Here is a 144,179-nt window from a genome sequence, read left to right as displayed (position 1 = left end):
TTCTGTTTTGGACATTATTGGGCTTTATTATACACTTTTATATTATTTTTGGGACTAACCTATTAACCGGAGGCCCAACTCAGAATTGCTGTTTTTTTGCCTATTTTAGGGTTTCGCAGAAAAAGAATATCAAACGGAGTCCAAACGGAATGAAACCTTCGGGAACATGATTTTTGGAACGAACATGATCCAGAGGACTTGGACCCTATGTCAAGCAATCAACGAGGAGGGCACAAGGTAGGAGGGCACGCCTACCCCCCAGGCGCGCCCTCCACCCTCGTGGGCCCCCTGTTGCTCCACCGACGTACTCCTTCCTCCTATATATACCTACGTACCCCCAAACTACCAGATACAGAGCAAAAACCCTAATTCCATGCGTAACTTTCTGTATCCACGAGATCCCATCTTGGGGCCTGTTCCGGCGCTCCGCCGGAGGGGGCATCAATCGCAGACGGCTTCTACATCAACATCATAGCCCTTCTGATGAAGTGTGAGTAGTTTACTTCAGGCCTACGGGTCCATAGTTATTAGCTAGATGGCTTCTTCTCTCTTTTTGGATCTCAATACAAAGTTCTCCCCCTCTCTTGTGGAGATCTATTCGATGTAATCTTCTTTTGCGATGTGTTTGTTGAGACCGATGAATTGTGGGTTTATGATTAAGTTTATCTATGAACAATATTTGAATCTTCTCTGAATTCTTTTATGTATGATTGGTTATCTTTGCAAGTCTCTTCGAATTATTAGTTTGGTTTGGCCTACTAGATTGATCTTTCTTGCAATGGGAGAAGTGCTTAGCTTTGGGTTCAATCTTGCGGTGTCCTTTCCCAGTGACAGTAGGGGCAGCAAGGCACGTATTGTATTGTTGCCATCGAGGATAACAAGATGGGGTTTATATCATATTGCATGAGTTTATCCCTCTACATCATGTCATCTTGCTTAAAGCGTTACTCTGTTCTCTTGAACTTAATACTCTAGATGCATGCTGGATAGTGGTCGATGTGTGGAGTAATAGTAGTAGATGCAGGCAGGAGTCGGTCTACTTGTCTCGGACATGATGCCTATATACATGATCATACCTAGATATTCTCATAACTATGCTCAATTCTGTCAATTGCTCAACAGTAATTTGTTCACCCACTGTAAATACTTATACTCTTGAGAGAAGCCACTAGTGAAACCTATGGCCCCCGGGTCTATCTTCCATCATATTAATCTTCCAACACTTAGTTATTTCCTTTGCCTTTATTTTACTTTGCATCTTTTATTTCTCTTTATCACAAAAATACCAAGAATATTATCTTATCATATCTATCAGATCTCACTCTCGTAAGTGGCTGTGTAGGGATTGACAACCCCTATTCGCGTTGGTTGCGAGGATTTATTTGTTTTGTGCAGGTACGAGGGACTCGCGCGTAGCCTCCTACTGGATTGATACCATGGTTCTCAAAAACTGAGGGAAATACTTACGCTACTTTACTGCATCATCCCTTCCTCTTCGGGGAAAATCAACGCAGTGCTCAAGTGGTAGCAAGAAGGATTTCTGGCGCAGTTGCCGGGGAGGTCTACGCAAAAGTCAACATACCAAGTACCCATCACATACCCTTATCTCCCTGATACGTCTCCAACGTATCTATAATTTTTGATTGCTCCATGCTATATTATCTACTGTTTTAAACATTATTGGGCTTTATTATCCACTTTTATATTATTTTGGGACTAACCTATTAACCGGAGGCCCAGCCCAGAATTGCTGTTTTTTGCCTGTTTTAGGGTTTCGAAGAAAAGGAATATCAAACGGAGACCAAACGGAATGAAACCTTCGGGAACATGATTTTCTCATCGAATACAACTCAGGAGACTTGGACCCTACGTCAAGGCACGTAACAGGAGGCCACGAGGTAGGGGGCGCGCCCTACCCTACCAGGCGCGCCCCCACCCTCGTGGGCCCCCTGTTGCTCCACCGACGTACTTCTTCCTCCTATATATATCCACGTACCCCCAAACGATCAGAACAGGAGCCAAAACCCTAATTCCACCGCCGTAACTTTCTGTATCCACGAGATCCCATCTTAGGGCCTGTTTCGGAGCTCCGCCGGAGGGGGCATCGATCACGGAGGGCTTCTACATCAACACCATAGCCCCTCCGATGAAGTGTGAGTAGTTTATCTCTGACCTATGGGTCCATAGTTAGTAGCTAGATGGCTTCTTCTCTCTTTTTGGATCACAATACAATGTTCTCCCCCTCTCTCGTGGAGATCTATTCGATGTAATCTTCTTTTTGCGGTGTGTTTGTTGAGACCGATGAATTGTGGGTTTATGATCAAGTCTATCTATGAATATTATTTGAATCTTCTCTGAATTCTTTTATGTATGATTGCTTATCTTTGCAAGTCTCTTCGAATTATCAGTTTGGTTTGGCCTACTAGATTGATCTTTCTTGCAATGGGAGAAGTGCTTAGCTTTTGGTTCAATCTTGCGGTGTCCTTTCCCGGTGACAGTAAGGGCAGCAAGGCATGTATTGTATTGTATTGTTGCCATCGAGGATAACAAGATGGGGTTTTCTTCATATTGCATGAGTCTATCCCTCTACATCATGTCATCTTTCTTAAGGCGTTACTCTGTTTTTAACTTAATACTCTAGATGCATGCTGGATAGCGGTCGATGAGTGGAGTAATAGTAGTAGATGCAGGCAGGAGTCGGTCTATTTGTCTCGGACGTGATGCCTATGTACATGATCATGCCTAGATATTCTCATAATTATGCTCAATTCTGTCAATTGCTCAACAGTAATTTGTTCACCCACCGTAGAATACTAATGCTCTCGAGAGAAGCCACTAGTGAAACTATGGCCCCCGGGTCTATCTTCATCATATTGTTCTCCTACTACTTTGCTATTTACTTTGCCTTTATTTTACTTTGCATCTTTATAATAAAAATACCAAAAATATTATCTTTATCATATCTATCAGATCTCACTCTCGTAAGTGGCCTCATAGGGATTGACAACCCCTATTTGCGTTGGTTGCGAGGATTTATTTGTTTTGTGCAGGTATGAGGGACTTGCGCGTAACCTCCTACTGGATTGATACCTTGGTTCTCAAAAACTGAGGGAAATACTTACGCTACTTTGCTGCATCATCCCTTCCTCTTTGGGGAAAACCAACGCAGTGCTAAAAGTGGTAGCAAGAAGGATTTCTGGCGCCGTTGCCGACGAGGTCTTCGCAAAAGTCAACATACCAAGTACCCATCACATACCCTTATCTCCCGCATTACATTATTTTCCATTTGCCTCTCGTTTTCCTCTCCCCCCACTTCACCCTTGCCGTTTTATTCGCCCTCTCTCTCTATCCTCCCTCTCTTTCTCTATTTGCCTCTTTTTCCCGTTTGCCTCTTTGTTTGCTTGTGTGTTAGTTTGTTTGCTCGTCGTTATGGCTAGTCCTTTACCTTCTGCCTCTTTTGGGGAAACTATAGTTGATAATAATTCGGATGCTCCTACTAAAGAACCCACTATCTCACATATAAAAAGATTCCGTGGTGGTAGTGGTAATATTATTGGAAAAGGAGTTATTCAAGATTTCTTTACTTGTGCCGATGCTTTACCTTCTATGGGTAGTTCTATCCTTCATAGAAATAGTAGCCTTGCGGACGCTATTGCCATGCTTGTAGTTGAACTTGAAAGACAATTCATGCACTTACATCCTTCCATACAAAGGATTTTTCTGGAGTTTTCTAATATTGAGCATTCTTCTGTTAGGCATGCCGCTACTATCTTTTTGGCTCACGAGTTTAGATTCATAATAAAAGAGGACAAAGAAATCTTTGCACATTATAGGGTGGACGCTTGCCGTCCTCCCATAGAGGCTATCCTCTTTGATCAAGAAGAAATAATGCGTTTTCAATCTCTAGATTATGTTGCTTTCAATGAAAATCTTAGAAAAAGGGTCCTACCGATGTTTTAGTTGACAGAATTTCTGAACTTAATGATGATTTGGCTATTCGAGATAATGAATTAGGATATTCTCTTGAATATAGGCTCACAAAGTTCTGTCAAAAGAATGCTTATAATGATGAATTGGTTGTGCAATATGAAGGACCAAAGGAGGAACCTATACCTCCCAAGGTTGATCTTGGGGACTTTTGTCCCATTAAACTGAGCCCTTTTGATTACTTTTGCTTGCCTCAAAGAAAACTTGCCACTGAACATAGAGAATATGAGATGATTTTTAATAATCTATCTTACTATTATGGCAATACCTAGATCTATTCTTGCTTGTTATGCCTAGCTAGGGGCGTAAAACGATAGCGCTTGTTGGGAGGCAACCCAATTTTATTTTTTATTCCTTTCTTTTTGCTCCCGTTTAGTAATACATAAATTATCTAGCCTCTGTTTTGGTTGTGTTTTTTGTGTTTAATTAGTGTTTGTGCCAAGTAGAACCGTTGGGAAGACTTGGGGAAAATCTTGTTGAACTTGCTGTAAAAAACAGAAACTTTAGCGCTCACGAGAACTGCTGCCATTTTTATTTGGAAAGTGAAATTTAGATAATTCTTTTTTCAGATGATTAATAGATAAATTCCTCACGTCCAGCAATTTATTTTAGAATTTTTGGGTTCCATATCTTGCTCTAGCTACAGATTACTACAGACTGTTCTGTTTTTGACAGATTCTGTTTTTCGTGTGTTGTTTGCTTATTTTGATGAATCTATGGCTAGTAAAATAGTTTATAAACCATAGAGAAGTTGTAATACTGTAGGTATAACACCAATATAAATAAATAATGAGTTCATTACAGTACCTTGAAGTGGTCTTTTGTTTTCTTTCGCTAACGGAGCTCACGAGATTTTCTACTTTAAGTTTTGTGTTGTGAAGTTTTCAAGTTTTGGGTAAAGATTTGATGGATTATGGAACAAGGAGTGGCAAGAGCCTAAGCTTGGGGATGACCATGGCACCCCCAATATAATCTAAGGACACCTAAAAGCCAAAGCTTGGGGATTCCCCGGAAGGCATCCCCTCTTTCGTCTACTTCTATCGGTAACTTTACTTGGAGCTATATTTTTATTCTCCACATGATATGTGTTTTGCTTGGAGCGTCTTGTATTATTTGAGTCTTTATTTTTTAGTTTACCACAATTATCCTTGCTGTACACACCTTTTGAGAGAGCCATACATAATTTGGAATTTGTTAGAATACTCTATGTGCTTCGCTTATATCTTTTGAGTTATATAATTTTGCTCTAGTACTTCACTTATATGTTTTAGAGCACGCTGGTGGATTTGTTTTATAGAAACTATTGACCTCTCATGCTTCACTTAGATTATTTTTGAGAGACTTAAATAGCATGGTAATTTGCTTACAATCCTAATATGCTTGGTATACAAGATTAATAATAAAACTTTCTTATGAGTGTGTTGAATACTATGACAAGTTTGATACTTGATAATTGTTTTGAGATATGAAGATGGTGATATTAAAGTTGTGCTAGTTGAGTAGTTGTGAATTTGAGAAATACTTTTGTTGAGGTTTGTGATTCCCGTAGCATGCACGTATGGTGAACCGTTATGTGATGAAGTCGGAGCATGGTTTATTTTTTGATTGTCTTCCTTATGAGTGGCGGTCGGGGACGAGCGATGGTCTTTTCCTACCAACCTATCCCCCTAGGAGCATGCGCGTAATACTTTGCTTTGATAACTTGTAGATTTTTGCAATAATTATATGAGTTCTTTATGACTAATGTTGAGTCCATGGATTATACGCACTCTCACCCTTCCACCTTTGCTAGCCTCTCTAATATCGCACACCTTTCGCCGGTAGCATACACCTACCATATACCTTCCTCAAAACAGCCACCATACCTACCTATTATGGCATTTCCATAGCCATTCCGAGATATATTGCCATGCAACTTGCCACCATTCCGATTATTATGACACACTCCATCATTATCATATTGCTTAGCATGATCCTGTAGTCAACATCGTATTTGTGGCAAAGCCACCGTTCATAATTCTTTCGTACATGCCACTCGTGCATCATTGCATGTCCCGGTACACCGCCGGAGGCATTCATATAGAGTCATATTTTGGTCTAAGAATCGAGTTGTAATTGTTGAGTTGTAAGAAAAATAAAAGTGTGATGTTCATCATTATTAGAGCATTGTCCTAGTGAGGAAAGGATGATGGAGACTATGATTCCCCCACAAGTTGGGATGAGACTCCGGACGAAAAATAAAAATAAAAAAAGAAAAGAGGCCATAAAAAAAGGCCCAAATAAAAAAATGTGAGAAAAAGAGAGAAAGGGCAATGCTACTATCCTTTCACCACACTTGTGCTTCAAAGTAGCACCATGATCTTCATAGTAGAGAGTCTCTGATGTTATCACTTTCATATACTAGTGGGAATTTTTCATTATAGAACTTGGCCTGTATATTCCAATGATGGGCTTCCTCAAAATGCCCTAGGTCTTCATGAGCAAGCAAGTTGGATGCACACCCACTTAGTTTCTTTTTGAGCTTTCATATACTTATAGCTCTAGTGCATCCGTTGCATGGCAATCCCTACTCACTCACATTGATATCTATTGATGGGCATCTCCATAGCCCGTTGATACGCTTAGTTGATGTGAGACTATCTTCTCCCTTTTGTCTTCTCCACAACCACCACTCTATTCCACCTATAGTGCTATGTCCATGGCTCACGCTCATGTATTGCGTGAAAATTGAAAAAGTTTTGAGAATGTCAAAAGTATGAAACAATTGCTTGGCTTGTCATCGGGGTTGTGCATGATTTAAATATTTTGTGTGGTGAAGATGGAGCATAGCCAGACTATATGATTTTGTAGGGATAACTTTCTTTGGCCATGTTATTTTGAGAAGACATAATTACTTAGTTAGTATAATTGAAGTATTATTATTTTTTATGTCAATATGAACTTTTGTCTTGAATCTTTCAGATCGGAATATTCATACCACAATTAAGAAGAATTACATTAAAAATTATGCGATGGTCTTCCTTATGAGTGGCGGTCGGGGAAGAGCGATGGTCTTTTCCTACCAATCTATCCCCCTAGGAGCATGCACGTAATACTTTGCTTTGATAACTTCTAGATTTTTGCAATAAGTGAGGGAGTCCTGGATTAGGGGGTGTCCGGATAGTCGGACTATACCTTCGGCCGGACTCCTGGACTATGAAGATACAAGATTGAAGACTTCATCTCGTGTCCGGAAGGGACTTTCCTTGGCGTGGAAGGCAAGCTTGGCGATACAAATATGTAGATCTCCTACCATTGTAACCGAATCCGTGTAACCCTAGCCCTCTCCGGTGTCTATATAAACCGGAGGGTTTTAGTCTGTACGAACAATCATACCATAGGCTAGCTTCTAGGGTTTAGCCTCTTTGATCTCATGGTAGATCTACTCTTGTACTACCCATATCATCAATATCAATCAAGCAGGACGTAGGGTTTTACCTCCATTAAGAGGGACCGAACCTGGGTAAAACATTGTGTCCCCTGCCTCCTGTTACCATCCGGCCTAGACGCACAGTTCGGGACCCCCTACACGAGATCCGCCGGTTTTGACACCGACATTGGTGCTTTCATTGAGAGTTCCTCTGTGTCATCACTTTTAGGCCCGATGGCTTCTCCGATCATCAACAGCGATGCGATCCAGGGTGAGACTTTTCTCCCCGGATAGATCTTCGTATTCGGCGGCTTTGCACTGCGGGCCAATTCGCTTGGTCATCTAGAGCAGATCGAAAGCTACGCCCCTGGCCATCAGGTCAGATTTGGAAGTTTGAACTACACGGCCGACATCCGCGGAGACTTGATCTTCGACGGATTTGAGCCACAGCCGAGCGCGCCGCACTGTCACGATGGGCATGATCTAGCTCTGCCGCCGAACAGTGCCCTGGAGGCCGCACCTGTGTCCGCTCCGACCCCTAGCTCGGAGCCGATCACACCAATCGAGGATGGGTGGTTAGACACCGCCTCGGGGGCTGCAATATCTACGGCGATCAAGCTGAACACCAGCCTTGTCCTCTGCGAAGCCCGTGACTCCAAGGTGCCGGACTCCTCTCCGGACTCCGAGCCCTCCGTGCCCCTACCGATCGAATCCGATTGGGCGCCGATCATGGAGTTCACCGCCGCAGACATCTTTCAGCACTCGCCCTTCGGCGACATTCTGAATTCACTCAGGTCTCTCTCTTTGTCAGGTGAGTCCTGGCCGGACTATGACCGGCAGGATTGGGATGTGGACGACAAAGAAATTCGATGCCCACCCACCACCCACTTCTTAGCCACTGTTGATAATTTAAACGACGTGCTCGACTTCGACTCCGAAGACATCGACGGTATGGACGACGATGTAGGAGATGAACATGAACCAACACCTATAAGGCACTGGACAGCCATCTCATCTCATGATGTATACATGGTGGACACACCCAAAGGAAGCGACGACGAGGAACACAGGGATGCAACGAGGGATCGTTCACTCAAAAAGCAATCAAAGCGGCGGCGTAAGCGCCGCTCCAAGCCCCGCCTCGACAAAGACAGCAGCCATACAGACCCAGCCATAGAGCAGGACGAGCCGGCGAATGACAAACATGCCTTCGAGCAAACGTCCGAACAGGGCAACTTGGATAAACAAACCGAACACCCCGTCCCCGGCGAAAACAACAGTCCGGACGACCTTACGCCGGATAAACTCATGGAGCAGAAGAACCTCCACAAAAGGCTCGTCGCCACTGCGCATAGCCTGAAAAAGCAGAAGCGGAAGCTCAAAACTGCGGAAGATGCACTCAGAATCAGATGGAGCAAAGTACGCAACACCGCAGACAAATATGGCGGCAGTCGCCGCACAAAAAGCTATCCAAAGCGAAAGCTACTGCCTGAATTTGACGAGGAGGCCTTAGAGCCCCCGCAGTCAAAAAATAGGAAAGCCACCCGGTCGGATAGACGACCGCATGGCCAGCATGGAGCGGCAAGCGGCGCCGCACACAAGCCGGCACGCGATCCACCAAAGGATCCGCATGAAAAAGACAGCCTAGACAGATCTATCTACGGGCTAAGAAAGCAAGCTCTAGTAAGCAATGCAACACAAAAAATATCCGAACATCACGGCACACCCAAATACAGGGGTGCCGCACACCCCCTATGTTTCACCGATGAGGTGCTGGAGCATGAATTTCCAGCGGGATTCAATCCCGTAAACATAGAGGCGTACGACGGAACAACAGACCCTGGGGTCTGGATCGAGGATTATATCCTCCACATACACATGGCTAGAGGAGATGACCTCCATGCCATAAAATACTTACCCCTCAAGCTTAAAGGGCCAGCCCGACATTGGCTCAAAAGCCTTCCCGAAAACACCATTGGAAGTTGGGAAGAGCTTGAGGATGCTTTCCGGGCAAATTTTCAAGGGACCTATGTGTGCCCTTCGGATGCAGATGATCTCAGTCACATAACTCAATAGCCCGGAGAGTCAGCCCGGAAATTCTGGAACATATTTCTTACTAAAAAGAATCAGATAGTCGACTATCCGGACGCCGAAGCCCTAGTAGCTTTTAAGCATAACGTTCGAGACGAATGGCTCGCCAGACACCTCGGTCAAGAAAAGCCAAGAACAATGGCCGCATTAACAAGCCTCATGACCCGCTTTTGCGCAGGAGAGGACAGCTGGTTGGCAAGATGTAGCACCAGCGACCCAAGTACATTTGAAGTTAGCGATGGAAACGGAAAACCCCAACGAAACAAGGACCAGCGCCGGAATAAGGGAAACAGCCCAAAGAGCACGGCGGTCAATGCCGGATTCAAAAGCTCGCGACAGAATCAGAGAAAGCCGGCCCTCAAGGATAACAGGGACGAGCTATCCAACTTAAATAAAATCTTGAACAAGATATGTCAAATACACAGTACTCCCGGGAAGCCTGCGAACCATACCCACAGAGATTGTTGGGTTTTCAAGCAAGCCGGCAAACTCAACGCCGAACACAAGGGGCTCGACACACCAAGTGAGGACGATGACGAACCCCACAAGCAGAGCACTAGGAAACAAAAGGATTTCCCACAAGAAGTCAAAATAGTAAACTTACTTCACGTGACGAACAGAATGGCGCCACCAGAGATACGCGCCATATGGCCTATCCCAAAGGAGTCTCACCAATGGTTGTTAAAACCGATCACCTTCAACCATCAGGATTACTCTAGAAGTATCCGGAACGTAGGCTGGACTGCCTTGGTATTAGATCCAATAATCGGCGGACTCCACTTTACAAATGTCCTGATGGACGACGGCAGTGGTCTAAACCTATTATACCAGGACACAACCCGCAACATGGGGATAGACCCAACAAAAATTCGCCATAGCAAAACCTCCTTTCAAGGGGTAACTCCAGGCCCGGATGCCCGCTGCATGGGTTCTCTCCGGCTAGAAGTTATGTTCGGCTCCCCCGATAACTTCTGTCGCGAACAGCTAACTTTCCACATCGCCCCATTTTCAAGTAGCTATCAAGCACTGCTGGGACGCGAAGCTTTCGCCCGCTTTAATGCAATATCGCATTATGCATCTCTTACGCTTAAGATGCCCGGTCCACGAGGCATCATCTCATTAAAGGGAAAACATTGAGTGTTCCTCTCGCGCGGAAGACTGTGGTTGCCTTGACAGCCCCACAATAAAGTGGCTTCACCAGCCAAAGCACCTAAACAGGTCGTCCAGACCATGAACACGGCTAGACGAGTCCGGCATAAACATACAATTGATAAAGGCTTAATAGCCGTATACCCCTGTACTAGGGGCTCCGCGCATATAAAACAAGCGACAATAAAGCTTAATTTTACCTATTTCGATTTATACTTTGTTTATTTAGTATAACTCATGTTCAGCACGATCTTTCTTCAACTAAGTTCCTCTCTTTTACAGATGAACACCGTGCTACGCCCATCCAGGATACGGCACAAGGAGACACAGGCACAGACGTGCAGCAGGGACCCGTTCCAAGGATTCTTTTCAGATTAAGACCCTGCGTAAACCTTTTTTACCGTCTCTTGTTGATACACATCCCCTGGTTTCTTGGTATAACCAAGGAGGAGGCTGGCGTTTTGGCATGTGTCCACGTCAGAGTTTTGCGCGTACCTGGACACTAGGGGCTTATTACTAAGGGCGTTATCCCGCCTGCCCTCATAAAGACCGAATACCTTAGGGAGTATTCGGCGTCGCGAGTTTGGCCTTATATGCATCAGCTTCGAATCATGTCTTTGGTCAAATGTTGGGTTTGCCCGGCTCCTGTGTTTTGCTACCTTATGTTCCGCTCTATCGGCTAAGGCGGCACCAGGAGAACTACTGGGATTGTGCCCCGATTCGGCCAGGCGAGCACCTCAGTAGAGAAAGCCGAAAACTGACTGTCATGATATAGCGTGAGACTGGTCAACCACTCGATGACTTACCAGAATCTTTAGGATTCCTCCGCATTAACGAAGGGCCGCTTCCCGGCCAGGCACATACGCGCCCCGAGTTCGGGCGAGCGCAGGCGCCACCAGGAGCTATATAAGTAGCCTCACTGTCAAACTCCTATGGCTAAGTGAAAGTGATAAAGCATCATAGTCCGATTGCCTAGTTCGCTGCGCTATCACCTCCTTTGTAGGACCAAGACGTTGGATCAAGTGTGAAAATGCGCCTTCTGCGAACACCCCCGCATTATGCGCGTGGGGGCTGAAGCTGACGACTGCCATCTTTCAGATTATATATACAAACGGCCGCACAGGAGGTATTATAATACTTGCAGGCACAAGTAGAAAAAGCTTCTATAATTTATCAAAATATTGTTTTACAATAATATATGCTATTCGAATATAGTATCCTTCGAGCACTGCGTCTCTATTAAACGAGCGCCTTGCAGAACTTCCTGAAAATAGTGCTCGACAGGTACTCGACTTCCATCCGAGTCTGGGGATGCAACAGCGGTGGCCTCCATTTCCACCCAGTATGTCTTGACGCGGGCAAGAGCCATCCGCGCACCCTCTATGCACGCTGACCTCTTCATCGCATTGATATGCGGCGCCGCACCAAGGAACTGCTGCACCAAGTTGAAATAAGTTTTCGGCTCTGGCCTCTCTGGCCACAGATGACTCATGACATACTTCATGGCGAGTCCGGACAACCTATTTAGCTCGGCCCATTCGGCCAAACGATCGGCTAATGACAGTGGACACTCCGGATTGTGGAACTGCGACCAAAAGAGCTTTTCCACTTCGCGATCTTCTTGATCTCAGAAGTGTTCGGCCGCATCTGCGGCACTCGCTGCCAAATCCAGATAGATGTCCGCTGTACTCCACATCCGGTCTAACAGAGCATGTTTAGGATCACAGAACTTCCTCCGCAGCATAAAGGGCTTTCCAGCCGCGATCTCTCCGGCCTGACGCAGCTCCTCCTTCATAGCTCTCATCGCAGAGCGAGCATCCCTGGCATCGGCAACGGCCTTCTCCAGGTCCGTTTGTTCCGCCTGATCTTCTTTTTCAAGAAGCTTGCAACGGTCAGCAGCGCTCTTCAGCTTCACAGCCATCTCGGCCATTTCCTTCTTGCTTCGGCAGTGAGCAGCCTATTTGACTTTCAGCTCTTCAATTGCCTTTCCGGCAGCCGCATCACTTTTCCTGGCTTGCTCCTTGGCTCGGGCAAGTTCCGCCCGAAGATTCTCCATGGCAGCAGCACCATCTGCATCAAGCGCACACATTGTAAGATACTGGCATAAAGCTCCTCTTACCAGGTGCCGCCGGAGTAATTACATACCTTGTGCCTCGTCAAGCCGCTTGCTGACAAGCGCAATGTCGGCATCTGCCACGTCAAGTTGCCGCTTTAGCTCGGCAAATTCATCAGTCCGACTGGCCACCTGACACTTCGCCACCTACGTATGAAGGCGGCATATTAGACCTGGGATTATGATCCTCTGCGCGTCGTCACTTTTGACAACGCACAGAGTCTCAGGGGCTACTATCTACACATGGCGCATCTTATTTATGCGCAACTGTCCAAAAAGGGTACATTATTTCGCGTACCTCAAAACCTGTCAGTAAACTCCTAACGGCCTCGTGCAATCCGCTCTCCGCGGATGAAATCCTCTCAATCACCGTACCCATCAATGCACGGTGCTCCTCTGAGATAGATGCTCGCCCTAGCAGATCCTTCAGCTCCTCCGACCGTGTACCAGACGGTGCCGGACTCGTCCGATGGCCCTTTTCGAAGGCCGGACGCGGAGGGCTTTGGGGGGCCATATGACTACCTTCCGGCCCTGCCGGATTCGGAGAAACCCTCCGCGATGATACCTCAGGGTCGCCCGCCTCGCAAGGCGGTACGGCAGGGGGAGGCGTTCCGCTCTCCATCATCTCCGGAAGAAGATCCCCCGAAGACGAGCTCTGTTGAGAAGGGCTAAGGTCCGAGCTACAAGGTAAATTTTCGATTACTCTTCTCAGATATAACGCAAGGATTTCTCTCATTTCTTAAAAAGAAAAACTCCTCTCTCCTTACGGCTCGGTGGAGGGCTGATCCCCTTGAGGGCATAATTCGGCCGAAGTATCCCCCGGCGCAGGATCCTCTGACGAAGATTTCTTCCCCCGCTTTGAGGCCATGGTCTCCGGGTCGTCAAAGGCGGTCCTCTTCTTCCCCTGAGGAGAGGAATTTTCGATTCCTCCCTTCCGTACAACCTTCTTCAAGGAGGCTGTAGCTTCCTTGTCTCCTCCCTCGCTTTCCTCCGAAGGCACAACCTCCAACATCCTGACTAGCACGGGATCTGGCGTGGTCTCGGGGAGGGGGGCCGGACACCTGATTAGCTTTGCTTTCGCTATCCACTCCTGTTTAAAGGACAACTCTTTTAGGGGCAATTTTATGATAAATATATGGATAGCAAGTCCGGGCACAAGGCTACTTACTTGAGTATCCGGGCGATTGCAGCTCAGGCCTGCGTCCTCGGTCAAGTCCGGACACATTGCTTGTGATCTGAAGAACAATTTGTACATCTCCACGGGCGTTGCGCCCATGAAATGCTGGAGAGCTCGTGGTCCCTCCGAATTGAACTCCCACAGGCGAAGGGGGCGACGTTTGCCGGGAAAGGCTCGGCGGATCAACATGACCTGTGTCACCACAACCAGGCTAATGTCTCTTTCTAAGAGATCTCGAATGCGGCCCTGCAACAAGGGCACGTCCTTGGATGGCCCCCAGTCCAGTCCTTTATTGACCCATGACACTAGCTGTGGTGGGGGACCCGAGCGAAAGGCAGGTGGCGCCACCCACTTGGTGCTCCTGGGAGCGGTGATATAAAACCACTCTCGTTGCCATAAGCTGGACTCCTCTTGAAAAGAGCCCCCGGGCCATGGAGCACCATCATTCTTGCTTATAAAAGCACCTCCGCACTCCGCGTGCCATCCCTCGATCATCTTCGGCTCTACTTTGAAGGTCTTGAGCCATAGTCTGAAGTGAGGAGTAATACGGAGGAAGGCTTCACACACGATGATGAATGAGGAAATATGGAGGATGGACTCCGGGGCTAAGTCGTGAAATTCCAGCCCATAATAAAACATGAGCCCCCTCACGAAGGGATCCGTCGGGAAGCCTAGCCCCTGAAGGAAGTGAGACATGAACACCACACTCTCACCAGGCTTGGGAGTGGGAATGACCTGCCCTTGAGCAGGCAGCCTATGCCTGATTTCGCCGGTCAAGAACCCGGCCTCTCTCAACTTCAGCACGTCCTCCTCCGTGACGGAGGAGGGCATCCATCGGCCTCGAAGGTCGGAACCGGACATTGTCGAAGGTCTGAAGCGCCTGAAATCTAGAGCCTTGGGTGTTGGAACTCGAGGCGAGGGGCGAACTCGTTTGAGATTGAAAGAAAGGAGTAAGGCCTTGGTCTCTTTATAGGAGGTTGAATACCAAGGGCCCTCCCCGTGACCGTTTGGGACTCGCCTTTGATCGAGAAAACATACCAACGGGTACGACTGGGTTACCCACGCCCGTATTGATGAGAATCCCGGAATAAGGGACACGATCTCTGCTTTGACAAGACGTGCCAAGGAAACCGCCTCGCTAAACGCGCTAAGGTGGGACAGTGAAACGATTCGAATGAAGACATGGCCGTGGTGTGATGTCATGCTACGGAATACGTCAGCAGATTAGATTTGTGTAAATATTATTCTCTCTATGGAGATATGTGGAAACTTATTTTGCAGAGCCGCACACTACCTTTGTGTTCAAAATCTTCTATGAAGTACTTGGAGGAGGAACCCGCCTTGCAATGCCGAAGACAATCTGCGCGCCGGACTCGTCATCATTGAAGCTTCGTTCAGGGGCTACTGAGGGAGTCCTGGATTAGGGGGTGTCCGGATAGCCGGACTATACCTTTGACCGGACTCCTGGACTATGAAGATACAAGATTGAAGACTTCGCCCCGTGTCCGGAAGGGACTTTCCTTGGCGTGGAAGGCAAGCTTGGCGATACGGATATGTAGATCTCCTACCATTGTAACCGACTCTGTGTAACCCTAGCCATCTCCGATGTCTATATAAACTGGAGGGTTTTAGTCTATACGAACAATCATACCATAGGCTAGCTTCTAGGGTTTAGCCTCTTTGATCTCGTGGTAGATCTACTCTTGTACTACCCATATCATCAATATCAATCAAGCAGGACGTAGGGTTTTACCTCCATCAAGAGGGCCCGAACTTGGGTAAAACATTGTGTCCCCTGCCTCCTATTACCATCCGGCCTAGACGCACAGTTCGGGACCCCCTACCCGAGATCCGCCGGTTTTGACACCGACAATAAGTATATGAGTTCTTTATGACTAATGTTGAGTCCATGGGTTATACGCACTCTCACCCTTCCACCTTTGCTATCCTCTCTAATACCGCGCACCTTTCGCCTGTATCATACACCTACCATATACCTTCCTCAAAACAGCCACCATACCTACCTATTATGGCATTTCCATAGCCATTCCGAGATATATTGCCATGCAACTTTCCACCGTTCCGTTCATGACACACTCCATCATCGTCATATTGCATATCCCGGTACACCGCTGGATCCATTCACATAGAGTCATATTTTGTTCTAAGTATCGAGTTGTAATTGTTGAGTTATAAGAAAAATAAAAGTGTGATGATCATCATTATTAGAGCATTGTCCCAGTGAGGAAAGAATGATGGAGACTATGATTCCCCCATAAGTCGGGATGAGACTCCGGACGAAAAATAAATAAATAAAAAGAGGCCAAAGAAGCCCAAATAAAAAGAGGCCATAAAAAGGAGAAAAGTCCCAAACAAAAAAAATGAGAGAAAAAGAGAGAAGGGACAATGTTACTATCCTTTTATTACACTTGTGCTTCAAAGTAGCACCATGATCTTCATAGTAGAGAGTCTGTCATGTTATCACTTTCATATACTAGTAGGAATTTTTCGTTATAGAACTTGGCTTGTATATTCCAATGATGGGCTTCCTCAAAAACTTGCCCTAGGTCTTCATGAGCAAGCAAGTTGGATGCACACCCACTTAGTTTCTTTTTGAGCTTTCATATACTTATAGCTCTAGTGCATCCGTTGCATGGCAATCCCTACTCACTCACATTGATATCTATTGATGGGCATCTCCATAGCCCGTTGATACGCCTAGTTGATGTGAGACCATCTTCTCCTTTTTGTCTTCTCCACAACCACCATTCTATTCCACCTATAGTGCTATATCCATGGCTCACGCTCGTGTATTGCGCGAAGATTGAAAAAGTTTTGAAAAAGTTAGAGTATGAAACAATTGCTTGGCTTGTCATCGGGGTTGTGCATGATTTAAATACTTTGTGTGGTGAAGATGGAGCATAGCCAGACTATATGATTTTGTAGGGATAACTTTCTTTGGCCATGTTATTTTGAGAAGACATAATTGCTTTATTAGTATGCTTGAAGTATTATTATTTTTTATGTCAATATAAACTTTTGTCTTGAATCTTTCTAATCTGAATATTCATACCACAATTAAGAAGATTTACATTGAAATTATGCCAAGTAGCATTCTGCATCACAAATTATGCCACGAGCAGCCATTAAGCTTGGGGGTGCTTGATACGTCTCCAACGTATCTATAATTTTTGGTTGCTCCATGCTATATTATCTACTGTTTTAAACATTATTGGGCTTTATTATCCACTTTTATATTATTTTTGGGACTAACCTATTAACCGGAGGCCCAGCCCAGAATTGCTGTTTTTTTGCCTGTTTTAGGGTTTCGAAGAAAAGGAATATCAAACAGAGTCCAAACGGAATGAAACCTCCGGGAATGTGATTTTCTCATCGAATACAACTCAGGAGACTTGGACCCTACATCAAGGCATGTAACAAGAGGCCACGAGGTAGGGGGATGCGCCCTACCCTACCAGGCGCGCCCCCACCCTCGTGGGCCCCTTGTTGCTCCACCGACGTACTTCTTCCTCCTATATATATCCACGTACCCCCAAACGATCAGAACAGGAGCCAAAACCCTAATTCCACCACCGTAACTTTCTGTGTCCACGAGATCCCATCTTGGGGCCTGTTCCGGAGCTCCGCCGGAGGGGGCATCGATCACGGAGGGCTTCTACATCAACACCATAGCCCCTCCGATGAAGTGTGAGTAGTTTATCTCAGACCTACGGGTCCATAGTTAGTATCTAGATGGCTTCTTCTCTCCTTTTGGATCTCAATACAATGTTCTCCCCCTCTCTTGTGGAGACCTATTCGATGTAATCTTCTTTTTGCGGTGTGTTTGTTGAGACTGATGAATTGTGGGTTTATGATCAAGTCTATCTATGAATAATATTTGAATCTTCTCTGAATTCTTTTATGTATGATTGCTTATCTTTGCAAGTCTCTTCGAATTATCAGTTTGGTTTGGCCTACTAGATTGATCTTTCTTGCAATGGGATAAGTGCTTAGCTTTGGGTTCAATCTTGCGGTGTTCTTTCCCGGTGACAGTAAGGGCAGCAAGGCACGTATTGTATTGTTGCCATCGAGGATAACAAGATGGGGTTTTCTTCATATTGCATGAGTCTATCCCTCTACATCATGTCATCTTGCTTAAGGTGTTAATCTGTTTTTAACTTAATACTCTAGATGCATGCTGGATAGCGGTTGATGAGTGGAGTAATAGTAGTAGATGCAGGCAGGAGTCGGTCTACTTGTCTCGGACGTGATGCCTATATACTTGATCATGCCTAGATATTCTCATAATTATGCTCAATTCTGTCAATTGCTCAACAGTAATTTGTTCACCCACCGTAGAATACTTATGCTCTCGAGAGAAGCCACTAGTGAAACCTATGGCCCTCGGGTCTATCTTCATCATATTGTTCTCCTACTACTTTGCTATTTACTTTGCCTTTATTTTACTTTGTATCTTTATCATAAAAATACCAAAAATATTATCTTTATCATATCTATTAGATCTCACTCTCGTAAGTGGCCTCATAGGGATTGACAACCCCTATTTGCATTGGTTGCGAGGATTTATTTGTTTTGTGCAGGTACGAGGGACTTGCACGTAGCCTCCTACGGGATTGATACCTTGGTTCTCAAAAACTGAGGGAAATACTTACGCTACTTTGCTGCATCATCCCTTCTTCTTCGGGGAAAACCAACGCAGTGCTAAAAGAGGTAGCACTCCCGCATTACATTATTTGCCATTTGCCTCTCATTTTCCTCTCCCCCACTTCACCCTTGCCATTTTATTCATCCTCTCTCTCTATCCTCCCTCTCTTTCTCTATTTGCCTCTTTTTGCCCGTTTGCTTTTTGTTTGCTTGTGTGTTAGTTCGTTTGCTTGTCGTTATGACTAGTCCTTTACCTTTTGCCTCTATGCCTGAAATTGAGGAAATTATTGTCAATATGGACAATAATAATATCATGAAAAATTCTGATGCTCCTGCTAAGAACCACCCATCTTACATACAAAAAAAATTCCGTGTTGGTAGTGGTAATATTATTGGAAAAGGAGCTATTCAAGATTTCTTTACTTGTGCTGGTACTTTACCTTCAATGGGTAGTTCTATCCTTCATAGAACTAGTAGTCTTTTGGATTCCACTATTAAGAAACCTGTGGGAAGAATTAATTATGTTCTTATTGTTGCAAATAGGAATTATGTGCCCGTAGATTTTATTGTTCTTGACATAGATTGCAATCCTTCATGTCCTATTATTCTTGGTAGACCTTTCCTTAGAACGATTGGTGCAATTATTGGTATGAAGGAAGGACATATTAGATTCCAATTTCCATTAAGGAAAGGCATGGAACACTTTCCTAGAAAGAAAATTAAATTACCTTACGAATCTATTATGAGAGCCACTTATGGATTGCCTACCAAAGATGGCAATACCTAGATCTATCCTTGCTTGTTATGCCTAGTTGGGAGGCAACCCAATTTTATTTGTATTCCTTGCTTCTTGCTCCTGTTTAGTAATAAATAATTTATCTAGCCTCTGTTTTGGCTGTGTTTTTTGCATTGTTGAGGAAATCGTTAACTGGTAGCTGCTCGGTTGGCTGACAAGTAGGGGATTAATAGGCTAATCGGCAAGTTAATCAGCCATTTAATCAATTAATCGGATGATTTATCGGTTTATCCGCTACTCGGTGACCCTACGAGTAGGGATTAATCGGTAAGTTAACTGGTTAATCGGACGAATTCTTGAACAGGGTTTTTTTGTGTTTAATTAGTGTTTGTGCCAAGTAGAACCGTTGGGAAGACATGGGGAAAGTCTTGTTACACTTGCTGTAAAAAACAGAAACTTTAGCGCTCACGAGAACTACTGCCATTTTTATTTGGAAAGTGATATTTAGTTAATTCTTTTTGCATATGATTAATATATAAATTCCACACGTCCAGCAATTTATTTTAGAATTTTTGGGGTTCCAGATCTTGCGCTAGCTACAGATTACTACAGACTGTTCTGTTTTTGACAGATTCTGTTTTCCGTGTGTTGTTTGCTTATTTTGATGAATCTATGGCTAGTAAAATAGTTTATAAACCATAGAGAAGTTGGAATACATTAGGTATAACACCAATATAAATAAAGAATGAGTTCATTACAGTACCTTGAAGTGGTCTTTTGTTTTCTTTCGCTAACGGAGCTCACGAGATTTTCTACTTTAAGTTTTGTGTTGTGAAGTTTTCAAGTTTTGGGTAAAGATTTGGTGGATTATGGAACAAGGAGTGGCAAGAGCCTAAGCTTGGGGATGCCCATGGCACGCCCAAGATAATCTAAGGACACCTAAAAGCCAAAGCTTGGGGATGCCCCGGAAGGCATCCCCTCTTTAGTCTACTTCTATTGGTAACTTTACTTGGAGCTATATTTTTATTCGCCACATGATATGTGTTTTGCTTGGAGCGTCTTGTATGATTTGAGTCTTTACTTTTTAGTTTACCACAATCATCCTTGCTGTACACACCTTTTTAGAGAGCCATACATGATTTGGAATTTGTTAGAATACTCGATGTGCTTCGCTTATATCTTTTGAGTTATGTAGTTTTGCTCTAGTACTTCACTTATATCTTTTAGAGCATGGTGGTGGATTTGTTTTATAGAAACTATTGATCTCTCATGCTTCACTTAGATTATTTTGAGAGTCCTTAATAGCATGGTAATTTGCTTAAAATCCTAATATGCTTGGTATACAAGATTAACAATAAAACTTTCTTATGAGTGTGTTGAATACTATGAGAAGTTCGATGCTTGATAATTGTTTTGAGATATGAAGATGGTGATATTAAAGTTGTGCTAGTTGAGTAGTTGTGAATTTGAAGAATACTTGTGTTAAAGTTTGTGATTCCCGTAGCATGCACGTATGGTGAACCGTTATGTGATGAAGTCGGAGCATGATTTATTTTTTGATTGTCTTCCTTATGAGTGGCGGTCGGGGACGAGCGATGGTCTTTTCCTACCAAGCTATCCCCATAGGAGCATGCGTGTAATACTTTGCTCTGATAACTTGTAGATTTTTGCAATAATTATATGAGTTCTTTATGACTAAAGTTGAGTCCATGGATTACACGCACTCTCACCCTTCCACCTTTGCTAGCCGCTCTAATACCGTACACCTTTCGCCGTATCATACACCCACCATATACCTTCCTCAAAACAGCCACCATACCTACCTATTATGGCATTTCCATAGCCATCCCGAGATATATTGCCATGCAACTTTCCACCATTCCGTTTATTATGACACACTCCATCATTCTCATATTGCTTAGCATGATCATGTAGTCAACATCGTATTTGTGGCAAAGCCACCATTCATAATTCTTTCATACATGTCACTCTTGATTCATTGCATATCCCGGTACACCGCCGGAGGCATTCATATAGAGTCATATTTTGTTCTAAGTATCGAGTTGTAAGAAAAATAAAAGTGTGATGATCATCATTATTAGAGCATTGTCCAAGTGAGGAAAGGATGATGGAGACCATGATTCCCCCACAAGTCGGGATGAGACTCCGGACTAAAAATAAAAAAATAAAAGAGTCTGTCGGTGTCAAAACCGGCGGATCTCGGGTAGGGGGTCCCAAACTGTGCGTCTAAGGCGGATGGTAACAGGAGGCAGGGGACACGATGTTTTACCCAGGTTCGAGCCCTCTTGATGGAGGTAAAACCCTACATCCTGCTTGATTTATTCTTGATGATATGAGTATTACAAGAGTTGATCTACCACGAGATCGGAGAGGCTAAACCCTAGAAGCTAGCCTATGGTATGATTGTCCGTTGTCCTACGGACTAAAACCCTCCGGTTTATATAGACATCAGAGGGGGTTAGGGTTACACAAGGTCGGTTACAAAGGAGGAGATATCCATATCCGTACTTCCTAGCTTGCCATCCACACTAAGTAGAGTCCCATCCGGACACGAGACGAAGTCTTCAATCTTGTATCTTCATAGTCCAACAGTCCGGCCAAAGGATATAGTCCGGCTGTCCGGAGACCCCCTAATCCAGGACTCCGTCAGTAGCCCCTAAACCAGGCTTCAATGACGATGAGTCCGGCGCATAGTATTGTCTTCGGCATTGCAAGGCGGGTTCCTCCTCCGGATACACCACAGAAGAGTTCGAATAAAAGGATAGTGTCTGACCCTACAAAATAAGTTCCACATACCACCGTAGAGAGAATAATATTTCCAAAAATCTAATCTGCTGACACGTTTTGGCAACATGACATCATGCCATAGCTCGGTGATTATTCAAACAGTTTTTCTTTAACCAACCCCGCACATAACGCGAGGCAGTTTCTTGACACGTCTTGTCAAAGCAGAGATCGTGTCCCCCTTGTTACAGGATTCTCATCAATGCGGGTGTGGGTAACCCAACCGTGCCTAGGACTCCTAGATTTTAGGCAAGTCCCAAGCGGCCACGAGGAGGACGCTTGATATTCACCCTCTTTATAAAGGGGCAAGGCTTTTACTTTTTTCCTCCCGTGCTCAATTGAATCCTTCCCCCACCTCGAGTTCTAACACCCAAAGCCCAGGTCAGGTGCTTCGGACCTTCAATCATGTTTGGATCCAGGCTCCAGGGCCGGTGGATGCCCTTCTCCGTCACGGAAGAGGATATCAAGAAGTTGAGGGAGACAAGATACTTGACCGCCGAAGTCTTGCATCGGCTGCCTGCCCGAGGGCAGGTCGTCCCTACTCCTGAACCCAATGAAGACGTCATGCTTATCTCCCACTTCCTCCGAGGACTAGGTGTCACTCTGGATCCCTTCGTTAGGGGTTGGATGTTCTATTGCGGGCTTGATTTCCACGATCTAGCCCCGGATTCCTTTCTTCACATATCGGCATTTATTGTCGTATGTGAGGCCTTCCTCCGCATTACCCCTCACTTCGGCCTGTGGCTCAAGATCTTTGATGTGAAGCCGAAGACGGTCGAGGGGCAGTATGTAGCGTGCGGGGGTGCATTAATAAGCAAGATTGTTGGAGCTCCGTGGCCAAAAGGTTCCTTTCCAGAGGTGTCCGGATTATGGCAACGGGAGTGGTTCTACATCACCGCTCCCAAAAGTGCCAAGTGGGTAGCTTCCCCTGCCTTTTGCTCGGGCCCTCCACCACAACTGATGTCATGGATCAGCAGGGGGCTGAGCTGGGGTCCAGCCAAGGATGTGCCCATACTGCAGAGCCGCATCCGAGAACTCTTCGAGGGAGATTTCAGTCTGGTTATGGTGATGCAAGTCATGCTGGTTCGTCGAGTCCAGCCTTGCAAACGCCGGCCCCTCCGCATGTGGGAATTCAATCCGAAAGGACCGTGCACTATTCAGAATTTCCTTGGCCTGACGCATGAGGAGACGTACAAATCGTTCTTCGGACCCCAAATAGAGTGTCCGGATACTACCGAGGATGTGGGCCTGAGTAGCAACCGCACTGCGGCCCAAGTAAGTAATCCCATGGCCAAACACACTGTCCTTTTCTTTACCATGACATCATTCTGAAGAATCGCTCTTTGACCAGGACTGGATAACAAAGGCAAAGATGATCCGGTGTTCGGCCCCCCTTCCTGAAGGCTTGGACAATCCGGTGCTAGAAAAGATGCTCGAGCCAGCACCTTGCCTGGTGCCCTCAAAGGAAGATGAAGGGGGAATAAAGAGGGCGAAAGTGGGCCTCCACCGCTACCTATTCCAACTGAGGGAATGAGCGTCTCCGTGAGGGCGGACAACCCAGCGGAAGAATCTGACATTCTCTCGCCCCGGGGAAGGAAGAGGACTACCTCTAAAGATCCGAAAACCAAGGTTTCCAAACGGGAGAAGAAATTTCCACCAGAGGGTCCTGCCTTAGAGGGTGCTCTTGCCGCACAATGTCCATGCGGGGATCAGCCCTCTAACAAGCTGTAAGTAATCAAAAAGTACTTAATAGTGAAGATATCCTACCTTACTTCTGAGGAAAATAATCGAAGTGTTTATCTTGCAGTTCGGATCTTAGCCCTTCTCAACGGAGCTCGTCTTCGGGGGATCTTCTTCCAGAGATGATGGAGAGCGAAATGCCTCCCCCGGACTCCCCAGCTCAATAAGCGGGCGACCTTGAAGTGTCGTCGCGAAGGGTCTCTCCGGATCTGGCGAGGCCAGAAGACAATCTTATGGCCACCCGAAGTCCCCAGTATCCGGCTCTTGAAGAGAGCAACCAAAAGAGTTCGGCACCGTCTGGTATGCGGTCGGACGTACTGAGGGATCTGCTAGAGCAAGCGACTATCTCAGAAGAGCACCGTGCATTGATGGGTACGGTGGTTGAAAGGATTTCGTCCGCCTAAAGCGGGTTTCATGAAGCCTTTATGAGTCTACTGATGGGTTTTGAGGTACATGAAATGATGTACATTTTTAACAGTAGCGCACATTTTAAGGTGTGCCCTGTGTAGATAGTAGCCCCTGAGACTCTGGTTGTCGTCGAGAACGGTGGCAAACAGAGGATCGTAGTCCCAGGTAATAATCAGACCACCTTTATGTGCAGGTGGTTGAAGCTCCGGTGGCTAGCCGGACTGATGGGTTTGCCGAACTAAAGCGGCAACTGGATGCGGCAGATGCCGACATTGTGCTTGTCAACAAGCGGCTTGACGAGGCTCGGGGTGAGTGATTTTTCTGGTGATCGTCACATAATAAGAGCAGCATGATGCCAGTATCTTTAATATGTTGTGACTGCAGATGGAGCTGCCACCGTGGAGGCCCTTCGGGCGGAGCTTGCCCAAGCCAAGGAGCAAGTAAGGAGTAGTAATGCGGCCACTTTAAAGGCGGCCGAAGAGTTAAGAGCCAAAAAGGCCGCGCATTGCGAGAGCAAAGAGAAAATGGCCAAGATGGTTGTAAAGTTAAAAGACACTGCTGACCGTTGCCAGCTTCTTGAAGAAGAAAACCGGGCGAAGGCGACGGACCTGGAAAAGGCCACGATAGCGACCAAAGACACCCGCTCTGCGATGAGAGCGAAGAAGGGGGAGCTGCGTCAAGCCGGGGATATCGCGGCTGGGAAACCCTTCATGCTGTGGAGGAAGTTTGGAGATCCTCAGTATGCCCCTCTGGACCGGCTGTGGAGTTCGGCGGACGCATATCTGGACTTGGTGGCGAGTGCTGTCGATGTGGCCGAATACTTCCGAGATCAAACAGATCGTGAAGTGGACAAGCTATTCTGGTCACAATTTAATGTTCCAGAGCGTCCGCTTCCACTGACTGATCGGCTTGCCGAATGGGCCGAGCTGAATAGATTGTCCAGACTCGCCATGAGGTCTGTTGTGGATCATCTATGGCGGGAAAGGCCAAAGCCGAACATCTGTTTTAGTTTGGTGCAACAGTTCCTTGGTGTGGTGCCGTGCATTAATGCGATGAAGAGGTCATCGTGCATAGAAGGCTCGCGGATGGCCCTTGCCCGTGTCAAAACATATTGGGCGGAGATGGATTCCACCACTGTCGTGGCGCAGGGTTCGGCCATAGGCCGAGTGGCTGCCGAGCACTATTTTGAAGAAGTTCTTGAAGGCGCTCGTTCGATAGAGGCCCAGTGCTCGAAGAATATTATGTTTGAATGACATGTATTCCCATTGTAAAAAACAATGTTTATTAAGTTTATCAAGGCTCTATTTATACTTTTACCCGAAAGTATTATGATGCCTCATGTGCGGCTGTTTATGTATATATGTATATAACGTGAAAGATTGCAGTCGTCGGCTTCAGCCCCCACGCATATAATGCGGGGGTGTTCGCAGAAGACGCATGTTCACACTTGATCCAACGTCTTGGTCCATTAAGGAGGTGATAGCGCAGCGAACTAGGCAACCGGACTATAATGGTTTACCACTTTCACTTAGCCAGAGGAGTTTGACAGTGGGGCTACTATATAGCCCCTGGTGGCTCCGCACTCATCCGAATTCGGGGTGCGTACATGCCTGGCCGGGAAACGACCCTTCGTTAAGGCGGAGGAATCCCGAATATTCCGGTAGGTCATCGAGTGGTTGACCAGTCTCATGTTATATCATGACAGTCAGTTTTCGGCTTTCTCTACTGAGGTGCTCGTCCGGATGAACCAGGGCACAATCGCAGGAGTTCTCCTGGTGCCGCCTTAGTCAATAGAGCAGAACGTAAGGCAGCAAAACACAAGAGCCGGGCAAACCCAACATTTGACCAAAGACATGATTCGGAGCTGATGCATATAAGTACAAACTCGCGATGCCGAACACTCCCTAAGGTATTCGGTCTTTATGGTGTAAACCAGGCCTAAACAGTGCCCTTTGTAATAAGCCCCTGGTGTCCAGGTACGTGCAATATTCTGACTTGGCCACATGCCAATACGTCAGCATACTTCTCAATTGTACTGAGAATCCAGGGGATGTGTATCAACAAGAGACAGTAAAAAAAGGTTTATGCAGGGTCTTAATCTAAAAAGAATCCTTGGAACGGGTCCCTGCCGCACGTCTGCGCCTGTGTCTCCGTTGTGCCGTATCCTGGACGGGTGTAGCACGATGGTCATCTGTAAAAGAGAGGAACTTAGTTGAAAAGTTGTCGTGCAAAAAGGTAGGTTGTACTAAAGAAAATATGTACAGTTCAAGATTAGTAAAGATGAGCCTAATTGCCACTTGTTTGCGCGCGTTGAGCCCCTTGTATTGTAATAGGGGTATAGCCATCAAACCTGTATCAATTACATATAACTACGCCAAACTCGTCCAACAGTGTCCGTGGTCTTAGCGACCTATCAGATGCTTTAGTTAGTGAGGCCGTTTAGTGTGCGGCTGCCAAGGCAGCCGCACGGTCTTCCGCGCGCAAGGAGTGCTCAATATTTCCATTTACTGTAATGATGCCACGTGGACCGGGCATCTTAAGCATGAGGGAAGCATAATGCGGTATTGCGTTAAAGCGAGCAAAAGCTTCGCGTCTGAGTAGTGCTTGATAGCCGCTTTGGAACGGAGCGATGTGGAAGGTTAAATTTTTGCTGCGGAAGTTATCAAGGAAGCCGAATATAACCTCTAGCAGCAGGGAGCCCATGCAATGGGCTTATGGGCCTGGCGTTACTCCTTTAAAGATAGTGTTGCTATGGCTAATTTTTGCTGGGTCTATCCCCATGTTGCGGACTGTGTCCTGATATATTAGGTTTAGACTGTTGTCGCCGTCCATCAGGACTCGTGTGAAGTGGTATCCATCAATTATTGGGTCTAATACCAAGGCAGCCCATCCTGCTCGCTGGACACTTGCTGAGTAATCCCGGTGGTCAAAAGTGATCGGTTGGGACGACCAGTGGCAGAACTCCGCGGTGATAGGCCCTGGGGCATGTGTCTCTGGGAATGCCACTTTGTTTCTCCCCTTTATCACGTATAACACGTTGACTGTTTTGACTTCTGGTGGGAATTTCTTCTGTTCCCCAGTGCTTTGCTTGCGAGGCTCGTCCTCGTCTTCGCTTGGTGTATCCTGCCCCTTATGTTCGGCGTTGAGCTTGCCGGACTACTTGAAGACCCAACATTCTCTATGGGTATGATTTGTCGGTTTGTCGGGGGTACTATGGATCTGACATATTTGGTCTAGAATCTTGTTTAGGTTGGACAATTCGTCTCTGTTGCCTTTGGAGGGCAGCTTTTGCTGACCTGGCCAAGAGCTTCTGAATCCGGCGTTTACCGTTGTGCTCTTCGGGCTGTCTTCTTTATTCCGACGCTTGTTTTTGCTATGTCGTGATTTCCCGTTTCCGTCCCTGACTTTGGATGTACTTGGGTCGCTGGTGCTGCATCGGGCTAGCCAGCTGTCCTTGCCCGTGCAAAAGCGGGTCATGAGGCTTGTTAATGCTGCCATTGTTCTCGGCTTTTCTTGGCCGAGGTGTCTGGCGAGCCATTCGTCTCGGACGCTGTGCTTGAAAGCTGCTAAGGCTTCGGCATCCGGACAGTCTACTATTTGGTTCTTCTTAGTGAGGAACCTGTTCCAGAGCTTTCGGGCTGACTCTCCGGGCTGTTGAGTTATATGACTTAAATCGTCTGCATCTGGTGGTCGGACATAGGTCCCTTGAAAATTTGCCCGAAAGGCGTCTTCAAGCTCTTCCCAGCTTCTAATGGAGTTTTCAGGGAGGCTTTTAAGCCAGTGCTGAGCTAGCCCTTTGAGCTTGAGGGGTAAGTACTTGATGGCGTGGAGATCGTCTCCTCGAGCCATGTGGATATGGAGGATATAGTCCCCAATCCAGACCCCCAGGGTCTGTTGTTCCGTCGTACGCTTCTATGTTTACGGGTTTGAATCCCTCTGGAAATTCATGGTCCAGCACCTCATCGGTGAAACATAGGGGGTGTGCGGCACCCGTGTATTTGGGTGTACCATGGTGTTCGGATGTTTGTTGTGTTCTATTGCATACTGGAGCGCGCTTGCGTGGCCCGTATATGGATCTGGTTGCGCCGTCCTTTTGATGCGAGCCCTCGCGTGAATCGCGTACTGGCTTATGTGCGGCGTCGTTTGCCGCTCTATATTGGCCGCGAGGTCGTCTATCCGACCGGATGGCCGTTTTATTTTCTAATTGCGGGGGATCTAAAGCCTCATCGTCGAATTCAGGTAGCAACTTTCGCTTCGGGTAGCTCTTGGTGTGGCGATTACCGCCGTACTTCGCTGCAGTGTTGAGTACTTCACTCCATCTGATTCTGAGTGTGTCTTGTGCAGCCCTGAGCGTTTGCTTCTGCTTTTTCAGACTTCTCGCAGTGGCAACAAGCCTCTGATGATCATTCTGTTGCTCCGGGCGCCTGTCCGGTGTGATATCGTCCGGACTGTTATCTTCGAAGGAGCCGAGTTGTTCGGTTTGATTCTCCGTGTTGCCCTGGTCGGGCGATGGTTCACCCTGCTCTATCGCTGGGTCTATGTGACCGCTGTTTCTGCCGAGGCGGGATTTGGAGCGGTGCTTACACCGCCGCTTTGACTGCTTCTCGAGGGAACAACCCTTCATTGCGTCCTTCCGTTCCTCGTCGTCATTTTCTTTGGGTGTGTCCACCATGTATACATCATATGATGAGGTGGGCGTCCAGTGCCCTATGGGCAGTGGTTCCTGTTCGTCTCCTGCATCGTCGTCCATACCGTCGATGTCTTCGGAGTCGAGGTCGAGCATGTCGGTCAAATCGTCAACAGTGGCTACTAAGTGGGTGGTGGGTGGGCGGCGAATTTCTTCGTCATCCGCACCCCAATCCTGCCGGACATAGTTCGGCCAGGACTCTCCTAACAAGGAGAGAGACCTTAATGAGTTCAGTATGTCGCCGAAGGGCGAGTGCTGAAACATATCCGCGGAGGTAAACTCCATGATCGGCGCCTGTCGGTGTCAAAACCGGCGGATCTCGGGTAGGGGGTCCCGAACTGTGCGTCTAGGCGGATGGTAACAGGAGACAAGGGACACAATGTTTTTACCCAGGTTCGGGCCCTCTCGATGGAGGTAAAACCCTACTCCTGCTTGATTAATATTGATGACATGGGTAGTACAAGAGTAGATCTACCACGAGATCAAGGAGGCTAAACCCTAGAAGCTAGCCTATGGTATGATTGTTGTTCGTCCTACGGACTAAAACCCTCCGGTTTATATAGACAGCGGAGAGGGCTAGGGTTACATAGAGTTGGTTACAACGGTAGGAGATCTACATATCCGTATCACCAAGCTTGCCTTCCACGCCAAGGGAAGTCCCTTCCGGACACGGGATGAAGTCTTCAATCTTGTATCTTCATAGTCCAGGAGTCCGGCCGAAGGTATAGTCCGGCTATCCGGACACCCCCTAATCCATGACTCCCTCAGTAGCCCCTGAACCAGGCTTCAATGACGACGAGTTTGGCGCGCAGATTGTCTTCGGCATTGCAAGGCGGGTTCCTCCTCCAAGTACTTCATAGAAGATTTTGAACACAAAGGTAGTGTCCGGCTCTGCAAAATAAGTCTCCACATATTGCCATAGAGAGAATAATATTTACACAAATCTAATCTACTGACGTATTCCGTAGCATGACATCACACCACGGCCAAGTCTTTATTCGAATCGTTATACTGTCCCACCTCAGCGCGTTTAGCGAGGCGGTTTCCTTGGCATGTCTTGTCAAAGCAAAGATCGTGTCCCCTTATTCCGGGATTCTCATCAATACGGGCGTGGGTAACCCAACCGCGCCATGGATTATGGCGCTTGGGAGATAAGCGAGTTTTACCAGGCGGGTGGGGACGCATAGTCGCATCCGCCCATATAAGGGGATATGGATCCACCTTTTCATCCACGCCTTCTTCCTCCTTTGCCTATCCATTTCCGCGCACTCGAGCTCCAGCGCCCAAGTCCGCACACCCCTCCTCAACCTTCTCCAGCCATGTCCGGAGCGGGAGGCAAGTGGATGGTCTCCTCCGTCACGGAGGGACACATAAAAAAACTAAGGAAGGCCGGATACTTGTCTAACGACATTGCGCACCGACTTCCCGAAGAGGGGAAGCTCATCCCCACCCCTAGGCCCCATGAGAGGGTGGTGTTCCTCCCCCATTTCCTCCACGGACTGGGTTTCCCTCTCCACCCATTTGTCCGGGGGCTCATGTTCTACTATGGCCTGGATTTCCACGATCTGGCCCCGAACTTTGTCCTCAACATCTCGGCGTTTATCGTCATGTGCGAGGCTTTCCTCTGCATCCGTCCCCATTTCGGCCTATGGCTCAAGACTTTCAATGTCAAGCCAAAGGTGGTGCGCGTTAACCAGGCGGAATGCGGAGGCGCCATGGTGGGCAAGATGCCCAACATCCTATGGCTCGAGGGCTCCTTTGTGGAGTCCCTAAAGGGGTGGCAATCGGGGTGGTTTTACATCACCGAGTCGCACGACTCTAAATGGGTCGCAGCCCCCGAGTTCCGATCTGGACCCCCTATGCGGCTCACCTCCTGGAAAGAGACGGGCCTGTCATGGGGTAAAAAAGGAGAGCTGACCGGACTCCAAAAATGCGTCCAAACCCTGGTGGACAAGAAGCTCAAACTTGTCAACGTAGTCCAGGTTATGCTCATCCGCTAGATCCTCCCGTGTCAACAACGGGCTTTCAACCTGTGGGAGTTCGACCCGGCGCAGCACTGAACTCTGAGCAAGCTCTTTGACACGACGTACGAAGATGCATGGAAGGTGCTTTTCAAGGGTGCCAAGGCCCCCGCATCTGCTACCGAGGATCGTGGATTCAGCACGCAACGTCACGCTAGTGCGGTACGCTGTTTTTACCTTTTGTAGGGTATTAGTTTTTCATAGTTTGACTCCATGCGGGATCTAAGCTCCCTTACCTTTGACAGGATTGGCAGGAGACGTCCAGACAGATCAACTGTCCGGCTCCTTTGCCCGAAGGCCCAGCGGACGCTCGCTTGGCGAAGCTGCTGGTTCCGGCACCCTATTTGGTGCCGGAGAAGAAGGCCAAGAAGGCGGCCACGGGGACTCGAAAGAGTGCCCGGCGCCTGGAGGTGTTGGATTCATCATCCGACGACTCCGAGGCGCACTCCTCCTGTGAGGACGAGGAGGAGGAAGAAGAGACCTCTCCCCCTCCCGCGGGGGGAGGAAAGAAGAGGAAGGCCGCCCCAACTGGGGAGGCCGAAGGGTCCAAGAAGGGGAAAACCCTTCCTCCAGACTACTCCACCAACGCCGACGACGACGAAGAGGAGTGGCCTCTCAGGGCCAAGTCCCTGGCGAAATCGTAAGTATCCGAATACCAAAGTGATTCATAGTATTCCTCCATTGCACAACTTTTCCTTACGTCAAACATGTTTATGCAGTCCACCCAAAGACCGGCTCGACGTGTCATCGAGCGGTTCCCTAGATTCGTCAGATGTGAATTCGCTTCCGACGGCTACCTCCCCCCACCCTACGGACGACGCCGAGGTGCTTTCCCAATAGGTTCCAAGCCAGGAGGAGGTGGTTCTGGAGGCGCCACAAGGTGACCTCCCGAACTCCAGGCGCAAAGGGGATAAAACCCCCAAGGGCTCCGAGTCCGGCCTTGAGCTGGACACCGCGCCGGAACCTTCAACGGTTCCGGACTCCGGTAGGCAGCCTCCTTCCAATAGGAGCAAGCCTACCAAGCCGGTGACCTCCGTCCAACTGGATGCACCAGACAATTTGCTGGAGGTGCTTAATGGCGCCTCCATCAACGAGGAGCACCGCACTATTATGAGTGCGGTGATCCAGAAGGTTCAGTCCGCCAAGAGCGGACTGACTGAAGCCTGTGCCAACCTTCTAACAGGCTTTGCGGTAAGTAAAGAATATGTAAAAATATTACCGCATAGACAGTAGCCCCTGATGCTCTGTTCGGCGTTTAGAAAGAAAAGCCGAATAGAGGATCTAATAACATTCGCAGGAGTCTAACATAATCAAGTCAATATGCGTATGCAGGCTTCGCTGCTGGCCTCCACCGCACTGACTGCGGAGGTGGATACGCTGAAGCAAAACCTCGCGCGGTCCGAGAACGAGCTCGGCCATGCCAAGAGGCAACTCGAGGAGAAGGAAGGTAAGTAATACCTTGCGCAAGTATATAGAGAAGATGTGGTTGCAAAAAATGACAGGATCAACGTGCTATTATAGGGGCCACGACCGAGGTGGCAACCCTTAAGAAAGAGCTGTCCGAGGCCAAAAACAGAGCGGCCGCGGAGCGCACAGAGAGAGGGAAGCAGGAGGCACGGGTGGAGGAGGTGCAGAAAGAGCTCCAGGCTCTCGTGAAAAGACACGAGAGTTTGGAGCTTGACTCAAAGACGCAAGCGTCCGAGCTTGCGGCAGCCCTCGAAAGCGCGAAGTCTGCCAAGGCCGAAGCCCAGAAGGCCCTCCAAGAAATTGAAGCGATGAAGAAGATAGCGGCGGGTAAGGCATTCATTATGCAAAGCAAGCACGTAAAAGTGAATTACTTGTTACTTACCCGAGTTCGGAGCTCTCCAGGAGCGTTCGCAGATTTGCCCCGCAGTGCGTCTGATGCCGCCGCCTACTACCGAGCCGAAGAGGGGAGCTCGACGGAGAAGGTGTTCTGGTCTCAGTATGCTGAGGCTGGACACCTGGTGCCTTTGAGCGACCAGCTGAAGCAAATGGTCGAGCTCCACAAGGTGGCCGAACAGGCCATAAAGGGCCTCATAGTTCGGCTTTGGCCTGGAGAGGCTCTGCCTGGTAGCTACATCGGGCTGGTGAGGCGGCTGGTGGGTGCCTGTCCACGGCTTGAAGTAATCAAGCGCTCCGTCTGCATCGAAGGTGCCCGTAGGGCGCTTGCCCGTGCTAAGGTGCACTGGGGCAAGATGGATGCGGAGAAGCTGGTGAAGGACGGGCCGCCGCCGGGCAAGGAGCATCGCGTCCCGGAAGCAAATTATGAGGGCGTCCTGAACGGTGCCCGCCTTATAGCGGATGAATGCTCCAAAGATGTAATTTTTGAGTAAACTCGCATTTGTGATCCTGTACGCTGAAAATTTGTTCATATGCGCTAAGAAACGCTTTTGAATTTAAAATATTACCTTTTGTGCAGCCGTTTATCAAATTTGAGAGATGGCGAGTCGTCGGCTTCTGCCCCCATGGCACGAGTGCTGGGGTGTTCGGGATAAACATGAGCGCTCTTTTTCCCATTCTTGGGTCCTTTGAGGGAGGTGCTTAACACAACGAACAAGGCAATCGGACTATAATGCTTGAACACTCTCACTTAGCCATAGAATTCTATAATTTTAAATTTCGGCAAAGCCCCTAGTATTCGGAAGACCGAGTTCGGGGCGCTATCCATGCCTAGGCCGGACAAAGCCGACTCCTCGCTCTAAGCGACATAAGTCTTTAGGGACTCGAAAACCTCTCGAACAGCGACCAGCTCTTGCCTCATCATGACGGTCAGTTTTAGCTTTCTCTACTGAGGTGCTTAGCCCAGCTCAACTGGGGCACAATCGCAGTAGTTCTCCTAGTGCTACCTTAGCCGATATAACGGAACGTAAGGTACCAAAACATAGGAGCCGGGCAAACCCAACTATTGACCCAAGACATGATTCGGAGCCGATGCATATAATGCTATAAGTTCGGGGTGCCGCACTTGTGAAAGTGTTCGGACTTCTCACACCATATTGTGGGGTACTTAAGCCCCTGGCGTATTGGCCGTACCAAAGTGTACGGGTGCAACATGTCATTAATGAACATATATTCGTAAAAAAGAGTAATGCAATAATAGACGGAAGCTATGCATTGTTTATTTAAAAAAGCTGCGATCAAAGTAGAACGATACAAATAGTGCAATAAGCAAAAGATGGGACTATTTAACATGTCCTTTCCAGGGGCGGGCTGCGCAATGGTATATGAAACATGTATACTGCTCGTTATAGAGACCACCTTAGAGTTCCATAGTGCGGCGTAGCTTTTTGCTCCCCTGGTTGTTGCATCGTTTGTGCGGCAATTGTACTGCCGGACAGGCCTTCCGAAGAGTGGAGTCCTGAAAGTAAGAGAAAATGAAGAAGTCAGCAGCCCCTAGTGCAGTTTAAGCCGTGTTTTGGGCATGCCGTGATGGTGCCCCTCCCCCTTTGCCCATGGTATTTCCAGAGCGTAGTTATGTACGCGCAACACTGGTTTCACAAGTTCGCGAGGGCTGGGGTTGGGGCCGCATTGCTACGCTTGCTCGGAACGTGCCAGGCGGTCTTGTTGTAGGTTACTCCGGGCGCGCTTGACAGTGTCCAGACGTTTAATGACCGGACTGGAGAATTGCCTTGAGAGGCTACTGTGTACTTCCGCTGCGATAGCCGCCGTATGCTCCTCCGTTCGGAGAGAGCGTTCGGTGTTTCCATTGACCGTGATGACTCCTCGAGGGCCTGGCATCTTGAGCTTGAGGTATGCATAGTGCGGCACCGCATTGAACTTGGCAAATGCGGTTCGCCCGAGCAGTGCGTGATAGCCACTGCGGAACGGGACTATGTCGAAGATTAACGCCTCGCTTCGGAAATTATCCGGAGATCCGAAGACCACTTCAAGTGTAACTGAGCCTGTACAGTTGGCCTCTACACCTGGTATGACGCCTTTAAAGGTCGTTTTAGTGGGTTTAATCCTCGAGGGATCGATGCCCATTTTCCGCACTGTATCCTGGTAAAGCAGGTTCAGGCTGCTGCCGCCGTCCATAAGGACTCTAGTGAGGTGAAATCCATCAATAATTGGGTCTAGAACCAATGCAGCGAATCCACCATGACGGATGCTAGTGGGGTGGTCCCTTCGATCAAAAGTGATCGGGCAGGAAGACCATGGGTTGAACTTTGGGGCGACTGGCTCCATCGCGTATACGTCCCTTAGCGCACGGTTCCGCTCCCTCTTGGGGACGTGGGTTGCGTATATCATGTTCACCGTCCGCACTTGTGGGGGAAAACCTTTCTGTCCACTATTGTTCGGCGGCCGGGGCTCCTCCTCGTCATCGCTATGTAGCCCCTTGTCTCTGCTTTCGGCATTTAACTTGCCTGCCTGCTTGAACACCCAACAATCCCTGTTGGTGTGATTGGCTGGTTTTTCGGGGGTGCCATGTATCTAGCATGAGCGGTCGAGTATTCGGTCCAAACTGGACGGGCCCGGAGTATTTCTTTTGAATGGCTTTTTCCGCTGACCGGGTTTAGAGCCTCTGAATCCGGCATTAACTGTCGTATCCTCAGCATTGTCGCCGTTAATGCGGTGCTTTTGCTTGTTGCGACGCGACCTGCCACTGCTTTCCTTGGTATCCGAATTACCAGGGCTCTTGGTCATGTTATTTCTGCGAGCTAGCCAGCTGTCTTCTCCCGCGCAAAAGCGGTTCATAAGTGTCGTGAGGGCTGCCATAGATTTCGGCTTTTCCTGTCCTAGGTGCCATGCAAGCCACTCATCACGGATGTTATGCTTGAAGGCTGCTAGGGCCTCTGCATCCAGACAGTCGACGATTTGATTTTTCTTGGTTAGGAACCATGTCCATAATTGTCTGGCTGATTCCTCTGGCTGCTGAATTATGTGGCTTAGGTCATCGGCGTCTGGTGGTCGCACATAAGTGCCCTGGAAATTGTCGAGGAATGCGGCTTCCAGGTCCTCCCAACAGCCAATTGATTCTGCTGGCAAGCTGTTAAGCCAATGCCGAGCTGGTCCTTTAAGCTTGAGTGGGAGGTATTTGATGGCGTGTAGGTCATCATCGTGGGCCATGTGGATATGAAGGAGATAGTCTTCGATCCATACCGCAGGATCTGTTGTGCCATCGTATGATTCGATGTTCACGGGTTTGAAACCCTCGGGGATTTGATGATCCATTACTTCATCTATGAAGCATAGTGGGTGTGCGGCGCCTCTGTATGGGGCTATATCACGACGCAGCTCAAACGAGCTTTGTCTACTGTTTTCGGCCCGGCCGGATTTACTGTATCCGGAGTGATGATTACCGTCTCGTGCCGTGGGGCGCCCACGTGATCTGTAGATCGATCTTGTTTGCCTTGCCTTGTCCTCCATTATATCTCGCAGGTCTGGCGCGTTTTCCCGTGCCTTGGTATTTTTTGAGCGGCGCCGGGGTGCGGATGGAGTGGAGGGCCGAGAGGCCTCTCTGTCGCAGCCACGGGGTGGCCGGTCGGCCGCATCATGCGCTGGTGATGTAGGTTTAGGTGCTTCCTCCTCTAATCGGGGTAGCAACCTGCGCCTTGGGTAGCTCTTGGAGGGGCGTTCGAGTTCATACTCTTCGACCGCAAGGACTTCAGTCCATCTATCGGCTAGCAAATCTTGATCAGCTCTAAGTTGTTGCTGTTTTTTCTTGAGGCTGCTCGCCGTGGCCATAAGCCTGCGTTTGAAACGCTCTTGTTCGACGGGATCCTCCGGCACGACAAATTCGTCGTCGTCAAGGCTTGCCTTGTCTTCGGAGGAAGGCATATAATTATCGTCCTCGACCTCTCTGTCTGCCGCTCTCTCATGAGGGCTGGCTTCTCCATCCTCCTGTGCTGAATCTTGCTGGAGGTGGTTGTCTTCGGCACTGTCCGGGGTGTTATTATCTCCCGTGCCGGAATCACCATTTTTGCTTTGGCGGGATTTAGAGCGGCGCCGCTGACGCCGGCGCTTAGGCTGCTTCTTGGAGGGGTCATCCTCCGCTGTGCCATCGCCATTGCCTTCTTTTGGGGTGTCCACCATGTATATATCATACGACAAGGTGGCTTTCCAGTGCCCTATAGGTTCCGGTTCTTGATCGTCTCCTGCATCGGCGTCCATATTGTCGATGTCTTCAGAGTCGAAGTCGAGCATGTTGGTTAAATCATCGACAGTGGCTACGAAGTGGGTGGTGGGTGGGCTTTGAATTTCTTAATCATCCGCATCCCAACCTTGCTGACCATAGTCCGGCCAGGGCTCTCATGATATCAGTTTGATTATGGTAGTGCAAGTCATGCTGGTTCGTCGAGTCCATCCATGCAAACGCCGGCCCCTTCGTTTGTGGGAATTCAACCCAGAAGGACCACGCGCTATTCAGAATTTCCTCGGCCTGACGCACGAGGAGATGTACAAGTCGTTCCGCGGACCCCAAATAGAGTGTCCGGACACCACCGAGGATGTGGGCCTTAGCAGCAACCGCACCGCGGCCCAAGTAAGTAATCCTTTAATTGAACACACTGTCTTTCTTTTATTATGACATCATTCTGAAGAATCGCTCTTTGACCAGGACTGGATAACAAAGGCGAATATGATCCGGTGTTCGGCTTCCCTTCCCGAAGGTTTGGACAATCCGGTGCTGGAGAAGATGCTCAAGCCAGCACCTTTCCCGGTGCCCTCAAGGGAAGACGAAGGGGAGAATAAAGGGGGAGAAAGCGGGCCTCCACCGCTACCTAGTCCAACTGAGGGAATGAGCGCCTCCGTGAGGGAGGATAACCAAGGGGAAGAATCTGACGTTCCATCGCCCCGAGGGAGGAAGAGGAATACCTCTGAAGATCCGGAAACCAAGGTCTCCAAACGGGAGAAGAAAACTCCACCAGAGGGTCCTGCCTCGGAGGGTGCTCTTGCCGCATAAAGTCCATGCAGGGATCAGCCCTCTAACGAGCTGTAAGTAATCAAAAAGTACTTAATAGTGAAGGTATACTACCTTACTTCTGAGGAAGATAACCGAAGTATTTATCTTGCAGTTCGGATCTGAGCCCTTCTCAGCAGAGCTCGTCTTCGGGGGATCTTCTTCCGGAGATGATGGAGAGCGAAACGCCTCCCCGGACTCCCCGGCTCAAGAAGCGGGTGACCTTGAAGTGTCATCACAGAGAGTTTCTCCAGATCCGGCAAGGCCAGAAGGTAATCCCATGGTCACCCGAAGCCCTCAGTATCCGGCTCTTGAACAGAGCAATCAAAAGAGTCCGGCACCATCTGGTGTGCGGTCGGGCGTACTGAAGGGTCTGCTAGAGCGAGCGACTATCGCAGAAGAGCATCGTACATTAATGGGTACGGTGATTGAAAGGATTTTGTCCGCCGAAAGTGGGTTGCATGAAGCCTTTATGAGTCTACTGACGGGCTTTGAGGTACGTGAGATGGTATGCATTTGTGGTAGAACCGCACATTTTTAGGTGTGTCCTGTGTAGATAGTAGCCCCTGAGACTCTGGTTGTCGTCGAAAACGGCGGTGAACAGAGGATCGTAGTCCCAGGTAATAACCAGATCGTCTTTATGTGCAGGTGTCTGAAGCTCCGGGGGCTAGCCGGACTGATGGGGTTGCCAAACTAAAGTAGCAACTGGATGCGGCAGATGCTGACATCGAGCTTGTTAACAAGCGGCTTGACGAGGCCCAGGGTAGGTGATATTTATAGTCGATGTCACATAGTAAGAGCAGCGTGATGCCAGTATCTTTAATATGTTGTGAATGCAGATGGAGCTGCCACCGTGGAGGCCTTGCGGGCGGAGCTTGCCCGATCCAAGGAGCAAGCAAGGAGTAGTAATGCGGCCGCTTTGAAGGCAGCCGAAGAGTTGAGAGCCGAGAAGGCCGCGCATAGCGAGAGCAAAGAGAAAATGGCCAAAATGGCTGTGAAGTTAAAAGACACTGCCGACCGCTGCCAGTTTCTTGAAGAAGAAAACCGAGCGAAGGCTACAGACCTCGAAAAGTCCACAATGGCGACCAAAGGCACCTGCTCTGCAATGAGAGCAAAGAAGGAGGAATTGCGTGAAGCCGGGGACATTGTGGCTGGGAAGCCCTTTATGCTGCGGAGGAAGTGTGGCGATCCGCAGTATGCCCCTCTGGATCGGCTGTGGAGTTCGGTCGACGCATATATGGACTTAGCGGCGAGCGCTGTTGATGCGGCCGAATACTTTCGAGATCAAATAGATCGTGAGGTGGACAAGCTGTTCTGGTCGCAATTTAACGTTTTAGAGCGTCCGCTTCCATTGACTGATCAGCTTGCCGAATGGGCCGAACTCAATAGATTGCCCGGACTCGCCATGAGGTCTGTCGTGGATCATCTGTGGCCGAAAAGGCCAAAGCCGAACAACTATTTTAGCTTGGTGCAGCAGTTCCTTGGTGCGGTGCCACGCATTAATGCGATGAAGAGGTCGGCGTGCATAGAAGGCTCGCGGATGGCCCTTGCCCGTGTCAAAACATACTGGGCGGAGATGGATGCCACCACTGTCATGGCGCAGGGTTCGGCCATAGGCCGAGTGGCTGCCGAGCACTATTTTGAAGAAGTTCTTGAGGGCGCTCGTTTGATAGAGGCCCAGTGCTCGAAGAATGTTATGTTTGAGTGACATGTATTCCCATTTTAAAAACAACATTTTATTGAATTTATCAAGGCTGTATTTATACTTTTGCCCAAAAGTATTGTGATGCCTCCTGTGCGGCCGTTTATGTATACATGTATATAACCTGAAAGATTGCAGTCGTCGGCTTCAGCCCCCACGCATATAATGCGGGGGTGTTCGCAGAAGACACGTATTCACACTTAATCCAACGTCTTGGTCCTAATAAGGAGGTGATAGAGCAGCAAACTAGGCAACCGGACTATAATGCTCTAACACTTTCACTTAGCCATAGGAGTTTGACAGTGGGGCTACTATATAGCCCCTAGTGGCTCCGCACTTATCCGGGTTCGGGGTGCGTACATGCCTGGCCGGGAAACGACCCTTCGTTAATGCGGAGGAATCCCGAAGATTCCAATAGGTCATCGAGTGGTTGACCAGCCTCACGCTATGTCATGGCAGTCAGTTTTCGGCTTTCTCTACTGAGGTGCTCGTCCGGATGAACCAGGGCACAATCGCAGTAGTTCTCCTGGTGCTGCCTTAGCCGATAGAGCGGAACGTAAGGCAGCAAAACACAGGAGCCGGGCAAACCCAACATTTGACCAAAGACATGATTCGGAGCTGATGCATATAAGGCCAAACTCGCGACTCCAAACACTCCCTAAGGTATTCGGTCTTTATGGTGTAAACTGGGCCTAAACAGTACCCTTTGTAATAAGCCCATGGTGCCAGGTATGTGCATTATTCTGGCGTGGCCACATGCCAAGACATCAGCATCCTTCTCGATTGTACTGAGAAACCGAGGGATGTAAATCAACAAGAGACAGTAAAAAAGGTTTACGCTGGGTCTTAATCTACAAAGAATCCTTGGAACGGGTCCCTACTGCACGTATGTGCCTGTGTCTCCGTTGTGCCGTATCCTGGACGGGTGTAGCATGATGGTCATCTGAAAAAGAGAGGAACTTAATTGAAAAGTTGCCGTGCAAAAGTTAAGTTATACTAAATAAACAATATATAGTTGAAAATGAGTAAAGGTGAGCCTTATTGCCACTTTTGCGCGCGCGTTGAGCCCCTTGTATTGTAATAGGGGTATAGCCATCAAACCTATATTAATTACATATAGCTGAGCCGGACTCGTCTAGCCGTGTTCGTGGTCTTAACGACCTGTCAAATGCTTGAGTTGGTGAGGCCGTTTAGTGTGCGGCGGCCAAGGCGGCCGCACCGTCTTCGGCGCGCAAGGAGCGCTCAATATTCCTGTTTACTGTAATGATGCCGCGTGGACCGGGCATCTTGAGCTTGAGGAAAGCGTAATGCGGTATTGCGTTAAAGCAAGCGAAAGCTTCGCGTCCGAGTAGTGCTTGATAGCCACTTTGGAACAGAGCGACGTGGAAAGTTAAATTTTCGCTGCGGATGTTATCGGGGAAGCCGAACACAACCTCTAGTAGCAGGGAGCCCTGCAGTGAGCCTCCGGGCCTGGCGTTACTCCTTTAAAGGTAGCATTGCTGCGGCAAATATTTGTTGGGTCCATCCCCATTGTGTGGTCTGTGTCCTGATATATCAGATTTAAACTGCTGTCGCCGTCCATTAGGACTCGGGTGAAGTGGTATCCGTCAATTATTGGATCTAATACCAAGGCAGCCCATCCTGCATGCCGGATACTTGCCGAGTAATCCCGATGGTCGAAGGTGATCGGTTGGGACGATGAGTGGCGGAGCTCCACGGAGATACGCCCTGTGGCATGTTCCTTTAAAGGCGTCGCTTTGTTTCTCCCTTTTATCATGTGCAACACGTTGACTGTATTGACTTCTGGTGGGAATTTCTTCTGTTCCCCTGTGCTTTGCTTGCGAGGCTCGTCTTCGTCTTCACTTGGTGTATCCTGCCCCTTGTGTTCGGCGTTGAGCTTGCCGGACTGTTTGAAGACCCAACATTCTCTGTGGGTATGATTTGCAGGTTTATTAGGGGTGCTATGGATCTGACATATTTGGTCCAGAATTTTGTTTAGGCTGGACAGTTCATCTCTGTTATCTTTGGAGGGCGGCTTCTGCTGGCCTGGCCGAGAGCTTCTAAATCCGGCGTTTACCGCCATGCTCTTTGGGATGTCTTCCTTATTCCGGCGCTTATTCTTGCTGCGTCATGATTTCCCATTTCCATCCCTGACTTCGGATGTACTTGGGTCGCTGGTGCTGCATTTGGCTAACCAGCTGTCCTCGCCCATGCAAAAACGGGTCATGAGTCTTGTTAATGCTGCCATTGTTCTCGGCTTTTCTTGATCGAGGTGTCTGGCAAGCCATTCGTCTCGGGCGCTATGCTTGAAAGCTGCTAAGGCTTTGGCATCCGGACAGTCGACTATTTGGTTCTTTTTAGTGAGGAACATGTTCCAAAGTTTTCGGGCTAACTCACCGGGCTGTTGAGTTATATGACTTAAATCGTCTGCATCCGGTGGTCGGACATATGTCCCTTGAAAATTTGCCTGAAAGGCGTCTTCGAGCTCTTCCCAGCTTCCGATGGAGTTTTCGGGGAGGCTTTTAAGCCAGTGCCGATCTGGCCCTTTGAGCTTGAGGGGTAAGTACTTGATGGCGTGGAGATCATCTCCTCGAGCCATATGGATATGGAGGATGTAGTCCCCAATCCAGACCCCAGGGTCTGTTGTTCCGTCGTACGCCTCTATGTTTACAGGTTTGAATCCCTCTGGAAATTCATGATCCAGCACCTCATCGGTGAAACATAGAGGGTGTGCGGCACCCCTGTAATTGGGTGTACCGTGTTGTTCGGATGTTTGTTGTGTTGTATTGTATGTTGGAGTGCGCTTGCATGGTCCATAGATGGATCTGGTTGCGCCGTCCTTTTGATGCGAGCCCTTACGCGGATCGCATACTGGTTTATGTGCGGCATCGTTTGCCGCTTTATGTTGGCTATGAGGTCGTCTATCCGACCGGATGGCAGTTTTATTTTTTAATTGTGGAGGATCTAAGGCCTCCGCATCAAATTCAGGTAGCAACTTTCGCTTCGGATAGCTCTTGGTGTGGCGATTACTGCCATACTTCGCTGTAGTGTTGAGTACTTCACTCCATTTGATTTTGAGTGTGTCTTGTGCAGCCTTGAGCCTTTGCTTCTGTTTTTTCAGGCTCCTTGCCGTGGCAACAAGCCTTTGGTGGGCGTTATGTTGCTCCTGGCGCCTGTCCGGTGTGGTGTCGTCCGGACTGTTATCTTCGACGAAGTCGGGTTGTTCGATTTGATTCCCCATATTGCCCTGGTCGGGCGATGGTTCACCCTGCTCTATCGCTGGGTCTATATGATTGTTATTTCTGCCGAGGCGGGATTTGGAGCGGCGTTTACGATGCCGTTTTGACTGCTTCTCGAGGGAACAACCCTTCGCTGCGTCCTTCCGTTCCCCGTCGTTCTTTTCTTTGGGTGTGTCCACCATGTATACGTCATGTGATGAAGTGGGCGTCTAGTGCCCTGGGGGTAGTGGTTCCTGTTCGTCTCCTGCATCGTTGTCCATACCGTCGATGCCTTCGGAGTTGAAGTCGAGCATGTCGGTTAAGTCATCGACAGTGGCTACTAAGTGGGTGGTGGGTGGGCGGCGAATTTCTTCGTCATCCGCATCCCAATCCTGCCGGACATAGTTCGGCCAGACTCTCCTCACAAGGAGAGAGACCTTAATGAGTTCAGTATGTCGCCAAAGGGTGAGTGCTTAAAAATATCCACGGAGGTAAACTCCATGATCGGCGCCCAATCGGATTCGACAGGAACGGGTGTAGGCGGTTCGGAGTCCGTGGCCGGAGAAGGATCCGGTAGTTTGGCAACACGGCTCTCGTGAAGGGTAAGGTCGATATTTGGCTCGATCGCCGCAGAGGATACGGCCTCCATGGCGGGGTCTATACACCCGTCCATGGATGGCGTGACTGGCTCTGAATTGAGGGTCGGGGTGGCTGCCGGTGCGATTTCTTGAACACTGTCCGATGGTAGAGCTAAATCGTACTCATCGTGACCGCGTGGCGCACAAGGCAGGGGCTCGAATCCATCGAAGATCAAGTCTCCGCAGATATCGGCCATGTAGTTTAGGCTTCCAAACTTAACCTGGTGGCCAGGGGCGTAACTTTCGATCTGCTCCAGATGGCCAAGGGAGTTGGCCCGCAGTGCGAAGCCGCCGAACACAAAGATCTGTCCAGGGCGAAAAGTCTCACCCTGGACTACATCGTTATCGATGATAGTAGGAGCCATCAAGCCTAACGGCGACGACACAGAGGAACTCTCAATGAAAGCACCAATGTCGGTGTCAAAACCGGCGGATCTCGGGTAGGGGGTCCCGAACTGTGCGTCTAAGACGGATGGTAACAGGAGGCAGGGGACACGATGTTTTACCCAGGTTCGGGCCCTCTTGATGAAGGTAAAACCCTACGTCCTGCTTGATTTATTCTTGATGATATGAGTATTACAAGATTTGATCTACCACGAGATCAGAGAGGCTAAACCCTAGAAGCTAGCCTATGGTATGATTGTCCGTTGTCCTACGGACTAAAACCCTCCAGTTTATATAGACATCGGAGGGGGTTAGGGTTACACAAGGTCGGTTACAAAGGAGGAGATATCCATATCCATACTGCCTAGCTTGCCTTCCACGCTAAGTAGAGTCCCATCCGGACACGAGACGAAGTCTTCAATCTTGTATCTTCATAGTCCAATAGTCCGGCCAAAGGATATAGTCCGGCTGTCCGGAGACCCCCTAATCTAGGACTCCCTCAGAGGCCATAAAAAAGGCCCAAATAAAAAATGAGAGAAAAAGAGAGAAGGGACAATGATACTATCCTGTTACCACACTTGTGCTTCAAACTAGCACCATGATCTTCATGGTAGAGAGTCTCTCATTTTGTCACTTTCATATACTAGTGGGAATTTTTCATTATAGAACTTGGCTTATATATTCCAATGATGGGCTTCCTCAAATTGCCCTAGCTCTTCATGAGCAAGCAAGTTGGATGCACACCCACTTAGTTTCTTTTGTTGAGCTTTCATATACTTATAGCTCTAGTGCATCCATTGCATGTCAATCCCTACTCACTCACGTTGATATCTATTGATGGGCATCTCCATAGCCCGTTGATACGCCTAGTTGATGTGAGACTACCTTCTCCCTTTTTGTCTTCTCCACAACCACCATTCTAATCCACCTATAAGTGCTATGTACATGGCTCACGCTCATGTATTGCATGAAAATTGAAAAAGTTAGAGAACACCAAAAGTATGAAACAATTTCTTGGCTTGTCATCGGGGTTGTGCATGATTTAAATATTTTGTGTGGTGAAGATGGAGCATAGCCAGACTATATGATTTTGTAGGGATAACTTTCTTTGGCCATGTTATTTTGAGAAGACATAATTGCTTTGTTAGTATGCTTGAAGTATTATTATTTTTATGTCAATATGAACCTTTATCTTGAATCTTTCGGATCTGAATATTCATACCACAATTAAGAAGAATTACATTAAAATTATGCCAAGTAGCACTCCGCATCAAAAATTCTGTTTTAATCATTTACCTACTTGAGGACGAGCAGGAATTAAGCTTGGGGATGCTTGATACGTCTCCAACGTATCTATAAATTTTGATTGCTCCATGCTATATTATCTACTATTTTGGACATTATTGGGCTTTATTATCCAGTTTTATATTATTTTTGGGACTAACCTATTAACCGGAGGCGTAGCCCAGAATTGCTGTTTTTTGCCTATTTTAGGGTTTCGAAGAAAAGGAATACCAGATGGAGTCCAAACGGAATGAAACCTTCGGGAACGTGATTTTCTCAACAAACAAGACCCGGGAGACTTGGACCCTACGTCAAGACACAAAAGAGGAGGCCACGAGGTAGGGGGGCGCGCCCATCCCCACAAGGCGCGCCCTCCACCCTCGTGGGCCCCCTGTTGCTCCACCGACGTACTCCTTCCTCCTATATATACCTACGTACCCCCAAATGATCAGATACGGAGCCAAAAACCTAATTCCACCGCCGCAACTTTCTGTATCCATGAGATCCCATCTTGGGGCCTGTTCTGGAGCTCCGCCAGAGGGGGCATCAATCACAGAGGGCTTCTACATCAACACCATAGCCTCTCCGATGAAGTGTGAGTAGTTTACCTCAGACCTACGGGTCCATAGTTATTAGCTAGATGACTTCTTCTCTCTTTTTGGATCTCAATACAATGTTCTCCCCCTCTCTTGTGGAGAACTATTCGATGTAATCTTCTTTTTGCGGTGTGTTTATTAAGACCGATGAATTGTGGGTTTATGATCAAGTCTATCTATGAACAATATTTGAATCTTCTCTGAATTCTTTTATGTATGATTGGTTATCTTTGCAAGTCTCTTCGAATTATCAGTTTGGTTTGGCCTACTTGATTGATCTTTCTTGCAATGGGAGAAGTGCTTAGCTTTGGGTTCAATCTTGCGGTGTCCTTTCCCAGTGACAGTAGGGGTAGCAAGGCACTTACTGTATTGTTGCCATCTAGGATTACAAGATGGGGTTTTCATCATATTGCATGAGTTTATCCCTCTACATCATGTCATCTTGCTTAAGGCGTTACTCTGTTTTTAACTTAATACTCTAGATGCATGCTGGATAGCGGTCGATGAGTGGAGTAATAGTAGTAGATGCAGGCAGGAGTCGGTCTACTTGTCTCGGACGTGATGCCTATATACATGATCATACCTAGATATTCTCATAACTATGCTCAATTTTTTCAATTGCTCAACAGTAATTTGTTCACCCACCGTAGAATACTTATGCTCTCGAGAGAAGCCACTAGTGAAACCTATGGCCCCCGGGTCTATCTTTATCATATTGATCTCCTACTACTTAGTTATTTCCTTTGCTTTTTTACTTTGCCTTTATTTTACTTTGCATCTTTATCACAAAAATACCAAAAATATTATCTTATCATATCTATCAGATCTCACTCTCGTAAGTGGCCGTGTAGGGATTGACAACCCCTATTCGCGTTGGTTGCGAGGATTTATTTGTTTTGTGCAGGTACAAGGGACTCACGTGTAGCCTCCTAGTGGATTGATACCTTGGTTCTCAAAAACTGAGGGAAATACTTACGCTACTTTGCTGCATCATCCCTTCCTCTTCAGGGAAAACCAACGCAGTGCTCAAGAGGTAGCAGTGCGGAGGGAGCGTTCCGTGTTTTCATTAACTGTTATGACGCCTCGTGGTCCGGGCATCTTGAGCTTAAGATAAGCGTAGTGTGGCACCGCATTGAATCGAGCAAATGCGGTTCGTCCGAGCAGTGCATGGTAGCCACTGCGAAAGGGGACGATATCAAAGATTAACTCCTCCCTTCGGAAGTTGTCCGGAGATCCGAAGACAACCTCTAGTGTGATTGAGCCCATACAGCGGGCCTCTACACCTGGTATGACTCCTTTAAAGGTAGTCTTTGTGGGCTTGATCCATGATGGATTGATGCCCATTTTGCGGACAGTATCCTGATAGAGTAAGTTGAGGCTGCTGCCACCGTGCATCAGGACTCGCGTTAGGTGGAACCCATCAATTATTGGGTCCAAGACCAGTGCGGCTGAACCGCCGTGATGGATACTGGTCGGATGATCCCGGTGATCGAAAGTGATCGGGCATGACGACCTTGGATTAAATTTTGGGGCGACTGGCTCTATCGCGTCACTACAAAAAAAATACACTTCCGTGATTATACGTGTTTGTCACAGTAGGTCGCTTTTTTTGTCATGCATGTACATCCATGACAAATTTATGACAGAATCAAGATATTCATACCTGTGCTGCCATAGAAGTGTTCCATGGCATTACCAAAATTATCATCACAGAAGTGTCCACTTCCATGATGATAAATCGCGCGTCACAGAAGTGCTTTCGTCAAGGGTGACCGACACATGGCATCCACCGTAACGAAACGCCATTAAGCTATTGGGTCGGGTTTTGGATCCAATAACCCGTTAACAGCCCCGACCAATGGGAAATTTCCACGTGTAAAATTCTTATTGGCCGGACGAAACACGTGTCAGCTCGTCAGTGGGTCAGATAGGCGCCTATGATACGTCGACACGTGGCACGACCCAACAGAGGCCCATTCCTGTGAAAAGGCCGGCCCGTTTGACTTGGTCAAAAGGTGGTAGGCCGACCCATGGAAAGCGTGTTAACGGCCTGTTCGCATATAGCCCATTTACAGCCCGCTAACCCAAGGCCCATTACGCCCTATCCGAATTAGGCCCAGTAGCGTCATCTGGGCCATCCAATTTGATTCCAGCCCGTTTTCACTTCTGGCCCATGTATGGCCCATGACGTCTTTCGGCCCATATGAGGCCCTATGTAACTCTTGGCCTATTAACGACCCGTGGTGAAATTGGCCCGTAATGAACAGTGTATCACTTTACACCCATTAACGGCCTGTGGTGAAACTGGCCCGTAATGAACAGTGTATCACTTTATACCCATTAACGGCCCGTTATTCTGTTGGGCCGTTTCCAGCCCATGTTATCTTTCGGCCTTCTCAAAGCCCATTTATTCTTGGGCTCATTTCCAGCATTCGTTTACTTACGGCCCGTTACTGTCATTTTCTGCTTGTGGGCCAAATTCAGCCCGTGGTAACAGTCGGCCCGTTTGTGGTCTGTTAATACATTGGGCCGTTTTCATAGCGTCATCAAATACGGCCTATTAACGATGGCCCGTTACGGTCGGCCCATGAACAGACGATTCCAACTCTAGCCCGTTTACGACCATAATGCGGCCTGTTATTGGCCCATGTTTGGCCAATCGATCATACGGCCCGTATAAGGCCCATTGATGATACGACCCGTAGAAGGCCCATTGTTTCTACGGCCCGTAGAAGGCCTACTGTTTCTACGGCCCGTAGAAGGCCCACTGTTTCTACGGCCCGTAGGAGGCCCAGTGTCACTACAGTAAATATTAGCCCATGGTTATTGTGGCCTAGTTTTAAAAAATAGGTTATTGCAGCCACTAGTTAACCGCAGAAAAAGAACTGCAATGACTACAAGCAAACAAATAAACAAGACAACAAGGAAATAAATAAGCAAGCAACTAATGCTAGGCTATCACGGCTATTACACATATTACATCCACTGGGCAACAAAGCAGCATATCATATACATTAGCCATCAAAATTGGCCACCAGTGCGAATAAACGCGGTAGCAAAACAAGAGCATAACTGAAACAACTTCAGAAGAGCTCAAGAAACGTTATCCTGGGTATCCACCATGCTGGCAATAAGCTTAGCAAGCTGATTAGCTTTGTCCTGTTTGGCGCTAAAATCCTCCAACGCTTGCTGTTGCACCAGAAAGTATGCATCTGAATGCTCCAGGGACTTCCGCAGTCCTTCCGCTTCTTGTTGCAGCACAGCTGATCGATGTCTTTCAGCTTGTAGTTGAGACTCAAGAAACCGAACTGATTCAGACAGTGAGTTTGTGTCGGAGTAATGGGCCACGGGTAGGCTAGCCTGAGCCCCAGAACCTTTCAAGACATCAGGGCAGGCTGCGCCCCTCAAGACCCCGGGGCGAAGAGCCGCCTTCCTGCGACCGACTGCCACTCACGGCCGAGTCCCAGGGAGGACTTCAGGGTAAGCCGACTCCTGACTGGCGACTTCCAGAGAAGCCGGCCTTGGGGAGTCGGCCCACGACTCCAGCAAAACCCCATGTCCTCATCAAGAGGGATAGGACAGGGGAGTGGCTACAGTGAAGACTGCTCCCACACCTTTCCCGAGGCAGGCATGGCTACAGTACGCCGTACTCGCGGAGATCTCCGTGCGGCGTGGCACTGTTGCCATGCCAGCCCTGCCATCAGCACCGGTGGACCGAATCCTGCGCCCACGACGGCTTGTTCGTACGGCCTTGGGGCAGTGGGTCCCACCATCCAGTGGGACCCCAGAAGACGGCAAGTGCTCCACCAGTCGGACTCGTTGGAGGTCGGCCCCCGGGAGTCGGCCAGCTCCTCCCCCGGGGCCCACGCGCCATTAACCAGATGTGACAGAGAGTGGCAATAGTGATCGCCCGCCAGGCGGCGGGGTTGTTGCCACGACTCCATGACGAAGCCTGCATCATTAAGAGCACGGCTACAGTAATCAGCAGCCGGCAAGACCCGCCCGCGGCGGACGCGGCCTGTCGGCTCCGTACCTAGCCAGTCGGCGGGGCCCACCAGTCGGCGGGCCCCAGCAGTCGGCGGAGAAGACGGAGGCCGGAGGCACTGATGGCTGGGCCCGCGTCCAGCTAGATTACCATTGTACCCCTGGGGGGGTAGGCCTATATAAACCCCCCAGGGCACCCATGCAAAGGGTTGGAACCTATTAGCTCTAGACCAGATCATATAGGAGGGAAAGAGCTAGCCTTGCCCTCTCCTACCTCCAGGAAACAGCTCAAGGAGCTATCGTGTAAACACTTTGCCATAGTGATCATGCGGAGACCCCGTAGAGCAGCAGGAGGGGTATTATCTCCCCGAAAAGCCCTGAAGCTGGGTAAGATTCGCCGGCGTGCATGTCTACGCCTCATCCCGTTTCCAGCCACCGGCGACGTTCTACTCGCCCCCACCATGATAAGCCATCCTTTGGCATATGTCGCACCCAACCCCCGACATTTGGCGCCCACTATGGGGCCTGGTGCACCGTCGTCCGGAGACCTGTTCTGGACGGGAACCCTTTTCCTCCCTGGCGAGCGCAGCCAGCCAGGCACGCCAGACGGAGTCAGTGCTAACGCGCTGCACGGCGTTGAGATCGCATGCGCAGCTAGTCGCCTCGCCGAACTTGTCGGTGAGGTTCGCATCTCCGACGAACCTGCGTCTAACGCAGGCACGGGCGGCTCTGAGAGCCTCCTCGCGGGCCTCCTCAATCAACTCCACATTTTCGGTGAGCCTGCCGTGGACTTGGAGTCTGTAGGCTCCACCGAACCGATGCTGGTCGACTCCGACACCGCGTCACTCGACGCATTCCCCACTAATGTGGTGGTCTACGACGAACTCTCCCTCGCACGGAGAGCGACGGAAGCACCGTCACCGAGGTGCTCGTCATCAGTCATGACGAGCTCCCCGGCGGAGGAGCGCTTGATCCGCTCGGCGTGGCGCTACAAGACCTGACTGCGCGCATTCCTGAAGAGGCTGACGCGGAGACGTTGGAGGCGCGCCGCCTTCAGCTCATCGAAGGCGCGAAGAATCTGGCTAGCATGAGACGCTTGTCAGAAGCCTACCAGCGAGAGATGGATCGCGCTGTTGGTGGCTCACCAGCCCCAGCTGGGCCCAGCCGCCTTGGCACGGTCCAGCAGCGCGGCATAGCCATCGCCGACCTGTTCGGGGCAAGACGCCTTGTGTACACTACACCTATGGAGAACATCCGAGCCGCCCAGGCGGCGGCGGACGAGCTGGACAATTTCAAGGGCGAAGAGCACCACCTGATGATGGAGCGAGTCCAGCAGCTCCTTGACGCGGCTGCCGCGCAGAACGAGGCCGGCTGTCGCGCGGAGGCGCCGCAGCGGCAAAACGATGACCTTCGCCGAGATCAAGGTGCGACGTCTCGGACGCCGACTGGCGGCGCCCGAGGAAGAAGAGACAAGGATCCGACTGTCAGCCACCGTTGGACTCACATGACCATAGAGCGCGACCGAGACGGCCGCCCGATAGCAGTGGAATGACGGGACGACTGCCCGCCTCCTCCTCCTCGAAAGGAGAGGCGAGTCTCCCCGCCGCCGAGAGGGAGTCAGAGAAAATGATGCCCGCTACTGGATCGACCGACTTCACCGATCCCTGGCGTGGAAGAAGGACACGAGTTGGGTCCGCCTTGTTTCGGGCCCCGCATTCGAGACGAGCCCTTTCCCAAAGGGTTCACGCTCCCAAGAGACACGCCCAAGTACACCGGCTGCGTGAAGCCGGAAGACTGGCTAGTCGACTACTCCACGGCTGTCAGTATAGCGAACGGCAACAAGCGTGTCGCCGTAAAATACGTTCCGCTCATGCTCTAGGGCACGGCCCGGACATGGCTAAACAGCCTGAAGCCCCGCAGCATCAACAGCTGGGTCGACTTCACCGAAGCATTCGTCCGCAACTTCACCAGCACGTACAAGCGTCCTCCTAAGCCTCGTCAGCTTTCCTTGTGCATGCAAGGTCCCGACGAGTCAACCCGCGATTACCTCACGCGTTGGGCTGAGCTTCGGAACTCCTGCGAGGGCATGCACGAGGTGCAGGCTATCGAGTACTTCACCGCCGGGTGCAGAGAAGGCACCCTCCTCAAGCACAAGCTCCTCTGCGACGAGTCAGAATCCCTCGACGAGCTGCTGATCATAGCAGACAAGTACGCCATGCCCGACTCCTCCATGAAGGCGGAGATTCAAGTTAGTGCAACTGGCAAAGTGGCCCCTCAAGCTCCATGAACTCCAGCGGGAGATGCCAGTCGGCGTCAACAGCAGAGCGACCACAAGCGCAAGGCCCCGTAGCCGGCTTCCAGCAGCCGGCAGGTCACGACAGTTGAAGCCCAGCAGCCAGATGGGCAACCTCTGCCAAAGCGACAGAAAGGCGGCAAGCCCAACTGGTTGCCGACCTTCTCCTACGAGCAGACTCTGGATGGACCTTGCAAGTTCCATAGCGGTGCGAAGCCATCGAATCACACCACCCGGAAGTGCCACTGGCTCACCAGGATCGCCAAGGGAGACGGCCTCCTACCTTCCCCGCCTGCAGGGCAGCCGCCGCCGCCTCCACCCTAGCAGCTGGCCGTCAGGTCAGTCGGCGCAGTACAAGACGAATACCTCGAAGAATACGGAGCCTACGTGGTGTTTACCAGTATGGCTGACGATCGACACAGCAGGCGGCTGCAGTGACAAGAGGTGAATGTTGTAGCATCAGAGACGCCAGAGTTCATGCACTGGCCCGAGAAGCCAATCAGCTGGAGTAGGGCTGACCACCCAGAGGTGATGCCGAGTCCGGGCTCCTATGCCTTGGTCTTGGATGCCACCTTTGCTACGGATAGACAAGTCACGCGTTTCTCGCGAGTTCTGATAGAAGGAGGTAGCAGCATCAACATCCTGTACAAAGACACCATGGAGAAGTTAGGAATCAAGCAAAGACAGCTTTAGAACAGCCGAACTGTGTTCCACGACATTGTTCCTGGGCTTTCCTGCTCACCAATCGGCAAGATCCTGATGGACGTCCTCTTTGGAGACAAAGATCACTTCCGCTGAGAGTCAGTTTGGTTTGAGGTGGTGGACCTTGAGAGCCCATACCATGCGCTACTCGGCCGACCCGCCTTGGCCAAGTTCATGGCGGTCCCCCATTACGCCTACCTCAAAATGAAGATGCCCAGTTCCAGGGGAATTCTGACTGTAGCCGGCGACTACCGGAAGTCGTCTGCTTGTGCGGCTGAGAGCAGTCGGCTAGCCGAGTCACTGGTGATCGCAGCCGAGAAGCGGCTCCTTGAGCGGGTTGTGGCGATGGCCGACAAGCAGCCAGAGGTGTCGCCCAACCCAAAGGAGTCGGAGGCTGAGGGTTCGTTCAAGCCGGCCAAGGAGACAAAGAAGATACCCTTGGATCCGGAGCACCCGGAGAGGTACGCTGTCGTAGGCGCAAACCTCGACAGCAAATAGGAAGGCGAGCTCGTCGATTTCCTCCGTGAGAATCGGGACATCTTCGCATGGTCCCCCAAAGACATGCCAGGTGTACCAACGGAATTCGCCGAGCACAAGTTACATGTCCGATCTAATGCAAAGCCGGTCAGGAAGCCCCTGCGCCGCCTATCAGAAGAGAAGAGAAGAGTTGTCGGAGAAGAAATAGCCTGACTCCTAGCAACCAGCTTCATTATGGAAGTATTCTTTCCAGAGTGGCTAGCAAATCCGGTCCTGGTACTGAAGAAGAACAAGCAGTGGCGAATGTGTATTGACTACATGAGCCTCAACAAGGCCTGCCCCAAGGACCCGTTTGCTCTGCCAAGAATTGATCAGGTGATAGACTCCACCGCCGGATGCGAGCTGTTGAGTTTTTTGGATGCATACTCAGGATATCACCAGATCAAGCTGAACCCGACTGACAGACTGAAGACCGCCTTCATCACGCCATTTGGAGCCTTCTGCTACCTCACCATGACGTTCGGCTTGAGGAATGCCGGTGCCACCTTTCAGCGTTGCATGCAGAAGTGCCTCCTCAAGCAACTCGGGAGAAACGCCCACGTCTACATGGACGATGTGGTGGTGAAGACGGAAAAGCGTGGAACACTGCTGGAAGACCTCAAGGAGACCTTTGAGAACCTGCGCCGATTCCAGATCAAGCTCAACCCCGAGAAGTGCGTCTTCGGAGTACTAGCCGGCCAGCTCCTTGGCTTCCTGGTCTCTGAACGCGGCATAGAATGCAACCCTGTAAAGATCAAGGCCATTGAGAGGATGGAGGTACCCAGCCGACTGCTGGACGTGCAAAAGTTCACCGGATGCCTGGCATCCATCAGCCGATTCATCAGTCGGCTGGGCGAGAAAGCTCTCCCCTTATATCAACTCATGAAGAAGACCACTTTTTCGAGTGGAACCACAAGGCAGATGAAGCTTTTCTCCAGCTGAAGAAGATGCTGACTACTCCACCCATCCTGGTGGCTCTGACTCCTAAGGAACCTATGCTCCTGTACATCGCCGCCACCAGCCGGGTAGTCAGCATGGTCATTGTAGTGGAACGCAAGGAGGAAGGCAAGGCACTACCTATCCAGAGACCGGTATATTACCTGAGCGAAGTACTGTCAGCCTCCAAGCAAAACTACCCCCACTACCAGAAGATGTGCTATGGCGTACACTTTACCGCCAAGAAATTGAAGCCTTACTTTCAAGAGCATCCGATCACTGTGGTCTGCACGGCCCCACTTGCCGAGATCATCAGAAGCCGAGATGCTTCTGGCCGAGTGGCCAAGTGGGCCATAGAGCTGGCTCCCTACACCATCCACTACCAGCCCCGCACCGCCATCAAGTCACAAGCACTGGCCGACTTTCTCGTCGACTGGGCCGAGACCCAGTCTGCGCACGACTCCAAACAAGTCAACCGGCTTCACGCCTTTCTTCCTCGTCTACGGTGCCGAAGCCGTCATCCCAACGGACATAGAGTTCGACTCCCCACGAGCAACCATGTACACCAAGGAGGAAGCAGATGAAGCACGTCAAGACGGCGTCGATCTGCTGGAAGAGGGCCGGCTGTTGGCACTAAGCTGGTCCAGCGCCCGACTCCACCCATTGGCGGATGCATTTCGACAACTCCAAGATGCACACAGGCTTGGGAGTCGGCGTCGTCCTCACTTCCCCTAAAGGCGACAAGCTCAAATACGCACTGCAAATCCATTTTGCCGCCTCCAACAATGTCACCGAGTACGAGGTGCTCATTCACGGGCTCTGGCTTGCCAAAGAACTTGGCATTCGCCGGATCCTGTGTTATGGCGACTCGGACTTAGTGGTCCAACAGTCATCTGGCGACTGGGACACCAAAGATGCGAACATGGCGATTTACCGTTTCCTCGTGCAGCAACTCAGCGGGTATTTCGAGGGGTGCGAGTTCCTCCATGTGCCAAGAAACGACAACGACCAAGCAGACGCCTTGGCACGAATCGGCTCTACCCGCCAAGCAATACCATCCGGCGTCGCCCTTCAAAGCCTCCTCAAGCCGTCTATCAAGCCTTCACCAGAATTAGACTCCATCTTTGTGCTGGCTCCTCCCGAAGAAGTCGGATTCGACTCTAGAGCCCCGGCAGCCGGTACGGGGATTTTGGCAGATGGCTCCAAAGCCGGCACAGTCGAGGCCGGCCCAGGGACCGCAGTACCCGGCCCGAGGACTGCGGCGGCGGACTCGAAGACTCCAGAACTCGGCCCAAGAGCCGCGCCAGTCGGCCTGGGGACTTCATTAACCCAGCAAGCGGTTGTTGACTCCAACCCGCCGCCTCCCAGCCCAGTCGCCCTCATCCAAGTCGCAGTTCTGGCAGTCGAAGAAATAGCAGCACACTCATGGGCCCAGCCCATCCTCAAATTCCTCGTGAGCAAAGAGCTGCCGACTGATGAGACCTTAGCTCGGCAAGTACAATGCCGAGCGGTAGCCTACACCATAGTCAACAGAGAGCTGGTCAGGCGCAGCATCACTGGTGTCTACCAGCGCTGTGTAGAGCCAGAGCAAGGCCAAGCAATTCTCAAAGACATCCATCAAGGCGAGTGCGGCCACCATGCAGCTTCAAGAGCACTCGTCGCCAAAGCCTTTCGACATGGTTTCTTCTGACCGACTTCCTTAGAAGAGGCCAAGGAATTGGTCCAAAAATGCAAAGGGTGCCAGAAGTTCAGCTCCAAGCCGCACCAGCCGGCATCTGCACTCAAGACCACCCCCATTGCCTGGCCTTTCGCAGTTTGGGGTCTAGACATGGTGGGACCATTCAAGACGGCACGAGGTGGCTTAACTCACTTACTTGTCACAATGGACAAGTTCACCAAGTGGATAGAAGCGAAGCCAATCAAGAAACTAAACGGTCCGACTGTTGCGACTTTCATCTCTGATATCACAATTCGGTACGACATACCACACAGCATCATCACCGACAATGGCACAAATTTTGCCAAAGGCGCCTTGGCCCGTTTTTGCGCAACACAGGGCATTCGACTGGACCTAGCGTCCGTCTCCCATCCACAGTCAAGCGGCCAGGTGGAGCGAGCAAACGGCCTCATCCTGTCCGGCATCAAGCCCCGGCTGGTCGAACATCTGGAGCGCTCGGCTGGCTGCTGGCTCGATGAGTTGCCAGCCGTCCTCTGGAGTCTGCGCACGACTCCAAACAAGTCAACCGGCTTCACGCCTTTCTTCCTCGTCTACGGTGCCGAAGCCGTCATCCCAACAGACATAGAGTTCGACTCCCCACGAGTCACCATGTACACCGAGGAGGAAGCAGAAGAAGCACGTCAAGACGGCGTCGATCTGCTGGAAGAGGGCCGGCTATTGGCACTCAGCCGGTCTAGCATCTACCAGCAGAGCCTGCGCCGATACTACAACAGGAAGGTCAAGCCAAGATCTTTCCAAGAAGGCGACCTTGTGCTCCGGCTGATCCAACGAACAGCCGGCCAGCACAAGCCGTCGGCACCTTGGGAAGGCCCTTTCATCATCAGCAAAGTGCTGGGCAACGACTCCTACTACCTGATTAACGCTCAGAAGCCCCGAGCATGCAAGAGGGACGACTCCGGCAAAGAGACAGAGCGGCCATGGAATGCAAATCTCCTCCGAAGATTTTACAGTTGATGCAGTATGTACCACGCTACCTTTTGTATTAAAGTACCAAGACATCGGGCCCCCCGAGACGAGCTCGGGGACTGCCCTCTGTTGTCTGTATGATAAAAATTATGCCTACAATTATGTTACTCTTTGTTATGCCGCTTGGCACCGGGCTCGACAAGTCGGCCCGGGGACTTGCCGCCTTGCACTATGAAATGCTTCCTGCAGCCGGACAAGTAGTGTGTAATGCCTAAGCCGTCTCCTGTCAGAAGCCGCAGCTCGCAGAGCGATTTTACGGTGGGCAGGAGTAAGGTAGAATGGGCGTTCACATGAAAAATGGCTAAGGACTCAAAGCATAAAACATAGCTCAAGACGGCTTCCAGCCTTTTTTCGCAAACCGACTCTTGAATAGTCGGATTGCTGCCTTCTATTCAACTTGCTCAAAAACTCTTAAAAACGGCTAAGTACTTGCCTTCCCAAAGTAGCCAAGCATTTGATCCAACGGGAGTCTGCAGAGCGGCTGTCCGATTGGCAAGGAAGGCAACTAAGGGAAAGCGGCAAAGGAAAAAAGCCAAAAGAGCAGTGAGCAAGAAAAGATAGAATTTGGATAAATATTTACATAACATAGGCCCTTGGCCAAATCTTCGAGCAGAAGTTCAAAATACACCCCGTGGGTGGAATTGTGCGAATTAACAAGTTCTTCAGAGACTACTAAAGCAGATAAAATAAAGATAAGGCGACAGCCTAAGATGCGGCAGATGGATTCGGAGGGTCGGAGGAGGCGGCAGCGTCAGGCGTTGGGGCGGCCGGCCGGGCAGTCTCGGCTTGATCGCCTCCGGCGGCAGTCGGCTCGGTCGCATGCGGCTCGTTGATGGAGGCGCGGTCAAGCTGAGGCTGGCCGTCCGCTCCGTCTTCTGGTGCCTCCGTCTCGCCTCCGTCCTCCGCCTCGCCTTCCTCCTCGACGCTGGAGCCGATCACCTCCGCTGAGTCCTCGCCGTAGTCTGGGTTCATCCCAAACCACTCTGGCGGTACCTCCTCGCCGTCTTCAGACCGCTCGGGGATGAAGATGCTGGTGTCGGTGTACTCGGTGATCGCCGCAGCATGCTTGACGAGGGCGTCTTCCGCAGCTGCCAGCTTCGGCTGGGCCTCTGACCGGAGTGTGGCCAGCCGGTCTAGATCCAGCCCCGGATACCACGCCTTGACGAACTCCAAGGCCTGGCGCACTCCAGCTCGGGCCGAGGAACCCTTCCAGGCCTCAAGACGACCAGCCGCGACCTCTAGCCAGTCGGCAGTCAGGCTGGGGGTGCGCGGAGCCTGCATGTCCGGCCATAGGGCGGCAATTGCCTGGGCACCGACACGTTGAAGCTGGCACAGCATCCGGTGAGTCAGCCAAAGGTGAGCCTCGATGCTCAGGATATGCTCATCAAGGGTTCGGGGGGCGTCGGCGGCGATCTCTGCGCCTTCCGCCCTCCAACCTTCACGGTCAGCCTCGATGGCTTGGATGGCGGCCTGCGAGTGCCCAGGGAAGAAGTCTGCCAAGATGGAAGAAACGAAGAAACAAGTCAAAAACCAGGAGTCGGCATGATTTATAATCGGCAGCTCAAAGAAAGAAAGTAAAGAAACTCACCATCAACGATGTCTTCAATCTCATGGAAGCCGGAGGCCAGCATTGCCTCTTTGTCAGTCCAGGAGGAGCGCTCACTCGCGAACTCGGGCAGGAGGGCGGTTTCCGCCTCTTCCGCCTCCTTCTGCATCTTCACAAGCAGCCCCCTCTGCTCTGCCAATTGAGTGGCCAGCAGATCGCGCTCTGTGGCGAGCTTTCTGCACTCCCCCCTTGGCGCGCAACGTGGAGTTGGCATCGCTCAGCTGCTGTTGAAGAACAGCGTTGGCTTCTGAAGAGAAGGAAGAAAGAAGGCTTTAAGTCATCAATAGAGAAGGTCGTCGGGGAGATCCGGCCCGACTGCTCAGCAGTCGGCCCGAATCTCGGGGACTATAGCCCGCGGGTGTGCCAGCACGCCCCCGCAAAGAAGAAAAAGGACTTACTCCGGCTCTCCGACAAGTCGGCGGTCCGCTTGCCCAGCTCTTCAACGTTACGGTTGAAGGCAGTAATGCAGAGGTTGTGGTAGTCCTGCGACAAATATTTCAGACAATAGTTAGTACCCGGAGCTCACCAATTGGAGTTCCGGGCAGCCTGCTCAGCTGCCGGCCCGAAACTAGGGGACTACACCCAGTGGGTGCGCTGGCGCCCCCCACAGAGAGGAACAAGAAAACAAGGACCAAAGAGAAAACATACCCGGACGGCTGCTCGCGATGCCAGGTATGCCTTGGTGCAGTTCTGGAGGGCGTCGCCCTCGGCTCGAAGCTTCGTTTGGACGTCCAGAAGCGCCTGGTTCAGCGGCCCTGTGCCGCCTCCTCGCACCCACCCAATGGGCGCTGCGCTCGTCGCTTCGGCGTTTGGGATCGTCGAGCTAGCGGTGCCGGTCTCCAGGGGGCGTGGCGCCGAGGTCGCCTTCTCAAGACGGCGGTGCGTTGGCGAACCGACTTGAAGGAGTAGCCTCGCCACGGCCTCATCTTCAGTCGGCGGCACCGGAGGGTCCGCTGGCTGTTTGCCCTGCGCACTCCCAGACAGCGGCGGAGGCGGCGGTAGAACGATCACGTCCGGCGTAGAGGAGTCGCTGCCTTCCCTCTCCATGATGGGGTTCTCGTGGCTGGCTTCCCCAGTCTGCCCCGTGAACTCTGGAGGCGGCACAGAGTTCAGCGGGGTAACGAGCACCACCGATTGGCGGCGCGCGGCCCCCTCAGCCTGCCGCTTCGTCGCGGTGACGGCTTCGGCCTCCGCCAGTTTCTTCTTGGCGGAGGCCTCCGCCTTCTCCAGGCGGGCGGCCTCTTCCTCATTGCGCTTCTCCTGCGCATTCCGCTCCGTCGGCTCCCGGAGGTCAGCAGCGGGGTCAATCCGCCGAGTGGTGGCGGACATCTCCGCTGACCCCATGACGGAGGCAGCGGCAACCCTCTCAAGAGTAAGGGGAGCCCTGAAGCGAGGGAAGCAAGTAAAAGACTCAGACAAAGCCACAAAGAAAGAATAAAGTGTTGAGACGGAATACTCACGCGGAGACCAGTGGCGGCTTCTTCACTTCCTTACGGAAGCAGATGGCCTTCGCAGCCGCCTCGTCCCGCCGGGTCGCCGCAGCCGAACCCTTGGGCTTCTTCGGCCGACTACCGAGCAAAGTCGGCACGACCCTGCGCTTCTTCCCGCCGCCTGGAGCACCCAGCGCGACAGAAGAGCCCGCACCGGGATGGCTGGCTCCTGGCCGGGGGCGGGGGCGACCTCCTCATCATCGCCAGGCCAGTCCTCTAGACTGACCCCGAGCCACGGGCCGCCTCCTCCCTCGGCGTCGTCTTCCAAAGCCGCCGCCCCAGATCGGGGTCGTCGACGTCGCTCTCCGCCCGGTCGGCAAGGAACTCGCGGGCCGGCCCCGAGGTTCCGGCTGGTGGATGGAGGAGGGGATTTTGACCAAGGCCGACTGGTCAGGTCGCACAAAGCAGACTCGGCAAGAAAGAAAAGGCAACTCACTGTAGGTGGGGGGTTGGCGCGGGAGTACGGTTCCTTGCCGAACCGCCAGTCCTCCAGCAGCTTGCTGTCCGAGAGGTAGTTCACCATGTAGGCCACCTCCTTGTGAGGCATGTCCTTGGTGCACATCCGACTCGGGTCACGGCGCGCGCTCATTTGGCATATCATGTGGGGGCGGCTTTGGAGCGGGAGAACTCGGCGCGCCACGAAGGCGGCCAGCAGGTCCGAACCAGTCAGGCCCTTCGACTGTGTCAGCACTCGGAGTCGTGTGACGGCGTCGGCTCCCGCAAGCGTTAGCGACTTGGCCCGGTACGACCAGTTGGGCAGTCTCCCAGTCGGCGGGCCGGCTTCGAAAGCCGGCAGGTTGACCCAATCGCCCCCCGTGAAGACGCTCTTCACGTAGAAGTACGATCGCTGCCACATCTTCACCAACTTTATCAGCTTGATGGTGGGGAAGGGTTTGTCGGCTCCCGATCTCCGCCCGACGATGAACGCGCCGCATTGAGCCGGCACGCCTGCAGCCTGGGTGCCGAGCTTGCAGTAGAAGAACTCCCCCCAGAGATCGAGGGTGGGGAGGACTCCGAGGAAGCCTTCGCACAAGGCCACGAAGGCGGACAACAACACCACCGTGTTGGGCATTAGGTGCTGCCGCTGGAGGCCGCAGAACTCCAGGAAAGAGCGGAAGAAGCTGCTCGTCGGCAGCCCCAATCCACGCAGGCAGTGCGAGCGGAAGATGACCCGCTCGCCCTCGTCCGGCGCCGGGGAAATCTCCTCCCTCGGTGCAAGACGCACCCGCACGTAGTCTTCGTCGGGGAGCCGACGAGTCTTGCGAAGGAACTCAATATGGTCGTCATGAACTTCTGAGCCGTCCCAGGTGCCGGAACGCACCGAGGGAGGCGCGGCGGTAGAAGAAGAACTCGTCGTGAGCTGATCGCCGCGGCGTTCGTCAGAGCTTGGGCGCACGGCGGGGCAAGGAAGAAGAAGAAGGAGAAGAGCAAGGAGTAGTGGGAAGGAGGGGCGCGCGTGCTCTGCCGCGCCCCCCTCCTCCCCCTACTTATAGTCTCATGGGCTGTGAAGCCGAGGGGGCGCTCGTGGGATTTACTGCGCCCACGGCCCCACGACACCCACTTTTCCATGACAAAGTTACTGCGCGCAGTAACTCCACGGGAATCCCAACCGTCCGCCTGGGCCACAGCGGATCCGCTCGGGCGCCGAGGCGCGGTAGTGGCGGGCCCCGCCTACGGGCCTGTACCGTCGCGCGCGTAGGCTGGCAGAATGGCCCGGCCACGTGTTATCACGTGACAGGCCTGGAACGGGCGGCGGCCTGGAGGCTTAGCCAGCATGCTACTTGGATCCCGCCGCGACGTTCGAAATATTGTGCGAGTCAGAGTTGGGCGAGTCCGACTCCTTCTAGCCGGCCCGGCAGAAGTCAACCAAGAACCATGTGCCGAGTACCCGGAAAGAGAAATTGCTGAGGCTCCTCGGCCGATCGTCCGCGGCGCCTCACCAGCTTCGGGGACTACTGTCAGAGTAATGGGCCACAAGTAGGCTAGCCCGAGCCCCAGAACCTTTCAAGACATCAGGGCAGGCTGCACCCCTCAAGACCCCGGGGCAAAGAGCCGCCTTCTGAGAAGTCGGCAGCAATGCGACTGAGTACCCACTCGCGGCCGAGTCCCGGGGATGACTTCTGGGTAAGCCGACTCCTGACTGGCAACTTCTGGAGAAGCCGGCCTTGGGGAGTCGGCCCACGACTCCAGCAAAACCCATGTCCTCATCAAGAGGGACAGGACAGGGGAGTGGCTACAGTGAAGACTGCTCCCACCCCTTTCCCGAGGCAGGCATGGCAACAGTATGCCGTACTCGTGGAGATCTCCATGCGACATGGCACTATTGCCATGCCAGCCCTGCCATCAGCACCGGTGGACCGAATCCTGCGCCCATGACGGCTTGTCCGTACGGCCTTAGGGCAGCGGGTCCCACCAGCCAGCGGGACCCCAGAAGACGGCAAGTGCTCCACCAGTCGGACTCGTTGGAGGTCGGCCCCCGGGAGTCGGCCAGCTCCTCCCCCGGGGCCCACGCGCCATTAACCAGATGTGACAAAGAGTGGAAATAGTGATCACCCGCCAGGCGGCGGGGCTGTTGCCACGACTCCATGACGAAGCCTGCGTCATTAAGAGCACGGCTACAGTAATCAGCAGCCGGCGAGACCCGCCCGCGGCGGACGGGGCCTGTCGGCTCCGTACCTAGCTAGTCGGTGGGGCCCACCAGTCGGCGGGCCCCAGCAGTCGGCGGAGAAGACGGAGGCCGGAGGCACTGACGACTGGGCCCGCGTCCAGCCGGATTACCATTGTACCCCTGGGAGGTAGGCCTATATAAACCCCCTAGGGCACCCATGCAAAGGGTTGGAACCTATTAGCTCTAGACCAGTTCATATAGGAGGGAGAGAGCTAGCCTTGCCCTCTCCTACCTCCAGGAAACAGCTCAAGGAGCTATCGTGTAAACACTTTGCCATAGTGATCATGCGGAGACCCCGTAGAGCAGCAGTAGGGGTATTATCTCCCCGGAGAGCCCTGAAGCTGGGTAAGATTCGCCGGCGTGCATGTCTATGCCTCATCCCGTTTCCAGGCACCGACGACGTTCTACTCGCCCCCACCATGAGAAGCCATCCTTTGGCATATGTCACACCCAACCCCCGACAGTTTGAATAGCTTGTGCAAGCGGTAGTGGCCAGTGACTCCAACACTAAACCAAGACAGGATGTGTCACTATCCTGAACCTTATCTGCATTACTTCCTTTACCATTGCTTAATAAGGCACTCTTCCCCAATATTCTGTCAGCATTCTAAAAGAAGAAACAAGCAGACACATAACAAGTTTAGCATGTACTAGTATATGAAACCCATTTCGGTGAACCAGTTCATTAGTAAGGTGGACATGATTAAACAACCAGTGGATCGATGTTTTTCCGTTGAACCAAAATAGCCCTAATGGATCGACGTGAATGTATAGTAATAAGTGATGCAACAAGTGTACAACCTCTTTGCCGTAGCCGTGTCGACCTCAGCATCATTGGGTTGGTCGCTGAAGCAGTTGAGGTAGAGGTGGCTGTCGGAGGTGTGGAGGAAGATCTGAGGAATCTGTAGACGGCGTCCAGGGCACTGCTCTGTTGTGATGGATCGTTCTGCCATTGGAGCAGCTCCGGTGAACCGTAAGACGTCAAGGTTGAAGCAGCACAAGACAGACATCGTCAATCTCAAGTGGGATTCTAATAGCATCTCCAATAGATGATGTAAAATGGATGTAAAATTAACATCACCACAAACCACCTGACTAAAACAGATGAGGTAAAAACTGTTGACTCTGAACTTAACTGTCAAAACTGAAATTTACTGTGGAATCTGAATGCTACTGTCAAAACTGAACGTAATGGTAGCAGAGAGGCACTTGACATGTAGTTTAGGGAGGGCCTACAGTTCATATTCAACATGCACCCCCCTGAGCCTAAGGATGTCAATGGGTCGGGTTTGGATCGGGTTGAACAATCTCAAATCCATATCTATGTCCATGAAGACAGTCTTTGCCCGCCCATGAAAAAATCCATGGGTGAAAAATTGTGTCCATGTCCAAATCCGATGGATATCCATACCCATTGGATATCCATTGGGTCCTCGCGAGACATATAAATAAGACATAACACAATATTAACATAAACTCTTCCATTCTTCACCTCGTGGTAGGCTAGGCTTCACTTATGGTAAATCAACATCCACTAACAACCTAAGATCATTTAGTATTTTTCTAACAGATGAGAATGACGAGTCATTTAAGGAGGAGGTAAAAATAAGGGAAGGGGTGTTGGATTATGTTACAGAGGGGATTGAATGTCAACTAAAAAAGTTACGATGGGGATTGTGTAATTTCTTATGCATGTTTTAGATAAAAAAGTGTAAAATTGTTGTGGGACATATGACCGTGGGGCAGGGATAGCAGATTTTCCCCATTAAGTCATACTATCGGGTCGGGTTTGGGTATATCCATGGGTACAAGATTATATCCATGCCCTATCCACGAACAATCGGGTCGGGTTTGGGCGCCGCCCATGGACACAAAAGCATATCCAAACCCTATCCATTCGGGTCGGATATCCATGGATATCCATGTCCATGGATAAATTTGCCATCCTTACCTGAGCCGCCAGCCACCACCGGCCGAACCGCTGGCCCCAGCGCCGCCTCGTCGCCCTGAAACAACTCGCCACCGCCACCCCGGCCAGCCCTCTAGCCCCCCGCCCCCACCCTGAACCCTAAGATATATAGTGGGGTACCTCTCCAGCGAGCCCCCTTCCCCGCTGCGGGTGGTTCTTCCTTAACTCCGGCGACCCCCCAACCCCTGAAAATCGACTGACCCAAAAGTTGATTCAGTCGACTGAAGTGTGGCTTAATCGGAGCAGAGCAGCAGCACGAGCGAGGGGGAGAGCAGCAGCAGCAGCTGGGCGAGCGATCGAGCGAGAGCCAGAGCAGCAGCAGCAGATCCGGCTAGTATGGCCACCGCTGCCGAAGGGGCCTCGCACTGGGGGAGAGCCGTCATGAAGATGTCGCCCGCGGCGCCGGCTTCAAGGTAGCCGCTCTATGGGGGTGCAGGATGGAGCACCGTCGGCGCCGGGAGGTCGAGTTAAGGAGAAGGTGCGATGCGATGAGTGTACAACCTCTTTGGTGGCGCCGAGTAGGCCTCGGCTTGGTCCGAGGAGTCGGTGAGGATGCTGCGGTTCCGGTGGAGCAGGTTAAGGCGACGCTGTGGGGATGGAGCAACCACGATAGACAAGGCGATCGTCAGAGCAGCTCCTTGGAGGTGGAGGATGGGGCGGCTAAACCGGCGGGACGACGAGATGGACGACGGATCCTCATCCGGGGAGGTGGACGAGGGACGTCGAGCTGTTGCGGTGGATGACGTCGTCGGGGAAGAGGCTCTGGCTGGGCAGCGGTGACGTGTCGGATAGAGGAGGGTGGGGTTTCGCGGCTGGAGCAGAGAGGTTATGGCGGCCCGGGATTTCAAATGGCAAAAAGGGGGCGATGGAAGGGGGTGAAGCATGACTTAGGAACGCGCTTGTCCAAAATGCAGGGTGTGTTACAAAAGTACCCCCCACCGATTTGAACTAGCGGCCCTTTCAGCTCAGGGTTAGAAGGGGGATTTCGCGTGTCGGGATTTGGCAGCTGGAAGGAGTTTTCACACGCGTTGTAATTTCGGGATAGCAAGGCGCGGGTTGTGAAGGCGCCAGTTTTGGGAGCACGATATCTGAATTTTCGGGATATAACAAGACGCGGGTTGAATTTTAGGGACAAGCCTAACGTGTAGTAATATTGTACTTGTACGTACCAAATCAATTCGCACTTCCCTCAACCAAAAAGAAAACGAAAAAATAAAACTATTCACACCACACAAAGAAGAGTCTTGCCCCGTTTTACTATACAAATGCTATTCAAAGCTACTCCCTCCTTCCATATATATAGGGCCTAATGCGTTTTTCGATGCTAACTTTGACCAAATATTAGAGCAATGATATATGACATGCAACTTACACAAAGCACACCGTTAAATTCATCCGTGAAAGGTTCTTTCAATGATATAATTTTCACATTGTGCATGTCATGTACTATTAATCTTGTCAATAGTCAAAGGCGGTCTTAAAAATCTCATTACACCCTATATAGATGGAAGGAGGGAGTATGAATCCATGTTATGTCCGATTAAATTTTTTCGCTTGCTGTATAATGCATGTAACCTACTCATACCAACATTTTAGTGCATTCCAAATGTCTATACTACCGCTGCAATTCGAACTAAATTTGAATTCATTTCTCTATTTCAATAAGAATCTACAATCATGATTGTTACCAACTTGAACCATCATAGTTTCCTTGCTATCCGCCAGATATAAATCAGGCGGCCTATAATGCAGGATGGCAGGCACACCATCATCAACAACTTCGTTTTTTATAAGAGTAGAGATAAAATATATTAAATGTAGTATACCATGTTCATAACCACACCATGTGTATCACCATTATATATATTCACACATCCGTCGGTTTGAAACACTATGATAAATTCTTCAAATATCCGAATTCGATTTTTATAATGAAGTATATATGATCTCTATTCATCTTTTACACCCACACAACCCTCTTATCTTTGTAGCTAGCGCTAACTTTCTCTTGTGCATGCACACGCCCGCATCCCTCTCACTCTCCCTCAGCATTCTCTAGCTCCATCGCACAAATTTGTCTTTTCACTTTAGGTCGTTCACCCACGGTGTGTGTAGGCCCCCCAACTCCTTCTTTACGTCACACATCGATCGATATGCCTCTCTAGCCAGGTGTGCCTAGCACAAACACAAGCTTCCCCACTTCTCTTGTCACTGTCCATGCCTCACTCCCACCACTCTTTTCGTCGTAATCGTACTCACACACTCCTCCCCCTCGATATAGTATGCCTCTCGTACCACCTCCTACATGCATCCCTCTCTCTCTATCCTTCTCCTCGTGCCTCATTTGTGAAGGAAATATGCCCTAGAGGCAATAATAAAGTTATTATTTATTTCCTTATTTTATGATAAATGTTTATTATTCATGCTAGAATTGTACTAACTGGAAACATAATACATGTGTGAATACATAGACAAACAGAGTGTCACTAGTATGCCTCTACTTGACTAGCTCGTTGAATCAAAGATGGTTAAGTTTCCTAGCCATAGACATGAGTTGTCATTTGATTAATGGGGTCACATCATTAGAGAATGATGTGATTGATTTGACCCATTCCATTAGCATAGCACTTGATCGTTTAGTTTGTTGCTATTGCTTTCTTCATGACTTATACATGTTCCTATGACTATGAGATTATGCAACTCCCGTTTACCGGAGGAACACTTTGTGTGCTACCAAACGTCACAACTTAAATGGTTGATTATAAAGGTGCTCTACAGGTGTCTCCAAAGGTACTTGTTGGGTTGGCGTATTTCGAGATTAGGATTTGTCACTCCGATTGTCGGAGAGGTATCACTGGGCCCTCTCGGTAATGCACATCACTTAAAGCCTTGCAAGCATTGCAACTAATGAGTTAGTTGCGGGATGATGTATTATGGAACGAGTAAAGAGACTTGCCGGTAACGAGATTGAACTAGGTATTGAGATACCGACGATCGAATCTCGGGCAAGTAACATACCGATGACAAAGGGAACAACGTATGTTGTTATGCGGTTTAACCGATAAAGATCTTCGAAGAATATGTGGGAGCCAATATGAGCATCCAGGTTCCGCTATTGGTTATTGGCCAGAGACGTGTCTCGGTCATGTCTACATAGTTCTTGAACTAGTAGGGTCCGCACGCTTAAAGGTAGTTCGGAGTCCCGGATGAGAAGGTACTTGGATCAGTCGGATCGTGAAGACGTATGACTACATCAACCGCGTTGTGCTAACGCTTCCGCTTTCGGTCTACGAGGGTACGTAGACAATAATCTACCCTCTCATTGCTATGCATCACCATGATCTTGCGTGTGCGTAGGAATTTTTTTGAAATTACTATGTTCTCCAACAGTGGCATCCGAGCCTGGTTTTATGCATTGATGTTATATGCACGAGTAGAACACAAGTGAGTTGTGGGCGATATAAGTCATACTGCTTACCAGCATGTCATACTTTGGTTCGGCGGTATTGTTGGATGAAGCGGCCCGGACCGACATTACGCGTACGCTTACGCGAGACTGGTTCTACCGACGTGCTTTGCAGACAGGTGGCTGGCGGGTGTCAGTTTCTCCAACTTTAGTTGAACCGAGTGTGGCTACGCCCAGTCCTTGTGAAGGTTAAAACAACACCAACTTTACAAACTATCGTTGTGGTTTTGATGCGTAGGTAAGAACGATTCTTGCTAAGCCCAGTAGCAGCCATGTAAAACTTGCAACAACAAAGTAGAAGACGTCTAACTTGTTTTTGCAGGGCATGTTGTGATGTGATATGGTTAAGACATGATGAGATATAAGTTGTTGAAGTTATCGGCAACTGGCAAAAGCCTTATGGTTGTCTCTCTATTGCATAAGATGCAAGCACCAAATAATTGCTTTACTTTATCGCTATGCGATAGCAATAGTTGCAAGATCAATAGTTGGCGAGACGACCATGTGACGACACATTGATTTAGATCAGGATGATGGAGATCATGGTGTCATGCCGATGACGATGGACATCATGATGATGCTTTGGAGATAGAGATCAAAGGCACAAGACGATGATGGCCATATCATGTCACATATTTTGATTGCATGAGATGTTTATCTTTTATACATCTTACTTTGCTTAGTTATGACGGTAGCATTATAAGATGATATCTCACTAAATTTCAAGATAAAAGTGTTCTCCCTGCGTATGCACCATTGCCAAAGTTCGTCGTGCCCAGACACCACGTGATGATCGGGTGTGATAAGCTCTACGTCCATCTACAACGGGTGCAAGCCAGTTTTGCACACGTAGAATACTTAGGTTAAACTTGACGAGCCTAGCATATGCAGATATGGCCTCGGAACACTGAGACCGAAAGGTCGAGCGTGAATCATATAGTAGATATGATCAACATAATGATGTTCACCATTGAAAGCTACTCCATTTCACGTGACGATCGGTTATGGTTTAGTTGATTTGGATCACGTGATCACTTAGATGATTAGAGGGATGTCTATCTAAGTGGGAGTTCTGAAGTAATATGATTAATTGAACTTTAATTTATCATGAACTTAGTCCTGGTAGTATTAGCATATCTATGTTGTAGATTAATAGCTCACGATGTTGCTCCCCGTTTAATTTTTATATGTTCCTAGAGAAAACTAAGTTGAAAAATGTTAGTAGCAATGATGCGGATTGGATCCGTGATCTGAGGATTATCCTCATTGCTACATTGAAGAATTATGTCCTTGATGCACCACTAGGTGGCAGACCTATTGCAGGACCAGATGCAGACGTTCTGAACATTTGGCTAGCTCAATATGATGACTACTTGATAGTTTAGTGCACCATGCTTAACGACTTAGAATCAGGACTTCAAAGACGTTTTGAACGTCATGGAACATATGAGATGTTCCAGGAGTTGAAGTTAATATTTCAAGCAAATACCCGAGTTGAGAGATATGAAGTCTCCAACAAGTTCTATAGCTAAACGATGGAGGAGAATAGCTCAAGAAGTGAGCATGTGCTCAGATTGTCTGGGTACTACAATCGCTTGAATCAAGTGGGAGTTTATCTTCCAGATAAAATAGTGATTGACAGAATGCTCTAGTCACCATCACCAAGTTAGTATAACTTCGTGATGAACTATAATATGCAAGGGATAATAGAAACGATCCCTAAGCTCTTCGTGATGCTGAAATCGACGAAGGTAGAAATGAAGAAAAGCATCAAGTGTTGATGGTAAACAAAACCACTAGTTTCAAGTAAAGGGACAAAGGGAAGAAAGGGGAACTTCAAGAAGAACGGCAAGCAAGTTGCTGCTCAAGTGAAAAACCCAAGTCTGGACCTAAGCCTGAAACTGAGTGCTTCTACTGCAAAGGGACTAGTCACTGGAAGCGGAACTACCCCAAGTAATTGGCGGATAAGAAGGATGGCAAATTGAACATAGGTATATTTGATATACATGTTATTGATGTGTACTTTACTAGCGTTTATAGCAACCCCTTAGTATTTGATACTAGTTCAGTTGCTAAGAGTAGTAACTCGAAATGGGAGTTGCAAAATAAACAGAGACTAGTTAAGGGTGAAGTGACGATGTGTGTTGGAAGTGGTTCCAAGATTGATATGATCATCATCGCACACTCCCTATACTTTCGGGATTAGTGTTAAACCTAAAATAAATGTTATTTAGAGTTTGCGTTGAGCATAAATATGATTGGATCATGTTTATTGCAATACGGTTATTCATGTAAGTTAGAGAATAATTATTGTTCTGTTTACATGAATAAAACCTTCAATGGTCATACACCCAATGAAAATGGTTTGTTGGATCTCGATCATGGTAATCCACATTTTCATAATATTGAAGCCAAAAGATGCAAAGTTAATAATAATAGTGCAACTTATTTGTGGCATTGCCGGTGTCGGTGTCAAAACCGGCGGATCTCGGGTAGGGGGTCCCGAACTATGCGTCTAAGGCTGATGGTAATAGGAGGCAGGGGACACGATGTTTTACCCAGGTTCGAGCCCTCTTGATGGAGGTAAAACCCTACGTCCTGCTTGATTAGTATTGATGATATGGGTAGTACAAGAGTAGATCTACCACGAGATCAGAGAGGCTAAACCCTAGAAGCTAGCCTATGGTATGATTGTATGTATCTCATCTATCGACTAGCCTGGCCTCGGTTTATATAATACACCAGAGGCCTAGGATAACAAGAGTCCTAGCCGAATATGCCGGTGGGGAGAAGTCCTTGTCTTGATCGCCAAGGCTTGTGGAATCTTCCTTGTATGCGGGAGCTGTCCGAACTGGCCCATGAGTATACGACTATGGGGGTCCTCAGCCCAATCTAATAGATCGGGAGATGACGTGTTGAGTACCCCCTAGTCCAGGACACCGTTAGTAGCCCCCTGAACCGGTCTTCAAGTTAGGGACGCTCCTTGATTCTTCCGAACTGTTCTTCATCTTCGGTTGTCGGTCTTGAAAACTGGTTCAACAAATCTTCTCATCTTCGATCTTGAGGATCGCCGAAATGCATTCGACTAGTTTATACGTCGGGTATCCGAGGAGCCCCTTTAAGTTTCCGGCCTTTATCAATGCCTTGTTATTTTTATGCCACACCTCGGGTTTGAACTTGTTTCCCGGGAGGCAGTGTCCTCTTGCGTCCGAGTTCTAACGCCGGACTGCATTCGAGGTATTTTTTGCAGCCGAGCACCAATGCCAGACTACTTCCGAGCTCTAACGCCGGAATGTATCCGAGCTCCAACGCCGGACTATATTCGAGGTGTCATATCACCTTGGTTCAAAAAAGTTAAAGGAGTTTAGCCGAGCTTAATGCCGGACTGCTTCCAAGGTGGTGCACCACCCCGACCGCGGGCTGATTTATTGTGAATATTTTTAACTGGTGCAGTTTATTCTCTGCCGAGATATATAGCCAGTAGCCCTCAAGGTGTGTTTCGGTCTAAAACCCGAGATGCACCGGAAGGATGACATAAGACCGCTGATCCCAGTAGCCGCTGAGACTCAAGTTGATTTGCAAAATCGGCCTAAGGATCAAGTCCTCAAGACTCAAGTTGGGTCCGGCCGACCAACCTGAGGATCAAAATCTCCTCGGCAACTGTATTGCACTTAAAATTTTCTGCATTGAACAGGCAATGCAGTAGCCCCCGAGACACTGGTCGGGTGGCAACACTAGATCAGGGGATCAATGTGCCCCTTTAATGTTTTTAAATAATAAGCCCGAAGCCCAGTAGCCCCGAGCCTTAATACGGGCACGGGTGGCCGAATTAAGGATCAATATCCATAGTAAAATCACAAATTATGTGTAATGACTCTATGTATCCAAGTATTTTACGTCATTAATGTTCGGATCCGCATTGTACAAAACTTTGTTGACCGACCATCGGCTTCCACCTCCTCGGCCAGTAGCCGAGGAGTGTTTGTCCTACTTTATAAAGCCTTTATGAGGGCAAATATTTACGACAAACAAGGCAATCTGGCCATACAGTTTTATAAACAAAGGTATGCAGAGAGATATGTTATATTACTGTTTAACATAAGAAATGTCTTCCAAAGAAAATAGTCCCGCTATCTGTTCTTTTCTTTGGGTTGTCATGCTAAGCATGATCATGAAAACTCAGCTCTAATGTAAGAGCAAAATATCGAGGATTTAGTTTGGGAGGCCAGTTAATAGCCCCCGGTAGTGTTCGGCGACAGTCGAGGTCAAGCCGTAAACACTTCGACCATTGTTATGAGTGGCCCGTCATTTAACACAGTCATCAGATCACTGACCAGTTTACGCTTATTATGACAGACAGTTTTCGGCTTTCTCCACTAAGGTGCTTAACCGTGTGAGCTGGAAGCACAATCGCAGTGGTTCTCCCTTTGCACGCCTAGCCGAACAAAGCGGAACGTAGGAAGCAAGTGCAGGAGCCGGGCAACCCAACTATTGACCGAAGACACAATTCAAAACCGATGCATATATAGCAATATCCGAGAATATTTTTGTCGAATCTATAAAGGTGTCTGGCATTGCACTGCGAGACTTGTGCTGAAAACACACAAATAGTTTAAAAGTGCCATAAGCTTGGAAAACCAAAAAACGTCATTAAAAACTTGACGTCAGAACAAGATCAAGTGTTCGGTGCCAATCCGAAAGTTGGTCTTAGAAAAAAAGAGTGCTTCTGTCATGCTTTAACATTGCACATCCGATATCAAGACTTCAAGCGGGTCAGCCTACGGCTGCAGCCTCCTATCCCGAAGGCGGAGTGCTTCTCGTTAGAACAGTTTAGCGAACTAAACTCGAGCGGTCACTAGAGTGAAAATGGGTTATCTGGCTATTGACCACACACTCACGTCGAAAAAGGAGCGATAGAAAAAGACTTTGCAACGACCAAGAAGAAAACACATTTACTATAAAATAGCTCATATAAATTTTAAGAGCCCCCAAGTGACTTGGGTAAAAGATTTTATGTATAATGATTGTATGTACTGAAGTACTTATATCATATCTTTGTTCAACCGAACTTTAAACGCGTCTTAACCGACCGTCGGCTTCTCCCTCTTCGGTCAAGGACCGAAAAGTGTTATGTACTCCACCTGTCGAGAATATCGACAGTGTTTCCGATAACCAGGCAACCGAGCCATAAGGCTGTAACAGACAAAGCGCGCTCAGGGAACTTATGCTATATTACAGACGAAGTGTAAGAAGCATCTTCGAAGAAAATAGTACCCCCATCGATACCTTTCTTCGATGCTCATTATTACTATGAGACTTGTGCAATAGATTTTTTGTACTCATGAGTTACGCCGTGTGCCGACTATGATTGAAAACAATAAGAGCGCTAGCTTTCGGCTTCACCCAGTCTGAGATCAGAGCTCGGAGGACCCGGTCGTGACAATCGCAGAGGTGCTCCCTTTACTCCCTAGCCGAACAATCGGGAACGTAGCGGTAAGCACAGGAGCCAGGCAACCCAGCTTGCAAATCACTTAAGTCAATATGATGCATATTGTGGTGTAATACACGAACAAGGAACGAAGCCGTACAAGTATAATCATATGCAAGAGGAAAATCTTCATAAAGGAAGCCCCCAAATAAATGGGGTATTTGAATATGCGTGTCAGAAACAAAGTTTGGACAAGGAAATTTTTTACAAGCAGTTTTTTTCCAAAAACGTATAATGCTTGGTCGAACCGAACAGAAGTTAAAAATTAAAACTTTGAGCATGAAAGCGGCTTAGCTGGTTAATGTGTTCGGCATTGATGACATGGTCCGAGCTTGATGCGGGACGAGGTTCCATCCCCCAAGCCGGTCCCGAGGTGGTGGAGCGGAGAGCTCGACACGCCGAAGTGGTGACATAGCACGGTCAATGCAGACCGGCAGAATGATGCCAAAGTCCCCGGATCATTTTCATGTGCACAAAAAATAGTGCAAATCAGAGATAATAGTAATAATAATTAAAAAAATCGTTGCATAATAAATAATTTATGCAAAGTGAGTAATAAAAGAAATATGGCATGGCGCCGAAGTCAATGTCGATGCAGGGCGTCGGCGTGGTGCGGTAAAGGCGTGGCAAAGCCTGAATTCACAGGTCGGTCCGAGTTCTGAATGCGGCATTCGCCGGACTATATACGGAAACTGACCGAACCACCACGCGACCGTTGTTAATGCGGCTATCATTTGATAGACCTGTGTACAGATGATGGACAAACCAGAGTAATAATTCCTTGGGAAAAATAAACCCAAACAAGCAAAAAATACTAGGATTAATAGCACCTGATTTATTTGTTGTAGCAATCCGAAGAAAGGTGATTCCCAAAATTGGGACTCGATCTGCACACCCATTCCCTGATGGGCGATAAAGCGACGGTATGGCGATGCTGGCCAAGGTTGGCTCGCCGAGGCAAAGCCCTCGGTCCAGCTATCATGACGGAGCTGGTCGGCTAGTGACGCCGAAGTCTCCGGAGTAGGTTGATGAAGAGATGGCGAAGACCCCGGTCCAGCCGAGATGTCAAAGCCTCAATGTCAGCCGATGAGTCGAAGTAGGTCGGCGTGATGGACAGCAGCTTGAAGAAGCAATAGTGCGGCCCTGCCGATGCAGGTCGTGACGTGGTCGCTGCCGGTTTGATGAAGTGACCGTGCGGCGATGCCGGTATGCCCGCTTCGTGTAATCCGTGGGGCAGCGATGTTGGTGATGATTTATCCTTCACGATGCCGGACTCTTGTTCGGCTTGCCGAGATGATGATCCGAAGAAGTTGAGCTCGGCTCAATAAAGTGACGACGTGTCTAACGCAGGTCGGCAGCCTTGGAGCAATATCGCCGGACTGGTTTGACACCAGCATGATGATGAAGGCGACCTCAGGGGAGGCTTAAAAATTTACGTGCATGTGTTTAAGAACAACGCACAATACCCTAGAAGAGAATTCCTCTGAAAAGGTTGTCCAATGTCACGTTCATAAAGAAACATGAATTCGGGTTGGATCCGTATTCGCGCAGAAAACAGATCCAAAAATTGATACACTCATCGGAAGGTTCCCGGAGTTTGAACCGTCGGATCGAGCTGAAATTTGAAGGGGTGGTAGATATGGGAATTCCGCAGCAGGTGAACGGTTGGATCTTCCAAAGGACCTCCGAGCTAGGTTCTGGAGACCACGCCCTAAACTCGTCGAGATTCCCGTCCAAATTTGACAAGGCTCCGATATATCATAGATTGTCGGAGATTCCTCCATCGAAACTCGACGAAATTTTGCATGGTTGTTGTAGACTTAATTCCGCACAATTCCAGCAAAGGGATCGTGAAAGCGATGCTCTAAGAGGTGATGGCAGTGGATATAAGTTTGCTGTTCGGAAAAACAGCACGGTCGCCCGAGGGCAATGTTGACGTTGAGCCCCCGAGCTCCATGGATGATTCCTCCATGACCTTGATAGAGATCGGAGTTGATGTTGATGAAGGCCCTCGTCCAAACATGACGATCATAGATGGAGCATGGTCCTCGGTCGAGCCAAGGTGACCAGTCGAGCCGGCGACGATGATGCCGGCATCGCACTTGACCTGCAGATGAGCCATCGATCCTTTTGCCGATCCCACAGTGGAACTCTCAATGAAAGCACCAATGTTGGTATCAAAACCAGCGGATCTTGGGTAGGGGGTCCCGAACTATGCGTTTAAGGCTGATGGTAACAGGAGGCAGGGGACACGATGTTTTACCCAGGTTCGGGCCCTCTTGACGGAGGTAAAACCCTACGTCATGCTTGATTAGTATTGATGATATGGGTAGTACAAGAGTAGATCTACCACGAGATCAGAGAGGCTAAACCCTAGAAGCTAGCCTATGATATGATTGTATGTATCTCATCTATCGACTAGCCTGGCCTCGGTTTATATAATACACCAGAGGCCTAGGATAACAAGAGTCCTAGCCAAATATGCCGGTGGGGAGAAGTCCTTGTCTTGATCGCCAAGTCTTGTGCAATATTCCTTGTATGCGGCAGCTGTCCGAACTGGCCCATGAGTATACGACCATGGGGGTCCTCGGCCCAATCTAACAGATCGGGAGATGACGTGTTGAGTACCCCCTAGTCCAGGACACCGTCAGCCGGTTAGGTCATATTGGTGTAAAGCGCATGAAGAAAATACATGCTGATGGGCTTTTGGAATCACTTGATTATGAATTAGTTGATGCTTGCGAACCATGCCTCATGGGCAAGATGACTAAGACTCCGTTCTCCAGAACAATGGAGCGAGCAACAGATTTGTTGGAAATCATACATACTGATGTATGTGGTCCGATGAATACTGAGGCTCATGGCAGGTATCATTATTTTATGATATTCACAGATGATTTGAGTAGATATGAGTATATCTACTTGATGAAACACAAGTCTGAAATATTTGAAAAGTTCAAAGAATTTCAGAGTGAAGTGGAGAATCATCGTTACAAAAATAAAAGTTTCCACGATATGAGCGTAGAAGTAAAATATTTGAGTTCGAGTTTGGCCTTCAGTTAAAAAAATGTGAAATAGTTTCACTACTTACACCACCTAGAACACCACAGTGTAATGGTGTGTCCGAACATCATAACCGTACTTTATTAGATATGGTGCGATCTATGATGTCTCTTACCAATTTACCACTATCGTTTTGGGGTTATGCATTAGAGACAGCTACATTCACGTTAAATAGGGCACCATCTAAATCCGTTGAGACGACACCGTATGAACTATGGTTTGGTAAGAAACCTAAGCTGTCGTTTCTTAAAGTTTGAGGTTGCAATGCTTATGTGAAAAAGTTTCAACCTGATAAGCTCAAACCCAAATCAGAGAAGTGCGTCTTCATAGGATACCCAAAAGAAAATGTTGGGTACACCTTTTATCACAGATCCGAAGGCAAGATATTCATTGCTGGGAATGGATCCTTTCTAGAGAAGGTGTTTCTCTCGAAAGAAGTGAGTGGGAGGAAAGTAGAACTTGATGAGGTAACTATACCTGCTCCCTTATTGGAAAGTAGTTCATCACAGAAATTTGTTCCTATGACTACTACACCAATTAGTGAGAAAGCTAATGATGATGATCATGTAACTTCAGATCAAGTTACTACCGAACCTCGTAGGTAAACCAGAGTGAGATCCGCACCAGAGTGGTATGGTAATCCTGTTCTGGAGGTCATGTTACTTGACCATGATGAGCCTACGAACTATGAGGAAGCGATGATGAGCCCAGATTCCCCGAAATGGCTTGAGGCCATGAAATCTGAGATGAGATCCATGTATGAGAACAAAGTATGGACTTTGATTGACTTGTCCATTGATCGGCGAGCCATTGATATTAAATGGATCTTCAAGAGGAAGACGGACGCTGATAGTAGTGTTACTATCTACAAAGCTAGAATTGTCGCAAAAGGTTTTCGACAAGTTCAAGGTGTTGACTACGATGAGAGTTCCTCACTCGTATCTATGCTTAAGTATGTCCGAATCATGTTAGCAATTGCCACATTTTATGAAATCTGACAAATGAATAAACAAAACTACATTCCTTAATGGATTTATTAAAGAAGAGTTGTATACGATGCAACAAGAAAGTTTTGTCAATCCTAAAGGTGCTAACAAAATATGCAAGCTCCAGCGATCCATCTATGGACTGGTGCAAGCATCTTGGAGTTGGAATATATGCTTTGATAAGTTGATAAAAGCATATAGTTTTATACAGACTTGCGGCGAAGCCTGTATTTACAAGAAAGTGAGTGGGAGCACTACAGCATTTCTGATAAGTATATGTGATTGACATATTGTTGATCGGAGATAATGTAGAATTATTCTGCAAAGCATAAAGGAATGTTTAAAAGGAGTTTTTCCAAAGAAATACCTCAGGGAAGCTGCTTACATATTGAGCATCAAGATCTATAGAGATAGATCAAGACGCTTGATAAGTTTTTCAATGAGTACATACCTTGACAAGATTTTGAAGTAGTTCAAAATGGAACAGTCAAAAAGGAGTTCTTGCCTGTGTTACAAGGTGTGAAGTTGAGTAAGACTCAAAACCCGACCACGACAGAAGATAGAGAGAAAATGAAAGTCATTCCCTATGCCTCAGCCATAGGTTCTATAAAGTATGCCATGCTATGTACCAGACCTATTGTATACCCTTCCCTAAGTTTGGCAAGGGAGTACAATAGTGATCTAGGAGTAGATCACTGGACATTGGTCAAAATTATCCTTAGTGGAATAAGGATATGTTTCTCGATTATGGAGTTGACAAAAGGTTCGTCGTAAAAGGTTACGGCGATGCAAGTTTTGACACTGATCCAGATGACTCAAAGTCTCAATCTGGATACATATTGAAAGTGGGAGCAATTAGCTAGAGTAGCTTAGTGCAGAGCATTGTTGACATAGAAATTTGCAAAATACTTACGGATCTGAATGTGGCAGACCCGTTGACTAAACTTCTCTCACAAGCAAAACATGATCACACCTTAGTACTCTTTGGGCGTTAATCACATAGCTATGTCAACTAGATTATTGAATCTAGTAAACCCTTTGGGTGTTGGTCACATGACGATGTGAACTATGGGTGTTAATCACATGGTGATGTGAACTATTGGCGATGTGAACTAGATTATTGACTCTAGTGCAAGTGGGAGACTGAAGGAAATATGCCCTAGAGGCAATAATAAAGTTATTATTTATTTTCTTATTTCATGATAAATGTTTATTATTCATGCTAGAATTGTATTACCGGAAACATAATACATGTGTGAATACATAGACAAACAGAGTGTCACTAGTATGCCTCTACTTGACTAGCTCATTGAATCAAAGATGGTTAAGTTTCCTAGCCATAGACATGAGTTGTCATTTGATTATTGGGGTCACATCATTAGAGAATGATGTGATTGATTTGACCCATTCCGTTAGCATAGCACTTCATCATTTAGTTTGTTGCTATTGCTTTCTTCATGACTTATACATGTTCCTATGACTATGAGATTATGCAACTCCCGTTTACCAGAGGAGCACTTTGTGTGCTACCAAACGTCACAACTTAAATGGTTGATTATAAAGGTGCTCTACAGGTGTCTCCAAAGGTACTTGTTGGGTTGGCGTATTTCGAGATTAGGATTTGTCACTCCGATTGTCGGAGAGGTATCACTGGGCCCTCTCGGTAATGCACATCACTTAAAGCCTTGCAAGCATTGCAACTAATGACTTAGTTGCGGGATGATGTATTACGGAACGAGTAAAGAGACTTGTCGGTAACGAGATTGAACTAGGTATTGAGATACCGACGATCGAATCTCGGGCAAGTAACATACCGATGACAAAGGGAACAACGTATGTTGTTATGCGGTTTGACCGATAAAGATCTTCATAGAATATGTGGGAGCCAATATGAGCATCTAGGTTCCTCTATTGGTTATTGGTCGGAGACGTGTCTAGGTCATGTCTACATAGTTCTCGAACCCGTAGGGTCTGCATGCTTAAAGTTTCGGTGACGATTGTATTATGAGTTTATGTGATTTGATGTACCGAAGGTAGTTCGGAGTCCCAGATGAGACCGGGGACATGATGAGGAGTCTCGAAATGGTCGAGATGTAAAGTTCGATATATTAGACGACTATATTCGGACACCGGAAAGGTTCCGAGTGATTCGGGTATTTTCGGGGGTACCGGGGAGTTACAGGAATACGAGGACGAAGTAATGGGACTCATGGGCCAAGTGGTGGAAGAGAGGAGGCAGGGCGCGCGGCCCCCCTAGCCCAAACCGAATTGGACTAGGGGGCCGGCCCCCTTTCCTCCTTTTCCTCCCTCTCCTTCCTTCTCCTTCTCCTCCTTCCTTTCCTCCTCCTAGTAGGAGTAGGAAAGGGGAGTCCTACTCCTACTAGGAGGAATCCTCCTCCTGGCGCGCCCATAGAGGGCCGGCCGGCCTCCCCCCTTGCTCCTTTATATACGGGGGCAGGGGGCACCTCTAGACACACAAGTTGATCTGTTGATCTCTTCCAGCCATGTGCGGTGCCCCCCTCCACCATATTCCACCTCGGTCATATCGTAGCAGTGCTTAAGCGAAGCCCTGCATCGGTAGCAACACCATCACAGTCATCACGCCGTCGTGTTGATGGAACTCTCCTGTGAAGCTCTGCTGGATCGGAGTTCGCGGGACGTCATCGAGCTGAACGTGTGCTGAACTCTGAGGTGCCGTGTGTTCGGTACTTGGATCGGTCGGATCGTGAAGACGTACGACTACATCAACCGCGTTGTGCTAACGCTTCCACTTTCGGTCTACGAGGGTACGTAGACAATACTCTCCCCTCTCGTTGCTATGCATCACCATGATCTTGCGTGTGCGTAGGAATTTTTTTGAAATTACTACGTTCTCCAACAATTTGTTCTAACACACACATGCATGTATACCGATCAATCTCCCAACATATACCTAGATCGACTTTAACTACCCCCCCCATCGATCGACGTACCTCACAAGTTATGTGTCTTCTTTCTCTTACAAAGGGCGATTGATCTTCCTATGTAGTTACGTCTGTTTACCACAGCCAAATCATCCCCCTCATCATTCGTGCATGCCTCCTAACCCGTCTCTCCCACACACATGCACAGACAACAAGCAGCCATCTCCTCTCTTATTGATATTGTGGGTGTGCCCTCATTTGTCTAGCAAGCCTATCCCACCATTTGTTAGAAGCAACTCCACTACCACCCCCTCCAACACTCTATCTCTGTCTCTCTCCCAACCTTATTCATCTCCTGCACATATGCATGGATGCCAATCGATCTCCCTTAATACATGAGGCAGATCGATCTCCTTAATACATGAGGTAGGCCTCTCTCCTCCTCCACACATATACCAGCCATTGTACCTCTATAGTTAATTGGGGGGACGTTGCTGCCAATGAAAGCATGGATCAATTTTAATTTAACACCTTCTCACAACTTTGTCTTCAGTTGTGATGTAATTATTAGCTCTGATCTGCTAATAATTGACATGCATTAGCAAGGAAGTTAGTTTTTTATTGTTTCCGAAAGAGCATCGATGGCAAGACACGCGGAACAAAAGCTGAAAGCTCACACCATTGTACAATCTCATGTCGCTGGAAAATTATTTGTATAGTACGTCAATTATGTAAACAAATGATGGAAGCTTGATAGCATTGCCAGAAGCCTCTTAATCATCCGGGTCCATGTGCCATGCACAAAATTATACTCCTTCGTTCCTAAATATTTGTCTTTTTACAAATTTCAAACGGGAATATTTTAGAGTGTAGATTCACTCATTTTGCTTCGCATGTGTACTCCCTCCGTTCCTAAATATTCTATTCGTCTTAACAGAGATTTCAACAAGTGACTACATACGGAGCAAAATGAGTGAATCTACACTCTAAAATATGTCTATATACATCCGTATGTGCCAGTCCATTTGAAATCTCTAAAAAGACAAATATTTGAGTAATCACTCGTTGAAATCTCTAGAAAGACAAATACTCTGGAGTATATTTAAGAATCGAGGGGGTAGTGCACAATTGCATGGGAGACTCAGCCCGGTCGTTGCGCCGCATTAATAGTGAGTAATGAGCAGTCAAATCATATGCCCCACCTTTCCCACTGTAAGTTGCTCTGAAGAAGCAACCATCAATACGCTCTTCTTTGAATCCGCTCATACTACTCCATCCGTCACTGTTTATACAGCGCGCTTCAGAAAAAAGAAAAAAAATCTGTGGGACCAAGGCGACTAGCGATCGGCCTGAAAAATAGCATTGGTAGTTATAGCACGGTGTCTATTACTAGAGGGAATAATGCGTACACACATGCATGCAGTGCTTCCACCCCGGGTACACACATGCATGCACTCCGTAGTAGTACAGTACATGTAGAAAAGCAAGACACCATCGACATAATCACCCACGTCTATGCGCAAATCGTCCACAAGGACTACTACATGCAAGAGGAGGACGATAGGACGCTGGCCTTCTTGGAGCGCAGGGCAACCTTGGACGGCACTGTTCAGAAGCACGTTGAGCTCGCCGCCAATGCCGCTGCTCCTCATACGTCGGTTGGTGACCCGGCGCACTAGGGTGTGAGGATGTCATTGAACGTTGATGGATCCGTATGTATTTTTATCTTTCCGTCAAATCCACGTAGTAGTATATGATACTACAGTAATTATCTTACCTTTCGCATCAACTTCATAATTTTCGTACTACTCCATGCATGAACGGCACCAAAACCAAACTTCTCATTACTTTAGGCAAAATCGTTATTTTCTATCTATCGGTCGCGCCATGGAGCAGAACCAAATTTTACAAGTTACGAGTTCAAAAGGAAAAGCCTGCCGTGTTCGCGTCGCACCCCCACACGGTTGGTCCGGCACGCCGCTCAAGCGGGAATGCGTGCGGTGTTGCATTTTCACTTACAACTGGGATCGTAGTTGAGCAAACCGACTATCGGCAAACCCCCACCCCGCCCACCGCGCGATGGCTGAGAAAATAGGAGGGACAAGAGATGGCTGTAGCACGGACTCCAAGAAAATTGGTGTCGGATGGGACTCGTGTGGGTGGCGTGTGCCGTACTGCTAGACGTGAATGCTAGTTATGGCCCATGCCACCCCACTATATCGAGCCTATATCGAGGTACGTAGAACAAATTTCCTGCAGTCCGTGCTCAGCCCTCCTCTATCTCTCTTCTCAGCCAGCCAGCGGACGCGTGGAGCCCATCGTCTGTTTGCTCACATGCGGCCCCACATGTCAGTGAAAACGTAAGAGGACCCACTGAACCTGCACATCTTTCACATCGACGTGCTGGTGATGAAAAACAAACCCAATAAAGATCTTCGGTGGCCGCTTTTGGAGTTACTCAAGAGTAGTAAGATTCTATTTACAGTTTAACCCAAGATGCACATCTCGTGGCTTGAACTACCACTCTATTTTCTTTCATGACACGACCTGGATGCTGGATGTCCCATGTGTCAGCAAAAGGAGGAAGGACCCGACCAAATCTACGGTTCTGCTCTCGGATTAGACTAGTTGTGCTAACTTAAAAAATTTATTGTGTACTCCCTCCGTTCCAAAATACTTGACTTCCATTTGTCCAAAAATGGATGTACCTATATACTAAGACATGTCTAGATACATATATATTTTGACAAATAGAAGGCATGTATTGTGCAACGGAGGGAGTAGAATGGATGCAAGTTTTTGTATTGGGAAGAAGAGTACATCCATATATTGATAGAGCGCAATTTAGTAGACGTTCTATCACTTTTAGCTAGCACAGACGCAGGATCGAGCCTCCGCAGATCAACAATGAATGCATCGAGAAGGCACTAATCCAACTTAAAGGAGTAGTAAAATGTATTCTTGTGGTTCTTGTTTTCTTTGGTCTTGCTTTTCTAGTCAAAATTATCATTGGAGTTCATGCAAAACGGAGGTGCATTTGGGGTCGTGCGTTGGAGTTGGCCTTACAAGTGGGACCGCAGTTAAGGAAACCGACTATCGGCAAACCCCCACCTCGCCCGTCGCGTGATGGCTGAAGTTAGAGAAACGACGAGGTTGAAGAGATTGCTCTAGCACGGACTCCAAGAAATAATATGGTGTCAGATGGATGTCGTGGTGGTGGCGTGTGCCGTACTCCTGGACATGAATGCTTGTTCTGGCCCATGCCAGCCTACTACTCCTACTACTTACTCCTACTACTATATAGAATACTAGTATCGAGGATTCGAGGTGCTGGTTACGTACAACGAACACATTAACATATGGCTACAGTAAAAACACCCTCCCGACGCGCGAAGCATGTGAAGCTAGTACAAATAGTGTACTACTATTGTTGATTGGCCTCATCCGATAACCTGTTGCAATGCATGTACAATTATGTATTCGGAAACTATTTTTTTGCCTCGTCGCACCACTCACTCAGAGAAGCGACTCGAAAGCCATTCATAAATTTAGTAAGTTTATCACAGGCATATCATTTTATTACATACAACAGGTCATCAACCCACATCAACAATGATGATACATTATAAATACTAAAGTTTTCACCACACAAAAAATAACAAGCCATGAAATGAACTTCAACTCAACCATTCCGCGGTGTTGGAAACGCTTGCTTTGAACCACAAGTGATTCTCTGGGACGGGCCATCCGTTGTCGATCTGGAGACCAACGCAGGACTGATCATCCAGGCTGAAGCGGCCTACTATATCAGTACCAGGGTAGGGAACCACCCAAATGTCCGAGTTATAGACACAGTTGCTTCTCATAAATGTGTCAACGGCAGTTGGATCGCCTTTCACCATCATCGGATAGTTTTGTCCAAGGAAGAGCGAGTTTTCTCCAAGACTATCAATTATGTGCCAGGGAGAAGGAGTTGGCGGTAGCACACTAGTATCCATCCCGAATACCATGCAACGGGTGTTGGAATAGGTCCGGAGAGTGCCACCATGGGAGACACCTGCTTCCTTAGCAGTAACATCATCAGTGGGCTGTATACACACAAGAAGAGGTGATCCATTGGAATTAGTTGCCAGGCGCCACAGAGTATATGGGCGCTGCTCGTGATCATCACCATCGGCATCTCCCCCTTGGTTATAATTTTTTTCAAGTATAGGTGGTGGGATGTTCATAGGACCTCGGAAACACAAGAAGAAGGTTAATTAGTAAAGGGAAACTTGCTAACCCACATGCATGTGGATGAAACAATTATAATTACGATGGAATACGAACGTACCGAAACTACTAGGATGCCATGCAAAAACAGTGCCACGAGTGGTGGCAGCAAACACAAGGCCCTCATATTGAATTGCATCACAGTACTCATCCGTGTACAAAAACTGATTTTTGAGCAATATCCATCGAGTCGAACCACGAAGGACGGCAACAAGCTTGTCGAAGATAGCAACAACTTGATAGTTTTTGTAATTCCAAGAGCGGTTGGGAACTCGACAAATTGCTATCTTCCGTAGAAGACAGTCACCATGATCGTATTTGAATGTGCGTACATTACTGGTGTGCTCAACCTCTGGGTAGCGTGCTGAGATTTTTGGAAGTGGAACCCAGTGACGAGTGTACACATTCACAAGTTCCCACTCGCAGTTGGACCCAATGTAAACAACCCAATCTCCATTTGCGCCCGCCCAAGCCTTGCCCTCAAGCGATGGCATCTTAACATCATACGTATCATTATCAAGTGGCATCAACTTGCACAGGGCGAGGCCTCCGTCGTGCCGGCGCCAGTCATCAAGCTCACGGCGAAGAAGATAGGGGAGATCAAACTGCTCCTTGACTCTTGGGTTCCTTTCAATGATGTTATTAGTTGAGTCGAGAATGGGCTTGAACAAACCTGCCATGCTAGCCGAGGTGATGACGTCGCACCGATCAATGAGTTCCTCCACCACATCATCTTTTAGATCGGGGCAAGAATAACGGGGTCGTTTTTGGCCTGTTCCCTCCATGGAAAAGACGATCGAACAATGGCATAAGAAAGGGTGAAGGCTGAAGGAAAATGGAGGAGGGAGAGGAAGAGCGTGCGACAACAGTTCCAAATCGAGAGGGAAAGGCGAAGAGTTGGTGGACGGTTGCGAGTTTGCCATGGTTCACGAAGAGGCGCCCCGGCCTACACGTCTGTTCGGAAATACTCCTACTACTCGTTGTCGTCTCACTGATATGTTGGAACGGGACCACATGTCAACGAAACATGGTGTGTAATTTCTCGTGCAAAATGCGATCTGGCCGCGTTGGCCCGAGGTGCCGCATTAGTTATCGACCTTTATTTTTTTAATGGCGTGCCAATCAGTTTTGAAGCACGACTAACCGGTACTGTACGCAGAGAAAATGGGTTGTATTTGTTCTCCACGGTTTAGAGGCTGACTTGTGGGCCTAGCAAGTTGACGCGTACACAATCAGGAGATGATTGTACGTGGAGAGGATGACAGAAGGGACCCGCCAAGGTCATGGCAGTACGTAAGCAAGTGCCTCCTTATTTCAAGCCAATAAAAAAATGGCTCCTCCTAGTGGATTTCTGACATCTGGGTCCCATGCCATTGTCAACGTAGTCAATAAACGAGAGAATTGCACAACGAGCGGCTGACACCAGGGACCCAGCAGCTCGCCCAGTTATTTTTGTTTTGGGTTAATTTGATAAATGCCACTCCAAATCTGGTGTATCCGAGAAATGCCACTGCAATTTCCAAACTTTGAAAAATGCCTTTTCATGCCATTTCTAGTGGCATTTTTCGAAGTCTGGAGTGGCGTTTTTCAAAGTTTGCAAACTACAGTGGCATTTTTCAAAGTTTGCAAAAATTGAAGTGGCATTTTTCAAAGTTTGGAAATTGTAGTGGCATTTTTATGAATCGCCATAATTGGAGGGGCATTTATCTAATTTGTTTTTGAGACGGAAGCAGGGTGTCAACTGGGCTATGCGGGACACTCTGGCCTGTCTAGACAACCTTTTCTTTTATGTTTACCACAGACCAGCCCAGTAGTTTTTTTATTTCTGAAAATGGCTAGCCCAGTTCTTTTGTGATTTGTCAAGTAAGTCACTTTATCAGGCCTGTTGGGCTGCAAATCTTTCAAGACGAGGAGAACTTCATTCGGCTGGCCGAGAAAATGGCCTATCAGTAATGAGAAATGGGTTGTACATTTTTAAAACACATCAAACCGGCAATTATTTTCAAATATCTTTTTTCATTTCGAGATTTTAAATTGCATTGTTTTTTATGCGTCGACAATTTATTGGATTTTATATTGATATACATTTATTTTTAAAATCAGTCTGAATGTGACTCGAAATTTCGGGATTAAAAACAGTTCAGAGCGCACCGACATATGCAAAATTTCGTATAATTTTTTAACCGTGGCCACAATATGGGCTGTAATGCTAACATAAGGAATATGGGCTCCAAAAAAACCCATAAGAATTAGCAAATGGGCTGTAAATTATTTGAAATAGTGGCAGATGGGTTGTATGTTGTTTTCCACAGATTTGAGGCTTTCCACAGATGGCCTGTATACTGTTGGATGTCCATCCAACGGCCGTCGTGCTTCTTCAATCTCTGCTCTTCCTGCTCCAGCTGCTCAAACAAGTGCCGGCAGGACTGCCTGCTCCCTCCTCCCCGCGGCCGGCTGTGCTGCCGCGTAGGCCTCACCGCCCCACCGTACTCCCATCGCTGGCCTAGCCATCCCTCTACTCACCCACAACTGCTGCTATTCTCCGGCGATGGCAGATGAACCAGTAAACCCTCGTACAGTCGTAGTCCCCTCCGCGTGGGAAACAAAAACAATGGCCGAGTCTTCCCTGCCTCCGTGTCGTTCCCTTCTTAGGCCTCGCCGTTGTCCACTGCCCTGGTGCTCTCGGCGTGGCGTGGTCAGCGTGGTCAACGACCGACATGCATCTGAAGTGGACTGTACGTGGAGAGGCTGACAGCTGGGTCCACGGCCGCACGCAAGGAAATGCCTCCTTATTATGCGCAAAATAATGATTTCCTCCACCTGACATCTAGGACCCACCGAAAAGGCCTCTGTATTTCGCGAAAAAAACATTACCGCCACTGACAGCTCGGACCCATGAGCTATATCTTCGCACACAAGGAAGTGCCTCCTTATTACGCACAAAAAATGAATACTCCCCCTGCTAGCTGGGACCCAGTATAGTGGGCCTACTAAGTTGACGGGGACGAAGGGCTTTGTCAACTTAGTCAATATGCACGATTCTAGCTCGACTGACCGTACGATGTCCATCCAACGGCCTTAGTGCTTCTTCAACCTATGGTCTTCTTGCTCCAGCCGCCCAAAGCAGCGCCGGTCGTGCCGCCTGCTCCTGCCTCCCGTGGCCGGCTGTGCTGCCGCGGAGGCCTCACCGCCCCCATAATACTCCCAACGATGGCTAGGCCATCCCTCCACTCCAATCACCCACACCCCCTGTTATTCTGCGGCGACGGCAGCGCACCCGAACCAGTGAACCCTCGTACTCCTTTCCGCATGGGCATCCACTGCCGCGTCTTCCCCGGCTCTGCGTCGTCCCCTTCCTAGGCCTCGCCGTCATCCACCGCTGTGGTGCTGTCGGCGCGGCATGGTCAATGTGGTCAACGACCGAATTCCATCGGAAGAATACAGTATGTGGAGAGGCTGACAGTTGGGTCCACGGCAGCCGCAAGGAAGTGCCTCCTTATTACGCGGAAAATAATTATTCCTCCACCTGACAGCAGGGACCCACCGGACGCCCACCAGTATATCGCGAAAAAAACTTTTGCCCCTGACTGCTAGGACCCACCGAACGGGCCACCGTATTTCGTGAAAAAACGTTCCCCCTGCTGTCAGCTCGGACCCACCGGAAGTGCCTCCTTATTACGCACAAAAAAATGAATACCCCCTGCTAGCTGGGACCCACCTTGGTGGGAGGCTGACTTGTGGGCCTACTAAGTTGACGGGGACGGAGGGCTTTGTCAACTTAGTCAATATGCACGATTCTAGCTCCAGTGACCGTACGATGTCCATCCAACGACCGTAGTGCTTCTTCAACCTCTGGTCTTCTTGCTCCAGCCGCCCAAACCAGCGCCGGTCGTGCCTCGTGCTCCTGCCTCCCGTGGCCGGCTGCGATGCGGCGAAGGCCTCAGCGCCCCCTACTACTCCCACCGCTGGCCAGGCCATCCCTCTACTCACCCACACCCCCTGTTATTCTGCGGCGACGACAGCCTCACACCGCAGTGAACCAGTGAACCCTCGTACTCCTCTACGCGTGGGCATCCACTGCCGCGTCTCCCCCGGCTCCGCGTCGTCCCCTTCCTAGGCCTCGCCGTCGTCCACCGCCCTAGTGCTCTCGGTGCGGCGTGGTCAATGTGGTCAAGGAACGGCTTCCATCGGAAGAATACTATACGTGGAGAGGCTGATAGCTGGGTCCACGACTACAGCAAGGAAGTGCCTCCTTATTACATGCAAAATAATTATTCCTCCACCTGACAGCGGGGGCCCACCGGACGGGCCACCATATTTCACGAAAAAAACGTTTGCCCCTGACTGCTGGGACCCACCAGCTACATCTTCGCACGCAAGGAAGTGCCTGACAGTCGGGACCCACCTGGTCGAAGCGTATGTAGCGTTGTCATTTTGGTCGCGAACGTGTACGTACATACTGGTCAATGTAGAGGCGCGCACGGGTCGTAGTAGAGGCGCGCACGTGTCGTAGTAGAGGCGCGCACGTAGCATGTACACGTACGTACAGCGGCCAGGGTGCAAGAAAGAAAATACGGCCACGTATGTGTACATACGGGCGGGGTCTCGAACGCCTACTCACGCATACGTACGGCTAGGGCTCGTGTACATGGATGGGTCGGAACAGAGAAACAGCGTCGTCGTCGTGTTCATGGGGAGGCAACATAATGCGTCGTGTTCATGGGGAGGCAACAGAATGCGTCGTGTTCATGGGGAGGCAATGGAACGCGTGGGAGCCAACCGGCTGGGTCGGAACGGAATGCGTGGTTGTGTTCATCGGGAGGGCTTGGACGGAATAGGCGATGGAAACGAGGCCTGGCGTACCGCAAAACGGAGGAAACAGCCTTGTGTTCGACCGACCACATTCGAAACGGGATCCTGTTCATCGGGAGGGGTCTGGCGTACCGCAAAATGGAGGAAACGGACCTCCTACGATCGAAACGGGGGTCCTGTTGATCGGGAGGGGTGTGGCGTACCGCAAAACGGACGAAACGGACTTGTGTTGGAGCGCTACGGTCGAAACAGGGGTCCTGTTCATCAGGAGGGGTGTGGCATACCGCAAAACAGGACTCCATGGGATAATGTTCATCTCGTCGACCCCCTCCAGCCTCCACGAGCTATTGTTCATCCACCGTCGGCCTCCTCCAGCCTCCACCTGCGACTGTTCATCCACGGGCTCTTGTTCATCTAGCCTCCACCGCGCGCTACTCCACCAGCTACTGTTCAACCAGCCCTCTCCACGGGCTCCTGTTCAACCACCCCTCCACAGGCTACTGTTCATCCTGCCCTCCACCGTCTACTGTTCATCCAGCCCTCCACGGGGTGGTCCTGTTCATCCAGCCCTCCACGGGGTCCTGTTCATCCAGCCCCAACCGGCTCGATCGGGGTCCTGTTCATCCAGAGGCAACACCACGAGGTCCTGTTCATCCACCCCCACCGAGAACTGTTCATCCACCCCCCCCCCCGCAACGCTCACTGTTCATCCAGAGGCAGCATCGATTGGCTTCAGTTAGCAACAGTAGTGAAGGAATCGCTCGATCAGGTTCAGTTAACAGCCATCGATCGATCGCTCGGGTTCAGTAACGCGTAGCCTGCAGTGCAATCGCTCGGGTTCAGTTAGAACCCAACGCCTCGCTCGGGTTTAGTTAGAGCCAACGCCTTGCACACACGCGCGTACATTTACGAGAGAAGCGTGCATCGCTCGGCCCCCGACCTCCCACCGTAACCGGGAACTCCCCGAAATTTTCCTCCCCCTCGCTTCTACCATGGTTTTTTCCGTCATGGACGGCCCAAAGAATGTCATGCAGCTGCGTCTCCGGCCCGCCCAGGACAAAAAGCCCATTTTCTGTCATGATTTTTTGTCATAGAAGTAGGAGCCCACCACATCTATGATGATACCGGGTTTTGTCACAATTATCGTCATAGAAGTGTCATATGTATGACAGAAAAAATTCCGTTCGGCCCAAAATGTCACGGATGTGTCTTTTTTTGTAGTGCGTAGACGTCCATGTGCGCACGCTTGCTCTCCCTCTTGGGGATGTGGGTAGCATATATTATGTCCATCATTTTGACCTGGGGGGGACTTCTTCTGTCCCCCTGTGTTCGGTGGCCGGGACTCCTCGTCGCCGTCTTCGCTTTGCGATCCCTTCTCCTTGCTTTCAGCATTTAACTTGCCGGCCTGTTTGAAAACCCAACAATCCCTGTTTGTATGATTGGGTGGTTTGTCTGGGGTGCCATGAATCTGGCACGGACAATCAAGTATGTGGTCCAAACTAGATGAGCCCGAATTGTTCTTTTTGAACGGCTTCTTCCGCTGACCGGACTTAGAGCCACTGATTCTGGCATTGACCGCCATATCATCGGTGTTGTCATTGTTGTTTCAACGCTTGTATCTATTGCGTTGTGACTTGTCGTTGCTATTTTTGGCTTCCGGGGTGCCGGCGTCACTTGCATTGTTTTTGCTACAGGCTAGCCAACTATCCTCGCCCGCACAAAAGCGGGTCATGAGTGTCGTGAGGGCTGCCATGGACTTTGGCTTTTCTTGGTTGAGGTGGAGGGCGAGCCATTCGTCGCGGATGCTGTGTTTAAAGGCTGCTAGGGCTTCGGCATCTGGACAGTCGACAATCTGGTTATTTTTAGTTAAGAACCTAGTCCAGAATTTCCTGGCAGACTCTCCGGGCGGTTGAACTATATGTCTTAAGTCATCCGCGTCCAGAGGTCGAACATATGTGCCTTGGAAGTTGTCAAGGAAGGCTTATTCCAAGTCCTCCCAGCTCCCGATGGAATTTTTGGGCAGGCTGTTTAGCCAGTGTCGGGATGGCCCTTTGAGTTTTAGGGGGAGGTATTTAATGGAGTGAAGGTCATAACCGCGGGCCATATGAATATGGAGAATGAAGTCTTTGATCCATACCGCGGGGTTTGTGGTTCCATCGTATGATTCTATATTTACGGGTTTGAACCCTTCTGGGAACTCATGTTCCATGACTTCGTCAGTGAAGCAAAGAGGGTGTGCGACACCTCTATATCGGGCCGCATCGTGACGTAGCTCTGATGGAGTCCGTCTGCGGCTTTCGGCCTACGCATGACTAGGTCTGTCACGTCCAAATAGATGGTCGTCGTCACGTGTCGAGGCACGTCCTCATGATCCGTAGATCGATCTGGTATGTCCTGCTCTATTGTTCAGGTCCTGCCTAAGGTCATATGTATGACCGCAAGCTATTATACCTCTGCCTTCGCGATGAGGCGGGGCGGGCTGGTGTTCGGCTTGAGTTGTCGTTTTATCTCGACCACGTGGTGGTCGGTCAGCCGCATTGCATGACGGGGGTATGTGCTCCGGCGCCTCGTCGTCGAACTGAGGTAGCAATTTGCGCTTCGGGTAGCTTTTGGCTGGGCGTTTAAGGCCGTATTCTTCGGCTGCTAGGACATCGGTCCATTTATCGTTGAGCAGATCTTGGTCAGCTTGAAGATGTTGCTGCTTCTTTTTTAGGCTCCTTGCAGTGGCGATTAGCTAGCGCTTTAAGCGCTCCTGCTCAAGAGGTTACTCAGGCATGATAAAATCCTTAGTGCCAAGGCTCACCTCGTCCTAGGAGAGCGGAAGATAATTACTGTCCTTCGAGTATTCATGTGTGGCCTGTTTACCAGGGCTAACTTGCACATCTTCCCATTCATCCTGTTCGGCAGTTGCATCAATGGGGTCTTCGTTGTCTTCGGCGCCTTCTGGAGTGTTATCTTCTCCTGTGCCGGTGTTGCTGTCTTTGCTGCGGCGTGACTTGGAGCGGCGCCACTGACGCCGGTGCTTTGATTGTATCGCGGGAGGTTTATCCTCAACTGGATCTTCTTTGTCATCGCTGCTATTCTCTTTTGGTGCATCCACCATGTATACATCATACGAGCAAGTGGTCGTCCAGCGTCCGATAAATGGCGGGTTCTGGGACTTCATACGAGCAAGTGGTTGTCCAGCGTCCGGTAAATGGTGGGTTCTGGGCCTCTTCTTCTCCGGCATTGTCGTCCATACCGTCGATGTCGTCGGAGCCGTAATCAAGCATGTCAGTTAAGTCTTCAACAGTGGCTATGAAGTGGGCGGTGGGTGGGAAGCAAAATTCTCCGTCATCAGCCTCTGGTTCGAGCCGGATACAATTCGGCTGTGAGCCCCCCGCTAAACATAGTGCTCTTAACAAGCTTAGCATGTCGCCCAAAGGCTAGTGTCGGAAGATGTCCGCAGAGCTGAATTCGACGATCAATGACCGATCAAGCTCAACGTACGCGGGCGCGCAAGGTTCAGAACCTGTAGTGAGAGACAAGTCAGTGGTTCCGGTGACATAGATGTCACTTGAAGTTAAGTCTGTGTGCAGCTCCAACGTCGCTGAGTCTTCGGCTTCCGCGATGGGGTTGAGCTTCCCGTCTTCGGATGGCGCGAGCTACCCCGGATCTAGGGCCCGAGCAGCTACAGGTGCTATCTCCTGTGTATGGACCGATGACAGATTGGCATCATGTTCATCGTGGTGGCAGGGAGTGGCTGCTGTGGTCTCAAATCCATCAAAGATCAAGTCTCCACGGATATCCACGACGTAGTTCAAGCTTCCAAATCTGACCTGGTGGCCAGGGGCGTAGCTTTCGATTTGCTCCAGATGGCCAAGCGAGTTGGCCCGCAATGCAAAGCCGACGAACACGAAGATCTGTCCAGGGAGGAAGACTTCCCTTGGACAGTGTCGTTGTAGATGATTGAAGGAGCCATCAAACCTTTTGACAACTACACAGTGGAACTCTCAATGAAAGCACCAATGTCGGTGTCAAAGCCGATGGATCTCGGGTAGGGGGTCCCAAACTGTGCGTCTAAGGTCGATGTAATAGGGGACAGGGGACACAATGTTTACCCAGGTTCGGGCCCTCTCTATGGAGGTAATACCCTACTTCCTGCTTGATTGATCTTGATGAATATGAGTGTTACAAGAGTTGATCTACCACGAGATCGTAATGTCTAAACCCTAAAAGTCTAGCCTGTCTGACTATGATTATGAGGATGTGTCTACGAACCTAGCCCTCTGGTTTATATAGACACATGAGGGATCTAGGGTTACATAAGGTCGGTTACAGAGAAAGTAATCTTCATATTTGATCGCCAGGCTTGCCTTGCACGTCAAGGAGAGTCCCATCCGGACACGGGAGAGAGTATTCGGTCTTGTATCTTCTCAGCCCATTAGTCCGGGACATGTCCAACAGGCCGGACACCCGAGGACCCCTTAGTCCAGGACTCCCTCAGTCACTCCCTCGTGCCACACGAGGTCTTTAGGATAGGCATAATGATCTCAGCTCCCCAGGTCAGAAACAGGGCGATGCCACTGCCAACGACAGGGAGAGCACCCGGGCCACCCAGCGCTGCCCACCTGTCGCCCACATGACCGAGATGGAGAGCCACCACCATCGACATGGTTCCCGCAGGAGAGCCAACCATGCGGACCATCATCTGGAGCCGCCGCTCCAGCATCCATGTCCAAGCCACCACCATCCATCCAGATCACGAAGCACCAACCTCGGAAGGTGGAAAGAAAAGGGTCTCCTTTCCTTCCTAGCCCGGCATCAGTCACGGGACCTGGGTTGAAGCCCCCATAGTAGGGCGCCTCCATGCCTGTGTCCTCAGCCAGTCCCGGTGGACCAGGAGGCGACATGATCCCATGACTACCGACGGCCGCCATCGAGCCCGCTCGCGCGACGCCTGAACCATGGTCATCGCTCCGATCTGACTGACAGAATAGGGGAGACCCGACTGAAGAAAATATGCCCTAGAGGCAATAATAAAGTTGTTATTTATATTTCCTTATATCATGATAAATGTTTATTATTCATGCTAGAATTTTATTAACCATAAACTTAGTACATGTGTGAATACATAGACAATACAAAATGTCCCTAGTATGCCTCTACTTGACTAGCTTGTTAATCAAAGATGGTTAGAGTTTCCTAACCATAGACATGTGTTGTCATTTGATGGACGATATCACAATATTAGGAGAATGATGTGATGGACAAGACCCATCCGTTAGCTTAGCATGTTGATCGTTCAGTTTTATTGCTATTGCTTTCTTCATGACTTATACATATTCCTTTGACCATGAGATTATGCAACTCCCGATTACCGGAGGAACACCTTGTGTGCTATCAAATGTTGCAACATAATTGGGTGATTATAAAGATGCTCTATAGGTGTCTCTAAAGGTGTTTGTTGGGTTGGCATAGATCGAGATTAGGATTTGTCACTCCAAGTATCGGAGAGGTATCTCTAAGCCCTCTCGGTAATGCACATCATAATAAGCCTTGCAAGCAATGTGACTAATGAGTTAGTTGAGGGATGATGCATTACAGAACGAGTAAAGACACTTGCCGGTAACGAGATTGAACTAGGTATGAAGATACCGACGATCGAATCTCAGACAAGTAACATGCCAATGACAAAGGGAATAACGTATGTTGTTATGCAGTTTGACCCATAAAGATCTTCATAGAATATGTAGGAGAGAATATGAGCATCCAGGTTCCGCTATTGGTTATTGACCAGAGATGTGTCTCAGTCATGTCTACATAGTTCTCGAACCCGTAGGGTCCGCACGCTTAACGTTCAATGACGATTTGTATTATGAGTTATGTGATTTGATGACTGAAGATTGTTCGGAGTCCCAGAATCAATCACGGACATGACGAGGAGTCTCAAAATGATCGAGAGGTAAATATTGATATATTGGACGAAGGTATTCGGACAACATAATGGTTTCGGGACGTTTCAGATATTTATCGGGGAACCGAGGGGTTACCGGAACCCCCCGGGGAAGTTATGGGCCTTAATGGGCCATAAAGGAGGAGAGGGAAAGCCACAAGGTGCCCCCCAAGGACAGTCCGAATTGGACTAGGGGAGGGGGTGTGGCCCCCCTTCCTTCCCCTCTCCCTCTCCTTCCCTCCTTCCCCCCTCTTGGATTAGGAAAGGGGGGTGGGTGATTCCTACTAGGTTTAGAGTTCTAGTAGGACTCCCCCCTAGCGCGCCTCCTCCCTGGCCGTCGGCCTCCTCCTCCCTCCTTTATATACGAGGGCAGGGGGCACCCCAAAACACAACAGACAATCTCTTAGCCATGTGCGGTGCTCCCCTCCATAGTTCAACACCTCAGTCATATCGTCGTAGTGCTTAGGTGAAGCTCTTCGCTGGTAATTTCATCATCATTGTCACCACGCCATCGTGCTGACGGAACTCTCCCTCGTCCTCAACTGGATCAAGAGCTCGAGGGACGTCATCGTGCTGAATGTGTGCTGAACACGGAGGTGCTGTAGATTCGGTACTTGGATCGGTTGGATCGTGAAGACGTTTGACTATATCAACCACGTTACTAAACACTTCCGCTTTCGGTCTACGAGGGTACATAGACACACTCTCCCCTCTCGTTGCTATGCATCTCGTAGATAGATATTGCGTGATCGTAGGAACTTTTTTGAAATACTGTGTTCCCCAACAGTGGCCTCCGAGCCAGGTCTATACGTAGATGATATATGCATGAGTAGCACACAATGAGTTGTGGGCGATAATAGTCATACTGCTTACCACCAACGTCTTACTTTGATTCGGCGGTATTGTTGGATGAAGCGGCCCGGACCGACATTACATGACCGTGTTTATGAGACTGGTTCTACCGACGTGCTTCACACGCAGGTGGCTGGCAGGTGTCTATTTCTTCAACTTTAGTTGAATCAAGTTTGACTATGGCCGGTCCTTGTTGAAGGTTAAAACAGCACACTTGACGAAAAATCGTTGTGGTTTTGATGCGTAGGTAAGATCGGTTCTTGCTAGAAGCCCGTAGCAGCCACTTAAAACTTGCAACAACAAAGTAGAGGACGTCTAACTTGTTTTTGCAGGGCATGTTGTGATATGATATGGTCAAGACGTGATGAGATATAAATTGTTGTATGAGATGATCATGTTTTGTTAAAGTTATCGGCAACTGGCAGGAGCCTTATGGTTGTCTCTGATACGTCTCCAATGTATCTACTTTTCCAAACACTTTTGACCTTGTTTTGGACTCTAACTTGCATGATTTGAATGGAACTAACCCGGACTGACGCTGTTTTTGGCAGAATTGCCATGGTGTTACTTTTGTGCAGAAATAAAATTTCTCGGAATGACCTGAAAATTTACGGAGACACGTTTTGGAATTTATAAAAAATACTGGTGAAAGAATCAGCATAAGGGGGCCCACACCCTGTCCACAAGGGTGCAGGGCGCCCCGCTGGGGCACGCCCCCTGCCTCGTGGGCCCCCTGAGGCTCCACCAACGTCAACTCAAACTCTGTATATTCACGTTCGGGGAGAAAAAAATCAGACAAAAGGATTCATCGCGTTTTACAATACGGAGCCGCCGCCAAGCCCTAATCTCTCTCGGGAGGGCTGATCTGGAGTCCGTTCGGGGCTCCGGAGAGGGGAATCCGCCGCCATCGTCATCACCAACCTTTCTCCATCACCAATTTCATGATGCTCACCGCCGTGCGTGAGTAATTCCATCGTAGGCTTGCTGGACGGTGATGGGTTGGATGAGATTTACCATGTAATCGAGTGAATTTTGTTAGGGTTTGATCCCTAGTATCCATTATGTTCTAAGATTGATGTTGCTATGACTTTGCTATGCTTAATGCTTGTCACTAGAGCCTGAGTGCCATGATTTCAGATCTGAACCTATTATGTTTTCATGAATAAATGTGAGTTCTTGATCCTATTTGCAAGTCAATCGTCACCTACTATGTGTTATGATCCGGTAACCCCAAAGTGACAATAATCGGGACCACTCCCGGTGATGATCGTAGTTTGAGGAGCTCATGTATTCATGATACGTCCATTTTGCATCATGTTTTTATATCAATAATTATCGCATTATGGGCTGTTATTACACATTATGTCACAATACTTATGCCTATTCTCTCTTCTTTTACAAGGTTTACATGAAGAGGGGGGATGCCGGCAGCTGAAATTCTGGGCTGGAAAAGGAGCAAATATTAGAGACCTATTCTGCACATCTCCAAAAGTCCTGAAACTCCACGAGAATTATTTTCAGAATATATAAAAAATACTGAGCGGAGAAAGTACCAGAGGGGGCCACCCACCATCCACGAGGGTGGAGGGCGCGCCCCCTGCCTCGTGGGCCCCCTGGTGGCCCTCTGATGCCCATCTTTGGCTATATGGAGTCTTTCATCGAGGAAAAAAATCATAAGCAAGCTCACGGGACGAAACTCCGCCGCCACGAGGCGAAACCTTGGCGGAACCAATCTAGGGCTCTGGCGGAGCTGTTCTGCCGGGGAAACTTCCCTTCGGGAGGGGGAAATCATCACCATCGTCATCAGCAATGATCCTCTCATCGGGAGGGGGTCAATCTCCATCAACATCTTCACTAGCACCATCTCATCTCAAACCCTAGTTCATCTCTTGTATCCAATATTTGTATCCAAACCTCAGATTGGTACATGTGGGTTGCTAGTAGTGTTGATTACTCCTTGTAGGTGATGCTAGTTGGTTTACTTGGTGGAAGATCATATGTTCAGATCCATTATGCATATTAATACCCCTCTGATTATGAACATGAATATGCTTTGTGAGTAGTTACGTTTGTTCCTGAGGACATGGGAGAAGTCTTGCTATAAGTAGTCATGTGAATTTGGTATTCATTCGATATTTTGATTAGATGTATGTTGTCATCCCTCTAGTGGTGTCATTTGAACGTCGACTACATGACACTTTACCATTGTTTGAGCCTAGAGGGAGGCGTTGGGAAGTAATAAGTAGATGATGGGTTGCTAGAGTGACAGAAGCTTAAACCCTAGTTTATGCGTTGCTTCGTAAGGGGCTGATTTGGATCCATATGTTTCATGCTATGGTTAGGTTTACCTTAATACTTCTGTTGTAGTTGCGGATGCTTGAAGTAGGGGTTAATCATAAGTGGGATGCTTGTCCAAGTAAGGGCAGTACCCAAGCATCGGTCCACCCACATATCAAATTATCAAAGTACCGAACACGAATCATATGAACGTGATGAAAACTAGCTTGACGATAATTCCCATGTGTCCTCAAGAGCACTTTCCTTTATATAAGAGTTTGTCCAGGCTTGTCCTTTGCTACAAAAAGGATTGGGCCATCTTGCTGCACCTTATTTACTTGCATTACTTGTTACTCGTTGCAAATTACCTTATCACAAAACTATTTGTTACCGATAATTTCAGTGCTTTCAGAGAATACCATAGTGAAAACTGCTTATCATTTCCTTCTGCTCCTCGTTGGGTTCGACACTCTTACTTATCGAAAAGGCTATGATAGATCCCCTACACTTGTGGGTCATCATGACTCTTTTCTGGCGCCGTTGCCAGGGAGGGAAGCGCCTTTGGTAGGTGGAATTTGGTAAGGAAAAATTTATATAGTGTGCTGAAATTTACTGTCACTTGTTACTATGGAACATAATCCCTTGAGGGGCTTGTTTGGGGTATCTTCACCCCGACCAGTAGAGCAAAGAGTTGCTCCTCAACCTACTGAACCTACTGAAAATGTTTACTTTGAAATTCCTTTGGGTATGATAGAGAAACTGCTAGCTAATCCTTTTGCAGGAGATGGAACATTGCATCCCGATTTACACTTAATCTATGTGGATGAAGTTTGTGGATTATTTAAGCTTGCAGGTATGCCCAATGATGTTATCAATAAGAAGGTATTCCCTTTATCTTTGAAGAGATATGCATTGACATGGTATAGGCTATGTGATGATATGGGATCATGGAACTACAAACGATTGAAATTGGAATTTCATCAGAAGTTTTATCCTATGCATCTTGTTCATCGTGATCGTAATTATATATATAATTTCTGGCCTCGCGAAGGAGAAAGCATGACTCAAGCTTGGGGGAGGTTAAGTCAATGTTATATTCATGCCCCAATCATGAGCTCTCAAAAGAAATGGTTATTCAAAAATTTTATGCTCGGCTTTCTCTCAGTAATCGCTCCATGCTTGATACTTCTTGTACTGGATCTTTTATGATGAAGCCTATTGAATTCAAATGGGATTTATTGGAAAGAATTAAACGCAACTCTGAAGATTGGGACCTCGACGAAGGTAAGGAGCCAGGTATAACACCTAAGTTTGATTGTGTTAAATCTTTTATGGATACCGATGTTTTCCATGAATTTAGCACTAAATATGGACTTGACTCTGAGATAGTAGCTTCTTTCTGTGAATCCTTTGCTACTCATGTTGATCTCCCAAAGGAGAAGTGGTTTAAATATAATCCTCCCACTGAGGTAGAAGTAGTTGCACCTATTAAATTTGAAGAAAAGACTATCACTTATAATGATCCTGTTGTTCCTACTACTTATATTGAGAAACCATCGAGGGATTCCTGGATTAAGGGGTCCTCAGGCGTCCGGCCTGTTAGCCATGGGCCGGACTAATGGGCTATGAAGACACGAAGACCGAAGACAGCACCCGTGTCCGGATGGGACTCTCCTTGGCGTGGAAGGCAAGCATTGGAGACCAGATATGTAGATTCCTTTCTTTGTAACCGACCTTGTGTAACCCTAGATCCTCCCGGTGTCTATATAAACCGGAGGACTTAGTCTGGAGGGCAGGGACATCATCATAACCATACAAGCTAGGCCTCTAGGGTTTAGCCATTACGATCTCGTGGTAGATAAACTCTTGTAACACTCATATCCATCAATATCAATCAAGCAGGACGTAGGGTATTACCTCCATAGAGAGGGCCCGAACCTGGGTAAACATCATGTCCCCTGTCTCCTGTTACCATCGACCTTGGACGCATAGTTCGGGACCCCCTACCCAAGATCCACCGGTTTTGACACCGACATTGGTGCTTTCATTGAGAGTTCCACTGTGACGTCGATGACAGGATTGATGTCTCACCTTGTTCTCAAGGATAATATCACCACCGGAGGAACGCTGGCTCCAGGACAAATCCTCCGGCTGGGCGACTTTACCATGACTGCCCGGTCGGTCATTAAGCTGACGATGACCTCTCAGGTCATCAAAACCCCCCTTCGTATCGACTCCGAACACTCCAAGCAGATGGATCCGGCAGAGCTTTCGTCCTTAAACGAGCTCCTAGATCACATCGCCGCCCTGGGGGTCGCTACAGACTACGATCAGATTGGGCTTAAACCCGATCAGAGAGAAATCAAATCTCCACTGATCACCCACTATATAGCGGTAGTCGAGGAGTGAGTCAACAACTCTTCCTCCATAGTAAGGACGGACTATGTCCGGATCTCCGGTCTCGAAGAGCCGGACACCTACCCGCGAGGAGATGCATCCGACCGTCCGAACATAGAATCGGACGACGGGCCTAAGAAATTAGTGGACACCCCGGAGCCCGATCTGCTAAGTTCGGAAGACCTTCAGACTCCGGATCCAAAACTGGGTTAGGGTTCAGATTTAAATCCACCCACCCACCCAAATACAAGCGCTCTCATGAGCATACAACAACAGTCTCAGGAAACGGTCCACCACTTCTGGGCCAGATTCCTTCTTGTCAAAAACAAGATTAAAGATTGCCGCGACAAGGAAGTGATCTTAGTGTTCCGCAACAATTGCAGGGATGAAGGAATCCTCAACACCATCAACCACCGTCGCATCCTACACTTCGCTGACTTGGCAGCTATCGTACAGAAGTACAGCGCAATGGAAAGTGCCTGGAAAACTCAAGCAGCCCGTTGGGAATCATCGGTCCCCACTCAACCTCTCATTCAGGTGAAAAGGGTGCACCCTTGCAACACGCCTAGTTCAATAGTAAATAAGTACAAATACAGTACGGGGCGCGGAACCGTTCTGGAAGGATGGCTTGATGGGCCATGCAAAATACACGGAACACCGGATAACATACCAACACATAGCCTTAGATCATGTTGGATACTCCGGCAAGTGGCGAAGAGCGGCGAGGATATCCTCACCAAGAATAACCCAGAACAACACCCCCTAGAGGACAGCAACCCCAAAGTACTGACGGTCTTCAAGACATTCGCCTCAAACAATAGGCGCGAAAAAGCACTACGCGGACTCACCAAAGTCTGTCAAATAGCAGCATTAAACCCTTGGAACGACACGACTATAACTTTTAATGACGGCGACGACCAAAATACAGGACAGTCCGAGCACCAGCCACCTTGGTCCTCAGTCCAATCGTGGACGGCTTTCGGCTCACCAAGGTCCTGATGGACGGCGGCAGCAGACTAAACCTCATCTATGAGGATACAATACAAAAAGTGGAAATAGACAGGAGCCGCATCGAGCAAAGCAACACGACCTTCCGAGGAATCATTCCTAGTCGGGAGGTACGGTGTGTGGGAAAATCACACTCGACGTGGTATTCGGCACACCAGAGAAGTATCGGTCCAAAGAAATAACCTTCCAAGTGGCCCCTTTCAACAACGGATATCACGCCCTCTTAGGGCGAGATGCATTTACGCGCTTCCAAGCGGTACCCCATTATGGATACATGAAGCTTAAGATGCCTGGGCCCAATGGTATAATTACTCTAGCTAGTGATCCGGACATAGCACTCCGTGCCGAAAATAAAACTGCATCCTTGGCCCTCGAGGCATTATCTGAAGCCCTCACGGCCGAAGAATTAACCACACTGTGCTCCACGGTGGACAGGGATGATGTGGTCATAGACAAATGACTCAAATCCACCTCCTTCAAACCAGCAGAAGAAATAGTCAAATTCCAAGACCATCCGATGGACCCCAAGAAGACAGCATCCATCGGAGCACAACTAGACCCAACAGTTGACGCTGTGCTACGAGAGTTCCTGCATGAGAATTGGAATATATTCGCCTGGCACCCTTCTGATATGCCATGAATCCCACGCGAGTTGGCCGAACACAGCCTCAACATATTAAAGGGATATAAACCGGTCAAGAAAACACTGCGGCGCTTCTCCGAGACCAAACGCCAAGCTATGGGGGAGGAGCTGGCCAAGCTAATTGAGGCTGGATTCATCAGAGAGATAAAACATCCGGACTGGTTGGCAAACCTGGTGATGGCACCAAAGAAGGACAAATCCTGGCAGTTGTGCGTCAATTTTAAAGACCTTAGTAAGGCTTGCCCTAAGGATCCCTTCCCCCTCCCCCGCATTGATCAAATCATTGATGCTACCGCAGGATGATACGTCTCCAACGTATCTATAATTTGTGATTGCTCCATGCTATATTATCTACTGTTTTAGGCAATATTGGGATTTATTTTCCACTTTTATATTATTTTTGGGACTAACCTATTAACCGGAGGCCCAGCCCAGATTTGCTGTTTTATGCCTATTTCAGTGTTACGAGGAAAAGGAATATCAGACGGAGTCAAAACGGAACGAAATCAACTAGAGAAGTTATTTTTGGAAGGAAACCCACCTAATGGACTTGCACCCCATGTCAGAAGATACGGGAGGTGCTCACGAGGGTGGGGGGCGCGCCCTCCCCCCTGGGCGCGCCCCCTGCCTCGTGTGGCCCCTATAGCTCCATCGACGTACTCCTTTCACCCATATATACCGTCGTACCCTAAAACTTCTATAAGAGAAGATAGATCGGGAGTTCCGCCGCCGCAAGCCTCCAGAACCACGAAAAACCAATCGGAACCCCTTTCCGGTACCCTGCCGGAGGGGGGATCCATCTCCGGTGGCCATCTTCATCATCCCGGCGCTATCCATGACGAGGAGGGAGTAGTTCACCCTCGGGGCTGAGGGTATGTACCAGTAGCTATGTGTTTGATCTCTCTCTCTCGTGTTCTCTCTCGTGTTCCATCTATGGCACGATCTTGATGTATCCCGAGCTGTGCTATTGTAGTCGGATCTTATGTTTCTTCTCCCCCTCTACTCTCTTGTGATGAATTGAGTTTCCCCTTTGAAGTTATCTTATCGGATTGAGTCTTTTATGAACACTTGATGTATGTCTTGCCATGCTTATCTGTGGTGACAATGGGATATCACATGCCACTTGATGTATGTTTTGGTGACCAACTTGCGGGTTTTGCCCATGAACCTATGCATAGGGGTTGGCACACGTTCTTGATTCTCCGGTAGAAACTTTGGGGCACTATTTGAAGTACTTTTATGTTGGTTGGATAAATCTGAGATTGTGTGATGCATATCGTATAATCATGCCCATGGATACTTGAGGTGACAATGGAGTATCTAGGTGACATTAGGGTTTTGGTTGATTTGTATCTTAAGGTGTTATTCTAGTAAAAACTCCAGGGTTGTTTGTGACACTTATAGGAATAGCCCAACGGATTGATTTGAAAGAATAACTTTGAGGTGGTTTCGTACCCTACCATAATCTCCACGTTTGTTCTCCGCTATTAGTGGCTTCGGAGTGACTCTTTGTTGCATGTTGAGGGCTCGTTATATGATCTATCTATGTTATTATTGTTGAGAGAACTTGCACTAGTGAAAGTATGAACCCTAGGCCTTGTTTCCTATCATTGCAATACCGTTTACGCTCACTTTTACCACTCGCTACCTTTCTGTTTTTATATTTTCAGTTTAAAAAAACCTATATCTACTATCTATTTTGCACTTGTATCACCATCTCTTCGCCGAACTAGTGCACCTATACAATTTACCTTTGTATTGGGTGTGTTGGGGACACAAGAGACTCTTTGTTATTTGGTTGCAGGGTTGCTTGAGAGAGACCATCTTCATCGTACGCCTCCTACGGATTGATAAACCTTAGGTCATCCACTTGAGGGAAATTTGCTACTGTCCTACAAACTTGTGCACTTGCAGGCCCAACAATGTCTACAAGAAGAAGGTTGCGTAGTAGACATCAAGCTCTTTTCTGGCACCGTTGCCGGGGAGGTGAGTGCTTGAAGGTATATCTTTAGATCTTGTAATCGAGTCTTTTAGTTTCTTGTTTTATCACTAGTTTAGTTTATAAAAGAAAACTACAAAAAAATGGAATTGAGATTGTCTCATACACTTCATCTTTTTAATATCTTTCGTAAGTATGATGGAAAGGATAATTGTGCTCAAGTGCTAGAAGAAGAAATCTATAAAATGTTTGGCACTAAATATTTGAATGATGAGCATGATTGCAATGTTGTTAGTACGAATTATTTGAATATCCATAATACTAATGATGATTGCAATAGTTATGATGAAAATGCCTCCTATAATCATGTCAATTTTTGTGGAGTAGACTGGGTTTGCAAGTACACACCAAATAGGGAAGATAGATATTGCAAGAGGCATAAGTACTTAGAAACCAAATTGTTGCAAGAAGAGCTAGATGATTGTGCTGAAAGATTCAATATTTTTCGTGCTCCTTGTGAACTTTGCAATGAACATGGTCATTTAAAGCTCCAATGCTATTTGTTTCATGATCAAGTCGTGTCCAAATATTGTGATAATTTGATTACCCTTGAGCATCGTAAAGAGCTTAGCCTTCTTTTGGGTTATGAAGAAATGAAACGCATAACTGAGGATATTCCAAAATTTGCCCTTGATAAAGTTCTTCGTTTTGATTTAGAGAAGATTTATATGTATTGTGCGGTGAATTGCATTGAAAATCCTTATATTGCCAATTACATAAAGAAAAGAAAACAAATAGAATATGAAGAGAATGCTAACGAAAGAGAAGAGACTTCCCAATATTCTCCTATTATTTCTTATGATGAATCAGGTAACGAAGAGGAGCCCTCTATTCAACCAATCTCATTAATAAGGAGCTCCAAAAATAGGATTGAACCCACGCATGATGTGGTGAAGAAGAAGAAAAGAAAAAGGAAGAGAGGTAAAAAAATATCTCTCCCAAATAATGCTGCTCCTATTACTATTGTCCCTCATGAAAATATAATTGTGGAAGATAATGATACTTCTTATGATCTTGAAAATCTTTTTGGCACTTGCTTGGAAGAATATAATAATTGCTATACTGTTGGTGCTATCCATGCTATTAATTATGAGAGTGATTATGCTTATGATATGAAAAGGCCCAAGCTTGGGGAAGCTATGTTTGATGAGGATGACATATTTGAGAATATATTTGCTGCAATTAATGTTTGTCCCAAGCTTGGGGAAGCTATGATTAATGAATATGATATTTTTAGTCTCCCAAGTTTTGATATGCAAGTTTATAATAATGATAGCATGCCTCCTACTTATGATAATTATTGCGATGATACATATGCTATAAAAAGTAGTGATTATATTTATAAAACTTGTCATTATTATGATTACCCCTTCTCTGAATATTACTCTTTTAATGTGGAAACAATTTATAATATTCAAGTCTCTTATGATACTCCCACTATCCCGAAAGAGAAGAATTTTGCTTGTGTGGAGAGTAGTAAATTTTCTATGCTTGTAGATCATGAAAAGAATGCTTTAGGTACTGGTTATATTGTTGAATTCATTCATGATGCTACTGAAAATTATTATGAGGGAGGAATATATGCTTGTAGGAATTGCAATAATATCAAGTTTCCTCTCTATGTGCTTAAAGTTTTGAAGTTATGCTTGTTTTACCTTCCTATGCAAGTTGATTCTTGTTCCCATAAGTTGTTTGCTCACAAAATCCCTATGCATAGGAAGCATTTTAGACTTGAAAGTGCTAGTCATATTCTTCATGATGCTCTCTTTATATTTCAATTCTTATCCTTCATGTGAGCATCATTGAAATCATCATGCCTAGCTAGGGGCATTAAACGATAGCGCTTGTTGGGAGGCAACCCAAATTTATCTTAGTTACTTGCTTTTTGTTACAGTTTAGTAATAAATAATTCATCTAGCCTCTGTTTATATGTGGTTTTATGCTTTTAATTAGTGTTTGTGCCAAGTAGAACCTTTGGGAAGACTTGGGGAAAGTCTTGTTGATCATGCTGTCAAAAACAGAAACTTTAGCGCTCACGAGAAGTACTGCCATTTTTATTTGGAGAATGCTATTTAGTTAATTCTTTTTGCAGATGATTAATAGATAAATTCCTCAGGTCCAGCAATTTATTTGAGAATTTTATGAGTTCCATAAGTATACGTTTGATCCAGATTACTACAGACTGTTCTGTTTTTGACAGATTCTGTTTTTCATGTGTTATTTGCTTATTTTGATGACTCTATGGCTAGTAAAATAGTTTATAAACCATATAGAAGTTGGAATACAGTAGGTTTAACACCAATAAAAATAAAGAATGAGTTCACTACAGTACCTTGAAGTGGTGTTTTGTTTTCTTTCACTAACGGAGCTCACGAGTTTTCTGTTAAGTTTTGTGTTGTGAAGTTTTCAAGTTTTGGGTAAAGATTCGATGGACTATGGAATAAGGAGTGGCAAGAGCCTAAGCTTGGGGATGCCCAAGGAACCCCAAGGTAATATTCAAGGACAACCAAGAGCCTAAGCTTGGGGATGCCCCGGAAGGCATCCCCTCTTTCGTCTTCGTTCATCGGTAACATTACTTGGAGCTATATTTTTATTCACCACATGATATGTGTTTTTCTTGGAGCGTCATGTCATTTTATTTTGTTTTGCTTGCTGTTTGGATACAATACCAATATCTGAAATTATTAAATGGGAGAGTCTTCACATAGTTACATAATTAGTCGACTACTCATTGATCTTCACTTATATCTTTTGGAGTAGTTTGTTGTTTGCTCTAGTGCTTCACTTATACCTTTTAGAGCATGGTGGTAGTTTTATTTTTAAGAAATAGATGAACTCTCATGTTTCACATAGATTATTTTGAGAGTCATTAATAGCATGGTAATTCTCTTAATGTTAATATACTTGGTATTCAAGATATGTGAAACTTTCTTTTGAGTGCGTTGAATACTAAGATAAGTTTGATGCTTGATAATTGTTTTGAGATATGGAGGTGATAATATTAGAGTCATGCTAGTTGAGTAGTTGTGAATTTAAAGAATACTTGTGTTGAAGTTTGTGATTCCCGTAGCATGCACGTATGGTGAACTGTTATGTGATGAACTCGGAGCATGATTTATTTATTGATTGTCTTCCTTATGAGTGGCGGTCGGGGACGAGCGATGGTCTTTTCCTACCAATCTATCCCCCTAGGAGCATGCAAGTAATACTTTGCTTTGATAACTTGTAGATTTTTGCAATAAGTATATGAGTTCTTTATGACTAATGTTGAGTCCATGGATTATACGCACTTTTTCCCATCCTTCCACTATTGCTAGCCTCTCTAATACCGCGCACCTTTCGCCGGTATCATACACCCACCATATACCTTCCTCAAAACAGCCACCATACCTACCTATTATGGCATTTCCATAGCCATTCTGAGATATATTGCCATGCAACTTTCCACCGTTCCATTTATTATGACACACTCCATCATTGTCATATTGCTAGCATGATCATGTAGTTGACATCGTATTTGTGGCAAAGCCACCGTTCATAATTCTTTCATACATGTCACTCATGAGTCATTGCATATCCCTGTACACCGCCGGAGGCATTCATATAGAGTCATATTTTGTTCTAAGTATCGAGTTGTAATTGTTGAGTTGTAAGAAAAATAAAAGTGTGATGATCATCATTATTAGAGCATTGTCCCAAGTGAGGAAAGGATGATGGAGACTATGATTCCCCCACAAGTCGGGATGAGACTCCGGACGAAAAATAAAAAAAGAGAAAAAAAGAGGCCATAAAAAAGAGAGAAAAGGCCCAAACAAAAAAAATAAAAAAATAACAAAAATGAGAGAAAAAGAGAGAAGGGACAATGCTACTATCCTTTTACCACACTTGTGCTTCAAAGTAGCACCATGATCTTCATGATAGAGAGACTCTCATTTTGTCACTTTCATATACTAGTGGGAATTTTTTATTATAGAACATGGCTTGTATATTCCAATGATGGGCTTCCTCAAAATGCCCTAGGTCTTCTTGAGCAAGCGAGTTGGATGCACACCCACTTAGTTTCTTTTGTTGAGCTTTCACATACTTATAGCTCTAGTGCATCCGTTGCTGGCAATCCCTACTCACTCACATTGATATCTATTGATGGGCATCTTCATAGCCCATTGATACGCCTAGTTGATGTGAGACTGTCTTCCCTCTTTTTGTCTTCTCCACAACCACCATTCTATTCCACATATAGTGTTATATCCATGGCTCACGCTCATGTATTGCGTGAAGATTGAAAAAGTTTTGAAAATGTTAAAGTATGAAACAATTGCTTGGCTTGTCATCGGGGTTGTGCATGATTTAAATATTTTGTGTGGGGAAGATGGAGCATAGCCAGACTATATGATTTTGTAGGGATAACTTTCTTTGGCCATGTTATTTTGAGAAGACATGATTGCTTTGTTAGTATGCTTGAAGTATTATTACTTTTATGTCACTATGAACTTTTGTCTAGAATCTTTCGGATCTGAATATTCATATCACAAGTAAGAAGAATTGCAATGAAATTATGCCAACTAGCATTCCACATCAAAAATTATCTTTTTTTTATCATTTACCTACTCGAGGACGAGAAGGAATTAAGCTTGGGGATGCTTGATACGTCTCCAACGTATCTATAATTTTTGATTGCTCCATGCTATATTATCTACTGTTTTAGGCAATATTAGGCTTTATTTTCCACTTTTATATTATTTTTGGGACTAACCTATTAACCGGAGGCCCATCCCAGATTTGTTGTTTTATGCCTATTTTAGTGTTTCGAGGAAAAGGAATATCAGACGGAGTCAAAACGGAACGAAATCAACTGGAGAAGTTATTTTTGGAAGGAAACCCACCTGATGGACTTGGACCCCACGTCAGAAGATATGGGAGGAGCTCACGAGGGTGGGGGCGCGCCCTCCCCCCTGGGCGCGCCCCCCTGCCTCGTGGGGCCCCTGTAGCTCCACCGACGTACTCCTTTCACCCATATATACCGTCGTACCCTAAAACTTCCAGAACAGAAGATAGATCGGGAGTTCCGCCGTCGCAAGCCTCCAGAACCACGAAAAACCAATCGGAACCCCTTTCCGGTACCCTGCCGGAGGGGGGATCCATCTCCGGTGGCCATCTTCATCATCCCGGCGCTATCCATGACGAGGAGGGAGTAGTTCACCCTCGGGGCTGAGGGTATGTACCAGTAGCCATGTGTTTGATCTCTCTCTCTCTCTCTCGTGTTCTCTCTCGTGTTCCATCTATGGCACGATCTTGATGTATCCCGAGCTGTGCTATTTTAGTTGGATTTTATCTTTCTTCTCCCCCTCTACTCTCTTGTGATGAATTGAGTTTCCCATTTGAAGTTATCTTATCGGATTGAGTCTTTTATGAACACTTAATGTATGTCTTGCCGTGCTTATCTGTGGTGACAATGGGATATCACGTGCCACTTGATGTATGTTTTGGTGACCAACTTGCGGGTTCTGCCCATGAACCTATGCATAGGGATTGGCACACGTTCTTGATTCTCCGGTAGAAACTTTGGGGCACTATTTGAAGTACTTTTATGTTGGTTGGATAAATCTGAGATTGTGTGATGCATATCGTATAATCATGCCCACGGATACTTGAGGTGACAATGGAGTATCTAGGTGACATTAGGGTTTTGGTTGATTTGTATCGTAAGGTGTTATTCTAGTAAAAACTCCAGGGTTGTTTGTGACACTTATAGGAATAGCCCAACGGATTGATTTGAAAGAATAACTTTGAGGTGGTTTCGTACCCTACCATAATCTCTACGTTTGTTCTTCGCTATTAGTGGCTTCGGAGTGACTCTTTGTTGCATGTTGAGGGCTCGTTAAATGATCTATCTATGTTATTATTGTTGAGAGAACTTGCACTAGTGAAAGTATGAACCCTAGGCCTTGTTTCCTATCATTGCAATACCGTTTACGCTCACTTTTACCACTCTCTACCTTGCTGTTTTTATATTTTCAGTTTACAAAAACCTATATCTACTATCTATTTTGCACTTGTATCACCATCTCTTCGCTGAACTAGTGCACCTATACAATTTACCATTGTATTGGGTGTGTTGGGGACACAAGAGACTCTTTGTTATTTGGTTGTAGGGTTGCTTGAGAGAGACCATCTTCATCCTACGCCTCCTACGGATTGATAAACCTTAGGTCATCCACTTGAGGGAAATTTGTTACTGTCCTACAAACCTGTGCACTTGCAGGCCCAACAACGTCTACAAGAAGAAGGTTGCGTAGTAGACATCACAGGACACGACTCACTGTGTTTCCTTGATGCATATTCCGGGTACCATCAAATAAAAATGAAGGATTCCGATCAAGCTGCAACAACATTTATTACCCCATATGGGCCATTCTGCTTCAACACCATGCCCTTCGGGCTGAAGAACGCCGGCGCCACATACCAACGCATGATTCAAACATGCCTGGAGAAACAGATCGGCAAGACAGTTGAAGCTTATGTGGACGACATCGTCGTCAAAACTAGGTGCGTCGAAACACTAATAGACGATTTACGTCTCACATTTGATAACCTCCACGCGTATAACATTAAGCTCAATCCTGAAAAGTGTGTTTTCGGCGTCCCCGCTGGAAAATTGCTGGGCTTCATTGTTTCCAACAGAGGAATTGAAGCAAATCCAGCCAAAATCCGAGCTCTGTCACAATTGGCTACGCCAACAGACCTTAAACAAGTCCAACATATCGCGGGTTGCGTGACAGCTCTAAGCCGCTTTATCTCCAGATTGGGAGAAAAGGCACTTCCACTCTATCGCCTTCTACGGCGAACCGATCACTTCGAGTGGACGGACACGGAAACAACCGGACTGGAGGAAATAAAAAGCCTACTTGCGAGCAACTCAATCCTGGACGCGCCAAACATCGATGAACCGATGTTATTATACATATCGACAACACATCAGGTGGTGAGCGCCATGCTCGTTGTTGAAAGAGAACAGGACGGACACAAATTCCCGCTTCAGAAGCCAGTATACTATGTATCCACTGTCCTTACACCATGCAAATCCCGGTACCCCCATTATCAAAAGATAGCATACGCGGTCTTCATGGCATACCGAAAGCTCCGCCACTACTTCCAGGAGTGTTCAATCACGGTGGCTTCCAAAGTACCACTCAATGACATTATAAACAACTGTGATGCCACGGGACAGATTACCAAATGGGCCATTGAGCTTCTTCCATTTGATATTACATACAAACCACGTCGAGCTATTAAATCCCAAGTACTAGCCGACTTCGTCGCCGAATGGACAGAGGCCGAACTCCCTAAAGAGTACGACGCATGTCCCAATTGGGTTATGTATTTCGATGGCTCCAAAATGCTGGCAGGGCTAGGGGCGGGTGTCGTTTTAACGTCCCCTACTGGAGATGTCGTAAATACATACTCGAAATACTATACACAGACTCCAATAACACAGCCAAATACGAGGCCTTATTGCATGGTCTCCGGATGGCTGTCTCCATGGGCATACATCTCTTGGAAGTGCGCGGGGACTCAAACCTTGCAATATCTCAAATAAATGGAGACTTCGATGCCAAAGACCCCAAGATGGCAGCTTATCGTAATGCCGTCCTAAAAATGTCGGCTCAGTTCGAGGGACTCGAGTTCCATCACGTGGCCCGAGAAAGTAATCAAGCGGCGGGCGTTCTTGCTCGCATAGGCGCTAAGCGTGACCCCGTCCCACCTAACATTTTTCTGGAAAGGCTTTTCAAGCCATCCCTGGTGTGGCACGGGGAGGGCGGCAACATTAGTCCGGATCCAAACACAACCCCAGATTCCGAACACACCGATACCATCGGAGGATCAACCTCCGAAATAAATCCATCGACCCATCTCATTATGGCAGTCATTCCCCAATGGACCGAACCCTTCTTGGCATACCTTAACAAGAAGGAGCTCCCCGAGGATCAGAATGAGGCCCCGCTGCATTGTCCGGTGTTCGAAAGCCTACAAGGTTCACGACGGGGAGCTCTATAAGAAAAGCTCTACCGGAGTTCTTCAAAGATGTATCTCAGAGGAAGAGGGCGATAGCTCTTGGCTGAAATTCACGCCGGACTCGGCGGTCACCAAGCCGCAGCTCGGGCCCTTGTTAGCAAGGCCTTCCATACAGGGTTTTATTGGCCAACGGCCTGAGCAGATGCACAGGACCTTGTCCAACATTGCGTCGGATGCCAACTCTTCGCCAATCAAAGCCATATGACCCCACTGCCTTACAAACAATCCCCATCACTTGGACTTTTGCGGTCTGCGGACTCGATATGGTCGAACCCCTTAAAGGAGGAAGCCATAAGAGAAATTATTTGCTGGTCATGGTGGATAAATTCACTAAATGGATAGAGGCCAAACTAGTCAAAACGGCCGAGGCGGGGGCGGTAATAGATTTCATATCCGGCGTGGTACACTGTTATGGTGTTCCACACAACATCATCACCGATAATGGCTCTAATTTCACAGCCGATGAAGTGAAAACTTGGTGCGCTAATCTGGGTATTAAGCTTGATTACGCCTTTGTCTATCACCCGCAGACAAAGGTCAAGTCGAACGGGCTAATGATCTTATTATGAGCGGCATCAAACCTAGACTAGTGCGGTCTTTGAAAGAATCAGACAAGCACTGGGTGGAGGAACTTGACTCCGTACTCTAGGGGCTACGGACCACGCCCAACTGCACTACTGGATATACACATTTCTTCATGGTGTACGGTGCGAAAGCCGTGTTACCCTGCGATATTATTCATGACTCACCTCGAGTGCGCATGTACGAAGAGAGAGAGAGAGAGAGAGAGGCCGAGCTTGATCGGCAGGACAGCTTAGATGCCCTGGAGGAGGAGCGCGATGTGGCAAAAGCCCGTTCTGCATTTTATCAACAGCAGGCTCGCAGGTATCAAAGCAGAGAAGTGCGGGCCAAGACTTACAATGTTGGTGAACTCGTTCTACGCCTGCCGGATAAGAAAAAGGACAAACTCAAGCCCAAGTGGGAGGGTCCCTTCATCATTGATGAAGTTCTCACCGGAGGAGTGTACCACCTGCGTGATGCGTCAGACAATCACTTGGAGCCGAACCCCTAGAATGCGGCCAGACTCCGACGATTCTATGCCTAGCGCCAAACTCTGTGTTCGTCTCCTTCCTCCTATTATTAACGTTATTTTTTTCTCTCCTTTCGTTTTTTTATCTCTTTTCGTTTTTCTCTTTAGCCCTCCAGATTTAGTGCGGCTAGACCGTGCTCCCTTGATGCGTACATCTCCAAATATGTACGTCCATTATACCTGGGGGCTTCTTGTACAGAAGCTTCCTATTATTATTCGGGCATCATGCTCACCACATATGCGTTCTTCCCATATGTACCTTTTATTTGCCATTATATGCAGCGATATGACTTAAGTTTTGGCCAAGCTGGGTTGCCTGGCTCCTGTGCTTATGCCCTACGTTCCCGTTAGTTCGGCTAGGGCAGAAAGGGAGCACCTCTGCGATTGTTACTGCCGGGTCATCCGGATGTGTACCTCAGACTGGGTGAAGACGAAAGCTAGCATTCTTAAGGGAATATTCAGTCAGTGAATTAAAGACGTTTCCGCATTCACTCCATTGTGAAACCCCAGAAGTTACTTACTCTATGTTTTTTTCAATCACAGTTCGAACATGCACATTAAACGCATGCACATCCAGGGAAAGGAACCCTTAACAGAACTATTCTCTCTAGAAGATGTTTCTTACATAATGTAATATAACATAACTAGCCGGATACACATTGTCTATTCAAGCAACTATGACCCCTACGCCTGGTTCCCATGCATACCCCAGTATATTCTACCGCTAGGGTGTATTCGGAAACACTCTGCACCTTCGGGTCCAGAGGTCGAAACGAAAAGGTCGGCCATGACAATTGTTTTTACAATCCAGCTAGAAGGAAAGTACATAGTCACTTAGGACTTAAAAACTTCCTCCTCTATACCTTCCAACAGGTGGTCTAACTTACAATCCTGTTGGGAATATTTCGCGGCCACCTCTACTTGGTCATATACTAAACTAACGGGAATTTCTTCCCCATTTGACCCTAGCGGTCCGACCCGGGCCATGTGATTCGGATCCAGCTTGGTATACCGTGTTTTTACCATGGCCCAGGGCTCTCGCGCACCCTCTTGGTAGGCCGATATCTTCCATAGTCGGATATGCCGCCGCGCTCCCTTGAACAGCTCCACAAGCTTCTCCATACTCCCTGGAGGGGAGGAGGATGGCCATAACGCCTTGGCTACACTCTGCATTGCCTGCCGAGCTTGCTCGTGTAACTGTGTTAGCCCTTGCACAAGATCACTTGATGATCCGGACACCTCCTCTTCGGGACAGCCCGTGAACATACCTACAATATAGCTATATCAGCTAAGTTTACCCCCAAACTGTTATAAGATAAATTCGGCCACATACTAAATATACCGCCTCGCAGCTTTTTGTTCTCCTTCATGGAGTCGGCTAGCTGGGCTCGCACATCTTTTAGTTCTTCGCTCAGTTTGGTGTTTGAATCCTGGAGTTTGTTTTTCCCCTCTCTGACTCGGGTCAGAACGCGCTCGCCTGCCGCATGTTGTCTCTTCGCCTCTTTTTCGCTCGTTTGAGCGGCCTTCAGTTCCTCTCCCAGTTGGTCCGATGACCCTGTTATGAGACAAGCAGCAGTTGCAATACAGCCGGCGTATAATTTTTTGTTTCTTGATGGAGGGAAATATTACCAGAGGACGCCTTCTTGAACTTTTCCAGTTCGGCGGTAGCAGCAGTTAGTTGTGTCCGGCACTGCTCCAGCTCTTGGGCTAGCAGGTCATTCTTCTCTGTAAGAGCCTGGTTATACAATGATCCTTAAAACATTTGTCCCAACTGCTTCAAGTCTCGGGGGCTACGGGCACATGGTTATCAAATTCGGACAAGGTAAACTTACCTGCACATCTTTCAAATGTTGCTCGGTGGCTCTGTTAAGCCCATCTCGAGCAGCTCGGATGTATGCATCAGCCGAGCTGAAGGCACCAAACGCCTCTTTTGAGAAGCGGGGATTTCCTAAAATGGCCCTCTGGCGCCGGTGATTCATGGCGCTCTCCACTTCCGAATTGGTGACAGATATATTTTCTGAACCCGCGGTAGAGGGACAGTCCGGCGCCACTCCCATATCGGGCCCCGTCTCTGCAGCTGGGGCCGAATCTTGGTTCTCAGGAGTATGACTGGTCGGGTCCCCGGACAAAGTCCGTTGAACCTTTTCCCTGATACAAAATGAACATATGAATCACAGTTGGACGCGACTGTTAAAACGAGCATAGTTGCAAACCCATACCTCTTCAAGGAAGGCCGACCGTATCCCTGTTTGCCTTCCTCTTCGAAGGCCTGCGCGATGCGGGAGCCGCTCTCTCTGGAGATGCCCCCGGGGCGGCACAACGCGCCAAATGCCTCCCCTTCTGAGAACAAGATGGTGCGGTGAGTGAGGAAGAATGAGAAAACTCTCTCGGACAAAGTGTCTCCTGATTACTTACATGAGAAGCAGGGAGAAGACCGGGGTAATCGGCAATGATGGGTATGTCTGTACCGTCATAGCTCGTCTGATAGAAAACTCCATCTTTGAGCTCCACGAATATGTCTGGATCTTCCTCATATCCGGGGTCTAGATCCCAATTGTGATTCTCCGGCTGAGGGGCAGGGTCATGGATCCCCTCGACAGCCTTTCGCCATTCCTGTCATGAATGAATAAGATACCACCCTTCAAAAATAATTCAGGGAGAGGAGTCGAATAGTGGAGTTAGAGCTTACCCAGCTAGGAGAATTGTACATGGAAAACCCATCTCGATTTTGGAGACGGGTGAACTCCTCCTGCTCCCCTTTATACAGTTCGGCCAATATTTTGGCCAGAGCGACGGGAGTCTTCGGGCCCTTCCGACCGCAGCGGGAGGCGTCGTCTTCCCCATTGTAATGCCACATGGGTAGCCCTCTATATTGGAGTGGTTGGACCCCCCGCGTTATGGAGACCAACATTACCTCGACTATTGACAATCCGGACTGGGCGAACATCTTAATCTTACCCAGCAAAAGACTAATCTTAGTTCTATCCTCTTCCTCGAGGCTCTGAGGACGCCAGCTATGGCGTTTCTTCAACGGAGCACTTGAAAATTCGGGGAGGCCCATCCGGACTAGGTCGGGAAGAGCGACGTCGTCAATATAAAACCATTCAGAGGTCCACTCTTCAGAGGCTTTCTTCGGTGTGCCGGGTAGGTATCCGGTCTCAGCAATGCGCCATATTTCAGCCCCGCCCACTTCAAATATCGATCCCTTGTGGTTGCGCAGGACAAGACAAAATAACCTCCTCCACCGATCAAAATGGGCCTCACAACACATGAATAGTTCACATAAAGTGACATAACCCACAATGTGCAGGATGGAGGCTGGGGTAAAATTGTGCAGCTGGAGGCCATAATACTCCAGAAGCCCTCGGAGGAATGGGTGAATTGGAAATCCCATGCCCCTCAGCAGATAGGGGACGAAGCACACTCACTCCCCCGCAGATGGATTGGGGAAATCTTCCGCCTGGGTTTTGCCATTGAAAGAAGCCAGCCCTACTCGAACAGGGATCAGATCCGCAGGGGGGAGCAATCCCTGTGTTTGCAACTTTGCTAATTGACTATGGGGAACGGAGCACCTCTCCCACTCGCCTTTCTCTGGTTTGGAATGGGAGGAGGAGTTGGGAATGCTATCCATGTTGGAATGGTCTTTCCTGGCAATCTCTGAGGATTTTCTCCGTGTGGTGCCGAATGGATCTGAGACCCAATCTCTTTAAATATACGCTCTTTCTTGCATGGTCGGGGTGTTATTTGAAAAATACCCTGACCGTCCGCATTCGCCCAACACGTGGAAGCTGAAGTCATCGATGCACAGAAGCCGAGGGGTGCGACATTGAATTGAAAGCCGAATACATTACTTGGAAGACGTCGGAGGAGGAACCCGCCTTGCAATGCCGAAGACAATCTGCACGCCGGACACATCGTCATTGAAGCCTGGTTCGGGGGCTATTGAGGGAGTCCTGGATTATGGGGTCCTCGGGCGTCTGGCCCATTAGCCATGGGCAGGACTGATGGGCTGTGAAGACACGAAGACCGAAGACTGCACCCATGTCCGGATGGGGCTCTCCTTGGCATGGAAGGCAAGCATTGGCGACCAAATATGTAGATTCCTTTCTTTGTAACTGACCTTGTGTAACCCTAGATCCTCCCGGTGTCTATATAAACCGGAGGAATTAGTCCGGAGGGTAGGGACATTATCATAACCATACAAGCTAGGCCTCTAGGGTTTAGCCATTACGATCTCGTGGAAGATCAACTCTTGTAACACTCATATTCATCAATATCTATCAAGCAGGACGTAGGGTATTACCTCCATAGAGAGGGCCCGAACCTAGGTAAACATCGTGTCCCCTGTATCCTGTTACCATCGACCTTGGACACATAGTTCGGGACCCCCTACCCGAGATCCGCCGGTTTTGACACCGACATTACCTTTCCCTGTTAGAATAAATGATCATGCTAAAGCTTCAACTGTAGTCAAGAAAAGTAATATTAGGACACACAAACCCCCTGAGCAAGTTAAAGTTGAACCTAAAATTGCTATGGTTAAAGATCTCTTGGCCTATAATATTGATGGGCATGTTATTTACTTCTACAATGAAGCTGCTAGAATTGCTAGACCTGATGCTAAAAATAAACATAGACATGTTGTAGGCATGCCTGTTATTTCCATTAAAATAGGAGATCATTGTTATCATGGCTTATGTGATATGGGTGCTAGTGCAAGTGCAATACCTCATTCCTTATACGAAGAAATTATGCATGATATTGCACCTGCTGAGATAGAAGATATCGATGTTACCATTAAACTTGCCAATAGAGATATTATTTCACTAGTTGGGATTGTTAGAGATGTTGAAGTCTTGTGTGGGAAGGTTAAATATCCTACTGATTTTCTTGTTCTTGGTTCCCCAGAAGATAGCTTTTGTCCCATTATATTTGGTACACCCTTCTTGAACACTGTTAATGCTAGGATAGACTGCGAAAAGGATGTTGTTACTATTGGTTTGGGTGATATGTCTCATGAGTTTAATTTTGCTAAATTTAGTATACAACCCCGTGATGAGGAATCGCCTAGTAAATATGAAATTATTGGTCTTACTTCTATTGTCGTGCCTCCTACTGATCCTTTACAACAATATTTTCTAGACCATGAAAATGATATGTTCATGAATGAAAGAAGAGAAATAGATGAAGTATTCTTTAAACAGGGACCTATTCTGAAACACAACTTGCCTGTTGAAATCCTAGGGGATCCTCCTCCACCCAAGGGTGATCCCGTGTTTGAGCTTAAACCATTGCCTGGTACTCTTAAATATGCTTATCTTGATGAAAAGAAGATATATCCTATTATTATTAGTGCTAACCTTTCAGATCATGAAGAAGAGAAATTATTTAAAACTCTGAAGAAGCACCGTGCTGCTATTGGATATACTCTTGATGATCTTAAGGGCATTAGTCCCACTCTATGTCAACACAAAATAAATTTGGAGAAAGACGCCAAACTAGTTATTGATCACCAATGACGGCTAAATCCTAAGATAAAAGAAGTGATAAGAAAGGAAATATTAAAGCTCCTTGAAGCAGGTATAATTTAGAGAGAATTTCTTATTTGACACTCTCTTAAAATTGTGTTCCTTATTTGACACTGGAGAAAATTTTCTTCCCTATATGATCTCTAGTCTTAATTTTTTTCCCTATATGACACTCTAGTGCATTTTGTACACGTGAAAAGACCATTTTACCCATATGTATAATGTGACCACAAATATGTACAAGATAATAGTTGTTCCAAAAAAATCAGTCGAGTTATCCATATGTGACATCAGATATGCTGGTATTGTCATGCCAGTCGATTTGCTACTGTTCCGGTTAGATTGTATACCTGCAGTAGCATATATGTGGAAATGATCCATGCTACATTTTGTTAAATATGCGAGCACGCCAGCATGCATCACCATGCAACTGTGCAACACGAGGAGCACCGTACGTACGTAGGTGCGTACGTGAAAGGTCACGTAAACATTTGACCTCAAGAAAGCATGTGATTTGGTTTGACCCCCCGCACTTTCGAAGAGTCTGTTGAATTAGGCCGACCGGTAAAAAATCGGGTCAAGTCTACTATGTTTAGGAATTTTCCCCTGGATGAGTGGCGGGGTGGGCGGATAGAGTCAGCCGGCCGGATAGCAACCGAACACGGCCGGAGCCCGGAGTGGCCACCTCGCCCACACACACCTACCGTGGACTTGGTCCCCGCCTTGGTTTCTTCCTCTTTTCTCCAATGCTAAGAGCATCAATGATCAATGTCGATCGACGTCGCACTCACAAACCATACTGCATGAAACTAGACCCACAGCTGAATACGTTCTAAATACATTGGATGCATGCGCTCAGGCTCAGGAATACAAAATACACACGCATCCCAAAAAAGACCAACGGAGGAGATAACATGTTCAGCTGTGCTCACTCTCAGAAACAAATTTTCCATAATTAGGCTCAATGCTGCATATTTCTGGTCACATTATGTACAGGGGTAAAAAGGTCTTTTCATGTGTACAAAATGAACTAGAGTGTCATATAGGGAAAGAAATTAAGACTATAGGTCATACAGGGAAGAAATTTTTTCTAGTGTCAAATAAGGAACATGATTTTAAGGGAGTGTCAAATAAGGAATTCTCTCTATAATTTATCCCGTTGTTGATAGTCAGTGGGTAAGTCATGTCCATTGTGTCCCTAAGAAGGGAGGTATTATTGTCATTCCTAATGATAAAGATGAATTGATTCCGCAAAGAATTATTAAAGGTTATAGGATGGTGATTGATTTCCGCAAATTAAATAAAGCTACAAAAAAAGATCATTACCCTTTGCCTTTCATTGATCAAATGCTAGAAGATTATCCAAACATACACATTTTTGCTTTCTAGATGGTTACTCTGGTTTCTCTCAAATACCTATATCAGCTGATGATCCAGAAAAGACTACGTTTACTTGCCCTTTCGATACCTTTGCTTATAGACGTATGCCTTTTGGTTTATGTAAGGCACCTGCTACCTTACAAAGATGCATGATGGCTATATTCTCTGACTTTTGTGAAAAGATTTGTGAAGTTTTCATGGATGATGTCTCTGTTTATGGATCCTCTTTTGATGATTGCTTGAGCAACCTTGATCGAGTTTTGTAGAGATGTGAAGAAACCAACCTTGTCTTGAATTGGGAGAAGTGCCACTTTATGGTTAATGAAGGTAGTGTCTTGGGGCATAAAATTTCTTTTTTTGACTGTACATAGTAGGGCAAAACCCCACTGAAATTTTTATATTATAAAATAAAAGCAAAGGTCCAATAGTAAAAAGGCTTGAGGTAATCCAGAAAAAACTATCTACAAAAGAAAGCCAGAATTACAGAGCAAGGTTATCAAGCCAAGTACAAAATGCCCTAGCATAGCTCTTTTTTATTCTAAATCTGAGCAAGTTAAGCTCTTCAAGGAAAATGACTTTCCACCTCTGAATGGTAGGTTGAATTGCTTGAAAGATCAGATTATTTCTTGAGATCCAGATAGCCCAAGAGGCTAGTATGATGATTTCCATGAAGAATGGTACATGAAGTTTCTGCCTGAGATCAGCAAAAGCTTCAAGCATAGAGACATTAGCTTGTCTTGAAGGGCATATTAGATCCCAACACTGGGTTGCAAAAGGGCAGGTCCAAAAGAGATGCTGCAAGGTTTTCTCCTGAGGACAATTGTTGACAACACAGTTGTAGTTTTCCAGATGGAAAGTTTTCCTGCGAAGAAGGTTCCTAGTATTGAGCCTGTCATGAAGTAATCTCCAAAAGAACACCTTGTGCTTGGGCTGACAGGAGCTATTCCAAATCCAGTTGAACTGTTGGGGCACAATTTTAACTCCAATCATCACTTTATAAGCCTTAGCAACTGAAAATTGATCATTACCCCAAATGTAACTCCAGGTGTCAGTGCAATCCAGGGAGTCATAAACCCTTAAGGCAATACAAATGTCTTCCATTCTTTCAAATTCCTGGAAGGCTTGTACAGTGAGAGGAAGGTGGAACAGATCCTCCAAGAATTCAGTATGAATAATGGTGTTCACAGAAGTGTTCTTGTTCTTTACAAAGGATAAGAGGTGTGGAAACAAGTCCAGAATAAAGGATAAGAGGTGTGTAAACAAGCTGAATGCCACAGAACAGTCCAGAATAAAGCACTTTTACCATCCCCTATGTGACATCTGGCCAAAGATTTGAAATTATCAATGAGCTTAAGATTTGCCTTCCACCAAAAAGATCCAACCCAATTGTTGGCAGGCAACAAATCATTGTTATAGTAAGTTTCCCAAATCAAGTTGACCCATGGAATGTTATGCCTATTATAAAACTTGTGCAGATTCTTGAGAAGCAGAGCTTTATTTTGAACAAAGATATCCATCACCCCTAGGCCTCCTTGATCCCTAGGTCGACAAACAGTGCTCCAAGCCACCATAGCAGGCCTGTGATCCTCTAGGTCAGGGCCTCTCCAAAGACAATGCCTCAAAAACTTGATAGCTTGAGTTTTAATGGTGACAGGCACATCAAGGCATCCCATGAGGTAAATCAATAGAGAGTTTAGAACAGATTTTACAAGTAACAATCTCCCAGCCAGAGTCATGAAAGAAGATAAACCCACAAGCTTCTTCTGCAGTCTTGTGACAAGTGGAAATCATTGCTCCACAGTTGGCTTATGAAGACCCAAAGGTGCTCCCAAATACTGTATGGGGAAAGATTCTCTTTTGCAATGGAAAGTATTTGTCAAAATTTCCACCTTGTCTTCTGGCACATTGATTGGGATGAGGCTTGATTTATTATAGTTCACTTTAAGGCCAGTAGCATCTGCAAAAGTGTTGAGGAGTGCTTTGAGGCAATGAAGTTGTTTTGCATCAGCTTGAAGGAGAACTAGAGTGTCATCTCCATACTGTATAATGGGAAAGTCAGGACATGATTCCACTTGCAGAGGTGAGGTAAGCAAACCCAGGTGCATGGCCTTATTAAGAATTTACTGTAGCATGTCTACAGCAATCACAAATAAAAGGGGGGACAGAGGATCTCCCTGCCTGACCCCTCTAAGACAGTAAAACTTCTTGCCAGGAACACCATTAAGTAAGATAGTAGATGATGCAGAAGTGAACAGCATTTTAATCCAGTCAATCCATCTGTCTCCAAAACCTTTGGCCTTTAAGATATCCAAAATTTCCTGGTGTTCAATGGTGTCAAAAGCCTTTTCAAAATCTAGTTTAAGCACAATAATTTCTTCTCTGGACTTATGGCCTTGATGCAGATACTCATATGCCCAACCCAAGCAGTCATGGATGGATCTTTCTTTGAGGAATCCATATTGGTTGATGTGCACCAACTTGAGAATCACTTTCTGCAGCCTGTTTGCCAACAACTTAGTGACAAGTTTAAGACAACAATTAAGGAGTGAAATTGTCCTGAAGTCATTTGCTGTCATAGGAGTGCTTCCTTTAGGAATTAGTGTTATGTAGGAAGTGTTTAAGATCTCAATTGAAATTTTCCCAGCATGAAAGTCTTGAATAAATCTGAGCACATCCACTTTAATAATATCCCAACAAGATTTAGAAAATTCATTTTTGAAACCATCTGGACCTGGTGATTTGTCAAGTGGAAGGTCCTTGACAACATCAAATTTCTTCCTCAGTGAAAGGAAACTCCAGGTTATCAAAAAGTGTTTGATCTTGCCTGCGACCAAATAAGGAATCCAAATCATAGTGCATAGATGTTTTGTGAGATGTTCCCATTCTTTTCTTATAAGATTCCCAGAGAATTGCAGCTTTCCCAGCATGATCAGATATTTCCACTTGGTCATCATTTTGAAGAACAGCAATATGATTGTGCATGTGGTTGATTGAAGCTTTAGTATCGAAAAATTTTGTGTTCTCATCTCCAAATTTGACCCCCTTAATTTTACCCCTTTGATTCCAGTAAATCTTTTGGTTCCTCAAAAGAACGAGTAGCTGATCTTTTAGGATAACCCTGCAGTTCCATTCATGAATGTCCAATTCTCTGAATTCCTCAAAGAAATCCCAAAGAAAGATGAGCTCATTTAGTTTGGCAATTTGAGCTTTCAAACAAGATAAAGACCTAGCCCACAACTTCAAAGCTCTCCTCAAATTTTTCAATTTTGCATTCAAACTTTTAACAGCATCAAGAGTTCCCACTGGGATATTCCAAGCAGCAACAACCACCTGCTTAAAGTCTGAGTGTTGCAGCCAATAGTTTTCAAATCTAAACACTCTTGCTTTTGGAATAGAAGTGCCAATTTTAATAACACAAGGCAAGTGATCAGATATAGGTTTTGCAAGAGGGAGCACAATGGTGTTTGGGAAAGTGGTCATCCATGAGGTAGAAGTAAAAAACCAATCCAGTTTGACTAACAAAGGATCATGCTGCATGTTACTCCAACTGAACTTTCTTCCCTGCAAAGGTAGTTCAATTAAACCTTGGTTGCTGATTGCCTCATTAAACAAAAGCATGTCATTAACATCTCCACCAGGTCTGTTTCTGTCTGAAGGAGCCCTCATAAGATTGAAGTCTCCCATAAGAATCCAGTCCACATCTATAGGCATGTGAATATTCAAAAACCAATTGATGAATTCAACTTTGTCCTGTGGGTCACTGGGACCATATATGTTAGTTAGGATCCATGACTGATTGGATAACAAGCTGGTAAATGGGATTGAAAGAGAGAATCTGTTTTGAGCAATAACTTCTCCAGCAAACTGTGAACCATTCCAAGCAACTAGCAGCCCCCCAGAAGCTCGAATAGATGGGAGGAAAGCAAATTTATTAATTCTGTTAGGACAAAAAAATTTAATGTAAGCTGTGTCAAAAGACTCTCTTTTAGTTTCTTGAAACCACAAGATGTTACTGTCACTCTCATCAATTTTCTGTCTTAGAGCCAACCATTTATCTTCAGAATTCATCCCTCTAATATTCCAGTTAAGGATATTCCAGTTTCTGTTTGTGTTATTCATGAAAACAATAGCAATTTCTGTACCAGTAATCAAGCACTAGCACTTGATCAACCAAGAGGAAGGACAAAAGGCACAATGCCATGAACCACAGCACATCACAAGACCAGCACAACATCCATAACCCATACATCACAGAGGTTTTAATAAGAGAGTACATCAGCAGATAAACAAGTTCCAAAAGGTACCAGTCTCCCAGCATTACACCGTTCATCATTGAGAAATCCAAGTAAGAGCAAGATGATCCAAACAAACTACCCCTTAAGACCCTAATCCAGCTGGTGGCAACTAACATGAAGAAGAGTTGGATGTATTGTCCTCTCCTTTGGCCAAGGGCACTTTCGGTGTCAAAACCAGCAGATCTCGGGTAGGGGGTCCCAAACTGTGCGTCTAAGACGGATGGTAATAGGAGGCAGGGGACATGATGTTTACCCAGGTTCGGGCCCTCTTGATGGAGGTAATACCCTATGTCCTGCTTGATTACTCTTGATGATATGAGTATTACAAAAGTTGATCTACCACGAGATCGTAGAGGCTAAACCCTAGAAGCTAGCCTATGGTATGATTATTGTATATGATCTATCGACTAGCCTGGCCTCGGTTTATATAATGCACCAGAGGCCTAGGATAACAAGAGTCCTAGCCGAATACGCCGGTGGGGAGGAGTTCTTGTCTTGATCACCAAGTCTTGTGGAATCTTCCATGTATGCGGCAGCTGTCCAAACTGGCCCATGAGTATATGGCCATGGGGGTCATCAGCCCAATCTAACAGATCGGGAGACAACATGGTGAGCACCCCCCTAGTCCAGGACACCGTCAGTAGCCCCCTGAACCGGTCTTCAAGTTAGGGACGCTCCTCGATTCTTCCGAACTGTTCTTCATCTTCGGTTGTTGGTCTTGAAAACTGGTTCAACAAATCATCTCATATTCGATCTTGAGGATCGCCGAAATGCATTCGACGAGTTTACACGTCGGGTACCCGAGGAGCCCCTTTAAGTTTCCGGCCTTTATCAATGCCTTGTTATTTCTATGCCGCACCTCGGGATTGAAGTTGTTCCCGGGAGTCAGTGTCCTCTTGCGTCCGAGCTCTAACGCTGGACTGCATCCGAGGTATCTTTTGCAGCCGAGCACCAATGCCAGACTGCTTCCGAGCTCCAACGCCGAAATGTATCCGAGCTCCAACGCCGGACTGTGTCCAAGCTCCAACGCTGGACTGTATCCGAGCCCCAGCGCCGGACTATATCCGAGGTGTGATAAATCACCTTGGTTCAAAAAGGTTGAAAGAGTTTAGCCGAACTTAATGCCGGCAATGCCCTCTATGGAGCCAACCACTAGCGCCCGAGCTTTATGCCGGACTGCTTCCGAGGTGGTGCACCACCCCGACTGTGGGCCGATTTTTTGTCAATATTTTTTATTGGTGCAATTTATTCTCTACCGAGATATATAGCTAGTAGCCCTCAAGGTGTGTATCGGTCTAAAACCCGAGATGCACCTGAAGGATGACATAAGACCGCTCGTCCCAGTAGCCGCTGAGACTCAGGTTGATTTGCAAAATCGGTCTGAGGATCAACTCCTAGCTCGGCAGAATACTTTGGGACACAAAAAGCGGTGTGCAGAGTCCTCGAGACTTAGGTTGGGTGCGGCCGACCAACCTCAGGATCATAATCTCCTCGAAAACTACATTGCACTTAAATTTTCTGCACTGGATTGCCAATGCAGTAGCCCCCGAGACACTGGTCGGGTGGCAACACCAGATCAGGGGATCGATACGCCCCTTTAATATTAGTAAATGATAAGCCCAAAGCCCAGTAGCCCCCGAGCCTTAATGCGGGCATGGGTGGCCGAATTAAGGATCAATATCTAGAGTAAAATCACAAATTATGTGTAATGATTCTATGTATCCAAGTACTTTACATCATTAATGCTCGGATCCACATTGTACAAAACTTTGTTGACCGACCATCGGCTTCCACCTCCTCGGCCAGTAGCCGAGGAGTGTTTGTCCTACTTTATAAAGCCTTTGTGAGCGCAAGGATTTATGACAAACAAGGCAATCTGGCCATACGGTTTTATAAACAAAGGTACACAGAGAGATATGTTATATTAATGTTTAACATAAGAAATGTCTTCCAAAGAAAATAGTCCTACTATCGGTTCCTTTCTTTGGGTTGTCATGCTAAGCATGATCATGAAACCTCAGCTCTAATGCAAGAGCAAAATATTGAGGATTTAGTTTGGGAGGCCAGTTACTAGCCCCCGGTAGTGTTCGGCGACAGTCGAGGTCAAGCCGTAAACACTTCGGCCAATGTTATGAATGGACCATCATTTAACACAGTCAACGGATCACTGACCAGTTTATGCTTATTTGTGACAGTCAGTTTTTGGCTTTCTCCACTGAGGTGCTTAACCATGTGAGCTGGAAGCACAATCGCAGTGGTTCTCCCTTTGCACACCTAGCCTAACAAAGCGGAACGTAGGAGGCAAGCACAGGAGCCGGGCAACCCAACTATTGACCGAAGACATAATTCGAAACCGATGCATATATAGCAATATCTGAGAATGTTTTTGCCGAATCTCTAAAGGTGTCCGGCGCTGCACTGTGAGACTTGTGCTGAAAACACACAAATAGTTTGAAAGTGCCATAAGCTTGGAAAGCCAAAAACGTCAGTAAAAACTTGACGTCCGAACAAGATCAAGTGTCTGGTGCCAATCCGAAAATTGGAAGAAAAAAATTGTGCTTCTATCGTGCTTTAACATGACACATCCGATCTCAAGACTTCACGCGGGTCAGCCTACGGCTTCAAGCTCCTTATCCTAAAGGCGGAGTACTTCTCCGAGGTCAGTTTAGCAAACTAAACTCAAGCAGCTTTTAGAGAGAAGACAGGCTATCCGGCTATTGACCATAAACACGAGTCAAAAAAGCAGCGGTAGAAAAAGACTTTTCAACGACCAAGAATAAAACACATTTACTATAAAACAGCTCATATAAATTTTAAGAGCCCCCAAGTGACTTGGGTAAAAGAATTTTATGTATAATGATTGTATGTACCGAAGTACTTATATCATATATATGTGTTCACCCCGAACTTTAAACGCGTCTTAACCGACCGTCGGCTTCTCCCTCTTTGGCCAAGAGCTGAAAAGTGTCATGTACTCCACCTGTCGAGAGTATCGATGGTGTTTCTGATGACCAGGCAATCAGGCCATAAGGCTGTAATAGACAGAGTGCACTCAGGGAACTTATGCTATATTACTAACGAAGTGTAAGGAGCATCTTCGAAGAAAATAGTACCCCCACCGATACCTTTCTTCGGTGCTCATTATTACTATGAGACTTGTGCAATAGATTTTTTGTACTCATGAGTTCCGTTGTGTACCGACCATGATTGAAAACATTAAGAGCGCTAGCTTTCGGCTTCACCCAGTCTGAGGTCAGAGCTCGGATGACCCGGTCATGACAATCGCAAAGGTGCTCCCTTTACTCCCTAGCCGAACAATCGGGAACGTAGGGGTAAACACAGGAGCGAGGCAACACAGCTTGCAAATCGCTTAGGTCAATATCGTGCATATTGTGGCTTAATACACGAACAAGGAATGAAGCCGTACAAGTATAATCATATGCAAGAGGAAAAGCTCCATCAAAGGAGCCCCCAAATAAACGGGGTATTTGAATATGCAAGTCACAAACAAAGTTATGACAGGGAACTTTGTCCCAAACAACTTTGTGCCGAAAAGTATAATGCTTGGTCGAACCGAACAAAGTTTAAAACTGAAAGTTTTTGAGCATGAAAGCGACTTAGCTGGTTAATGTGCTCGATGTTGATGACGCAGGCCGAGATTGTGGCGGGACGAGATCCCAGCCCTCAAGCCGGTCCCCAGATGTCCGAGTATAGAACTTAGCTTGATGAAGTGGTGACACAGCATAGTCGATGGGCGAGGTGAAAACCCCAGTCCGACTGTGGCGACGGAGCAGGCCGGCAGTGTGATGCCAAAGCCCCCAGCGTGTGTTAATGAAGTGATGACGAAGCCCCCGGTCAGCCGAGGTGACGTGGTACATCGGTACACCGCGGTGACAGCGCTGCCTAGATTATCTACCTGTACACAGAAAGTAGTGCAAGCCAAAGATAATAGGAATAATAAAAAAAATTGTTGCATAATCAATAATTTATGCAAAGTGAGTAATAAAAGAAATATGGCATGTGCGCCGAACACTCGATGAGTTAGAGCTCTCTCGGCGATGTCGAAGTCCTCGAGGCAACCGAACACGTCGGTATGGCAACACGACCAACAAGGTGATCGCGCGAGCCGATTTACGCCGATTAGGACGACGGCGTCGGCTTGCCGAAGAAACCACGTGACGCAGTCGAAGTCGATCACCTACACACATAAAATAGTGCGGTCCAAAAAGGATAACTGCTTTTTGCAAAAATAATTTATTGAAAGAGATGTGGCCAGGCGCCGAAGTCATGTCGATGCAGGGCGTCGGCGTGACGTGGTGAAGGCGTGGCCAAGCCTGAATTCGCAGGCCGGTCTGAGTTCCAGATGCGGCATTCGCCGAACTGTATACGAGAACTGACCGAACCACCACGCGGTCGTTGTTAATGCGGCCACCATTTGATAGACCTATGTATAGATGATGAAACAAACCGGAGTAATAATTCCTTGGGAAAATAAACCCAGGCAAGAAAAAATACTAGGATTAATAGCACCTAGTTTATCTGTTGTAGCAATCTGGAGAAAGGTTACTCCCAAAATTGGGGCTTGATCTGCACACCCATTGCCTGATGGGTGATGAAGCGGTGGCATGGCGATGCTAGCAAAGGTTGGCTCACCGAGGAAAAACCCATGGTCCAGCTAATGTGATGAAGCTGGTCGGCTGGTGACGTCGAAGTCTCCGAAGTAAGTTGATGGTGAAGCCCTCGGTCTAGCCGAGGAGACGGAGCAGGCCGGTAAGGAGACGTTGCAGCTGTCGTGTCAGCCGAGGTGTTGAAGCAGTTCGGCGTGATTGACATCGGCTTGAAGAAGAAACAGTGCGTCCATGCCGACGCAGGTCGTAACTTGTGACGCGGTCAATGCCGGCTTGATGAAGTGACCATGCGGCGATGCATGTGTTCCCGCTCCGTGTATTCCATGGGGCGGCGATGTTGGTGATGATTTATCCTTGATGATTCCGAACTCTCGTTCGCTCGCCGACATGACGATCCAAAGTAGTTGAGCTCGGCTCAAAAGGCGACGACGTGTCTAGCGCAGGTCGGTAGCCGTGGAGCAGTATTGCCAAACTGGTTTGACACCAGTATGATAGTGAAGACTACCTCAGAGGAGGCTTAAAATTTTATGGGCACATGTTTAAAAACAACGCACAATACCCTAGGAGAAAATTCCTTTAAGAAGGTTGTCCCATATCACGTTCATAAAGGAACATGAATTCGGGTCAGATCCGTATTCGCGCAGCAAACAGACCCGAAAAGTGATGCACTAATCAGAAGATTCCCAGAGTTCGGACGGTCGGATCGAGCTGAAATTTTGAGGGGTGTTAGATATAAGAATTCTGCAGATGATCAACGGTTGGATCTTCCAAAGGACGTCCGAGCTAGGTGCTGGAGACCATGCCCTAAACTCGTCCAGATTCCCGTCCAGATTTAATAGGGTTCCGGTATATCGTAGATTGTCGGAGATTCCTCCATCGGAACTCGACGAAATTTTGCATGGTTGTTGTAGACTCAATTCCGCACAATCCATCAAAGGATCGTAAAAGCGATGCTCTAAGAGGTGGTGGCAGCGGATACAAGTTCGCTGTTCGGAAAAACAACACGGTCGCCCGAGGGCAATGTTGACGTTGAGCCCCCGAGCTCCATGGATGGTTCCTCCATGATCTTGATAGAGATCGGAGTGGATGTTGATGAAGGCCCTCGTCCGAACATGACGATCGGAGATGGAGCACGGTCCTCGGTCGAGCCAAGGTGACCAGTCGAGCCGACGACGAAGATGCCGGCATCGTAGTTGACCCGCAGACAAGCCATCAATCCTTTTGCCGATCACACAACGGAACTCTCAATGAAAGCAACAATGTCGGTGTCAAAACCAGCGGATCTCGGGTAGGGGGTCCCGAACTATGCGTCTAAGGTGGATGGTAACAGGAGGCAGGGGACAAGATGTTTACCCAGGTTCGGGCCCCCTTGATGGAAGTAATACCCTACGTCCTGCTTGATTGATCTTGATAATATGAGTATTACAAGAGTTGATCTACCACGAGATCGTAGAGGCTAAACCCTAGAAGCTAGCCTATGGTATGATTGTTGTATATGATCTATCGACTAGCCTGGCCTCGGTTTATATAATGCACCAGAGGCCTAGGATAACAAGAGTCCTAGCCGAATACGCCAGTGGGGAGGAGTCCTTGTCTTGATCACCAAGTCTTGTGGAATCTTCCATGTATGCGGCAGCTGTCCAAACTGGCCCATGAGTATACGGCCATGGGGGTCCTCGGCCCAATCTAACAGATCGGGAGACGACGTGGTGAGCACCCCCTAGTCCAGGACACCATCAGGCACCTTGACCAAGTCCTCATCTTGCCTTCTCCTGGGCTTCTTAGCCATCTTGTCCTCCAGCTCCCTCTCAGCAACCTTACATAAAGAGGCAGTGAGGTTTTTAACAACTGACTTTTGAATGATGGGAGGGGCAGCATTGCAAGGCAGACACTTATTATTTGAGCAAGAATTTCTTTTGTAACCAGCATTATCCTTTTTAATTCTATCACTTCTCCTTACCTCTGTTTCAATCAGGGGGGTCTTCCCACTCCTCTTCCTCAGATTGTCAGAGCCAAAAGGCTGCAGTAAATCCTGGGACTCCACATCCTGCACATTGGAAGCCAATCCACTATTTTCCTTGCCCATATCTTTGTTAAGTTGATCCTCAATGGCAATGGCCTGACAAATAGGTGCATGAGAAGTAGGACACTTATGAGGAATGTGAAATATAAAAGCATGTTCCATGTTCTCCACAGCAAAGACAAGTTCCCACATTCCAGACTTTAACATATTGTTAGTCCATTCAAACTTATCAGGTGACAGGAGAAGGTGGACAATAAAATTAAACCAACTTACAGGAATGTTGGCAGAGAAAGAACTCTTATTATCCATAGTTTGCTCTTGAAAGTGTTGTTTCCACAACAAAAGTCCTTCCTCAGAGACAACAAGATCATTATTAGCAGATGCAACAAGTTGGATACATTTTAAACCAAGAAGAGAAGGTGCCATGCTGAAGTGCTCATCAATTTGGCTGACCCAGTTACCTTGGAACCCAGGTGGAAGATCCTCCAGGTTTGCAACTGGCTCAAGGCTTCCTCTTGAAGTAGTGATGTGGCCAGGGCCGCAATGGATGGCTTTATCTGAAGAACCAATAGCCTGAGAGGGCATAAACGGCCCAGTAGCCACTGAGTCTCCCAAGGGCATGACAGAAACCAGGCCAGGTTCCACAACGGCTCCAACTTGCTGGACATTGGCTGGTGACTCCAAAACTTGAGCAACAAGAATAACAGCAGGGACAGCTGCCTCATCAAACCTAGGTGGAGGGCTGACTGCAACAATTTGCAAATGGTTTGCAACATCTTGACCATGAGGAAGTTCACGAGGCAGTGCATCATCCAGATTCTGTTCTTGCAGCAAAAGAGGCTCTTCATCATCAGATTGGTATGCCTGAATAATATTCTGCAGGCCATTTGCAACCACAATGGCAGGAGGTAAAGCAGCATGTTCAACCTGTCTAGGTTGAAAGTTCTCAGCTGCTACAGGTGGCCAAAAAAGGTTGGAATTATCTCTTTCAGAAAAGGACATGTCTGAAGATAAGCTACTATTGCTGACTGCTGGAAGCAGTTCCTCTCCATCTGCCCATGCCATCTCTTCCTGCTGCACAGCATCCAAGAGGTCCTCTAGAACTGCATTCTGGTTATCTTGCTGTGGCATGTTCCATTGCTCCCAATTATCCTCATTCTGAACATCCATAGGGATATTGTTAACAGCAGCATTATGAAAACCATTTCCATGCTCAACAACTTCAGGAAGGGGGTGTGGATCCACATTGTCAGGAGGAATGGGATCCTCATCTGCTGGCCCCCACCCAGAAGCTCGCTGGCCAGAACTTCAATGGAAGAAGACCAGCCATCTTCCTCAAACTCATCCCCTTCAGACCATCTCATACTTTTAGGAATGATGTCCAGATTCATAACTCTAGCTTTGACCACAATGCGCCCCATGTGATCATCCTCCTTATCCCAAGAGATCATACGGCCAAACTTACTGACAGCACAAGCAAGATCTTCAGTGTTGCGAAAATCAAAAGGTACTCTTGTCAGTAATAACCAAACAGTCCTATTGAAGTGGACCCGTCTATGATTTCTGCCCTCATCATGCTTCACAAACGAAATGAACACATCACCAAATTCATGCGGGCTATCTATCACCGACTTATCTCTGTCTCTAACCCTCGTCAGACGCACATAGGCCTCACCAAACGGACAGCGTTGAATATCTCTCAACCCCAACTGCCTATGCTCAACAATGAATTCTTTAAGAACATCTCTTACATTGGGAAAGGAGCATCGGTAGGTAGTGGATGGATTGTTGCAATCGCCCAATCTTTGTGGCGACAAGGCTGTTGGGGAAGCACCGCCCGCGCCACCCCATTGCGGCCATGGACTTGCTGAATGTCAAAACCATGGGGCACAAAAGGTCGTGGGTCAATCGGAATGTTGGCCATCGACGCCCCGGCAGTAGCACTCACTGTCGATGGTGAGCTTAAGGTGACAGGAGCAGGGTTTGTGAGCTGTGAAGAAACAAAGGAGAAGTGCGCAGAAGTTGAGGAGGCAAGTGCAAATCAGGGCTGGAAATTAGGAAAATATCCCTTACAGAGCTCACTAAAAGAGGAAACCACGAAGGGGTCACGGGCTGGGCCAGCAGACTTAAACCAATCCTGGACCGCATCCATGTCCTAGGCCTCGGCAGGTGGGCTGGGGAAAGTTGCGAAACGAAGGAAAGGAAAAAAGCCCAGGTAGCTTCTTCTTAGAGCACTCTCTGGCAAAGTGGCCCATTTTGCCGCATGCATAGCACTGTAGCCCTTCATTTGAAAAGCCCCGATTCCCGCTCTGTGAAATCGCAGCGTTAACCTCTCAAGTGGTATTAAGATCGTGCATTAAGGGCTCATTATTGTCTAAGACCTCATTATTGCTAGAGGTCGGAATACCCGTGAGACGAGAAAAAACCGATAGCCGGAGTTGGTCACCAGAAACATTGCCGGCGGCAGCTCGCGGGCGAGAACTGCTAGATACCAAAGTCCAAGAAGCTTCCTCTTCATGATAGAAAATCTACTCTTCACGTATCCAGTTGGGGCCTCCAAAACCCCAAAGATTAAAAACTAACTGAAAATCCTTCTCGATCACACGACCATGATTATAAACTTCAAAGCCCATAGATTTGGAAGCAACAGAGAACTTGAAAGATCTGTCCTTGAGATGATGCACACGAAACCCTTGGGGATACCCACAGAAACAAGATTGGAGAGTGATACTAACCGTGTGACAATCCAAAGGAAACCGAGCCTGACAAAAGGAAACCACCAAAGTGAACTCTTGTTGACGAAAACCAGGGGAAAAAACCACTGGATGACCAAACTTTTGCCTCATCGAATGTTGAAACTCTTTACCTCAAGCAAAGTTGAGCGTAGGTGGCTCCATAGCCAACTCCCATGGCCCTTCTCCTCCAGCGAAGAGACGAAAAAGGTGGTGGAAGCCACCCACAAGGAGACTAGTGGCAGAGAAGTTGTGGCTGCCGGCGCCGGAGTGGCAACCGGCGGGAGGTGAGGTGGCCACCGGCGGTAGTCACCTAGGAGGAGCCTAGGAGTAGCCTAGAGGAGGAGCCTGCCGAGCAATTGGACCTCGGCATAAAATTTCTGAAAGAGGTATTGAAGTTGACAAAGCTAAAGTTGATGCTATTGAAATGATGTCGTGTCCCAAGGACATCAAAGGTATAAGAAGTTTCCTTGGTCATGTCGGTTTTTATAGGAGGTTCATTAAGGACTTCTCAAAAATTTCCCGGCCTCTGACTAACCTGTTACAAAAAGATATCCCTTTTGTCTTTGATGATGATTGTGTAGAAGCATTTGAAATACTTAAGAAAGCCTTGATTTCTGCACCTATTGTTCAGCCACCTGATTGGAATTTACCATTTGAAATCAAGTGTGATGCTAGTGATTATGTTGTAGGTGTTGTTCTAGGACAAAGGGTTGATAAGAAACTAAATGTTATTCAATATGCTAGTAAAACTCTAGAAAATGCCCAGAGAAATTATGCTACTACTGAAAAGGAATTCTTAGCAGTTGTATTTGATTGTGATAAGTTTATACCTTATATTGTTGATTCTAAAGTAACTATTCACACTGATCATGCTGCTATTAAATATCTTATGGAAAATAAAGATGCTAAACCTAGAATTATTAGATGGGTTCTCCTACTACAAGAATTTGATTTGCATATTATTGGTAGAAAGGGAGCTAAGAACCCCGTTGCAGACAACTTGTCTAGGTTAGAGAATGTTCTTGATGACCCACTACCTATTGATGATAGCTTTTCTGATGAACAATTAAATGTCATAAATGCTTCTCGTACTGCTCCATGGTATGTTGATTTTGCTAATTACATTGTTGATGAATTTATACCACCTAGTTTCACATACCAACAAAAGAAAAAGTTTTTCTATGATTTAAGACATTACTTCTGGGATGACCCACACCTTTATAAAGGAGTAGATGGTGTTATTAGACGTTGTATACCTGAGCATGAATAGGAACAGATCCTACACAAGTGTCACTCCGAAGCTTATGGAGGACACCATGCTGTAGATAGAACTGCACATAAGGTATTGCAATCCGATTTTTATTGGCCTACTCTCTTCAAAGATGCCCGTAAGTTTGTCTTATCTTGTGATGAATGTCAAAGAATTGGTAATATTAGTAGATGTCAAGAAATGCCTATGAATTATTCACTCATTATTGAACCATTTGATGTTTGGGGCTTCGATTACATGGGATCGTTTCCTTCCTCTAATGGGTATACACATATTTTAGTTGTTGTTGATTACGTTACTAAGTGGGTAGAAGCTATTCCAACTAGTAGTGTTGATCATAACACCTCTATTAAGATGCTTAAAGAAGTTATTTTTCTGAGGTTTGGAGTCCCTAGATATTTAATGACTGATGGTGGTTCACATTTTATTATGGTGCCTTTCGTAAAATGCTTGCTAAGTATGATGTTAATCATAGAATTGCATCTCCATATCACCCGCAGTCTAGTGGTCAAGTAGAATTGAGTAACAGAGAGCTCAAATTAGTTTTGCAAAAGACTGTTAATAGATCTAGAGAGAATTGGTCCAAGAACCTTGATGATGCATTATAGGCTTATAGAACTGCATACAAAAATCCTATGGGTATGTCTCCGTATAAAATGGTTTATGGAAAAGCATGTCACTTACCTCTTGAATTAGAACATAAGGCATATTGGGCCATTAAAGAGCTCAATTATGATTTCAAACTTGCCGGTGAGAAGAGGTTATTTGACATTAGCTCACTTGATGAATGGAGAACCCAGGCCTATGAGAATGCCAAACTGTTTAAAGAAAAAGTTAAAATATGGCATGAAAAAAGGATACAAAAGTGTGAGTTTAATGTAGGTGATTATGTGCTTCTATTCAACTCTCATTTAAGATTTTTTGCAGGCAAACTTCTCTCTAAATGGGAATGTCCTTATGTTATCAAGGAGGTCTACCGTTCCGGTGCCATAAAAATCAACAACTTCGAAGGCACAAATCCGAGGGTGGTAAACGGTCAAAGAATCATAAATTATATCTCAGGTAATCCCATAAATGTTGAAACTAATGTTATTGAAACCGTAACCCCGGAGGAATACATAAGGGACACTTTACGGAATTTTTCAGACTCCGAAAAGGAATAGGTACGTGGTATGGTAAGTAAACCGACTCCAAAACAGTTCTAATGGAAATTTTTCTCCATTTTGGAATATTTAAGAAAATAGGAAAATAAGAAGTAGTCCGGGAAGGACACGAGGCGTACACGAGGGTGGAGGGCGCGCCCTACCCCCCTGGGCGCGCCCCCTGCCTCGTGGGCACCTTGTGTGCTCTCTGGACTCCATTTTCTTGCACGATACTTCTTTTGGTTGGTAAAAAATCACTATATAATCTCCCAAAGGTTTTGACCACCGTATCATGCAAATATCTCATGTTTTTGTTTCGAGCTATTTTCTGCCAGGGTTGTCAAGGCTAAGCATCATGTCGTCTCCCTCCTCCTCCAATAATGAGGGCAACGATGCTTGGCTAATGAAGATAGAGCTGAAGAAAGAAGAGCCTGGAGGGATCAACAAGGATGATGGGATCAAGAAGGCCACGGGGGATCAAGTTCCTGCAGTAGTAGAAGAAGACATCCTTCAACCTCACCACAATCTCTTTATTCCAACGAAGATTGAAGCTTTCAAGATGGTTGAGTTAGCTCGCATTCAAAACAAGTACCTCACAAGTGAAAATATTTTGTTGAAGGAGCATATCATCGCACTCAAAGGCATTATCCACAAATTGGAGGATCTCTTACGCTCGATGTGCGACTATCCATCATCACCAACACCTTCTTCGCCAACAAAGAAGAACTGATCATCAGGTATGGGCACTCCCCTTGGCAACTGCCAATCTTGGGGGAGTGCCCGGTATCTTATCACCATCACTTTATTCTTTACTGTTTTTCTTAGTTCTATCCTTTTGGTAATATCTTGATCTAGTAGATTAAAGTTTTAGTATGATCTAGTTTTGAGTTTTGCTCTATGATCCTTCTATGTAATCGAGTCCGTGAGCTTTATATAATAAAGATTAGTGTTGAGTCAAGGGCTTGATTATCTTGCTATGATCTTGAGGAAATAAAATAAAATAAAATAAAAGAAATAAAAAGAAATAAAGAGATCATAAGGATCTTATGGAGAGTAATGACTTCACATATAAAAGTATGATGAATAAAAGTTGTTGAAAGTTGACAAACATTGTTTTGGTCATCGTTGCAATTAATAGGAAGTAATAAAGAAAGAGAGGTTTTCATATATAAATATACTATCTTGGACATCTTTTATGATTGTGAGCACTCATTAAAATATGACATGCTAAAAAGTTGACGTTGGACAAGGAAGAAAATGTAATGGGTTATGTTTTTTTACATCTGAGATAAATTATATTGTCATGGATCATCCAACATGTTGAGCTTGCCTTTCCCTCTCATGCTAGCCAATTTCTTTGCACCAAGTAGAGATACTACTTGTGCTTCCAAATATCCCTAAACCTGTTTTTGCCATGAGAGTCCACCATACCTACCTATGGATTGAGTAAGATCCTTCAAGTAAGTTGTCATCGGTGCACGCAATAAAAATTGCTCTCTAAATATGTATGATCTATTAATGTGGAGAAAATAAGCTTTATAAGATCTTGTGATGTGGAAGAAATAAAAGCGACGGACTGCATAATAAAGGTCCATATCACAAGTGGTAATATAAAGTGACGTTCTTTTGCATTAAGATTTTGTGCATCCAACCATAAAAGCGCATGACAACCTTTGCTCCCCTCTGCGAAGGGCCTATCTTTTACTTTTATCTTCTACCTTATATAAGAGCCATGGTGATCTTCACCTTTCCTTTTTACATTTTATCCTTTTGCAAGCACAATGTGTTGGAAAGATCCAGATACATATAGCTAATTGGATGTGAGTTTTCATGAACTATTGTTGACATTACCCTTGAGGTAAAAAGTTGGGAGGCAAACTATAAGCCCCTATATTTCTCTGTGTCTGGCTAAAACTTCATAACCATACATATCGCGTGAGTGTTAGCAATTGTGGAAGACTAAATGATAGTTGAGTATGTGGACTTGCTAAAAAGCTCTTATTGACTCCTTCCGATGATATGATAAATTGCAATTGCTTCAATGACTGAGATTGTAGTTTGTTAGTTTTCAATTAAGTTTATGATTCATACTAGAAATTGTGATTGAATTGTTACTTTAACATAAGAGATCATATGACTATATATATATATGTTGTTGTTCTAAGAATGATCATGATGCCCTCATATCCGTATTTTATTTTATCGACACCTCTATCTATAAACATGTGGACATATTTTTTGATTTCGGCTTTCGCTTGAGCACAAGCGAGGTCTAAGCTTGGGGGAGTTGATACGTCCATTTTGCATCATGTTTTTATATCGATAATTATCGCATTATGGGTTGTTCTTGCACATTATGTTAAAATACTTATGCATATTCTCTCTTATTTTACAAGGTTTACATGAAGAGGGGGGATGCCAGAAGCTGGAATTCTGGGCTGGAAAAGGAGCAAATATTAGAGACCTATTCTGCACATCTCCAAAAGTCTTGAAACTCCACGGGAATTATTTTTAGAATATATAAAAAATACTGAGCGAAGAAAGTACCAGAGGGGGCCACCCACCATCCACAAGGGTGGGGGGCGCCCTACCCCCTGGGCGCGCCCCTACCTCATGGGCCCCATGGTGGCCCTCTGATGCCCATCTTTGGCTATATGGAGTCTTTCGTCGAGGAAAAAAATCATAAGCAAGCTCACAGGATGAAACTCCGCCTCCACGAGGTGGAACCTTGGCGGAACCAATCTAGGGCTCCGGTGGAGCTGTTCTGCCAGGGAAACTTCCCTCCGGGAGGGGGAAATCATCACCATCGTCATCAGCAATGATCCTCTCATTGGGAGGGGGTCAATCTCCATCAACATCTTCACTAGCACCATCTCATCTCAAACCCTAGTTCATCTCTTGTATCCAATATTTGTATCCAAAAATCAGATTGGTACATGTGGGTTGCTAGTAGTGTTGATTACTCCTTGTAGTTGATGCTAGTTGGTTTACTTGGTGGAAGATCATATGTTCAGATCCATTATGCATATTAATACCCCTCTGATTATGAACATGAATATGCTTTTTGAGTAGTTACGTTTGTTCCTGAGGACATGGGAGAAGTCTTGCTATAAGTAGTCATCTGAATTTGGTATTCGTTCGATATTTTGATGAGATGTATGTTGTCATCCCTCTAGTGGTGTCATGTGAACATCGACTACATGACACTTCACCATTGTTTAGGCCTAGAGGGAGGCATTGGGAAGTAATAAGTAGATGATGGGTTGCTAGAGTGACAGAAGCTTAAACCCTAGTCTATGCATTGCTTCGTAAGGGGCTGATTTGGATCCATATGTTTCATGCTATGGTTAGGCTTACCTTAATACTTCTGTTGTAGTTGCGGATGCTTGCAATAGGGGTTAATCATAAGTGGGATGCTTGTCCAAGTAAGGGCAGTACCCAAGCACCGGTCCACCCACATATCAAATTATCAAAGTACCGAACATGAATCATATGGCCGTGATGAAAACTAGCTTGACGATAATTCCCATGTGTCCTTGGGAGCGCTTTCCTTTATATAAGAGTTTTTCCAGGCTTTTCCTTTGATACAAAAAGGATTGGGCCATATTTCTACACCTTATTTACTTGCATTACTTATTACTCATTACAAATTACCTTATCACAAAACTATATGTTACCGATAATTTCAGTGCTTGCAGAGAATACCTTACTGAAAACTGCTTATCATTTCCTTCCGCTCCTCGTTGGGTTCGACACTCTTACTTATTGAAAAGGCTACGATAGATCCCCTACACTTGTGGGTCATCAATTCACTAAGTGTTAATGCTTTATTCCGGTACTCTATTAAAAGGAGGCCTTGATATCCCTTAGTTTCCAATAGGACCCCGCTGCCACGGGAGGGTAGGACAAAAGATGTCATGCAAGTTCTTTTCCATAAGCATGTATGACTATATTCGGAATACATGCCTACATTACATTGAGGAATCGCATCCAACATAATTATCCATCATTGATCCATTGCCTACGAGCTTTTCACATATTGATCTTTGCTTAGTTACTTTTCCGTTGCCACTGTTACAACTGCTACAAAAACTACTACCGTTACTTTTTCCACCGTTACCGTTACTTCCATACTACTTTGCTACTAAATACTTTGCTGCAGATACTAAGTCTTTCAGGTGTGGTTGAATTGACAACTCAACTGCTAATACTTGAGAATATTCTTTGGCTCCCCTTGTGTTGAATCAATAAATTTGGGTTGAATACTCTACCCTCGAAAACTGTTGCGATCCCCTATACTTGTGGGTTATCAAGACTATTTTCTGGCGCCATTGCCGGGGAGCATAGCTCTATTCTTGGAGTCACTTGGGATTTATATCTGTTGATCATTATGAGGAACTTGAAAAATGAAAGAACCAAGATTTTTCCCTCAACTATGAGGGGAGGTAAGGAACTGCCATCTATCTCTACACTTGATTCACCTTATGTTTTGAGTAAACTTGCGACACCTACACCTGCTATTGATTCTGATAGGTTGCATGTTATTGATGATGCCACTTCTGCTATGCATGATGCTTATGATGAAACTACTTCTATGTTTCATAATATTGTGCCATTAGGTGAATTTCTTGATGAATAACTTGCTAGGGTTAGAGAGAATGAAACTATTGAAACTGATTATATTGATGAAAGTGATGATGAAGATTCTCCCCCTAGATATGAATTGCCTAATGTACCTGAGGGTTATATTATGGATGAAGAAACTGCTAGAGATCTTTTTGCTTGCAAAGATAGATATGATCTTAAGAAACTGTTAGCTAAGCTGAAAGAAAAATCTTTGAATGCTAGAATGAAATATGATCCTGCCTTTGCTACTTCACCTATGTGTATCTCTAATAAGGATTATGATTTCTCTATCAATCCTGAGTTGATTACTTTGGTTGAATCTGATCCTTTTTATGGCTATGAATCTGAAACTGTTGTGGCACATCTTACTAAATTGAATGATATAGCCACCCTATTTACTCATGAGGAAAGAATTCGTTACTACTATATCCTTAAGTTATTTCCGTTCTCATTAAAGGGTGATGCTAAAATATGGTTTAATTCTCTTACTCCTGGTTGTGTGCGTAGTCCCCAGGATATGATTTATTACTTCTTTGCTAAATATTTCCCCGCTCATAAGAAACAAGTTGCCTTAAGGGAAATATATAATTTTGTGCAAATTGAAGAAGAGAGTCTCCCACAAGCTTGGGGGAGGCTTCTCCGATTACTTAATGCTTTGCCTGATCATCCTCTCAAGAAAAATGAAATACTTGATATCTTTTATAATGGACTAACCGATGCTTCCAGAGACCACCTGGATAGTTGTGTTGGTTGTGTTTTCAGGGAAAGAACTGTTGAGCAAGCTGAATTGCTATTGAATAATATATTGAGTAATGATAATGATTGGACACTTCCTGAACCAACACCTAAGCCAACTCCGAAGAAAAGGGGTATTCTATTTCTCAGTCTTGAAGATATGCAAGAGGCAAAGAAATCTATGAAAGAAAAGGGTATTAAAGCTGAAGATGTTAAGAATTTACCACCTATTGAAGAGATACATGGTCTTGATAACTTGACACAGGTAGTAAAGGTAAATTCTCTCTATAGATTTGATGAAGGTGATATCCCTCGTTATAAGTCTGCTAGCCAATGCTTGGATGAGTTTGATAATTTTATTGTTAAACAAGAAAACTTCAATGCTTATGTTGGTAAACAATTGAAATGTAATGCTTATATGATTGAACACCTGAGTGATTATATGTCTAGAGTTAAAGATGAACTTACACTTATTAGTAAACATGCTTCTATGTACCACTCAGGTAGAACAAGTGCTTAAAGCTCAAAATGATTTGCTCAATGAATTAAATAATAAGAAAAATGATAATGATGTTAGAGTTGCGACTGGAGGGGGTAAAATGACTCAGGAACCTTTGTATCCTGAGGGCCACCCTAAGACAGTTGAGCAAGATTCTCAGAGAACTAATGCTGATGCACCTAGTCCTTCTAAGAATAAGAAAAAGAAAGATGAAAGGACTTTGCACGCTTCTAGTGAACCTGTTGTTGACACATCTGAGAATCCCAATGATATTTCTATTTCTGATGCTGAAACACAATCTGGTAATGAACATGAACCTAGTGATAATGTTAATGATGATGTTCATATTGATGCTCAACCTAGCAATAACCATGATGTAGAAATTGAACCCGCTGTTGATCTTGATAACCCACAATCAAAGAATCAACGTTATGATAAGAGAGACTTCATTGCTAGGAAGCACGGTAAAGAAAGAGAACCATGGGTTCAGAAACCCATGCCTTTTCCTCCTAAACCATCCAATAAAAAGGATGATGAGGATTTTGAGCGCTTTGCTGAAATGATTAGACCTATCTTTTTGCGTATATGTTTGATTGATATGCTTAAAATGAATCCTTATGCTAAGTATATGAAATATGTTGTTACAAATAAAAGAAAAATACCAGAAGCTGAAATTTCCACCATGCTTGCCAATTATACTTTTAAAGGTGGAATACCAAAGAAACTAGGAGATCCTAGAGTACCAACTATACCATGCTCCATCAAAAGAAATTATGTTAAAACTGCCTTAATTATGCGATCTTGGAGCTGGTGTTAGTGTTATGCCTCTCTCTTTATATCATAGACTTGATTTGAATAAGTTGACACCTACTAAAATATCTTTGCAAATGGCCGATAAATCAACTGCTATACCTGTCGGTATCTGTGAGGATGTGCCTATTGTGGTTGCAAATGTTACTATTTTAACGGACTTTGTTATTCTTGATATTCCCGAGGACGATAGTATGTCGATTATCCTTGGTAGACCCATTTTGAATACTGCAGGGGCTATTATTGATTGCAACAAAGGCAATGTCACTCTTCATGTTAATGGTAACGAGCATACAGTACACTTTCCGAGGAAACAACCTCAAATCCACAGTATCAATTCTATTGGAAAAATTTCAACGATAACTATTGGAGGTTTTGAATTCCCTCTTCCTACTGTCAAGAAGAAATATGATATTCTTATTGTTGGGGACGTGCATATCCCCGTTGAGGTAACCTAGTGTTATTCGAAAATTCTCCGGTTTCATGTTATTCGGAAAGAGTTTGTTAACAAGACTTGATCAACCTTGTTAGTGGATTCCTTTTGATAAGCATGAGATGGATGAATTTAGAAAGCACAACTCTCTGTACCCTCCTTTTACTTTTTGTTATTTAGATTAAATAAAGCAAATATAGTATTTTCTGTCTGT

The sequence above is a fragment of the Triticum urartu genome, chromosome 1A (assembly GCF_056163025.1).
Source record: "Triticum urartu cultivar PI428250 chromosome 1A, HENAU_Tu73, whole genome shotgun sequence".
NCBI lineage: Eukaryota > Viridiplantae > Streptophyta > Magnoliopsida > Poales > Poaceae > Triticum > Triticum urartu.
This window is presented reverse-complemented; position numbering follows the sequence as displayed.